Below are 138,314 nucleotides of genomic sequence, written 5' to 3'. Positions count from 1 at the left end.
ATCTTAATATGCAGTTCATACTGGGAATAGGTGTTGAAAAATCTAAAAATTATTACAAATGAGAGATTGAAGGATACTGAACAGGCTCCTGCAGATGTATCAAACTTGTAGCAGATCTTAATACATATGAAGCTTTCAGAATCTGATTTAATTAGAACAAAGATAGCTCTTGTAAATAAACGTGAGTGTATTTCCTATTACCAAAGTGTATTTCCTATTACCTAGCTTGACAATGTGTTAAAGAAAAACTTACATGAATAGGATGGTGGCTGATAAATTGTTTTTTTGAATGCTGATAGCTTCCAAAATCTAACTCGGCTGCTAGGTTTGAGAGTTTAAGAAACTTTGTTTGCTAGGTTTAAGAGTGAGTTTGATATAAGAAGTCCAGTTTTTGGTTTAGTAGGTTTTAGGAATTTGATATAAGAAGGGGTTTTTTTAGAAATTTGTTTGTATGTGTATTTTGATATTTAAGGAGACCCAAATAAATACAAAATACACGAAGGAGAAAGTAACAAATCTAGGGAGGTCTAACTAATATATGGAATGGGTGTTTTCTTAGGAGTCTATGAGAATGCCCAGTTAAGAAAACAAATGCATGTGTTAAGAAAACAAACGCATGTGCTAACAAAAAATCTACCGTTGAATGGGAGCCATTTTTATGTATTTTTATTAAATTTAATTAATGAATTATAATAAAATTGAATTGAACAACCCGCAACCCACTAATGAAAGTAATTAGAAAACATAATTATTTTTCATACTCTCTAATCATGTGTTATGTTTGTATAAAAGCGTATTAGCATATGAACGTGTTGTTTGCTCTTCAGTGAACATGGAATCAGATGAGGAAGCTGCTATAAAGAGGATCCATAATGTTATTATTGTGAATCAAATCAGGTTGACGCACTCATAATGTTATTAGTGTGAAGGATGTTATGGTGCCTATCCATAAGAGAAGTTTCAGGGACGTGTAAAACCATCAACAAAGGGACCTTAATGCAAACATGGGATTAAGAACATCTACAATTTAATTTTCTATTAGGAAAGTTTCTCCGAACTATCTCAACTTATTTGTAAATGGATTAAAAAGAGTAGATAAGCCCACTCTCCTCGCTCAATAGTTCTAAACTATGATATTTTGTATTTTGGTGTTTAATAATAATGAAATGGGAGTTATCGAAAAAAAAATAATAATAATAAAAAGAAAAGTATAACCATTGAGCCAAATAAAAGAAAATAAATTTGTACATAATAATGAGAGACACATTCACATTGATGGTTTTGGGTGCTCCATTGCTTACAAATCATGTTATCTCTTTAGTTAATCCATCTTGTGAAATTATTTGAAATCCAAATCAATGTGTGTATAACATTATCTCGGTTACAGAGTTTCTACAAATTAATCTTGATCATCATATCCAAGCAATTACAAACACATAAACAAAAATGAGCAGAATAAGTTCAGTTAGCTTTGTTTTTGTTAGTTTTTTATTTGTTTTATTTTTATAGAGGTTTTTTTTTTTTTTGGTTTTTGTAGTGGATAATCCACAAAAAAAAAGAAAAATATTTTTTTTTTTTTTTTTTTTTTTTTCAGTATATACTCTACGAATAAAAGAAAATGTTGTTGTCGTTATTGATATTTTTTTATTTATAGTATATACTCTCCAAATAAAAGAAAATGTTTTTTTTTTTGTATATTCTCTTCGAATAAAAGAAAATGTTGGTTTTGTTGTTGTTTTTAAGTGGAAATTTTATTTATAATGATAACAAATTTTACAAATAATTAAGACAAGCGTACAACAAGCTGTGACACAAGTCCTTTCTGAACTCCAAATCCTATCCTCTTGAATACAAACTCGTTAGAACCAATTGTCATTAGGTTGTAGTCCATAATTTTCTGCAATCACTAAAGCAGCTTAACAGATTGTTGTGCCAAGAAAACAACAGTGTCGAAACTGAACGGAATGAAACAATGCTGGTTAACTCTACAAGCCTCCTCAAGTTATCACACAATAAGAAAGAGAAAGCACATAAAATGAGACATGACTTTTGTATGAACACTCTTACGTGGTATGTGCGTGAAAAGTTAATTTTTTCAAGATGGGGTTTTAACTTCAGATTTCCTAGATGAAGATCGTGGCTTTGTAATGATGTAGAACATATGGAAAAATGTTTCAGAAGGTAGTTAGACCAACACGTATATATATTGATTGATTGATGGCATGAAACTTCAATAGTGGAAAATTTGTTAAGAGCTTCTAGAGTAGTAGCACACGATTTGTATTTGAAGCGAGAATAAGTTGATTAGCTTTGTTTTTGTTAGTTTTTTATTTGTTTTATTTTTTATAGTTTTTTTTTTTTTTTTTTTTTTTTTTTGTAGTGGATAATCCACGAAAAAAGAAAATGATGATTTTTTTTTTTTTTTTTTTTTTTTTTTTTTTTTTTTTTTGTAGTATATACTCTACGAATAAAAGAAAATGTTGTTGTCGTTATTGATATTTTTTTATTTATAGTATATACTCTCCAAATAAAAGAAAATGTTTTTTTTTGTATATTCTCTTCGAATAAAAGAAAATGTTGGTTTTGTTGTTGTTTTTAAGTGGAAATTTTATTTATAATGATAACAAATTTTACAAATAATTAAGACAAGCGTGCAACAATTTGTGACACAAGTCCTTTCTGAACTGCAAATCCTATCCTCCTGAATACAAACTCGTTAGAACCAATTGTCATTAGGTTGTAGTCCATAATTTTCTGCAATCACTAAAGCAGCTTAACAGATTGTTGTGCCAAGAAAACAACAGTGTCGAAACTGAACGGAATGAAACAATGCTGGTTAACTCTACAAGCCTCCTCAAGTTATCACACAATAAGAAAGAGAAAGCACATAAAATGAGACATGACTTTTGTATGAACACTCTTACGTGGTATGTGCGTGAAAAGTTAATTTTTTCAAGATGGGGTTTTTAACTTCAGATTTCCTAGATGAAGATCGTGGCTTTGTAATGATGTAGAACATATGGAAAAATGTTTCAGAAGGTAGTTAGACCAACACGTATATTCTGAATTGATGGCGCAAACTTCAATAGTGGAAGCTGTTAAGAGCTTCTAGAGTAGTAGTGCTTATTTGTTGTATTTGAAGCGAATAAGTTGGTTAGCTTTGTTTTTGTTTTTTTTTTATTTGTTTTATTTTTATAGTTTTTTTTTTTTTTTTGGTTTTGTAGTGGATATCCCGAAAAAAAGAAAATGATGATTTTTTTTTTTTTTTTTTTTTTTAGTTTTTTTTAGTATATATATACTGAATAAAAAAAAATGTTGTTGTCGTTATTGATATTTTTTTTTATTTATAGTATATACTCTCCAAATAAAAGAAAATATTTTTTTTTGTATATTCTCTTCGAATAAAAGAAAATGTTGGTTTTGTTGTTGTTTTTAAGTGGAAATTTTATTTATAATGATAACAAATTTTACAAATAATTAAGACAAGCGTACAACAAGTTGTGACACAAGTCCTTTCTGAACTGCAAATCCTATCCTCCTGAATACAAACTCGTTAGAACCAACTGTCATTAGGTTGTAGTCCATAATTTTCTGCAATCACTAAAGCAGCTTAACAGATTGTTTGTGCAAAAAAAAACGATTGATGTCGAAACCGAGCGGAATGAAACAATCTTTGGTTAACTCTACAAGCCTCCTCAAGTTATCACACAATAAGAAAAGAAAGCACATAAAATGAGACATGACTTTTTTGTATGAACACTCTTCGTGGTATGTGCGTGAAAAGTTATTTTTTCAAGATGGGGTTTTTAACTTCAGATTTCCTAGATGAAGATCGTGGCTTTGTAATGATGTAGAACATATGGAAAAATGTTTCAGAAGGTAGTTAGACCAACACGTATATTCTGAATTGATGGCAAACTTCAATAGTGGAAGTTGTTAAGAGCTTCTAGAGTAGTGCACGTGACTGTATTTGAGCAGAATAAGTTCAGTTAGCTTTGTTTTTGTTAGTTTTTTATTTGTTTTATTTTTTATAGTTTTTTTTTTTTTTTTTTTGTTTTAGTGGATAATCCACGAAAAAAAAAAAATGATGTTTTTGTTTTTTTTTTTTTTTTTTTTTTTTTTTTTTTTTTGTAGTATATACTATACGAATAAAAGAAAATGTTGTTGTCGTTATTGATTTTTTTTTATTTATAGTATATACTCTCCAAATAAAAAAAAAATGTTTTTTTGTATATTCTTGAATAAAAGAAAATGTTGGTTTTGTTGTTGTTTTTAAAGTGAAATTTTATTTATAATGATAACAAATTTTACAAATAATTAAAGACAAGCGTCTGACAAAATTTGTGACACAAGTCCTTTACGAACTCCAAATCCTATCCTCTCACGAATACAAACTTCGTTAGAACCAATTGTCATTAGGTTGTAGTCCATAATTTTCTGCAATCACTACTAAAGCGACTTAACAGATTGTTGTGCCAAGAAAACAACGATTGTCGAACCGAAGCGGAATGAAACAATCTTTGGTTAACTCTACAAGCCTCCTCAAGTTATCACACAATAAGAAAAGAAAGCACATAAAATGAGACATGACTTTTTTGTATGAACACTCTTACGGGTATGCGTGAAAAGTTAATTTTTTTCAAGATGGGTTTTTAACCCAGATTTCCTAGATGAAGATCGTTGGCTTTGTAATGATGTAGAACATATGGAAAAATGTTTGAAGGTAGTTAGACCAACACGTATATTATTGAATTGATGGTATAAACTTCAATAGTGGAAGGCTGTTAAGAGCTTCTAGAGTAGTGCACCTTGATTTGTATTTGAAGCGAGAATAAGTTGAGTTAGCTTTGTTTTTTTGTTAGTTTTTTTTTTTTTTTTTTTTTTTTTTTTTTTTTTTTTTTTTTTTTTTTTTTTTTTTTTGTAGTGGATAATCCACGAAAAAAAAAGAAAAATGATGATTTTTTTTTTTTTTTTTTTTTTTTTTTGTAGTATATACTCTATGAATAAAAGAAAATGTTGTTGTCGTTATTGATATTTTTTTTTTTATTTATAGTATATACTCTCCAAATAAAAGAAAATGTTTTTTTTTTTTTGTATATTCTCTTCGAATAAAAGAAAATGTTGGTTTTTGTTGTTGTTTTTTTAAGTGGAAATTTTATTTATAATGATAACAAATTTTACAAATAATTAAGACAAAGCGTCTGACAAAATTTTGTGACACAAGTCCTTTCGAACTCAAATCCTATCCTCACGAATACAAACTTCGTTAGAACCAATTGTCATTAGGTTGTAGTCCATTTTTTCTGCAATCACTAAAAAGCGGCTTAAACAGAGTTGTTGTGCCAAGAAAACAAACGGTGTCGGCCCTGAGCGGAATGAAACAATCTTTGGTTAACTCTACAAGCCTCCTCAAGTTATTATCACAATAATAGAAAAGAAAGCACATAAAATGAGACATGACTTTTGTATGAACACTCTTACGTGGTATGTGCGTGAAAAGTTAATTTTTTCAAGATGGGGTTTTAACTTCAGATTTCCTAGATGAAGATCGTGGCTTTGTAATGATGTAGAACATATGGAAAAATGTTTCAGAAGGTAGTTAGACCAACATTATATTCTGAATTGATGGCATGCAAACTTCAATAGTGGAATTTGTTAAGAGCTTCTAGAGTAGTGCCTTATTTGTATTTGAAGCGAGAATAAGTTGGTTAGCTTTGTTTTTGTTAGTTTTTATTTGTTTTTTTTTTTTTTTTTTTTTTTTTTTTTTTTTTTTTTTTTGTAGTGGATAATCCACGAAAAAAGAAAATGATGATTTTTTTTTTTTTTTTTTTTTTAGTTTTTGTAGTATATACTCTACGAATAAAAGAAAATGTTGTTGTCGTTATTGATATTTTTTTATTTATAGTATATACTCTCCAAATAAAAGAAAATGTTTTTTTTGTATATTCTCTTCGAATAAAAGAAAATGTTGGTTTTGTTGTTGTTTTTAAGTGGAAATTTTATTTATAATGATAACAAATTTTACAAATAATTAAGACAAAGCGTGTTTTTTGTGACACAAGTCTTTTCTGAACTCCAAATCCTATCCTCACGAATACAAACTTCGTTAGAACAAATTTTGTCATTAGGTTGTAGTCCATTATTTTTGCAATCACTAAAAGTTTAACTTTGCAGTTGTTGTTTGTTGCCTCCCAAGCGGAATGAAACAATCTTTGGTTAACTCTGAAAGCCTCCTCAAGTTATGTAGAACATATGGAAAAATGTTTAAGGAAGAGTTAGAAAGAAATCCTAATTAGTTTTTAAAAACATTTAAAAAGCGAGAAAAAATAACACTTTTTTTGTTAGTTTTTTTTTTTTTATTTTTTTTGTATTTTTTTTGGTTTTGTAGTGGATAAACATGAAAAATAGAAAATGATGATAAAATGGGTTTTTATGTCTTGAATAAAAAAAGTTGTTTTTTATCAAGATGGGGTTTTGAAAAAAGAAAATGTTGGATTTGTTAGATGAAAGATGTTTGACTTTTTAATGACTCTTTAGACAAATTATATGAAAAAAAATCACTAAAATAGTTAGAATAAGAAAGAAAGCACATAAAAAACATTACTTTTTTGAACAAAGATGGGGTGAAAAGTTTTCAAGATGGGGTTTTAACTAGAAAGATGAAGATGGCTTTGTAATGATGTAGAACTATGGAAAAATGTTTGAAGGTAGTTAGACCAACATTATATTTCTGAATTGAAAAACTTCAATAGTGGAAAATTTGTTAAGAGCTTTAGAGTAGTGCATTTATTTGTATTTGAAGCGAGAATAAGTTGAGTTAGCTTTGTTTTTGTTTTTTTTATTTTTTTATTTTTATTTTTTTTTTTTTTTTTTTTTGGTTTTTGTAGTGGATAATCCACGAAAAAAAGAAAATGATGATTTTTTTTTTTTTTTTTTTTTTTTTTTTTTTTGTAGTATATACTCTGAATAAAAAAAAAATGTTGTTGTCGTTATTGATATTTTTTTTTATTTATAGTATATACTCTCCAAATAAAAGAAAATGTTTTTTTTTATATTCTCTTCGAATAAAAGAAAATGTTGGTTTTGTTGTTGTTTTTAAGTGGAAATTTTATTTATAATGATAACAAATTTTACAAATAATTAAGACAAAGCGTACAACAAAATTTGTGACACAAGTCCTTTTCTGAACTCCAAATCCTATCCTCCTCGAATACAAACTTCGTTAGAACCAATTGTCATTAGGTTGTAGTCCATTATTTTCTGCAATCACTAAAAAGCGACTTAACAGTTGTTGTGCCAAAGAAAACAACAATTGTGTCGAACCTGAGCGGAATGAAACAATCTTTGGTTAACTCTACAAGCCTCCTCAAGTTATCACACAATAAGAAAAGAAAGCACATAAAATGAGACATGACTTTTGTATGAACACTCTTACGTGGTATGTGCGTGAAAAGTTAAATTTTTTCAAGATGGGGTTTTAACCCAGATTTCCTAGATGAAGATCGTGGCTTTGTAATGATGTAGAACATATGGAAAAATGTTTGAGGAAGGTAGTTAGACCAACCGCATTATATTCTGAATTGATGGCAAACTTCAATAGTGGAAATTTGTTAAGAGCTTCTAGAGTAGTAGTGCTGCTTGTGTATTTGAAGCGAGAATAAGTTGATTAGTTTTTTTGTTTTGTTAGTTTTTTTTATTTGTTTTATTTTTTTTTTTTTTTTTTTTTTTTTTTTTTTAGTGGTGGATAATCCCGAAAAAAAAAAAAAAAAATGATGATTTTTTTTTTTTTTTTTTCATTTTTTTTGGAGTATATACTCTACCAATAAAAGAAAATGTTGTTGTCGTTATTGATATTTTTTTATTTATAGTATATACTCTCCAAATAAAAGAAAATGTTTTTTTTTTATATTCTCTTCGAATAAAAGAAAATGTTGGTTTTGTTGTTGATTTTAAGTGGAAATTTTATTTATAATGATAACAAATTTTACAAATAATTAGGACAAGTCTGACAACAAAATTTGTGACACAAGTCCTTTCTGAACTCCAAATCCTATCCTCTGAATACAAACTTCGTTAGAACCAATTTGTCATTAGGTTGTAGTCCATTATTTTTTGCAATCACTAAAAGCGGCTTAACAGTTGTTGTGCCAAGAAAACAACGGTATGTCGAAAGCTGAGCGGAATGAAACAATCTTTGGTTAACTCTACAAGCCTCCTCAAGTTATCACACAATAAGAAAAGAAAGCACATAAAATGAGACATGACTTTTGTATGAACACTCTTTACGTGGTATGTGCGTGAAAAGTTAATTTTTTTTCAAGATGGGGTTTTAACTTGATTTCCTAGATGAAGATCGTGGCTTTGTAATGATGTAGAACATATGGAAAAATGTTTGAAGGTAGTTAGAGACCGCATTATATTCTGAATTGATGGCATGAAACTTCAATAGTGGAATTTGTTAAGAGCTTCTAGTAGTAGTAGTGCTTGATTTGTATTTGAAGCGAGAATAAGTTCAGTTAGCTTTGTTTTTGTTAGTTTTTTATTTGTTTTATTTTTATAGTTTTTTTTTTTTTTTTTTTTTTTGTTTTTGTAGTGGATAATCCACGAAAAAAAGAAAATGATGATTTTTTTTTTTTTTTTTTTTTTTTTTTTTTTTTTTTGTAGTTTTTACTCTATGAATGAATAAAAGAAAAAAATGTTGTTGTCGTTATTGATATTTTTTTTTTATTTATAGTATATACTCTCCAAATAAAAGAAAATGTTTTTTTTGTATATTCTCTCGAATAAAAGAAAATGTTGGTTTTGTTGTTGTTTTTTAAGTGGAAATTTTATTTATAATGATAACAAATTTTACAAATAATTAAGACAAAGCGTACAACAAAATTTGTGACACAAGTCCTTTTTGAACTCAAATCCTATCCCTCTGAATACAAACTTCGTTAGAACCAATTTGTCATTAGGTTGTAGTCCATTATTTTTGCAATCACTAAAAGCGGCTTAACAGTTGTTGTGCCAAAAAAAACAACGATTAATCGGCCGAGCGGAATGAAACAATCTTTGGTTAACTCTACAAGCCTCCTCAAGTTATCACACAATAAGAAAAGAAAGCACATAAAATGAGACATGACTTTTTTGTATGAACACTCTTACGTGGTATGTGCGTGAAAAGTTAAATTTTTTTCAAGATGGGGTTTTAACCCAGATTTCCTAGATGAAGATCGTGGCTTTGTAATGATGTAGAACATATGGAAAAATGTTTGAAGGTAGTTAGACCAAACACGTATATTCTGAATTGATGGCAAACTTCAATAGTGGAAGTTGTTAAGAGCTTCTAGAGTAGTGTGTTTTGTATTTATTGAGAATAAGTTTTTAGTTTTTTTGTTTTTTTAGTTAGTTTAAGTTTTTTTTTTTTTAGTTTTTTTTGTTTTTTTTTTTATTTTTTTTTTTTTTTTTTTTTTTTTTAATCCACGAAAAAAAAAAATTTTTTTTTTTTTTTTTTTTTTTTTTTTTTTTTTTTTTAGTATATACTCTACGAAAAAAAAAAATGTTGTTTTATTTTTTTTTTTTTAGTTTATAGTATATACTCTCCAAATAAAAGAAAATGTTGTTTTTTTTTTTTTTTTATTTTAGTATATACTCTTCAAATAAAAGAAAATGTTTTTTTTATATTTTTGAATAAAAGAAAATGTTGGTTTTTTGTTGTTTTTTAAGTGGAAATTTTATTTATAATGATAACAAATTTTACAAATAATTAAGACAAAGCGTCAACAACAATTTGTGACACAAGTCCTTTCTGAACTCAAATCCTATCCTCCACGAATACAAACTTCGTTAGAACCAACTGTCATTAGGTTGTAGTCCATTATTTTCTGCAATCACTAAAAGCGGCTTAACAGTTGTTTGTGCCAAAGAAAACAACGATGATGTCGAAGCCGAGCGGAATGAAACAATCTTTGGTTAACTCTACAAGCCTCCTCAAGTTATTACACAATAATAAGAAAAGCACATAAAATGAGACATGACTTTTGTATGAACACTCTCGTGGTATGTGCGTGAAAAGTTAATTTTTCAAGATGGGGTTTTTAACTTCAGATTTCCTAGATGAAGATCGTGGCTTTGTAATGATGTAGAACATATGGAAAAAATTTTGAGAAGGTAGTTAGACCAAACGCATTATATTCTGAATTGATGGCATGAAAACTTCAATAGTGGAAATTTGTTAAGAGCTTCTAGAGTAGTGTAGTGCTTGTATTTGTATTTGAAGCGAGAATAAGTTGAGTTAGCTTTGTTTTTTTGTTTTTTTTTTTTTTTTTTTTTTTTTTTTTTTTTTTTTTTTTTTTTTTTTTTAGTTTATAAAAAAAAAAAAAAAAAAAAAATTTTTTTTTTTTTTTTTTTTTTTTTTTTTTTTTTTTTTTTTGTAGTATATACTCTCTGAATAAAAAAAAAAATGTTGTTGTCGTTATTGATATTTTTTTATTTATAGTATATACTCTCCAAATAAAAGAAAATATTTTTTTTTTGTATATTCTCTTCGAATAAAAGAAAATGTTGGTTTTGTTGTTGTTTTTAAGTGGAAATTTTATTTATAATGATAACAAATTTTACAAATAATTAAGACAAGCGTCAACAAATTTTTGTGACACAAGTCTTTTCACGAACTCCAAATCCTATCCTCACGAATACAAACTTCGTTAGAACCAATTGTCATTAGGTTGTAGTCCATTATTTTCTGCAATCACTAAAGCACTTAACAGTTTGTTGTGCCAAAAAAAAACAATTAATGTCGGAAACCGAGCGGAATGAAACAATCTTTGGTTAACTCTACAAGCCTCCTCAAGTTATCACACAATAATAAAAAGAAAGCACATAAAATGAGACATGACTTTTTGTATGAACACTCTTACGTGGTATGTAATGCGTGAAAAGTTAATTTTTTTTCAAGATGGGGTTTTAACCCAGATTTCCTAGATGAAGATCGTGGCTTTGTAATGATGTAGAACATATGGAAAAATGTTTCAGAAGGTAGTTAGACCAACACGTATATTCTGAATTGATGGCGCAAACTTCAATAGTGGAAGCTGTTAAGAGCTTCTAGAGTAGTGCATTGTATTTGAGCAGAATAAGTTAAGTTAGCTTTGTTTTTTGTTAGTTTTTTTTTATTTGTTTTTATTTTTATTTTTTTTTTTTTTTTTTTTTTTTTTTTTTTGTAGTGGATAATCCACGAAAAAAAAAAAAATGATTTTTTTTTTTTTTTTTTTTTTTTTTTTTTTTAGTTTTTTTTTATACTCTGAATAAAAGAAAATGTTTGTTGTCGTTATTGATTTTTTTTATTTATAGTATATATACTCTCAAATAAAAGAAAATGTTTTTTTTTATATTCTCTTCGAATAAAAGAAAATGTTGGTTTTGTTGTTGTTTTTAAGTGGAAATTTTATTTATAATGATAACAAATTTTACAAATAATTAAGACAAGCGTACAACAAGCTGTGACACAAGTCCTTTCTGAACTGCAAATCCTATCCTCTGAATACAAACTTCGTTAGAACCAAATTTGTCATTAGGTTGTAGTCCATTATTTTTGCAATCACTAAAAAAGCGACTTAACAGTTATTTGTGCAAAAAGAAAACAACGGTATTCGAAGCTGAGCGGAATGAAACAATCTTTGGTTAACTCTACAAGCCTCCTCAAGTTATCACACAATAAGAAAAAAGAAAGCACATAAAATGAGACATGACTTTTGTATGAACACTCTTACGTGGTATGTGCGTGAAAAGTTAATTTTTTCACCCAGATTTCCTAGATGAAGATCGTGGCTTTGTAATGATGTAGAACATATGGAAAAATGTTTTGGAAGGTAGTTAGACCAACACATTATATTCTGAATTGATGGCGCAAACTTCAATAGTGGAAATTTGTTAAGAGCTTCTAGAGTAGTGCCTTGTTGTATTTGAAGCGAGAATAAGTTGAGTTAGCTTTGTTTTTGTTAGTTTTTTTTTTTTTTTTTTTATTTTTTTATTTTTTTTTTTTTTTTTTTGGTTTTGTAGTGGATAATCCACGAAAAAAAAAAAAAAATGATTTTTTTTTTTTTTTTTTTTTTTTTTTTTAGTATATACTATATGAATAAAAGAAAATGTTGTTGTCGTTATTGATATTTTTTTTATTTATAGTATATACTCTCCAAATAAAAGAAAAATTTTTTTTTTTATATTCTCTTGAATAAAAGAAAATGTTGGTTTTGTTGTTGTTTTTAAGTGGAAATTTTATTTATAATAATGATAACAAATTTTACAAATAATTAAGACAAAGCGTCACAACAAAATTTGTGTGACACAAGTCCTTTCGAACTCCAAATCTATCCTCCGAATACAAACTTCGTTAGAACCAATTTGTCATTAGGTTGTAGTCCATTATTTTCTGCAATCTAAAAGCGGCTTAACAGATTGTTGTGCCAAAGAAAAACAACGATTGTCGAAGCCGAGCGCGGAATGAAACAATCTTTGGTTAACTCTACAAGCCTCCTCAAGTTATCACACAATAAAAAAGAAAGCACATAAAATGAGACATGACTTTTTTGTATGAACACTCTTCACGTGGTATGTGCGTGAAAAGTTAATTTTTTCAAGATGGGGTTTTTAACTTCAGATTTCCTAGATGAAGATCGTGGCTTTGTAATGATGTAGAACATATGGAAAAATGTTTCTGAAGGTAGTTAGACCAACACATTATTATATTCTGAATTGATGAAGCAAACTTCAATAGTGGAAGTTTGTTTAAGAGCTTCTAGAGTAGTGCCTTGTATTATTTGAAGCGAGAATAAGTTGAGTTAGCTTTTTTGTTTTTTGTTATTTTTTTATTTTTTTTTTTTTTTTTTTTTTTTTTTTTTTTTTTTTTTTTTGTAGTGGATAATCACGAAAAAAAAAAAAAAAATGATTTTTTTTTTTTTTTTTTTTTTTTTTTTTGTAGTATATACTCTACGAATAAAAAAAAAATGTTGTTGTCGTTATTGATTTTTTTTTTATTTATAGTATATACTCTCCAAATAAAAAGAAAATTTTTTTTTTGTATATTCTCTTGAATAAAAGAAAATGTTGGTTTTTTGTTGTTGTTTTTAAGTGGAAATTTTATTTATAATGATAACAAATTTTACAAATAATTAAGACAAAGCGTACAACAAATTTTTGTGACACAAGTCCTTTCTGAACTCAAATCCTATCCTCCTGAATACAAACTTCGTTAGAACCAATTTGTCATTAGGTTGTAGTCCATTATTTTTCTGCAATCACTAAAGCGGCTTAGCAGTTGTTGTGCCAAAAAAAACAATGATGTCGGCCTGAGCGGAATGAAACAATCTTTGGTTAACTCTACAAGCCTCCTCAAGTTATCACCACAATAAGAAAAGAAAGCACATAAAATGAGACATGACTTTTTGTATGAACACTCTTACGTGGTATGTGCGTGAAAAGTTAATTTTTTCAAGATGGGTTTTTAACCCAGATTTCCTAGATGAAGATCGTGGCTTTGTAATGATGTAGAACATATGGAAAAATGTTTGAAGGTAGTTAGACCAACCACATTATATTCTGAATTGATGGCAAACTTCAATAGTGGAAATTTGTTAAGAGCTTTCTAGAGTAGTAGTGCTTATTTATTTATTTGAAGCGAGAATAAGTTGATTAGCTTTGTTTTTTTAGTTTTTAGTTTTTTTTTTTTTTTTTTTTTTTTTTTTTTTTTTTTTTTTTTTTTTTTTTGTAGTGGATAATCCACGAAAAAAAGAAAATGATTAAGTTTTTTTTTTTTTTTTTTTTTTTTTTTTGTAGTATATACTCTCTGAATAAAAAAAATGTTGTTGTCGTTATTGATTTTTTTTTTTATTTATAGTATATACTCTCCAAATAAAAAAAATTTTTTTTTTATATTCTCTTCGAATAAAAGAAAATGTTGGTTTTGTTGTTGTTTTTAAGTGGAAATTTTATTTATAATGATAACAAATTTTATAAATAATTAAGACAAGCGTTCAACAAGCTGTGACACAAGTCCTTTCTGAACTCCAAATCCTATCCTCTCGAATACAAACTTCGTTAGAACCAATTTGTCATTAGGTTGTAGTCCATTATTTTCTGCAATCACTAAAGCGGACTTAAGCAGTTGTTGTGCCAAGAAAACAACGATTGTCGGCTGAGCGGAATGAAACAATCTTTGGTTAACTCTACAAGCCTCCTCAAGTTATCACACAATAAGAAAGAAAGCACATAAAATGAGACATGACTTTTGTATGAACACTCTTCGTGGTATGTGCGTGAAAAGTTAATTTTTTCAAGATGGGGTTTTAACCCAGATTTCCTAGATGAAGATCGTGGCTTTGTAATGATGTAGAACATATGGAAAAATGTTTGAAGGTAGTTAGACCAACCGCATTATATTCTGAATTGATGGCAAACTTCAATAGTGGAAGGCTGTTAAGAGCTTCTAGAGAGTAGTGTATTTGTATTTGAAGCGAGAATAAGTTGAGTTAGCTTTGTTTTTGTTAGTTTTTATTTTTTTATTTGTTTTATTTTTTAGGGTTTTTTTTTTTTTTTTTTTTGGATAATTTTGTAGTGGATAATCCGAAAAAAAAAGAAAAATTTTTTTTTTTTTTTTTTTTTTTTTTTTTTTTTAGTATATACTCTCTGAATAAAAGAAAATGTTGTTGTCGTTATTGATTTTTTTTTATTTATAGTATATATACTCTCCAAATAAAAGAAAATGTTTTTTTTTTTTTTATATTCTCTTGAATAAAAGAAAATGTTGGTTTTTTGTTGTTGTTTTTTAAGTGGAAATTTTATTTATAATGATAACAAATTTTACAAATAATTAAGACAAAGCGTACAACAAATTTTGTGACACAAGTCCTTTCGAACTCCAAATCCTATCCTCCTGAATACAAACTTCGTTAGAACCAATTTGTCATTAGGTTGTAGTCCATTATTTTTCTGCAATCACTAAAAAGCTTAGCAGTTGTTGTGCCAAAGAAAAACAACGATGTGTGTCGAAAGCTGAGAGCGGAATGAAACAATCTTTGGTTAACTCTACAAGCCTCCTCAAGTTATCACACAATAAGAAAAGAAAGCACATAAAATGAGACATGACTTTTTGTATGAACACTCTTACGTGGTATGTGCGTGAAAAGTTAATTTTTCAAGATGGGGTTTTAACTTCAGATTTCCTAGATGAAGATCATTGGCTTTGTAATGATGTAGAACATATGGAAAAATGTTTGAGGAAGGTAGTTAGACCAACACGTATATTCTGAATTGATGGAAACAAAACTTCAATAGTGGAAATTTGTTAAGAGCTTCTAGAGTAGTGCCTTATTTGTATTTGAAGCGAGAATAAGTTGAGTTAGCTTTGTTTTTGTTTTTTTTTTTATTTTTTTTTTTTTATTTTTTTTTTTTTTTTTTTTTTTTTTTTTTGTAGTGGATAATCCACGAAAAAAAAAAAAATGATGATTTTTTTTTTTTTTTTTTTTTTTTTTTTTTTTTTTTTTTTATATAAATCTATGAATAAAAGAAAATGTTGTTGTCGTTATTGATATTTTTTTATTTATAGTATATACTCTCCAAATAAAAGAAAATGTTTTTTTTTTGTATATTCTCTTCGAATAAAAGAAAATGTTGGTTTTGTTGTTGTTTTTAAGTGGAAATTTTATTTATAATGATAACAAATTTTACAAATAATTAAGACAAGCGTCTGACAAAAATTTTGTGACACAAGTCCTTTTCGAACTCAAATCCTATCCTCCACGAATACAAACTTCGTTAGAACCAAATTTGTCATTAGGTTGTAGTCCATTATTTTCTGCAATCACTAAAAGCGGACTTAACAGATTGTTGTGCCAAAGAAAACAACGATTAAACCGGCTGAGCGAGCGGAATGAAACAATCTTTGGTTAACTCTACAAGCCTCCTCAAGTTATCACACAATAAGAAAAGAAAGCACATAAAATGAGACATGACTTTTGTATGAACACTCTTCGTGGTATGTGCGTGAAAAGTTAATTTTTTTTCAAGATGGGGTTTTTAACCCAGATTTCCTAGATGAAGATCGTGGCTTTGTAATGATGTAGAACATATGGAAAAATTTTTGAAGGTAGTTAGACCAACACATTATATTCTGAATTGATGATGAAACTTCAATAGTGGAATTTGTTAGAGCTTCTAGAGTAGTAGTGTTTTTGTATTTGAAGAGAATAAGTTAAGTTAGCTTTGTTTTTGTTAGTTTTATTTGTTTTTTATTTGTTTTTTTTTTTTTTTTTTTTTTTTTTTTTTGTAGTGGTTAATCCACGAAAAAAGTGGAAAATGATGAAAAAAAAATTTTTTTTTTTTTTTTTTTTTTTTTTTTTTTTTTTTTGTAGTATATACTCTCTGAATAAAAGAAAATGTTGTTGTCGTTATTGATTTTTTTTTTTTTATTTATAGTATATACTCTCCAAATAAAAGAAAATGTTTTTTTTATTCTCTTGAATAAAAGAAAATGTTGGTTTTGTTGTTGTTTTTTAAGTGGAAATTTTATTTTAAATGATAACAAATTTTACAAATAATTAAGACAAGCGTCAACAACAAAATTTGTGACACAAGTCCTTTCGAACTCCAAATCCTATCCTCACGAATACAAACTTCGTTAGAACCAATTTGTCATTAGGTTGTAGTCCATTATTTTCTGCAATCACTAAAAGCGGCTTAGCAGTTGTTGTGCCAAAAACAACGATTAATCGGAAGCTGAGCGGAATGAAACAATCTTTGGTTAACTCTACAAGCCTCCTCAAGTTATCACACAATAAATAAAAGAAAGCACATAAAATGAGACATGACTTTTGTATGAACACTCTTACGTGGTATGTGCGTGAAAAGTTAATTTTTTTTCAAGATGGGGTTTTAACCCAGATTTCCTAGATGAAGATCATTGGCTTTGTAATGATGTAGAACATATGGAAAAATGTTTGAAGGTAGTTAGACCAACACATATATATTGAATTGATGGCAAACTTCAATAGTGGAAGTTGTTAAGAGCTTCTAGAGTAGTGCCTTGTATTTGTATTTGAAGCGAGAATAAGTTGAGTTAGCTTTGTTTTTGTTAGTTTTTATTTGTTTTTTTTTTAGTTTTTTTTTTTTTTTTTTTTTTTTTTTGTAGTGGATAATCCCGAAAAAAAAAAGAAAATGATTTTTTTTTTTTTTTTTTTTTAGTTTTTATAGTATATGAAAAAAAAAAAAATGTTGTTGTCGTTATTGATTTTTTTTTATTTATAGTATATATCTCCAAATAAAAGAAAATGTTTTTTTTTTATATTCTCTTGAATAAAAGAAAATGTTGGTTTTGTTGTTGTTTTAAGTGGAAATTTTATTTATAATGATAACAAATTTTACAAATAATTAAGACAAGCGTCTGACAACAAATTTTGTGACACAAGTCCTTTTCGAACTCCAAATCCTATCCTCCACGAATACAAACTTCGTTAGAACCAAATTTGTCATTAGGTTGTAGTCCATTATTTTTCTGCAATCACTAAAAGCGGCAACAGTTGTTGTGCCAAAAAAAACAACGATTGTCGGCCCGAGCGGAATGAAACATCAATTTGGTTAACTCTACAAGCCTCCTCAAGTTATCACACAATAAGAAAAGAAAGCACATAAAATGAGACATGACTTTTGTATGAACACTCTTTCGTGGTATGTGCGTGAAAAGTTAATTTTTTCAAGATGGGGTTTTAACCCAGATTTCCTAGATGAAGATCGTGGCTTTGTAATGATGTAGAACATATGGAAAAATGTTTGAGAAGGTAGTTAGACCAACACATTATATTCTGAATTGATGGCAAACTTCAATAGTGGAAAGTTGTTAAGAGCTTCTAGAGTAGTGCCTTGTATTTGTATTTGAAGCGAGAATAAGTTTGATTAGCTTTGTTTTTGTTAGTTTTTATTTGTTTTTTTTTTTTTAGTTTTTTTTTTTTTTTTTTTTTTTTTTTTTTTTTTGTAGTGGATAATCCCGAAAAAAAAAAATGATGATTTTTTTTTTTTTTTTTTTTTTTTTTTTTTTTTTTATATATACTCTCTGAATAAAAAAAAAATGTTGTTGTCGTTATTGATATTTTTTTATTTATATAGTATATACTCTCCAAATAAAAAAAATGTTTTTTTTTTTTATATTCTCTTGAATAAAAAAAAAAATGTTGGTTTTGTTGTTGTTTTTTAAGTGGAAATTTTATTTATAATGATAACAAATTTTACAAATAATTAAGACAAGCGTCAACAAAATTTGTGACACAAGTCCTTTCTGAACTCCAAATCCTATCCTCCTGAATACAAACTTCGTTAGAACCAGTTGTCATTAGGTTGTAGTCCATTATTTTTTCTGCAATCACTAAAAGCGGCTTAACAGTTGTTGTGCCAAGAAAAAAACAACGATTAATCGAAACCGAGCGGAATGAAACAATCTTTGGTTAACTCTACAAGCCTCCTCAAGTTATCACACAATAAAGAAGAAAGCACATAAAATGAGACATGACTTTTTTGTATGAACACTCTTTACGTGGTATGTGCGTGAAAAGTTAATTTTTTCAAGATGGGGTTTTTAACTTCAGATTTCCTAGATGAAGATCGTGGCTTTGTAATGATGTAGAACATATGGAAAAATGTTTCAGAAGGTAGTTAGACCAACACGTATATTCTGAATTGATGGCGCAAACTTCAATAGTGGAAGCTGTTAAGAGCTTCTAGAGTAGTGCCTTATTTGTATTTGAAGCGAGAATAAGTTGATTAGCTTTGTTTTTGTTAGTTTTTTATTATTTTTTTTTTTTTTTTTTTTTTTTTTTTTTTTTTGTAGTGGTTAATCCACGAAAAAAAAAAAAAAAATGATGATTTTTTTTTTTTTTTTTTTTTTTTTTTTTTTATAGTTTTTTTGTAGTATATACTCTACGAATAAAAGAAAATGTTGTTGTCGTTATTGATATTTTTTTATTTATAGTATATACTCTCCAAATAAAAAAATGTTTTTTTTGTATATTCTCTTCGAATAAAAGAAAATGTTGGTTTTGTTGTTGTTTTTAAGTGGAAATTTTATTTATAATGATAACAAATTTTACAAATAATTAAGACAAAGCGTACAACAAATTTTGTGACACAAGTCCTTTTCGAACTCCAAATCCTATCCTCCGAATACAAACTTCGTTAGAACCCATTTGTCATTAGGTTGTAGTCCATTATTTTCTGCAATCACTAAAGCATCTTAACAGTTGTTGTGCCAAAGAAAACAACGATTAATAAACCGAGAGCGGAATGAAACAATCTTTGGTTAACTCTACAAGCCTCCTCAAGTTATTACACAATAAGAAAAGAAAGCACATAAAATGAGACATGACTTTTGTATGAACACTCTTACGTGGTATGTGCGTGAAAAGTTAATTTTTCAAGATGGGGTTTTAACTTTGATTTCCTAGATGAAGATCGTGGCTTTTTAATGATGTAGAACATATGGAAAAATGTTTGAGAAGGTAGTTAGACCAACCGCATATATTTGAATTGATGGCAAAACTTAAATAGTGGAAAGCTGTTAAGAGCTTCAGAGTAGTGCACGCTTGATTTGTATTTGAAGCGAGAATAAGTTGATTAGCTTTTTGTTTTGTTAGTTTTTATTTTACACAACCTTATCAGGCGGGATTATCTAATAGTGTGGGATGAAACACCAATGACTCACAGACATAGATTTGAGGCTGTAAACCGTACACTTGAGGATCTTTTGAAACCACAAGGCAAAGATTTTGGTGGTAAAACATTCCTGATGGGTGTAGGGGTTGTATTCATTTGTACTATACTGTTTTAGAAAAAATTGGAGGCCCAAAATATTTAACGCGGAGGCCTACGATTGAAAGATAATGAGAGTGTATAAATACAAATGACAAACACAGACAAAAAGAGTGGAGTCAATGGAGAAGCTTTCGAATGCTTTCGCTGCACTCGATTTGGACGTGGAGGACGATGATTATAAACAACAACTCAAAAACACTTCCACTTCCACTAAACCAGGTATCCATCCAACACGATTTCCTAGTTCAAACTGTTGAATTGTTATTCTGTGTAAATAAGTCAATTTATTTTTGCCCAGATAAGGGTAAGCAAATTGTTAAGAAGAGTCACCAAAATCTGGAAGCAACCACTTCAGACCTTAAAATGCCGCTTGTTTGGATTGACTTAGAAATGACTGGTAATAAGTATCAACTGAGCCATGTTCTATTTCATCAAAATGAGCTCCTACAATTCCAATTCTTATACTGTTTGCTATTCGTTTGTATCTAATGTAGGTTTGGACATTGAAGTCGATCGAATTCTGGAAATCGCTTGTATTATTACAAATGGAGATTTGACAAAATCAGTGGAGGTTAGCTATTCATTATCCCCAGAACTTTATGTTTCTTATTTCACATTCTCTTATTTTATTCTGATTTTGTCTCATCTGCGATTTCTTAGGCAGATTCCTGTTACCCTTTGCTTGTTGTTCATTTAGGTATTGCTACCAACCCTTGAAAGCGTCTATCTTCAAGATTTTTTGCAAGGACATAACCAATTGTAAAAATAGGTGCTTTGAGAAATACAGTATAAGATCTCGAGGACGGGATATTTTATCCCATTCTGAACTCAATGATTATTAGTTTGACTCTGTTTTTGGACATATGCTGTATTTTCTTCTTCTTCTTCCAGTGCAGTTTAACTTAAATTGCACACGTCATCATAAGTTGTAATTACTAGTGGAAGGGTCTCATCATGGTTTGTATGTTTCTGAATTCATATAAAGTGCTCTGACCTTATGTAATTGATTATCTAGTTTATTTTAAGAGCTGACATATACTCCCTCCCTCCCTTTAGGGTCCTGATTTGGTAATCCATCAGAGCAAGGAGTGTCTTGATAATATGGGTGAATGGTGTCAAAGTCATCATGAAGCAAGCGGTAAGTTGTTTCTTTAAGTTTAAACTTTTCTCACTTAGGGTTACATTGTTACTGCATATACTTATGAGAAATTGCAAATTCAACCTTTTTTTTGGCTTCATTTAGGGTTGACAAAAAGGGTGCTTGACAGTACAATTAGTGAAAGCAACGCAGAAAAGCAGGTGGTCTATAACTCATCTTGTGCTGAAAATTTATTGCATAGTTAGACATGTGACATACCATTTGAGGTGTTTGTGTTTAGATGGGAATCCATTATGAGCTGATTGGACTTGCCTTTTTAGTTCTATGTTTTTCTTTGTCTTCTTATACTTTTTAATGTAGGATATCTCATCCTATTGTATTTTTGTTTAGATATATATTAGTAAATTATACTTTACCAATTAAAAAAATATATATATAAAAAATATATATATATATATATATATAAATATATATTTATATAAAACTAGTGCTTATAAATGATAAATGTTAAAGGTTATGAAAACTTTGTTGATTTGGACTAATGTGTTTCTATTCCCACCTTCCTACTATCGCTCGGAGGCAAGGAATAAATACAATTGAATGCACCGTTACTAATGTACTGTTATTGCTATGAAAGGAACAACAGTATCCCAAAAAAAAATTCTATTGTTTTTTCTTTTAACGGTAAAATCAGGTTGAGATATCCTACAAATACAATAAACAAAAAGAAAGACTAAAAAACCATATCCCACACAATAATGCATGATGTAGTCTCTCTTACTTGAAGATCTCCTTGACCTTCTTTTCCTGTGTATCTTTGGCAGTGTATATATATTTGTTTACGTAAACAAATTACTATTCCCGCGTTCTTTTAACAAGAATAAAAATGCTGTGAAGTATACAAGCGTACATCTGACATTTCAGCTGAATTTCTTCATCTGTTGCAATTATGTGACAATCTTTTGCGTCTAGTAATTTGCATCTCTTTCTCTGACCTCATTTTTATAATTATTTTGTTTTATCTAAATTATTGTAGGTTTTTAGCTTTGTGAAAAAGCATATTGGCACACGTACACCTCTACTGGCAGGAAATTCAGTTTATGTGGATTTTCTATATTTGAAGGTAAAGTTCGACATAGTTGTATGTCTTCTTTTTGACGATTTCTAGTTTATACTAAAAGCTGAAAAGTTAAATGACAACGGCCCATAAAGTGTTGATGACTTAATGTCTTTTACTTTTATCTATGGTTGTATGCACCCTCTTCCAGGGGAACATTGTTAATACGTGCTTTCTCTTTTCTATTCAGAGGAAAAAGAAAACAAAGATATAGAAAAATAGATAAAAGGAAAATCCTTTTTAAAAAAGAAAAAAAAATGTAAAGTTTTTTCAGACGTTTGCTGGTGTCCTAATATCAAACTGTACCTGTTATCGTTTTATAGCTCTTCTTTGGTGTTGGTTCATATGGAGGGAAAGAAGCTATCAGGTTTTTATTGAAGAAAATGAACTCTTGCATAAGTGGGTTTTAATCTTGGGAATTATAAGATAAAGTTCAGCATAATCATATTTCCTATGTTTTGAGTTCAACTCACTAGTCACTCCTGCAAGTCATGGGGTATTCTAGCATTCCATAAGTTGGCCACTATGATTTCCCTCGTGTCAAGGGGCTGTTTCTCTTTCTAATAAAGGTGAGTGAGGCAATTCGTAAAGTCAAATTACTACCGCTTCAGGATTTCTGCCTGCCTAGTTTGGTTCTAATCTCGAATTCTTTAGAGTAGGCAGGATAGAGTATAATCCAGTTAAGATTGGGAACTGATCTCTTACTTTTCAACAATTTGAATTGGATGTACAGATTGATGGACCGGTCTAGAGAGAGATTGCTGAGTGGATTCATTAGATTGCAAATGTACCACATATCACCCTAATAAAATTAATGACCCGTGTGGCAGCTAATCTATGTTCCTACATATAAATTTTTGCTGAGTAGGACATACTGAGGTGATTACTGATTAGTGTTTCACTTATTGGATATGTTATTACACTTAAGTTGTATTTCTTAACTGGCCTCTACTTTTTTCTGTTTGCAGAAGTATATGCCAGATTTGGCTGGTCTTTTCTCTCATGTACTTGTTGATGTTAGCACAATTAAAGCCCTATGCATGCGCTGGTATCCAAAAGGTAACATACTGTATTTATTTTGTGATTTTTGTTTCAATAGTGCTATATTTACTGGATACTAAATAGTATAAACTGTTCACCAACCTATAGATATTAACACATGATATATGTGAATTAAGGGATTCTAGAGTTCTCTGCATCTTATTCATTGACATTCTATCAGGATAGGCATCTGATTTTGTAATCTGTAGTTTGATGCACGTCTTGATTTTGTTCACTCGTTAAATCACTGTTTTCTTCCTTTCCTTCTAACGGTATTATTTTCCCACAGAAAACAAAAAAGCTCCTTCCAAGGAAAAGAACCATCGTGCCATGGATGATATCAAAGAGAGCATAGCAGAACTCAAATACTACAAGGAGAACATATTCAAAGCTAAGTCTAAAAAGTGAAACAGTATCTCAATGTTTCTTCATTAGATTCAAAACAGATATCGTCCATTAATTTTTCAAAATGGGCGGTGTCAAGATTGATTTGTATTGCCTAACACTAATATGGCTGTGTGCCATCAGAACAAGCTTTTGTACGAAAAGAACATCACCTAGTCATAGTTCTGGATTTCAGTTTCAGTGAACACACCTTGTTGTTTAAAGGTTTTTCTTTTTTTATAAGCAAATATTATCCATGCGGTAAAAACAATAAACAAAATGCAGTCATATACTCTGGCATTGAACGTCCGATTTCCAAGGACAACTGAACCACTATATTGGAGGTTTTTCATACTTTCTGTACTAGAATACCAGGATTCAGGTAGAAATTCAACATCAGCGCCTTCGTTTTTGTATATCAAGAAATTGTTTTGTATATATACTTTGATATGGAAAGTGAACCATTAGTAACCAACATCGTGCAATAGATAACTGCTCAAGTATTTATGCAGCTGGTTAACAGGGCACTAGAGCAGTATAGAAACCAATCAAACCATAATCATTTTAATAGATTTTAACCCTTTTAAGAGTTAAGACACATGCATTGCACGTTCGACAATAGCCAGTGAGCGAGCCGAAGTTCCACGTTACAGTATTGTTAGGATTCTATATGTCAGGCTGCAACCCAAACCCAAACATAACACATAGTTCACAGGAACCATTTTTTTCTCAGACAATGGATGGTGATCATAAAAAAGAAATATAACTGTTGAAATGCCAATCACTGAAAAGTCCACAATATCATAATATTTCAGGGCATTTTGGGTCATAGACCATGTTTATGAATTTTCTCAAGATTTAAATCATTCCCAGTATTAAGAAGAATAATTTCACAGTGCTAATAGTTCACTTAACTGGATCATTAAATCACCAGCTGGCAACATTATTATTATTATTATTATTATTTGATAATTAACTGGGATGCTAAACTACCAGCGCGCAACAAACAGCTACCTGCTAGTTGCAAATTAATATGCCAAATAGAACATGCTAGAAAGAGCCAGATGCCTATATCGACAGGAAACTGGATATCACATACATCATGCTTCCTTATCTGCATCGATACACGAGCTTCTGAGGAGATCACAACACACCAGACCACCTTAGATTCTGTTTTTCGTCTTACCTTGATAGTTTCTTACAGCAAATTAAAGTTCTTTCACTGTCATGAAAGAATATGCCTATACGCATCTGTCCATTGCAAGCTTCTAAAACAGGTGCAGGATCCAGGGAACACTTGCATAGACTAATTCTAAAGCCTGGATTTCTTCTGCCTTCAGTAATGCAACGACAACATCATGGGGTGTTGAATAAAGGTTCTTTGCATTTTGCGACAGTTTCTCCTTGGTTGGAATAAACATGCACAGAGCCCATTCTATTTGCAACTTCAGCTCAGTATGCTGCGCTTCAGTAAATTCTTTAAACAATTTCCTCCCTTGAATAAGTCAAGTGGCAGTTGAGGTTACTCAATGAAAGTGAAGAAGCTTAAACTGTAATTTCATAAAAGTACAAATCGAGCTTAAATTTTACAGAGCACAAATGCCTACTCACTCTATGTTGCCTGGTCCTTCATTCGTTGCGAGTCTTCAACTTCAACCTCTTTTATACTTTGAACTATATTGTCAACTTTTCTTGTGAGGTGGTCATTGTGTGTCTCAATATCATTCAAAATCTTACCTATCTGAACCCTATATGCCGCACAACGTTCTTCATATGCAGCACATTGCCTTTGAAACCGTTGTCTCTCATTGTACAGCTTAGTGGTGAGCTCTCGAATCTTTTTATCTTTCTCATCCTGCAAAAATATAGCCCATCACATTTTTTTATTTCATTGGTAACTGTTAGATGATGTTCAACCAAACAATGGAAAGCAACAAAGGACCATCTTATGCTGAACTGGCAATGATGACCTAGCAAAAGTGAATGAACTCAAATCTAATTTTATCACCTAGAAACATGCCTACAATATATCATCTAGTTGACAGTGTACTTTAGAATCAATTTCTGATAATTAATTTCATATGAGTAGTACCAAGTACCTCATTAAGTGGTCCTACTGTTTTCACGGGAACTTCGCTAGGAACCATCAGCTCATGATTATGCTCCCTTAGAAAATTAGTAACGACCCATTTCTCCATATCCCGTCTATAAGCTATTACTAACATTGCTTTGCATCCTACCCTGGTTTGCTTCGACAATCGAATCGTTGCATCTTCCCTCAAACGTCGCTTCCTACGAAAACCTTCTTTTGAACAAACGTAATCAAACCCTATGACTTCGCGGTCCACACGTGATCTTCTCTTGCGATTAACACGAATAGTGAAACCGTTACGCCTACCATACACATCATAATATTCCCTAGCACCATCTGCTGATTCGAACTCCATCCCAACGTAAGGCTCTGAAGCGACAACCTTTATTGGTAAGCCTTCAGCAGGAGGATCAGCCGCCCTCTCATTTTCGCTTGTGTCATCACACTCTTCAACCGTGACAAGTTCATTTAAAGAACCACATTCTACATTCCTATCACTATCCATCAATTCAGAATTAAGATCAGATGTATTTTCCATAGCATTCCTGCAAAAACAAGTACATTCACCTCATTTCATTCCTACTTGCCTCATCGTAAAGATCCCCAAAGCTAAAGATTAATTTTTATCATTCTAACCGCTTACTAAATACTAGCAAAAACCAAAAACAAAAAATAAGCAGTGGTGCACTCTACCTTACCTTCATGTTCAACCTTAACTTCCTTCAAGATTAAAAAAACCCAAACCAACACAGACACTCTGCATAGAATTGAAGATTAAAAGACGAGTAATATGATAAATTGAACCTGCCTCAAAGCTGAAATCAAGCTCCAAAGCCCAAGACAAATAAAATCTAAACAATATAGTTTTTTTTTTAATTAATCATGCTTAGAAGGGTAAAATTGATGAACAATGAGAAAATTGTGCTTTTTTACCAGAGAGAAATCACCAATGAGAGAGTAATAGAGAAATTTTCCGTTTCTTGAAAGAACAGCGTTAGAAAAGGGAAGAACAAGGGCCTGTTTGTTTGGGTCGTCAGTTTCTTTTGAGAAATTTTCCCGGAAAATTGATTTTCCTATACTTTGTTAGAGTAAATTAAATTTATTTTTAACTTAAGCAGTAATAAAGGTTGTCAGCAAGGATAAGTAAGGGGCCATTTGGACAACTGGTATGTCACCACATATACCGACCTTCGAGCCCCAGACTTCTAGTATCATCACCCAAAAATTTTACCGACTTTGCTAGTCGGCACTTGTACTAAAATAGGGGTGCACCAATCCAATTTTTCTTGCTTGTGCAAACAAAATTAATAATTTTATTTCTGAAACTTTTTTTAATTCTGCAATAGGATTTTGTTAAATTTCTAAATCCATATTTGCATTTTAACTATGATATAGATGTTCATGTTAGAAGCTTTTGCTCTTTAAACTTTTCCAGATGTAATATTTTGATTGCTTAAAGTCGGGAGACAGAGTCCACTGATGGAGTAGCACTAGAATCACTGAATCATTTATACATGCCTCATTTATTGAAACGAAAGCAGAACACAAAAGTAGAATGGTAGCAAGAAACATCAAACATTTTATCTTTCTTCATCTGACTTTAAACCAGTCAAGGAAAATAATGGAAAACTTAGTAAATACTAAATAGTGTAAGTCACTACTAAAAATAGCTAACAGTATTTACACATAATTACATCAGCAACAGTGTTCCCAATGGGGAACACAGATGCTGTTCAGTACAATGATAGCAGTGAGGGTTGTTCGCAGTAAAAGAATATGTTGCAAATGGAGCACTAATAATGCAATATAGACTACTCAGCCTGTAGTCGGGGTTCTTGATTGGGACTGGGAGTCTTCATCTTCAATGTCTCTCATACTTCGCACTACATTGTCAACTTTCTTCGTTATTTGGTCATTGTGGACCTCGATATCTTTCAAAATCTTACCTATTTGATCCCTGTATGCAGCACAACGTTCTTCGTATATTGCACATTGCCTTTGAAATCGTTGTCTCTCACTGTAAAGCTTAGCAGTTAGCTCCCGGATCTTTTTATTTTTCTCATCCTGCAAAAAGATATGCATCCAATTTTTCAATGCTTTATCTTAAAAAAAAAAAGAATAATAATAATAACGCATGAAAACTAAAAACTACATCTGTTAGATGTTTGATTCCCACACTAGCTGCATCATATCCTAGGGAGAGAACGTTTAAAGCTAGTTTGATCAAATCATCCTGCCAATGATGATCAGCCAACCAAAACAATCTGCATATCACCCCAATAGCACATCTGTATCACACTATCACACACTGCTCAGCAAGTTTCTTCTCAATTAGTTATCGTGGTGTTATTATTTCAAAAGTTAAATGGTATGAGTGCCCCGATGGAGAAGAGAAAAATCTGACACTTATTTTCTTATGGATCTACCTGGAAAAAAGTTTTAAAAGGGATATTCATAGTTGTTTCATGGCAAGGAACTAAACCGTTTGAATAGTGGAACTGACCTATGTAGTAATACTTACCCTACAATCTTTTCTACAATGAAAACAAAATCAGGGAACTGACACCAGATAGTTGTATAACTAACTAACTAAGTGCTTCCAATCTAACATTCAACAAGATGTTATCCAAATTCCCATTAGCTGCACAATACAAAGACATGTCCATCTTACAGTGAAATGCCAATGATGAACTAGCAAAAGGGAATGAACTCAATCTTCTCTGATCGAGTTTTAAAATGAACATTTGAAAAATCCAGCTAAAGAATACATTAGTTATTCCCAAACCTCAAGCTTACCTCATTAAGTGGTGCCTTATCTGCTCTCACAGGAACTTCGCTAAGAATCATCAGCTCATGATTATGCTCTCTTACAAACTTAGTAACAACCCATTTCTCCATATCCCTTCTATAAACTATTATTAACATTGCTTTGCATCCTACCCTAGGTTGTTTTGACAACCTGATCTTTCTACCTTCTGTTAAATGTCTCTGCCGACGAAAACCTTCTTTTGAACACACATAACTGAAACCAATAGCTTCACGGTCTCTATCTGATCTTCGCTTCTTGTTAACACGAATAGTGAAACCGTTCCGCCTGCCATACTCATCATAATGTTTCCTAGCATCATCTGCTGATTCAAACTCCATGCCAACATACGGCTCTGAAGGCACAATCTTCATTGCTAAGCCATGAACAGGAGCAAAATCCACCCTCTCGTTCCCGCTCGTGTCATCACACTCTCCAACTGTATCAACTTCTTCCGAAGATCCATTTTCTACACTCAGATCTCTATCCATTAATTCAGAACCAATATCAGATGTGTTTGCCATATCATTTCTGCAAAAAAGAAGAGCGCTCAGTCATGGAAAAATTTGCCCAACCAATAATAATTTTCAGTTCCAAATGACATCAGTCCTAACTAATAATTAGTCAATCACAAAAAGAACTATGCTTTTTTTAACTCAATCTTACTGGTGTTCAGCTCAATCTTAGTTTTGTGCTTTATTCATGATAGCATTGAAAACCCAACCAAAATTTTTTCGATCAACATAAAACAAATACAAGTTTACACAAGGGATGCAATCAATGAACAAAAAGAAGCAAATAAAAAACGTACCGCTTTATTCTAGCACGGCAACATCATTACGAGGCATCAGAACTTCCCTATTTGATTCAGTTTTCCCAGGAAAGCAAAACCATTTTCAATGACGGCCCTGTTTTTTCTCAGCCTTCATTTTCCTGGGAAAATTTAAGTTCCCTGGAAAGTATTTTCTTTTGTTGTAGCATCTTATCAAACTATTTGGGCTCGACTGTTTTCGGCCTGCCCAAGGCCCAGGCAAGTCTAGAGTATGGACAAACTGAAATTCTTCTACGAGCAAACGCATCTTTAGGAGTGATATTTTCCCAGCATCAAACACCAAATTTCTGCCAACAATTTGGTGTTTTTTTCATTTTAGGAGAGTCACATGTTGATAAAAACATCAAAAAAACACCAAACCAAACACCAAATCAGCCAAAATTTGGTTCCGAGCTTTAGTGCTGTATCAAATCTCTCACACAGTTTTTCCAAAACCGCACGGTTTTTCTAACATCGCGTGGGCCTGGGCTAAACAGTGGACTTCAATCAAAAACCGTGTGAGAGATTGGAAAGAAAATAAAGAATAAAATTGATGTGGGACACATCCCGTAGTTTTGGAAAAACCGCGTGGGCTTGGGCCTGTGAGATGGGCTTTAGTGGCGCAGTTTTAAGAAAACCGCATGGGCTAACCGCGTTATTTGATGTCGAAAATTTAATGTTGCTCTTAAAGATGGTTGGTGTTTGGTTTGGTTCAAAATTTTGGTGTTTTTTTGGTATCACTCCTAAAGATGCACTTTTGTTTGACGTGGTTAGTACATAATTTAGAACTGTTAGCAATGAAAAATCAAAATTCCCAGCATACAGTTTCGCACTATATACAAATTTATACATCTGCAACAAATTCTATATCGTAGAAGCTTTTCAGCATGAACAGTAGCATACACCAAATCAAATCAATACTAATTTCCTAAAGCAGTATGGCCAGAACATCGTTTCAATTTAAACCATTGCTTCCCCAAAATACATAGCCATAGGAAACTTCGGTTCAGTGTAAAGAACGAGGTGACTCGTGCTAAATCTAATTGAAGCTGTAAAATTAGCTCTCCTTATGAAAGAACACCAATTTCATAACCGCTGCGAAAAATAAGAACTGTGCGAAAGTATACTCCTATCTTCTATCTGAACAAACTTGCTCTTCTGATTCAAGTTCTTTCACACTGTTAACTACAACTTCAACTTTCAACGATAAACTATGGGTGTGTTCCTCTATATCTTTCAAAATACGATTTAGCTTTCTTTGACATGCTGCACGTAATCTTTTCTCGTGTTGCAGTTCTTCAGAGAGTTCCCGGATTTTTCGATCCTTCTCATCCTGCAGGAGTAAAAGTAACTTACAAAAACGCAGAACTAATAGCTCAACAATTTAATACTTAAAAGAATGGTAGGAAAATTAATATTTCTGTTTGGAACACAAACAGAGGATAAGGGAAGTGGAATCCATATTCCTATTGGTCAGTTGGTCCATCCAGCTATCCTAGTACAAAGGTGAAATCACAGGATAGCCGTAATATCCAAGTAAAAGCATCAACTTCTAAAATCAGCTTTCAGTAGACTTTTGGAAAAAAAAATATTGCAACCAACTGCATCTACGAAGGCATGAACAGCTTCATTCACAAATATTTATTCTTAAAGGTATGGCAATACTGTTCCAGTTTGTCAGATGGATTTTGTGAATGCTACTAAATATCCCCCTCCCCTTCCTGATAGAAAGACTTGTATAGATTTCTCACTAGAATTTGGCATGCCTTTAGATCGATTAAATCTAGAAATAAAGAATGTTTCAAATACGTTTTAATCAAAGTGAGCACGCAACCCTTTAAGAGTTTTAACCTTTGGACCTAGTTAGAAATGTTTATAAGTCTGTGCCTAGGCTTTTGTACAGAGTTAATCCTGTTTTATAACTTCACAGCGGCATATTGGGTCCTAGTGATTAGTGAATGGTTCTCCACAAGTTGCATCAACACCGTTAATGAACAAGTGTTAAATAATAACATATGGACAATATGAATTTGAATGTACCTCACAAGAATCCATTGATTGTACCTGAGGAGCTGTTGTTTTGCTGGGATTTAATGCATGGCTGTGCTCGTTTACAAAACCAGAAACAACCCATTTTCCCTCCTCCTTCTTTGTGACCCTTAATGTTGCATTGCAACCTTCTCTAGTAATTGGACGTGGTGGAAGGATTCTCTTTTCCATGTTTAGATACTTTTTCGCACGAAAGCCTTCTTTTGTACAAACAAACTCCCGACCTATAATTGAGTGATCTTTGTGTGAACGACGAATATGACCATTCCGTATGGTAAAACCTGTACGCATTCCATAAACTTCATAGAACTCCTTAGCCGCCTCCAGGGATTTAAACTCCATGCCTATAGAAGGTTCTACATTTGCAGGTACTGCGTCAATAGACTCTTGTACAGTCTCATTTATATCCAAACGTAAATCCGGTTTTTCTGTGAGCATATCAGTTGTCCCTTCATGGTTATCAGATTCTCTATCACTTCTATTCCTCTTAATCTCTTGAATAGAAGTACTTGCCATGATGCTCCTATAAAATAACACAAAACATTTCTTAGCAAGCATTGAATCGTGACCACCCAAACAACTGGCATAGGTCAGAAGGGCCCATAATTCCTATCAATTTTCTTCACTATTACAAATTGTTAATCCCATTTTAACAGCATTACTAGTCCAAAATTACGATTTTAATGAAACATAGTGCTAACTATATTATCAGATTAATTCAAACTGTAAAATTCAATAAGTATAAATGACTTACCAGGGTGGTAATTTCACGGTCCAATTGATCTTCAAATGTTAGATATAACAAGAGAAAAAATAAACGGTTTGAAAAAGATCTCAAGAAACCAAAACCTTAAAACACCAGAAAGCAGACAACTGTTCGGACATTTCTAGCTAAAATGGTGAACTGAACGCCATTTTTAAACTTTGTCATCATAATGTTTGGGCTAGTTGGTTTTAGTGGGTAACCCGGCCTCAAGCCCATGGTAAGAAGAATGGTTTTTGGCACAAAATTAGGCCCAATCCCTCAAATTGATGAATAATTATGGTTGTAGTTAGGGGTGGAATTCGGGCGGATTTGGTCGGGTTGAGGTATAACCCGAGTTACAAATGTTTCGACCCGAGCCCGGGACTAAGTCTTAGTTGGTCCTTAAACTTTTCGGGTTGAGTCGGGTTATGTTGGGTTGGTCAAATTTTTCGGGTTTTTTTTGGAATTATGAGATAAAAAACACCAAAATTGAAATCTTCTAATGAAATAAAAAAGATTTGATTGTTTGAAAGGGAAACTAACCTTGTTGATTACATTATTCTCTCTAAAATATAAATTCTCAACCTTATTTTTACAAAAATATAGTGTTTGAAATATATACGTACATATATACACACGGGTTCAAATTTTTCGGTTTTTTGTTATTCTAACTCAAGCCTAACCCAAAACCGAGTCGGGTTTTTATTTTGCAAAACCAAGCCCGGACCATAGATCTGATATGTTAGCCCCGGACCAACAAAAATCAGGGTTGGACTAACCCGACCAAAATTCAGTATGGGGTTACTTTTATTTATGGTTCCAGGACAAAAAATAAAAATTTATATTTTTGTATTTTTTTTCCCAATAATAATATTCTCCTCCTAACATAATAGAAATTGAAATTTTTTTGACTCAACCCAATTTTCATGTGAACAAACTCTTATTTCCAAAATTTATATTCCACTTCTATCGATCAATTATTTATCCTCTTATGACAAACACTTTATTATCTCGTGACAAACGTCTACTATATTCTCCATCTATAAAAAATAAAAAAAATATAAAACTTCAACTATAAACTTGTAATTTTTTTTGAGATCTAGTTGTTTTCATATTTGAGTTAGTTGATTTGTATGTTGTGATTTAGTAATTTAAGATGTAAGAAAACATCTTATTGGAATTCGGGCTGATTGGGTCGGGCCGAGCCCGGGACTAAGTCCTAGTTGGTCCTTAAACTTTTCGGGTTGAGTCGGGTTATGTTGGGTTGGTCAAACTTCTCGGGTTTTTTTTTTGAATTATGAGATAAAAAACACTAAAATTGAAATCTTCTAATGAAATAAAAAAAGATTTGATTGTTTGAATGAGAAGCTAACCTTGTTGATTACATTATTCTCTATAAAATATAAATTCTCAACTTTATTTTTACAAAAATATAATGTTTGAAATATATACGTACATATATGCACACTGGCTCAGGTTTTTCGGTTTTTTGTTATTCTAACCCAAGCCTAACCCAAAATCGAGTTGGGTTTTTATTTTACAAAACCAAGCCCAGACCATAGATCTGATATGTTAGTCCCAGATCAACAAAAATCGGGTTTTAATCCATCAGGCTTGGACTAACCCGACCGAAATTCCACCCTGGTTGTAGTATGGGGTTACTTTTATTTATGGTTCCAGGACAAAAAATAAAAAATTTATATTTTTGTCTTTTTTTTCCCCAATAATAATATTCTCCTCCTAACATAATAGAAATTGAATTTTTTTTTTACTCAACCCAATTTTCATGTGAACAAATTCTTATTTCCAAAATTTCTATTCCACTTCTATGGATCAATTATTTATCCTCTTATGACAAACACTTTATTATCTCGTGACAAACGTCTACTATCTTCTCCATCTATAAAAAATAAAAAAATAAAAAACTTCAACTATAAACTTTGTAATTTTTTTTGAGATCTAGTTGTTTCCATATTTGAGTTAGTTGATTTGTGTGTTGTGATTTAGTAATTTAAGATGTGAGAAAACATCTTATTCTCTCATGACAAACACTTTTCAATACTTTTTCACTTTTCAATTATAAGTTATTATTGATTGAAGAATAATTGAGCCAATTTCGACATTGGTTGGACAAACAATCGAACAACAGTTGAATTTAATTTTCAAATGTTTGAATCTTATGTTAATAAATCGTGTGATTTATCTGCTTGATTTCAATATTATTGTCATCCATAATATTTTTAAGTTGGAACTTGAGAGTAGCCGTCCGATACACATACAAACATCATTATACATGTGTATACCAACATACAAACATCATTATACATGTGTATAACACACATGCAAACACCATCCATCCAATGGCCTAAATGTAGGTAGACGTAACTAAGTCCAAATACTATGTTGAAACTTCAATGTGTATGAGATCTGGTGTCAAAATGCATCTCGAGAACTGTTAACGGTTCATATATATAATTCGTCTGCACAAATTCAAAACACACACACCCATTTAAACCGTTATCACTTAAAAACAAAGTCAATCTCTCTGCCACCAATGGCTTCTATAACGAATCCATTTATCTCTCTCCCAAAATCCAAACCACGGTTTTGTTCAGAAACTCAAATCCTCTCACACACACTCTCATCATCATCTCTACACTTTAAGAAATCGAACAAGTATTGTTATTCAGTGTCTATTGTTTCTAAAGCAGTGTCTGTCAAACCTCAAACTGAAATCGAAGGCCTCAACATTGCTGAAGATGTTAGTCAGGTAAATAGTTTACAACTATTACTACTCTCATTATTAAGTTAATTTATGATTGGAAATGTATATAGTATATGTTTTTTGTGAAGACTGTTTATATTGATTTGTAAAAATCAATTCTTTATGGTGTTTTTGATTGCTTGTGACAGCTTATAGGTAAAACACCAATGGTATACTTGAATAATATCGTAAATGGATCACTTGCAAATATTGCAGCTAAGCTTGAGATAATGGAGCCTTGTTGTAGTGTCAAAGACAGGTAGGTATAATTACAATTCACGTAACTACGTTTTGTTTATAGGTCGTAATCTTTATTAGTTTTATTCTGATTCTTTGTATTCAGAATAGGTTACAGTATGATTACTGATGCTGAGCAGAAGGGGCTTATAACACCTGGAAAGGTAATTCCTGTTTTTCATATTTTGGGTTACGGGATTATCTTGAAGGGTTTCATTCATTTAAATTATGTATCAATTCGACTTCTAAACTTTTGACAGTGACCTGTCTAAGTAAGTATTCATGAAATGCCCTCCTCCATTTTATAGACGGTACTCGTGGAACCAACAAGTGGAAACACAGGCATTGGTCTTGCATTTATTGCTGCTGCAAGAGGGTATAAACTCATCTTAACTATGCCTGCATCAATGAGTATGGAAAGAAGAGTCCTTTTCCGAGCATTTGGCGCAGAGTTAGTTCTCACCGACTCTGCAAAGGGCATGAAGGGAGCTGTTGGGAAGGCTGAAGAAATTTTGAATAGCACGCCTAACGCGTATATGCTTCAACAGTTTGATAACCCTGCAAATCCAAAAGTATGCTGCTAGAACAATCTATTTTTATTCTTTTTTTACTACTTTAAAAGCTATATTTAGATAATTTGTTGCAGTGTTGTGCGTATTTATCAACCAAATTTTTCTTTCTATTGCAATTTGGATGTCTTTGTACACCAGAAAGCGCGCGAATAGTTGAATTAGGGAGGCAGGACCATTCCTACCTATTGGTACAAAAAAGGGACAATTCCTACCGAAATAAGCAGTTAAAACTGCAATTGCAGCAAAATTGACCTGATCGCTATCGACAGAAGTTGGACTCTTGGAACTGTGCTATGATGTCATAGAAGGATCCTACCTGATCATCCTACACTTAATTGATTATAAAATTATGTAATCTAGCTGTTAGAACTGTAAGGATTGTGGTTTAGAGCTCATAGTCATGACTCAGGACTAGTTTCCGTAGTTTATGTTTATGTTTTTTTTAGTTGCATGGTGCAAAGAAGACATTGCTTAACATATTTTGTCCTTACTTGACTTAATCGTGACCGTGAGTTATTCTCGAGGTCATATTTATGATTTTTCCTTAATGTGCTTTTTCAGATACACTTTGAGACAACTGGTCCAGAGATCTGGGAAGATACAAGAGGCAAAGTGGATATATTTGTTGCTGGTATTGGTACTGGTGGGACTATTACTGGTGTTGGCCGGTTCCTAAAACAGAAAAATAGTAGAATAAAGGTATGCAATAAATTCAGTTGTGATTTGAACTCGTCCTACGCATATATCCTTCCTGTTGCTCATCGTTGTTGTACTAGCATCATGAAGGTGGTACAAAGAATCACCTCTATCATGCTCGTACGCATATGAGTACATCTGGGCGTCCTATCTGAATGTATTCTGAAGATTGTGTTTGCCTTTCTGATGTATGTTGACCTTTCCATTTTTTCTACCGATAATACGATGTTTCAGGTTGTTGGCGTGGAGCCATTAGAAAGCAATATACTTTCGGGAGGAGCTCCTGGTAAACACTGACTATACATTTGGATTGATTGCACTTAAAATAGTACTTGGACTTTAGATCTTTGTTCATGCTATCAGTTGTCTTATCCGTTCCATCTTATATATACAGGTCCTCACAAGATTCAAGGGATTGGAGCAGGTTTTGTGCCTAGGAACTTGGACCGTGAAGTGGTCGATGAAGTCATAGCGGTAAAATACACAGACCTTATATGTGTAATACCTTTCTTTTGACTTATAAAGTAATATGGTATTGCATCAGATAAGGAATATGTATCCCCTTGATCAAGTTGATTTTTATACATAACATGTCACTCTGGATATTCTACTTGCTTATCTTATAGTTTCTGACTGTCAGTCACTTTTAGGTATTCGAGTTCTGGCTGACTGGCAAGATCACTTTACTCTATGGAATGTTTGTTGAGTTAGTCCCACTCGAGTAGCATATAGCTTAATTAGCTGATTCAAATACAACTGAGTCACATGAAGTTGTATTAGTCAGTAACATGTGGATTCTACTAAATAGTAGCCAACACGACCAAATCTTCCTGACATGGGAAACCTTGGTCTTAGGCTGACAGCGTTCAATATTACATGTCATAAATTTTTCCCACCTTGGTTTTCTGCTAGCTAAGTAGTCAATGGTTTCTTCTCTAGTGGGATGGTTGTTTTGGCTGGGCAGATATTTGGTTTCAGCTAATAAATAACAGATAACAGACTTCTACTCTAGTTTTGTGTGTCACGTAGTGCATTTTCTGTTTCCCTTATTCTGTTAACTGTTGACCGTGGTATGCTCTCGTATGGCGTCCTAGCCACAATCTAGGATGTTAGAGTCTACCTATTTGATGTGTTGGAATTAGCTGACATCCAGTGTATAAGCTACAAGTGGTAGTCAGAGGGGGAGGAAATGTTGACAGTCAAATCTTGGGAATTGCCTTTCCAGTTACAGTTTATCCAATTTCATAACACATCGGTAGAGGAGATAACCTATTCGTTTCCCTTATCATCCTGCTAGGAGTAGAAGTATTAATGGTAATAACATCCGCAATAATATGGAAATCTTCATGGCTCCTGGTCAACTTCTTATTGCAAGTGTGGGATAAAAGTATCAAGAATTTTGTGTTTCGACTCGATTATTATATGTTCTCTTAACAATGGCTTCTGGTGTAATCTGCTCTCATTTTAAGTTTTGTTTACAATGTTACAGATTTCTAGTGATGAAGCTGTTGAGACTGCAAAACAATTGGCACTTCAAGAAGGCTTGTTGGTTAGTACCTATTACTCATTGATCCAGCTGACCTGGTCTGACAATAGGGATGGGGGAACCTGCATATGCTTTCTCATACTTATAGTTACAAAACAAACTAGTCGTCGGTTTTTGCACATTTATACCTGTGAATATAGTTGCAATACTTGACAAACCTCTCAACCGTTGCTCATCGAAATCACATTTGGGAGCTGATAGTTGGCAGGGCTGTTTCTTATTTTGAATGCCATTTTCCTCGACCCGTTTCAGAACACTAGGCCTATCAATTGTGGAGTTGAATGTAACAGGACGCTAAGTAGTGATCAATTATAAAAAAAGTCGTATCTTTAAGAGGACTGACTGATTATTTGTCCCTGCATTAAACACTATCTGAAGTCATAGTTCTATTAATCTAAGCTTGTTTGCCCCAAACTCCTTTCTTGTCTTCTAAACTTCCTTTGCCTGTCGTTCTCCATAATTTATTTCACCCTGTAGAGTTCTTCGCTAAATGAATTTTTGTAGCGTAGTTTTTTTTTCCTTCGTTTTTCCTCTTTGATATTTGTTGTTAAATAGAAATTAGGATGTCTAACTTGATATACAACCTTCGTGTGTTCCTTGCAGGTGGGTATATCTTCTGGGGCTGCTGCAGCTGCTGCTATCCAAGTTGGGAAAAGACCCGAGAATGCCGGAAAGCTTATTGCGGTATGGACCATCAATTCCTCCAGGAAGTGGGAAGGGAAGTAGGGGAAAAAGTAAAATAAAAATTAAAAATTAAAAAGTAAAAAAAGGACTAGGGTAGAAGCCAGTTCAAAACACCTGTATTGCAAGATTGCCTTTGAGACGGTAAATGAAACCGTACCGTGTACACTGAAGAACTGATGATTACTTATGTTTACTGTTTGGAACTTCTTGTTTTGAGTCCAGGCCTCACTCGATTTTTTTTTAAAATTTTTTCCAATCCTTTTCCATCAGTCGAGCACTCGGGTTCCAATACTGTTTTACCCCAAAAGGTACATGTATGGTCCCATGTGTTGTATGCTGATGCAGCAGACATGATGAAGTTTCTCAAGTTTTTTTTATTAAGTGGGATACCCACTTTGAAGAATCTTTCCTTTTCAGATTAAGTACCTAAACCATCAATTTTCATGTAAATCTTTGTTGATTCAACCTGCATTTACTTTGTATCATTGCAGGTTGTGTTCCCAAGTTTTGGTGAAAGATACCTGTCTTCTGTTCTATTCCAGTCAATCAGGAGGAATGCGAGAAAATGCAACCTGAGTAGTGAAATAAGTTTCCGTGATCTGTGAGATGCAACAGGTAGGCAATAAGGGCTAGAATGCCTTCGTTGTCAAGCTGAATGCGCTATTCACTTTGGTCCAATTGTGCTTTTCTACCCCGCAATAATCAGCCACCCTTAGTTCTTGTGGCCATCTACCTGAAATTTGGTTGGTTGGCACTGTGGCAATTTTTATATGATGACAAAGTATGTATGATGATAACATTCTCCTTTTTACTTAAAGCACGCACCTCAAATTGTTGTTTATGGTACAATAAACCGTTCATCATTGTACGTGCAGTTCTTGTAGCATTTTTTTTTTGCTTTCTCCACTTCTGCCAACTTTGGAATACAGTTTGTTAATACTGTCAGGGAGACTTGATCAAAAGTAACCAGATATTGTATCCGTTTTTTTATACCATTTGAAGAGAGATAAAACACGTTTTGTTCCTATACGTAGTTTAATCAGAACTATGCATCTTTAATGTGGTCGGCTGCGTTGGGTGCAAGGTTAGTATCTTCTGATATGCAATTGCAATATGGCCGAATTTAACCCCGGTATTGAATTGATTAACTACTTGTTCGACTTTAAGACAATAACATAAAACTTTAATTGACTAAACAAAATCAGGTTGTTTCTGCTATTGGTTATATATAAATCAAACAAGCAGCCCCCATCTATCATCATAAACTCATAGTGCATCGACAGAATAAGACTGGAATCAGTGCTAGAACGTAATGCAGACTCTTTTTTTCTTGCTTCTGGTGGATTGAAATTGAATGTTCGGACCTTTGATTGAGCGATTGGCTTTGTTGAGACTTTGAGTCTGAAGTCTGAACTCGACAGTAGAGTCAGTTAGCCAGTGAAGTGCACACCATGGTGTCATGGCGCAATAATAATAATGAGTTAAAAGAGGTAGACCATGTCTTCCAATCAAAGTCGCAACTGGCCGCCCAATTACCTCAAATAGCGCATGTGAAAGCACAGAAGTACTGAAGGTAATGAAACCGACCCATAAAAAAACAATCTACTAAATGATCATATCAGGACTAAGACTATTTCTCTCGATGAAATTGGCTTCTGCCTGTGTATTACACTTTTAATTTGCACTTTTTTAGTACATGACTCTCCATGCTTGAGTTTTTAAACGACTCTGGTCTCCACCTTTTCATTAAGAAAACCTGTTTCTAAGTCATGCAGCCATGTTAAGTCTAAGTCATAATGATTATAGTTTAATAGTTAGGCCTTACAATTCATATTGTATTGGATAAAGAAACTAGACCCAACAATGTGTGATCATAACGTAAAGCCATATTTTAAGTCAGTGATATTCAGACGGAGATTCTGACAGTCAATGGTGAAAGCCTATGTTTTCTCCCGATTTGTTTTATTTATTTTATGACTATGGTATAAATGAACCACATCTCTACCTTCTCTCACCATCTTCTAAGCCATCTCTTTCTAATGGAATCAACAAAACCATCTCAATCTTCATCTTCCTTCATCACCAGGTAATCACATGCATGCTTAATGTGACCTTTGCATAGCACAACTACAGATATATAGCATTCTTTCCTTCATCAGAACATATATTAATTACTAGTTAGATATATTAATTTGTGATGTATAACATAAGAGCTAAGAATTATGTAGATGGTGGTCCAAGGACACGATTGCTGTCGTCACTGGTGGAAACACTGGGATTGGATTTGCACTTGTTAAGCGGCTAGCAGAGGTAGGAGTAACTGTGGTCTTGACATGTAGAGATGAGTCAAAGGGGGAGAAAGCAGTTGAGTTGCTCAGCTTACAGGGATTGCATGTTAAGTTCTTTCGCCTTGATTTATTAGAGCATTCCTCTATCAAGGCCCTTGTGTCATGGCTGAGTGAAACATTTGGGGGGTTGGACATTCTTGTAAGTTCCTCCTGATCCTACAATAACATTGCATGCGTATTTGCACCATTTCCTGTTCTATATACACATCTTGTTCACACGAATCTCAGTTAATCGCGTGGGGTTGAGGAAATTAACTTGATATATTTGAAGACTTCTATACTCTATAACTCACTCACCAAAGGTTTTGTATTGGATAGAATATATACTTCAAATAAACAGACTCCAAGAATAATTGTTTTCTAAATTAGATTTTGCACAGTAATGTTTTACATTATCCTAAACACAACGTAAATGGTAAGTTGTAGCAGGTGATGATGCCTGGTGAAGCGTATTCAAATCTAATGTGAAGAGGATCTCAGATGATGGTTATAGTTTATAATATATGGATGAGATATGAAGTTGAATGAGTTCAACTTTTAAGGTATTGTAGACAATATAGGCAAAACTCTGCGTAAATCATAGAGAAATGAGTCTGGAAGTCAAATCATATTGAGAGGCAGATCCTTTGGCTATTGCCATGAAAGTGACGTTGAGCTAGATACCATGAACACGCTTATTTCATTACTTTTCAATAAGAAAGATGTAGATATATGCAATCATAGATATATAACTAGGCGTTGAAAAATATCCTATAGATTATGGTCACTGGTATTATTGTAGTTTTTACTTTTTAGCATGTATAGATTTGTCCCTCTTCGTTCAATCAGATCAGTAGCAGAGACTTCGATCAAGCCAGTAACATTCTCATCATCGAAATTAGTTCACTAATTCAGTCTTAAGGGAATTACTAATTAGATAAATAGTTCAAAACGCATATTTTTCAGCCATCTATGAATTTTTACATAGAGCAAGCTGGTCATTTGCCAGTAGCAATAGCTTCCAATTGTCTCTATATGTCAAGTGGATATGTTCAGTTATTCATAATAATCTGTAGGTCAGTCTTTTACGCACCCCAAGACACACTTGTGTACGTATGCTCATGCTCACATAGTACGTCATATTAATGTGACCTTCAATAATGTCTGCATATCAGCATATGTGGTTGATATAAGTTCCTAGGAAACTAATCTTAGAAATTCCAGTCAACCAGATATACGATATAAGGTGTATAATAATTGTGGAAATAGTGGGACTAGTAGTGGGTTTTGTATTGATGATACATACCCTCTGAATAATGGCTCAAACAATTGTATTCTTGTTTAAATTTTTAGGTGAATAATGCTGCAGTATCGCTCAAAGAAATTGGTGAGAACTCAGTTGAACACGCTGAAACAGTGATCAATACCAACTACTACGGACCCAAGCTGCTAACAGAAGCTCTTTTGCCCTTATTTCGCTTATCCGCTAATAAAAGCCGAATATTGAACATTAGTTCAAGACTGGGGCTATTAAACGTGAGTGTATATGTGCCATTTGGTCAAATTTAAAAAAATAAAAATAAAAAATCAGTTTAATGTAACATTTATGATATTTTTCTTTAATGTAACGTTTCTGATATTTTTCCTCATAAACAATTGATGGTTGCTTGAATGTATGAAGAAGGTGAGCAATCTTGGTGTCAGGAAAATATTAGAAGACGAAGAAAATCTATCCGAAGAGTGCATCAGTTACGTTGTGAGGCGGTTTCTTGAGGATGTAAAGAATGGAGTTTGGGACAAAAATGGATGGCCAGAGGTATGGACTGATTATGCAGTGTCTAAACTTGCACTTAATGCTTACTCCAAGATTGTAGCAAAGCGTTGCGATGGGAATGGTTTAAGTGTGAATTGCTATTGTCCTGGATTCACTAGGACCTCCATGACTCGTGGCCAAGGGAAGCACACTCCTGATTATGTTGCTGATGTTGCAGCCAGACTTGTGTTGCTTCCACCTCATGAGCTCCCTACTGGAAAATTCTATGTTAGCTCTAACATTTCCTTTTCAAAACTCTAGAAAGAATGTCGTATTATGTATTGTCTTATTAGGACTTAAAATTTGAGGTGGCTGTAGCTTGGTGCAAAGAAAGTAAAGGAAAATCTGAATGGAGCCTTGGCTCAAATTGCGCCTATATTAATCACTTGCGAGCTTTCTTTTCCAAACCACTAATCATCTAAGTATCTAACCCACACTATAATTCTATAATTTCTTTCAGTAGAATGTTTTTTACTTTACTTGATAGGTGTAACATTTCCCGGTTCTTGTGCGTCATATACTGAATAATGGTGAGACCAGGTTCAAGTGTACAACTACTTCTTAATCCTTAAACAGTTTCAGACAAAGTATCTACTTTTTATTAATTTTCCTTTTAAAGTCATTCATTCATTTTCGTTACATAGGTTAGCACTATGCAGAGACCAAATAGCTATGCCAATGCCAGTAGAACGATAAAAGAATACCAACTTTGCTGAATGAAATCTGACTTATAAATTAGAAGTTATGGTAGTTTAGATATTCCAATACAATAATTCTCATAATCTCTTTTGCAAATGCCCATTTTTACTATCTTAACAGACTTCACTACTTGGTTTTTAGGGTCTTCCGCAAATAACGCAATCCTTCAAATCACAACAACTAATCCTTTTTATTTTTTCTTCTGTGCATTTTGAAATTATCTATATTGCTGACAATGCCGGTACTGAGTTTCTGGTGTCCCAAAGCCAACGATTAAAATGTGGTTATATGTGTGTATTCACATGTCAAAAACAAAAATTGACGTATTTGTTGTTTCTTCTCATTATTTGTTTTTTGTTTTATGTAACAAATAAGATTCTATACATATTTTGATGTGGTAAGTAAAAAGTAGATTTAATATTTTCATTAGCCATAATTTCAATTAAGTTTATAATATTATTGTTCTTAATAGTAAGTACATATTTCAAGGGTGTTAAACTGTTTGGTGGACTCTAGTGGTGGACCCGTACTTTGCCAAAATAATTGGGCCCAAAGCTCTTGTTTATGTGGCTTTGCCTCGTGGGCGGCATTGACTGCAGAATGGGATAGCAACATTTGGATGTACCCAATCTTACCATGCAAATTAAAGCTAAGCCATGTCCTTCCCTATTGCATATTTTGGGTATGTGCATCTCTTAAGTTGGCTCATATAATATTCGAAAAACGATTAAAAATGGTATCGAACTTTATAAGTTTTGACAATATGAGGACTATTTTTTTTTTTTTTTATTAAATTGGAGACCAAACTTTTTAATTTTTTCTGATGTGGGGACTAGTTCTTATATAGTTTAAATTTCTCACATGTTTCATAATTCACAAGTTACATACATTATTATTACACTTTCTTATCAAAGATATCTACGCTACAACCTCATGGCCATAGAAATTATTTGTGTGAAACAAACGTGTATAAATTTAGATATCATGTTACACATGTCCCCATATTGCAAAAATTAAAAAGTTCGGTCCCAATTTGACCGAAAAAAAAAATTAGTTTCTATATTGTCAAAACTTGTAAAATTGGATCGATTTTCGTATAATATTTGATATTGATTCCCGGTTAATAGTCTTATAATTGAATTTTATATGTTGGCGCTTAAGCTTTAATTAAAGAAACTTTATACTTGCGTTACAGGGGTGTGCAATTTGACGTGACAGACCGTCAGTGGATCAGAAGTAAGCCAAAAGAAAGAGGAACCAAACCTTTTAATTTTGTGCCAACAGTGCCATCCTACACCCTACTCAATGAATCACCAATCATTCCTCTTTAGGTAATGTTATTACTTATTAGAATATTTCTTCATTTTTATGCACATCCAAATCAAATTGCTGTCTCAAAATTGGCATGCATCAATCCCCTGTTTATTTATGTGTATTGTTACTCAGTATTCTTATACTGTTTCACTTTAATTGTAGTGCATATATATTACTCATTATAGTTTTTTTAAAATTCAGATCTCAATGTATGGTGTGTTGGAGGGCTAAGCATAACTCAATCGCTCTATTGAAAGAGAATGTAAGGTTTAGACTTTATGTAGTTAGATTATTGGTTTTATGGCTCGTGACACTCTCACCATTTTGGAGACATTGACAACTTTGCTCATTTCAATTCACCAATCGATGAACCAAAAAAACTAGATTTTAACTTAAAAGTGTAGTATTAGATTAAGTTAAGAGAACTTCCTAGCATAGACATTTGATTGTAATGTATATAGGCTAGGTAAAAAGTGCAGTAGGCCATCATTCTCTTATTTGGAATCTCATAGATGACCAAAGTTGGGGACACCAAACCTCTCACTGAAAATGATGTTGCCGCTTGCCAAGATGGACCATTCCATCACAAAACCTAGATTTCCGGCAACAATTGTAACCGATGCACACAGAAAGGGTTGCATATCTACTTGCTATCATCAATTATTGATATATCAGAACAAATCATTTATTCCAAATTTACAATCCCACAACGTAAAAGTTTTACTGATTTTGCTAGTCGGCATCTGCAACTTAAGATCCCCTGAAATTGTCTAATAATCGTAAGTGAACAACCATTTGATATTTGTGTGATAGCCTAATGCCTCTACTTCTGCACGGGGTGTAGAAATTATTGCCCTCTATTTTGTGATCTACCACAACATAGAAGGACAAAAATACTCAGAGTCGTCTAAAGATAGTAACTGTAACACAAAGGAAACAATAAGCTTAAACAGCCAAGAAGATACATTGCACATTCAAGAGCGAAATGTAACAAATCACAATAAGTAAATTCTACAGTTTGCTATTCAGAATGTAGAGCAGACTGTAGACCAACCAAGGGAGTAGATAATAAAGGATTTAAGTGGTGGCGGGCTCACAACTCACAAGTTCAAGAGGGAAATAATGAAGCACTCTGCAAACTAGAGCGCCTGCCGAGTTAGCAGGGACATTGTGGTCACAAATGATAGATTGCCACTTGTTTAAACCATTAATCAGTCAGCCACTGAGGCAGATGATCTTAATAAGTAACACCTACAACAAATATTTCACGATTTCCATGCTGCAATAAATTTTTGAAAGAACAGCAAGATAACTTCTCATTAGATTCAAGTTTTAACAGATCATGGAATTGCTGGTAGTCCACCACCAGAAGAGGTGGTTACTGAACTGCCACTATCACTTATAGAAAATAAAACTACTCAAAACAGAACGAGCAAAAGACAATCTTTGAACACCACAGTATTAAGCTAAAGATAAAAAAAATCCGGAGGAAAGTAAAATCATGCTTAGTATATGAACATTACAAAATATCCAATGTTCATAGAGAGGGTGGAGAATTCCCCGTTTCACTATTAGTTAATAAAGAATTCGGGCGACACTTGAACACACCTCTGAAAAAAAAGCATTTGGACGTCACTATCTAGTTCTAATAAAGTCACAATTTGAAAATTTTAACACTTAAAATGATAAAGTCTCAATTTAAATTAAAGAGGGACGTCATTTTAAGTGTTGTCCGAGTTTAAAATCAAACTTTTTTTACACTCGTCCGTTGAAACAATAGAGATTGGATATTTATGGACTATATAATAATTTACAATTGGAATTATAAAATCCTAATGGCACCAAGGTAGAGCTATGTAGAGGTGTAATTTTACACCCATTGGAGATGCCAGTGAAATTACAAAATTTGGAGATGAAATGTTACAATGAATAAAAGCTCAGGTACGATGTACTGAAGTAACAAATTAATGCTGGTGAAATGATGAGGTGTCAAAACAAAATATTGCAAAAGGGAAGTGCCGGGTTTCTCTGTGTTTTGCAACAATGAAAGTAAGTCCTAATCCTCAAATTATGATAATTTAATTATTACTATAATAATTAATGTCTTTGTTTGATAGATAGCAGTAGAAGGATGTATGCACGGTGATTTAGACAATGTTTACGCAACACTTTTACACTTGGAGAAAGTTGACAACACTAAAATTGATCTTCTCATCTGTTGCGGAGACTTTCAGGTTTTTTTGTGCTACACGAATCTCGAGGATTGATTCATTGGCTAATAATAAATTGTATTCTATAGGCTGTTAGGAATGAAGGTGATTTGGAGAGCTTGAATGTCGAAGCCCAAGTATCGGAGTATGAGTTCTTTTTGGAAATACTATTCTGGTCAACAAGTTGTGCCTTTCCCCACTATTTTTATCAGTGGGAATCATGAAGCTTCTAATTACTTGTGGGAATTGTGAGTTATATAATCCAGTTCACACTTGTTTCTGATGCCTCATTGCCATGTTAACCATCTTTTGCCTGTTGGTTGGGATTGATAGGTACTATGGTGGCTGGGCACTTGGGTTTTGCTGGAGTTGTAAAGTTTGGAAGCGTACGTATTGGTGGTCTCTCTGGAATCTACAATGCACGTCATTACCATCAGGGTAATATATCTTTTTAGTCCCTAATTCATAGTTTACTTGACTCTAATAAATGCTGCTCCTTTAGTTTTTTGAATTGAACTAACCTGCTGAGAGGATATAGAGAACAAATATATATTGTGATGTGGAATGTGAGCCCACTCGAGAGCAAGTAACCATAATAAATGCCTCCGAATTCCTTGAAAAGGGATCTTTTCCCTCCACATATGCCCTATGGGATGCCCAACGGACCATCTTGATGGATGTTGGCCTCTAGACAAAATATGCTAGTCAGTGACCACAAACTTCATATCTTGCTGCATGACATAACATTTTTCATAGTTTTGTTGTTGGCTTTACACATAGTTCCACAACTATTTCCACAATTATACCTTTCCAAGTGATCATAGATTTCCATTCATTCACATTGTACTCCTTTTCAGTTAAAATAAAAGTGAATAGCATACACACCCCAAAGATGCTGAAAGTATGTCTTAACAGATCATCCTGCATATTCTCATTTAAACTGTTAATCTGATTGACTGTAGTTCTTATGTGTGATTTGAAATTAACGAGGATATCAAAGCATATTTGGTTTTTCTTGAACAGGACACTATGAGAGGCCTCCTTACAACGAGAATGATATTCGGTCTGTGTACCATGTTCGCGAGTATGACGTCTATAAGCTTATGCAACTTCAGGAACCAATTGATATCTTCCTTTCACATGATTGGCCCATTGGTATCACTGACTATGGAAATTGGAGGGAGCTTGTTCGTTTCAAACCCTATTTTGAGAAGGAGGTAACTGCACTTGTATTCAGATCACTCTCAGGCTTGTACATTGTCAATCATGTAAAATTATTAAAAAAAAGAAGATAAGAAAAAGAAGAAGGATTTCAAATCATTGTTTGTTTTCACATATAACGTTTATAGTTACTGTAGATATTCAAGTTGAGGTTCTACTTCTGCTTCCTGCTCATCCTATCCTATATTCTAATTTACTTGGTTCGGATTCAGGAAAAAACTCTTGAAAGTAAGGCTGCAGCAGATCTGCTATACAAATTAAAACCACCTTACTGGTTCTCTGCTCATCTTCACTGCAAATTTGCAGCTACTGTTCAACATGGAGAGGGTGGTCCAGTCACGAAATTTCTTGCACTTGACAAATGCCTTCCTAGGCGCAGATTTTTGCAGGTATCCTTACTTTTTGGTAGTTAGCAACAACACTGTTTGCTGTCTAGTTGTTAATGGTGCATAACAACCTCTGAAGGTTCTAGAAGAATCCAAGTCAGCAAGTCAGCTTGAGTCAACATTAGTTGATTAGAAGTTTGTTAAAAGTTGTTAGAAGTTTGTTAGTAGTGTGTAACTAATTGTTCCACGTAGGCAGAGTTTGTTGTATAAATACAAGTGTAACAAAGAACACTGTTTCATTCAATAAATTTCAGATTCATTTCAATCATTCTTCATGGTATCGGAGCTAAATGCTCAAAAGAGATTGATCCTCAAATCTGATTTTTTTTTCTTCTTCTTCAATCTTCTTCAAATCATTCCGTTGTTTCATTAGTTTTCATTGGTGTAAACCATCAAAACCTAACAATCAATTGAGTGGTGTTCTATAATCTTCAACAAGTTGTGTTCTTCAAGATTCAACAATGACGAGAAGCAATCAGATTCAACTACCTTCGATTCAAAACAACAATCAGCATAATCATGCTGCAACTAGTAATCATGCTACAACTAGTAATCAAACTAGTCATACTCCAACCAGCAATCAGTTCAATGTTTTTCCAACAATGGCGGCATATGATTCTTCGTCTGTTCAACATCAAAATCCAGCTGTAAGCTCGTTTCATAATCTTTCCTTTCAAAATATATGTAATCTAGTTCCAATAAAATTAGATAGAGAAAATTACATATTGTGGAAATCAGTGTTCAAGCCTATTCTTCGCAACTTCAATCTTTTAGATTTAGTTAGTGGAAGAGAGTTATGTCCAGATCAATTTTTAATTGATGCTAGAGGTGTTGTCACAAATCATGTTAATCCGGCATATCTTGATTGGTTAAGAAGAGACCAAACACTACTCATCTGGTTAAATGCGACGTTGTCTATTGAGGTGTTACCATATGTAGTTGGAATCTCTTCTTCACATGAGCTATGGTCTACTTTAGAAAGACGCTTTGCTACAATATCTACTGCACATGTAATGCAATTGAAAGCAAGACTTCAAGTACTGAAAAAAGGGAATTTGAGCATTGCTGCGTATCTTCAAAATCTCAAACAAGCAGCTGATGCACTAGCTGCTGCTGGATCACCTGTAACAGATGAAGATTTAGTTTTTCATATGTTAAGAGGTTTAACTAGTGAATACAAACCATTTGTTACTTCAATTCGAGTTAGACAACAACAAGTTACTTCTGATGAGTTACATGGTCTGTTATTAAGTGAGGAATTATCAGTTGAAGAAGCTCACAATGCACAAGTAGCTGATGTCCAGTCCCATGCTTTTTCAAGCACAAGAGATTATCAAGGTCATTTTCCATCTAATAGAGGTTCATTTAGAGGCAATAGTCAGGGAAATAGAGGCTATTACAGAGGTCAGTCAAGCTTTAATCATCCTTCAAATTATGGAATACAGAACAGCTTCAGTACAAGAGGAAACTATGGCTATTCTAGAGGAAACTATATGCCGGGAAGGTCTGGAAACTTTAGAGGCAATAGTAATATGCATGGAGCCTCTCTGAATCAAGGACAAAGACCAGTGTGTCAGGTGTGTGGGAAAACAGGGCATTTAGCCATTGATTGCCATCATAGAATGAGCCATGCTTATGCAGGAAAAATTCCACCGGCAAAGTTAGCTATGTTAGCTAACATTCATGATTCTGTAAATGCTTGTGAAGATTCTAGTTTCAGCTACAGTTCAAACAATGGGAGTTTTGATCAAAGTAACTTCAGTGCAGATTCAAATATGGCTAACTTTGATCAATATAATTGTGGTTATGATCAGTTTGTTGGTACTTATGATCAGAGTAATCCTGATGTCTTTGAATATGATCACAATTCTTCTGCTGGTCCTTATGAATCCTCAAGTTATCAGAATTCAGGATTCCCTGCTAACTATGCATCTTCAAGTAATCAGAATTCAGGATTCCCTGCTAACTATGCATCTTCCAACAATCAGAATTCAGGATTTCCTACGGCTTATTATGCATCCTCAAGCTCTCAACCGTCAGCACAGTATTCAACAAATCTCAGCAATAATCATAATCCAGTTGCAAATTTTGTATCTCAAAATCAATCTACTCCAAGCTGGTATGCTGATACTGGTGCTTCACACCATATCACACCTGATCTGAGCAATATTGGCTCTCATTCATCCTATAAAGGCAAAGACAAAGTTCTCGTGGGAAATGGTCAAGGTTTGGCAATTCTAAACACTGGATCATCTTTACTCTATCCTAAAAATGCCTCATCATGCTTTAATATGAACAATATCTTACATGTTCCACAAATGACACATAATCTCTTATCTGTGCATAAATTTGTCACTGATAATCATTGCTCACTCACATTTCACTCTTGTGGATTTATTGTCAAGGACAATGCAACCCAGAAGATTCTTTTTCAAGGGAAATGTGAGAAAGGACTTTATCCATTCACATTCAGTCAAAACTTCAAACAATCACCTTCAGCCCTATTCAGCAACAAAGCCTCCTTTTCTACATGGCATCAACGACTGGGTCATCCTTCTACTTCCACTTTACATCATGTTCTGCATAAAAATAAGTTGGTTGTACAACATAGTTCTAAGTCTACTGCTTTTTGTAATGACTGTCAATTAGCAAAAAGTCATAGACTCCCTTTTTCTTCTTCAGTGTCAAAAAGTTGTACTTCTCTTCAACTTGTTCATATTGACTTGTGGGGACCTTCTTCAGTGTGTTCAATAAATGGATGTCGATACTTTGTTACTATTGTAGATGATTTTACCAGATATTGTTGGATTTTTCCTATTACTCTCAAATCTGATTTCTACACAACATTTGTTCAATTCAAAATCTATATTGAAAACAGTCTTGAGTGTAACATCAAAAATATAAGAACTGACTGTGGAGGGGAATTTACTAGCTCAAAATTTCAGTCATTTCTATCTCTTTCTGGTATTAGTCATCAATTTAGTTGCGCTCATACTCCAGAACAGAATGGCATTGTTGAGCGAAAGCACAGACATTTATTAGAAATGACTAGAACACTTCTCTCTCAATCTGAAATTCCTACTCAATATTGGCTGGAAGTGGTTCATACTGCAGCATTTCTCATAAACCGACTACCATCATCTTCAATTCATAACTCTTGTCCCTATGAAAAAATGTTCAAACAGTCTCCAAATTATTCTTTCTTAAAAGTTTATGGTTGCAGCTGCTTTCCTTGGCTAAGACCATACTCTGAAGGTAAACTAGATATGAGAAGCAAACACTGTGTCTTCATAGGTTACAGCCTCAATCACAAGGGTTATAAATGCTTGGATCCTCAAACTGGAAAGATTTATTTGTCTAGACATGTCATTTTTAATGAGTCTGAGTTTCCTTACAAATCTAATATGTCTTTTATAGCATCCTCTAACATGTTTACTCCTTTTGTTAAATTTCCTCTTACTCATACTCATAGTTCTGACTCAATGCAAACTTCTGATTTCATTCAAAAGAATATTCTTGCATCTTCTACCTCTAATTCATCACTTCCAGTTTCATCTTCTAATGACTCTATCCTGTCAGTATCCAACTCTCACCATATGACTACAAGAGCCAAAAATGGTATTACAAAACCTAAAGCTTGCACTGCAACTAAACATCCACTGCCTATTGCTCTTACCACATCCTTACAAAATTTGCCCAAAACTCCAACAACCTATACTCAAGCAGTAAAGGATTCTAACTGGAGATCAGCCATGGCTGCGGAGTATAATGCTTTAATTCAAAATCATACATGGATATTAGTTCCTCCTGATGCAAGTCAAAATCTTGTTAAAAACAAATGGGTTTTTAGGATCAAGCAAAAGGCTAATGGAAGTCTTGATAAATTCAAAGCTAGGCTTGTGGCAAAGGGTTTCAATCAACAATTTGGAGTTGATTTCACTGATACATTTAGTCCTGTAGCAAAGCCTTCTACTATAAGGATGATATTGGCAGTAGCAGTGCAAAATGATTGGGATATTAAGCAATTAGATGTTTCTAATGCATTTCTACATGGCCATTTAAAGGAGGATGTTTACATGGTACAGCCACAAGGTTTTGTCGATCTAGAGAAACCTCATTATGTGTGTAAGTTGCAGAGATCTCTTTATGGTTTAAGACAGGCACCTCGAGCCTGGTATGAAGAACTAGTAAAAGCTTTACTATCTCTTGGCTTTAATCTTTCAAAGGCAGATCCTTCTCTCTTTGTCAGAATAATGCATCATACAACTACTTATGTTCTTATATATGTTGATGATATTCTGGTCACTGGTGATTCTTCAAGGTACTATACTTCTCTTATCCAACAGCTAAGTTCTAAATTTGCAATGAAAGATCTTGGTTCCATTCATTTCTTCTTAGGTATGGAAGTTCAGAGAAGCAAGAAAGGGCTATTTCTCTCTCAAACAAAGTATACCTATGATTTACTAGATAAAACAAAGATGTTGGATGCTAAACCCTGCTCTACTCCATGTTCTACATCAGTAAAACTTGAACCTAATTCTGGTGATGTTTTAACTGATCCTCAAGAATACAGATCAGTGGTTGGTGCTCTTCAATACTTAACTTGGTCTAGACCAGATATATCATTCTCAGTCAATCAGTTAGGACAGTTTATGCATGCTCCTACTTCCATTCACATGACTGCTGCAAAGAGGGTTCTTAGATATCTAAAAGGTACACTTACAAAAGGTATCTATTTCAATAAAGGATCTGCTGTCATTACTGCTTATTCAGATGCCGATTGGGCTGGATGTCCATCAGACAGGAGATCCACTACAGGGTTTTGTATTTACTATGGCAACAATTTGATCTCTTGGTGTGCTAAGAAGCAACCAACAGTTGCAAGATCGAGTACTGAATCTGAATATCGAAGTCTTGCCTACACTGCAGCAGAACTCTACTGGTTATGTATTCTACTCAAGGATTTACAAATTCCACTGACACAACAACCACTGTTATGGTGTGACAATATCAGTGCTATTTCACTTTCCAATAATCCAGTTTTTCATGCTCGCACAAAACATTTGGAGGTGGATTATCATTATGTCAGAGAATTGGTCAACAGTAAACTGCTTCATATTCAATATGTGTGCACTGCTGATCAAATAGCTGATGTGTTTACCAAAGGACTTGCCACTCAACGATTTCAAGATTTAATATTCAAGCTCAAAGTGAGAGATTCTCCCTTTAGCTTGAGGGAGGGTAATGGTGCATAACAACCTCTGAAGGTTCTAGAAGAATCCAAGTCAGCAAGTCAGCTTGAGTCAACATTAGTTGATTAGAAGTTTGTTAAAAGTTGTTAGAAGTTTGTTAGTAGTGTGTAACTAATTGTTCCACGTAGGCAGAGTTTGTTGTATAAATACAAGTGTAACAAAGAACACTGTTTCATTCAATAAATTTCAGATTCATTTCAATCATTCTTCAGGAAGTACTTTCTGTTAAATTTGTTGCCACTTGTTTGCTGTCTAGATTGTTGAAATTGAATCAGAACCAGGACCTTATGAGATCCATTATGATGAAGAGTGGCTGGCGATAACGCGGAAACTGAATTCTATTTTGCCTGTAACCAGAAGACCAGCATATTTTGGGTATGTGCTTCCGTTAAGCTGTCTCATATGACCGGGGGCAAGTTCTCAATAGTCTATCTGACCATGCCACAATTAGCTTAGATATCAAGGCAGAAGGTTTGTCACAAAGAAAATAAATCAAACATCATCTGCCAGTTTCCTGTTGCCATGTCTTCACTCGTGCTGGAGCAGTACACATCTGTTTTATCACTTTATGCATCAGATATCTTTTTAGGAAGTTTGTGCATTATTTTTGTATACGTGATTTTGAAGCACGTTGCAAGAACATACTGAAGTTGAATATTAACTCTGTCCCTCTAAATTTATTGATAAGCATGAAAATGTATCTTTGAAGGAGTGAAATTTTGAGTATGGAAAGGTATCACGGGCCTTCAAAGAAACTCATAGGCATCAAAATTCTGCAACTTATGAAAATCTTGGACATGCACATGTGGGCCATTATCCATGCCCAACATGCAAAACTGTGTTAGTTGAGTGATGGTGGTTTTATTGAGAATTGGGGATGTGGTGGTGAATGATATTTTAATAATCACATTCTGTTTTTTCAAATGAAACTTTTCATAGGCTTTATCTTTCTATTATGTTATATTGATTGTTTCTCCTATAAAGTGGTAACAGAGACGTGTGAAGAGGCGCCTGACGACGATGTTAATGGTGTTACCACTGATGATGTGGATGAAATTGAACTTGGAGATGCTGACGATTCCAATGAAGATGACAAGTAGTTTAGTATAATTTGGTAATGTTTTTGCCACGATTTCATGCTCTTTGCAGCTATTGTTATTTTCACTTTGTATGGTAGAAAAACTGACACTTACCTTGTGACTCATGGTTGTGGTGCAGAAAAGGACGTAGCTATCCCAACAAAATTTTGTTAGACTGGATTGAGACTCATGGGTTGCTTGTGTGCCAGTGATCGTTTTATCCCAAATTGAGAATAAAGATATGTAGATCATATGTTGAAGGATCTAATTTTGTTTTTGTGTGTGTGTGAAAAAGCCTAACAGGAGATCTGATCATCTCATATCTTCAGTCATTTCATCAAACTATTGTATCGTCCACAGGTATCTAAGCATCAACCATGCAATTATCTTAGGTTGAGTTAACTATTTGGTCGGTTGTCTATCAGCAGTCCTCACGTTTTCAGATTTATCTTTCCTCAAATCACAAAACAAATTGTGGACTGTTGTCTTCGCAAATGTTTTGTCCATGGCATATTTAGATACATCTTTCTTCAAATCACCTTCTGGCGCGTGCATCTCTAATTAAGTGTGCAACATAAGAAGTGAGTAACCGGGGTGGTGGTGGGATTGAATCCGGATATTTACAATGCAAATTCATATGAGAGTTGAGACTCTGAGATTATGGTAAGGCCATTCGGTCCATCCTACTTGAATTATCAATGAGATCTATCAATTAAATGGTCTTCATAGTTACCTATATTTATTTGTTTTTAGATTGAAATTAATGTTCAAAATTCAAAATACACACACTATGACATGACAATTTAGTTATTATCCAAAAAATATAAAACCAAAATTTTAGATTAATTTATCCTAAAAAAGTAAGATTGAGAGATTTAAAGTAAGAGTGAAGACATAAAATATACAAAAATAACAAAAACGCAACCGAATTTTTTTTTTTTAGCCGAATTTTTCAAAAATTTGACAAAATCTATATTATTTATTTTAAAAATCGCGAATTATTACGAATCTTTCAAACATTGTATTATACGTTTTGTCTTTTAAAAATTCGATTCGCAAATTACTAACAAAGGCTCTAAGCATTTGGTGTTCTTCCCGTCATCCCGTGGAGACTTGGTTCTATTCTTTCATATATGAAAGTCTTCACATCGATCGATTTCAACTCCCTTATGCAATATGCCTACGGGTTTTTTTTCATTATATATGTATTTTTTAATATAGAGAAAAGTGAAGTGAGTAAATTGAAGAGCTAAATTGGTCAAAAACGATATCGAGAATTTAATATGTGAATGACAGGAAACTAGTGACCACCATGACTTGTATAAGTCAACAGTCGGCTAACTACATCAAAATTAGTTACGTTGATTGTGCCATTAAAAATAGGCCATGAATCGTGTGTGTGAAAGGAATTTGAAGATTTGTGGTAAAAATGAAGAAGACAAAGCTTGAAAAGGAGTGTGGATAAAGCGTGTATTCAACCCGCCAATCATATTGCTAGAAACACGACCCTTCCACTATTCTCATTATCTAACTTCTAACCCACCATACCAGATTACCAGACCCAATCCCAAATATCATATTCAACACCAAACCCATTTCTCCATCACCAGCAATACCCGCTTAAAAAAACACCATAACCACCTTCTCTCTCTCTTGGAACAATGGCAACAGCAGCAACAGCTGGTGGTTTTGCCAAATCAATGGCAGCTGTCAAGACGATGATGGAATCTTCTTCGTCCTCGTATTCTTATTCTCAATTTAGAATAATTTGCAAACCCAAAAGAACATTCCTTTTTCGTAGTGGAGGTGTCACCAGGTGTGAAGCTGTGTCGGATAATAACAATACGAGAGTTTCTAGTCTCTCTGCTCTTGAACAGCTCAAAGCTTCAGGCGCTGATCGTAAGTCTACTTGTTTTATATATCATCAACTAAATTGCCTGCTCAAATGTGAAAACTTTTCCATTGGGAAGGTAAATGTAGGTTCAAATAAGTAACAATTAGAACGAAGAAGAAACAATTAAGATATCACAACTCCTCTTATGCATCCAAGTAGTCGACATAAATGGTTCCCTGGCCCTTATTTAAGGGTTAGATTACATTGGAATCTATGAAATAACGTTAGATAACCTAAGGACATTCCAACGTTTTGTCGCGTTCTCTGACCAAAAATATTGGCATACTAATTGTCTTGAGCCGCCTTTTTATTTGTTCGTATCTGTCAGGGTATACTAAGGAAAAGAGCAGCATTATAGTCTTAGGCCTGAGTATTCACACAACGCCAGTGGAAATGCGTGAAAAACTTGCTATCCCAGAAGCTGAATGGCCTCGTGCCATCGGAGAGCTTTGTGGCTTGAACCATATAGAAGAAGCTGGTGTTCTCAGTACCTGTAACAGAATGGAGATATATGTGGTGGCTCTATCTTGGCATCGTGGTGTTAGAGAATTGACTGAATGGATGGCAAAGGTGCTTCCCTATTTCTTCATTTAATTCTGTGTGTTAATTGGTATTTGGAATTCTCTAAAAAGTGCAAAGCACATAGACCGATTTATGAGCATTAAATACTATTTCAAAACTTAAATCATCTCTGTTGTTAAACCCCATTTTGCTTTTCTTTGCAGACAAGTGGAATTCCTGCTTCAGAGCTTCGCCATCATCTATTTATGTTGCGTGACGGCGATGCCACACAACACTTATTTGAAGTTTCAGCCGGGCTTGACTCTCTCGTACTAGGAGAAGGACAAATCCTTGCTCAGGTTAAACAAGTCGTCAAGTCTGGAGAAGGAGTCAACGGATTTGGAAGGAACATCAGTGGTTTGTTTAAGCATGCAATCACTGTTGGTAAGCGGGTTCGAACAGAGACCAACATTGCATCTGGGGCAGTTTCTGTCAGCTCAGCTGCTGTTGAACTTGCCATAATGAAGCTTCCTCAGAATTCCTCTGCCACCGCTAGAGTGTTGGTTGTTGGAGCTGGCAAGATGGGGAAACTTGTGATCAAACACTTGGTTGCAAAGGGGTGGACTAAAATTGTTGTTGTCAACAGATCTGAGGAGAGAGTTGAAGCCATCCGGGAGGAAATGAGAGACATTGAGATAATCTACAAGCCTCTCACCGAGATGCTTGCATGCGCCGGTGAATCTGATGTTGTTTTCACGAGCACAGCATCAGAGACCCTATTATTCACGAAAGAGAATGTTGAGACCCTTCCCCCTGTGGGTTCAATAAATGGTGTTTCACGGCTTTTTGTTGATATCTCTGTCCCGAGGAATGTCGGTTCCTGTGTCTCTGATGTTGAGAATACACGTGTCTACAACGTTGATGATCTTAAAGAAGTCGTAGCAGCCAACAAGGAGGATCGGAATCGAAAAGCAATGGAAGCTCAGGTTATTATTACTGAGGAATCAAAACAGTTTGGAGCTTGGAGGGACTCTTTGGAGACTGTTCCCACCATAAAAAAACTGAGAGCTCTCGTGGAGGGAATAAGAATGACAGAGTTGGAAAGATGTTTTTCAAAGATAGGAGATGATATCCCAAAGAAAACAAGGGCAGCTATCGAAGGTCTTAGCCGTGGTATGATGAACAAAGTTCTTCATGGTCCCATGCAACATTTAAGATGCGATGGGAGTGACTGCAGTCAATTGAGCGAGACCCTCGAGAACATGCATGCACTTAACAGAATGTTTAGCCTTGAAACCGAAGCCTCTGTATTGGGACAGAAGGTTCGAGCCAAGGTGGAACAATCCCAAAAGGAATCTCAATGACTTGTTTCTTCTACCACATTCCAGTAATAAGAGGAGAAGTTCTCATCTTGTCTTCAAATTGACTTGAGTTCTTCATCAAATACAGGCTCTGAGCCCCCGTTCCGGGGCAATTCAATTCCTTTCATAGAGGTACAATAGAAATTTATTTTTGTAATGGTATCTTTGTATGTATGATCCGTAATTTATTTAAACGTGGCCATCAGGCTCTGTACAAAATGAGGCTCTGTATCCAGAAATGTGTTTCTGTAAGCTGCTGGGAGCGGATGGCTGATTGTTAAAAGTACTATTGATTCAGTTAGTTGCGTTGGATTTTTTATTTGCTTAACACATTCTAAGTGTCTATTAATTCATCAATCTGATTCCACTAATGTATCACCTTAATTTGGAAGTTCACTGGTGTGTTTTGAATTTGTTATGAGTTATGATGATGATGATGATGATGATGATTGGGCCGAAGTAAAAAATAGCCCATGTCCAAGGAAATCTTCTCCGTAACAGAAAACAGAATGACAGAGAGAGATTGAAAAGGAAACCAGGGTTGGTGGGTAGGGGAGTGTGGATAAAACGTGTTTTCATTTTCATTTCTCTCTTTAGAACAATGGCAACATCAACTGGTTTTCCTACATCAATGGCAGCTCTGAACACCTCTTCCATCTCTTATTCTCAATATCGAATTATTTACAAACCAATTACTTTCAAGAGAAGATTTGTTATTGGTAGAGGTAGAAGTGGAGTCCCTTTGAGTCCTAGATGTGGAGGTATGCCGGAGGAGGACAGTGATTCGAGGGGTTCTAGTATGTCTGCTCTTGAACGGCTCAAAATTTCAGGCGCTGATAGTAAGTTACTAAATTTTCATTTTTATTGAATGATTATCAACTATTTTTTTTTACCGTTTTTTGTATGATGCAAAAAACCGAAAATACAACTTATAGAAACATGGGTCTTACTCAATTATATAGCTACTTTTGTACAAATTAGTAACTGGTTTTCAATTTGTACAAATTGCAAAATAATTAGAGTTTTAAACGGTAACCATCTCCATAGGCCATAAATAGGCCTAAATGACCATAAATGTTAAGTTTTAAAAGTTGAAAAAAACAGCATTTTAAAGATTGGTAAAGATCAACTTGTTGTAATGAACATAAAAAAAAAAATGTAGGTTGAAACAATGAAGGGAAACAATTAAGATATCAGAACTCCTCCCATGCATCAAAGTAGTTGCCCTCGTAGTATCAAAATGAACACTTATATTCTTATTACACCTTACTCCAGAATGAGTCCTCTACACCGAAAACTATGCTCAAAGTTTGACACCTCTCTTTTCAGAAGTGTATTTGATGTTGCATTTCTCTCTTCGACCAGTTACTTTCTTTCAGTGTCACGCTTTATACTATACTTTGCCACGCATTATCTTCCTTAACTCTTTTCAACATGGTAAGCAAGAAATTCCCATGGTACTAATCTTTTGAATTGTTCATCTCTGTCAGGGTATACTAAAGAAAAGAGCAGCATCATAGTTTTAGGTCTGAGTATTCACACAGCCCCGGTGGAAACGCGTGAAAAACTTGCTATCCCAGAAGCTGAATACCCTCGAGCCATCCGAGAGCTTTGTGGCTTTTACCATATAGAAGAAGCTGCTGTTCTTAGCACCTGCAACAGAGTGGAGATATATGTGGTAGCTCTATCTTGGCATTGTGGGGTTAGAGACGTGACTGAATGGATGGAAAAGGTGCTTCCTTATTTCTCCGTGTTTTGTTTTCACTTTTTGAATTTGGCTTTGCCTGGGAATCAGTATGTTTCTGTAAGAAGTGGACAATTGACATTTTGACGAAGATATGATATCATAGAGTTGTTAAACATCATTTTGTTTATCCGTGCAGACAAGTGGAGTTGCTGCTTCAGAGCTTCGTCCTCATCTGTTTTTGTTGCGTGGCAGCGATGCGATAAATCACCTATTTGAAGTTTCAGCCGGTCTTGACTCTCTCATACTAGGAGATGAACAAATCCTTGGTCGGGTTAAACAAGTTGTCAATTTTGGAGAAGGAGTCACTGGATTTGGAAGGAGCCTTAATGGGTTATTTCGGTATGCACTTCGTGTTGGTGCGGATGTTCTAACAAAGACCAACATTGCATCTGGGCCAATCATTTCTGTCAGTTCGGCTGCTGTTGAACTTGCCATCATCAAGCTTCCTCAGAACCTCTCTTCCACTGCTAGAGTGTTGGTTATTGGTGCAGGCAAGATGGGGAGACTTGTGATTAATCACTTGGTTGCAAAAGGGTGGACGAAGATTGTTGTTGTCAACAGATCTGAGCACAGAGTCGATGCCATCCGTGAGGATTTGAGCGGTGTTGAGATAATCTACAAGCCTCTCACCGAGATGCTTACATGTGCCGGTGAATCTGATGTTGTTTTCACCAGCACAGCATCAAACATCCCATTATTCATGAAAGATAATGTTGAGACACTTCCCCCCGTGAGTACAATGAATGGGGGATCACGGCTTTTCTTTGATATATCTGTCCCAAGGAATGTTGGTTCCTGTGTCTCAGATGTCGAGAATACGCAAGTCTACAATGTTGATGATTTTAAGGAAGTTTTAGCACCCAAAATGGAGGCAATGGAAGCTCAGGCTATAGTTGCTAAAAATTTAGATGACTTTCGAGATAAGATGGACTCTTTTGAGACCGTTCCCACCATCAAGAATCTGAGAGCCCTTGTGGAGACAATAAGAATTACAGAGTTGGAAAGATGTTTGTCAAAGATAAAACATGATATCCCAAAGAAAACAAGGAGAGCTATCGAAGACCTTAGCCGTGGTATGATGAACAAAGTTCTTCATGGTCCCATGGAACATTTAAGATGCGATGAAAGTAACAGTAGGCCTTTGAGCGAGATCCTCAAAAACATGCATGCACTTAACAGGATGTTTAGCCTTGAAACAGATGCCTCCATTTTGGAACAAAAGATTCGAGCCAAGATGGAACAATCCCGGAAAGAATCTTAGTGATGACTTGTTTCATACCATCATTTTCCAGTAATAAGAGAAGAAGCCCTAATTCAGTCTTTGTATGTAATGTTATATAGTGGCCATCAGGCTCGGTAGTAAACAAGTGAGGCGTATTGACTCTGGCTTGATTTATCATATATCCAGAAATGCGTCTGTGTAAGCCGGTGGGAGGGATGTTTTGTTTGTTAGAATATATAATATATGTACAAGAAGTTCTCTGATTCTAGACAAGGTCTTTAGAATAGGATGTTTTTGGTTTGTGCGTGTCATACTTTGCGCAATGGCCAAGCAGATGGCCGATCTCTATATGTTGTTCCCATATCAACTTCTCTTTAAACAGTAGGATAAATTAAGATGATAGCACGCAAATAGCTGATGACTGATCTCTACATGGACATATGGTGTTGGTAGATGGTTTGAAGTCGAAGGATCACACCTTCTATCGTGTGGGAACATTTCCAAATTTCAACATTTTATTGCACTACGAAATGAAGGTTAACTGGACATTTTATTTTGTTAGCAAATGATCCGCCAACAAAAGTAATTACTCGTGGCAATGACTTCTAGTGTTTGCATGGTTTCCAATACCAATTCATTTCATGGATTTCATTATAATCCGTCGATAGTTTTCTTAGTGAATTTCGGTACAAAAGAATGACAAATTAAACCATGGTGTAATTCAAAAAAAAAAAAAAAAATTGAAAGGCGGGGATGAACACAAATTAATTTAGGGATGATCATCAAGCCAAGTAGCTCATGAGCAACTTGCACTCGGCTCGTTTTGGGCTCTACTCGAACTTGCTAAATAATATGAGTCAAGTTCGAACACATTTTAAAACTTCTCGAACTCGAAAAGCTCGCAAGGTAGCTCACATACACGTAGTCATGTTAACACTTAATTAGTATAATTGTTTCTGTCAATGTGTATTGTTGGATTATAGTTATTCAACACACACATAATATATTTCATTCTGGAGTTTAGGGCTCAAACTCCAGAAGATGCAGAATACATGGCAGCAAAAGTAGGAGCACAACTATCTGTTGCAGAGGGAAGGGCACCTGTACAACTGATAGGAGATACCCAAAGAGTCATCACAACACTCAAAAATCCAGAGAAGGCAAGCTGGAGAATGAAGAATGTGGTTGCAACAACTCTACAGACCATGCGTAGTAGTAATAGTTGTTTTGTGTTCAGCTGGGCTCCTAGAACTCTAAATAATGAAGCTCGCGCTATGTCCAACTAGGCCTTAAGGTGTAAAGACATATAGCTAGTTCCATCTTGGTTAATTTCGATCTGTTAGAGATTCATGTAAACTCTTTAATTTAAATGTTCAATTAAACCAAATAAAAAAAATGAAAATAAAGGTTTATCTAAAAATACAAAAAAAATCTCATTTAATTTTGGTTATAATTAAACGAGCCATAAAGGGGAGTTATCTCTCTATCATTACCTCTTTTATATTGGTTTTTCTATTTATTTTACTCTATATATATAGAAAGAAAATGTCCTCAGAAAATCATCCTATATCATCTCTTCAGAAAAAAAATCCCTTATTTTCCATTGACTTTTCCCTCTTTCCTTTTAACACTACCAGGGACAAACCCCAACTCTTTTAGAATTTACGGTAAAAAAAAATATAAAACCCATTTTGGAGGAATAGTATGCAAATTTAAATCTCATTATTTGCTCAATTTATAAACACCTCCCCACAAAAGTGCCCCATAGGTTTTATTAGGATTTTATGAAAAACCCCCTCTTAACTTAAATTATATAATTATTTCCATTTTTCTCCTCCCAATTTAATCCAAAATGGTAAAAAAAAAAAATCTAATGTCATTTAAATAACAAAGTTTAAATTAGAGTTTCTTAAAATTAAAAATTGAGAAAAAAACTATGTCAAAGTCCATATCAAGTGGTTTCAAGAGAAAAAAAATTTAGGAACCTCTCTCCATGTCACTTTGCAATTTGTAATCTCTATAGTAGTTTATTAAAAACACCCCAACCAATAAATTAGACGGTCTATTAATTAATAATTTAAAAAATAAAACTTAAATTATATAATTTCTTTTAATATTTGGAACCAACTCTTTTATTAATAATTTAGAAAACACCTTTCTAATGTCACTTAAATAACATAATTATTTTATTAAAAAATAGATGAGCTTTTCCTACATAATTATATTTCCCCAATCTCCAATTAACTATTAGTTTATCGAACTCGAGGGAGGGATTTCAAGACTTCCATATTGAAAACATGCATCATTTTGACATTAAGTAAAATTTTAAGGTTTACCTAAAAAACAAAAAATACCATCATTATTGAGATGCCTTGTAATAGTGGTTTTGTAAGTTAATTACAATCAAGTCTATACGCAGAACAAGTCGAATCAAAACTGATAATTACTAATTTGAGATTTGGACCTGGGCCAACAAACCACGAGCCCATGAGTCTGAAAAACTCTTGGCCCATAATTACGAAAGCCCACAACTTCCAAAAACCCTATCACAAATCTGACCGTTTATTAGGGTTGTCTTTTATTATATATATATAAAAGTAAAAAACTCTCTCACTCTCATTCTCTTCTCGGCAGCAGAAGTAAGAGCAGATCCCAAAACCCAACCATGGTCAGTCCTCTTATTCGTTTATGTTATATCTTCAATTTGTTATTCATTTCGGTTTAGTGTTTAAGTGGTGATAGCATGTGTTTCTTTCTTTGGGTTTATTATTTAAGTGATGATGATGATATGTTTTATTTTTATGATACGATGCTTATTCATTTCACTTATTTGTTATTATTGGTTAATGAGATTTAAAAAAAATATATCTTTTTGACGACTAGAATTGTGTTGTGTTAGGGCTTAGGACTCAACCCAACCCAACCCAATACAATATATCTCTAGAAATGATTACAAACTTGAGGTTTTAGTCTGTTTTTTTTTTTATAGTTGATGTTAAAGATGGTTAAGTCCCAAATTGGATTACTGTGCATTTTACAGGTGTTCATCAAACCCACAAAGTCAAGGGCTTACTTCAAGCGTTATCAAGTCAAGTTCAGGAGAAGGAGAGGTATATTATTCTCTCATATTAATAGGCATATATGTCTATGCTTTAAATATATATTTTTTTTCATCTGATCTGATGTGATTCTTTTTACTCTTGTAGCTGGGAAGACTGATTACAGGGCTCGTATCCGTCTTATCAACCAGGACAAGAACAAGTACGGGACGCCCAAATATCGTTTTGTTGTGCGGTTTACCAACAAAGATATAATTGCTCAGATTGTATCTGCTAGTATTGCTGGTGATATGATACTTACATCAGCTTATGCCCATGAACTGCCTCGATATGGGCTTGATGTTGGTCTCACCAATTACTCTGCAGGTATGAGGTCCATTTCAGACTTTAACAATATAAAAAATAATCAGAGTTGCATGTTGTTTTACTTAATATCATCTTTTTGTGAAAATTAGCTTACTGCACTGGCCTTCTCTTGGCTCGCCGAGTCCTGAAAACACTCGAGATGGATGAGGAGTATGAGGGAAATGTTGAGGTACTCTTTCATTTATCATGTTCAGTAATTTTTTGCTGTTTCTTTTGCTGAGAGGTAATGCAATTTCTCTACTGGTACTGGCAGGCAACTGGGGAAGATTTTTCAATTGAGCCCACTGATACCAGGAGGCCTTTCCGTGCATTGCTTGACGTAGGCCTTATTAGAACAACGACTGGCAACCGTGTCTTTGGTGCACTGAAGGTATTCATTTCTTTTGTTGTGTTGCAACGTTTATTCTGCTCTACTCAAATTATCATTCTTGTGGGGCAAGTTGTATTTACTTCTAATGGTTTCTAGGGTGCATTGGATGGTGGGCTTGACATTCCTCACAGTGACAAGAGATTCGCTGGATTTAAGAAAGATGAGAAGCAGTTGGATGCAGAGGTTCACCGAAAGTATGTCTATGGTGGCCATGTTGCTGCTTATATGAGGGTGAGTCCAGTACTACTGTTTTTAGTTCTTTTATGGGTAATTGTGTTTTTCAAACAAAGGAATTTCTCTGTTCTATGGAGGCTTGTTTTAATTAAATATATGCATTCTTCCACCCGCTTTTAAAACTTTTGCTTTTTGTTTGTGCATTATGCAGACACTAATAGAGGACGAGCCAGAGAAGTACCAGACCCATTTCTCTGAGTATATCAAGAAAGGCATTGAAGCTGATGGCATAGAAGAACTGTACAGAAAGGTACATGCTGGTATTCGTGCTGATCCAACAGCGAAGAAATCAGAGAAAGAGGCTCCGAAGGCACACAAGAGGTATTTAACCTTCGTAGTTTTTTTATGGTCAATACTATTTAGATGTTTGAAATTAAGAGGTATTAAAAAAAATGTGGTTGTATTGTAGGAGAAACAAAATTTTCAACTCGATATAAAATTTGTACTTGCTACTTTTATTGGAAAGTTGATCCGTAACTGTTTATTAGAGGATTGTTTTAGTAATCATAGCTGAATACTAGGGTCAAGTAGGCCCTTGTTTGAGTAGTTTTTATTTTCGGACTGCATCTTATTCTCAACAGGATAATGGTATTGTTAGAGTTCAGTAGGGATGTATGAAATAGGTAGTTTATACAAACAAATCTTATTGGTATTTATTGTTTTTTGTTTGTCATCTAGGTTCAACTTGAAGAAGCTGACATATGATGAGAGGAGAAACAAGTTGATTGCGCGATTGAATGCGCTGAACTCTGCTGCAGGAGCAGATGACGATGAGAATGATGATTAGAGATAGTTCACCTGATCCATTATGCATTTTTGTTGTCTTTGTTTCTTGTCAAAAGTTTCCTGTGGGACCTTTTCTCTTGTGCTCTCTAGATTTGATATGTTTTCAGTTATCTACTATTTTTAGTTTTGGATATTTACAACTTGAAAAGGTAGACTTTGAGGGATTTACTTTGAAGAGCGGTTATTGTTTTGTTCATCAATAGACCTATCTTGTTAAAAAAAAATTTATGGTAATTTAAGAAGTTATTGGGTAGACTGATTAACAACGTCGGGTTGATATTGGTTTTAAGAACTGGGAGATAGAGCAATACTTCTTTTACTGAAATGATCACCATTAGAACCGATAGATACTGTTAATGAGATTGGGTAGCCTCCTAATGTTAAGTTCCGTCTCTATTTGAAAGTGTTTTGTTTGACTCGTCCAATGAAGCATGCAATCAGTGTATCAGAACGTTTATTTTAGGTGCAGGGCTATTTATCTTAATGTTATCTTGTACCATTGCATTTTGTTACTGGGTAGTAGGGTTAAAAACGGATAGGTTAAATTTATTCCGAATCCAACGGATATTAAAAAAATTATCCGAATCCGATTTTGGATATCCGAAATGGATATCGGATAATATCCGATCTAAAAATTAAAATTAATTAAAATTTTATTTGTTTTGAATAATTTATTTTACTACTATAAAAACTAGTATAAATATTATGTTTGTCATTTATTATTATTATTTTGTTATTATAATTTTATATTATTAGTTTATAATTTTATATAATATTTTGTACAATAAAAAATAAATAAATAAATTATATATAATAACTATTAATTTTTTAAATCGGATCGGATATTATCAGATGCTGGATATGTCAGTATCCGAAACCAGTTCGGACATAAAAAAAATATCCGAATTCGAAATTTTCAGATAATATCCGATTTTTCGAATACAAATTCGAATCGGATTCGAATATTTGGATATCCACTTGCACCCCTACTGGATAGCTTTCAATTGCTGCAAATTTGCATGCAGCTGAATTTTTCCCTTGGTAACATGGTTCAATACATTGGGAAAATTATGTGGTTGACGAGGTGGATTGTGGCAAATATGAAAAAAAAAACCAAGGAAACTGATGTTAGTTCATGACTTCATGCATCGGTTGAGATTACTGTTTAAACACAAAATCTTGTGTGGCTGTGGCAAAGAAGTTTATTAAGTTAAAAAGGTGGGATCCCTGGTCTGAAACTACATTCCTTTCATTTTGTGAATTTCTTCTTATTTCCATCAAGCAGAGTAACGAGTACAAAACTACAAATGTGGCAATCAAACACCCAAGAAATTATTTTGGGCACACTAATAGGGAACTGGCTATGGGTTGCATACCTGTGAGCTCCCCAAAAACATGATGAATCTTGAAATTGTCTTTTTTTAATATGCCCTTGATGTTTTAGAATCCCAAGACAAAAGGTGGAGTTGCCCGCTAGCATTCGAGAAACTGAATAAAATTCTGAAATTCTAAGAATTACTATCCTACTAAAACAACATACATTTTTAGGATACATAAAAGGGCACAACAAAACACATCGTTCATATCTCTGACAACTAGATCCGCCACTTTTACGACAGACCAGGAATCTAATTAATCACCAGTTATCCTTTGCTCTGCGAATGGCACCCAAGGCTTCAGCATCATTTGCGGTGGCAGGAATATCCAGCGCTTGGCGGATTTCCAAACTTGATGTACGGAGGAATGGATTACAAGACATCTCTGTTTTTAGTGTTGTTGGAATCTGTGTAAAAAAGAGTATGCGATTATATATGGTTAATTATGTAGGTTCTGCTTAGTAAACCAATGTACTTGTGTATTGATAGAAGGTATAATATGAAAAATTGTTTAGAATGCAAGCAGAACTGTCACCAGTTGCCACTATCTCAAGTTAGCACATAGGAGTGGATACAATAACAAGACATGACCACAACACCAAAACCACATCTATAACCTCATCAGATAATTATCTTCCCTTTATTAGCTTATGTGGAAGACATAAGGCCAAGGCCAACAATGAAAGACTGTCAAATTAGAATGATGTGGAAGACATTGAAGAGTTACATTCATTTATCCAAGCCCACCCATCCACAAGGTACAATGATCTGCAAAATTAGCTGATCAATCATTACTTTGTTTTGTGCCAGGAATCTCTCCTGGACTTAAAGTGATGATCTTCAATCGTGGTTTCACTCATTACTTGTCCTTTGTAAAATATTTGGACGGCATTATGTTTATGGTGAGTTGTGAGGATCTGTTGATGATATAGACTATAGTCAATCCCCACCCAAAAAGTATTACAATCGAAAGTTCTACCCAAGTATATATTGCCTATCCATCATTTCGGAGGTCAAATTCAAGCAACTAAAATTTCTAAAGATTAGCGGAAGTAGAGATAATGGCACAAGCAGACTAATAGGCACTGCTGAGGTTTTAGACATTACCGTAGGCAAGCCTTTACTGCGGATATGAGCAACATGCGCGGCATAAGATTGGAGTGCCACATTCTTGGGATCAATGGACAGAGCAAACTTTGAGTTACTCTGTTAAAAAGAAAGATCCATTGTCAAGTTCTTGCAGAGCATATAGCATTATGAAAACCTGAGGAAATAGATAACCCACCAAAGTATATTCATGACCACAATATACGCTTGTGTCCTCCGGCAAAGAAATAATTTTTTGGAGAGAAGACAGCATCTGCAACACAATAACATAAAACTTTGTGAGTTTCTGCAAGTTAGGTGTACTAGATGTAACACACAAACAAATGGTTTTTGCCACAACAGTCCCACAACGCAATGTGTGCCTGTCTCCATTTAGGATTCCTCTAAAACCCATGGTTACAAAAAATTTGGACCTGTTCTGGGGTTCCCTCAAAAAGCTTTCCGCATGATAAGCTAAATAGGGTGTCTCCCGTGAATATTGCCCCACATCCTGGGAAGTAGTAGCTAATATGCCCTGCGTGAAGTTCAAACCATAAGTACATGATGTAACTGAAGCACACTCACGTAAAGGGTACAAATTGCCAACTATCTGAAGATCTGTATCAGACAACAACCTATTGTATGACCAGGTGTTTCCATTACTATCACCTCATGACCTGCAAACATCCACCGGTCCCCATCCTTCAGAGTTATGTCAATGCCAGGAATTCTTTCTTTGTCTGTGTTTGATCCAATTACCTACACATAAACAGAGTTTATTGTTTTTAAGGATCTACAACTTAACATGCATAAATGACAATTGTCAAAGCAAACAGATTTAAAAAACAGAATCCTATTTACTTATTTAGACACCTCAGAATTTCAGTTTGCAACTGTAAAAGTTATTAATATAAAAAAATTATTGCCATATATATGAAGATTTGCAGAGTCGTAAAATCATTATGAGAGTATGTATGAAGGTAATACATCTTCAATAAGGAAAAGTATTCAATAGCTCCATCAAAGACATGATCAGGGTTAGAAAGCTAAACTTCAATTGCATACCTTAAAGTGTACTACAATTCAAAAAAAATCCAGCTTGAAGGTTCTAACAAAACATGATGAACTCAAAAAAGACATGGATGGAGATAGTTACAAGGAACAGATAGACCTAATCTTCAGTTAACAGAAAAGAAAAACAGGGTCATTGAAGAAGAAAGGAGTGTCTTCTCCACCTACGCATGTTTTCTACTGCATCACGTAACATACATACAGAAGATGGAAGCGTAACATATACCACATGATGGGTACTTGAACAAATATCGATAAGTAAAAATTGCAGATGTTAATGAATTCGGGAAGAGAATGTTGTGTTTTTTCATTATCAGATGAGGAAGGTGGATGTACTTTACCATGTGGATCATGTACGCAAAATTAAGATGAAAACAACTTAAAGTCTTTTAATATCTCAGCTATAAATGCAGAGAAACAAACACAACAAACAGAGTTGTCATACCTTTGCACCGTACCTTGCTTTTAATTCGGCATTTCCACCAGTGTGATCATAATGATGATGTGTGTTGAGTATGTAAGTCAGATTTCGGTTTTTCCTATTTAGTAATTCTATTACAGGTAGAGATTCAGAAGGATCGACAACTCCAACTGTACCAGTGTTCACATCATGCAGAAGATATGCATAATTATCCTCTAGGCAAGGTACCTGACAATGTCAAGTTATATAAATAACCAGCAATGTAAAGCGTCTCTCAAGGCATACAACATTGTTAACATACCAGTTCTATCTGCAATGTGGAAGGCATACTAGAAATGCTGCAAGTAAATGGTTTAATTCCAAGCAAACGAGTTCCACCACGCAACGTTTTAAATGGTCTTGACAAGAAGGTAACGAAACCATACAAAAAACGTTTACTACACAATTGTTGTGTTATGCCTGGCAATGCACAAAATCCACCCTTTACCTGTAAACAGTTCATTATTATATACAGTAGTGTGGAATTGTCAATTAGCCCAACAAAGAACCAAGTATATATAATATTAAATCATCTGTTTGGAGTTTGGATTGCCCATTTCGAGGAATTAAACGAAATTACAAAAAAAAAAACACATACATCGGGAAAAGAACGAACCTTTGAAGAACAAGGTAAGGAGGAGACCATGGCTGAAGTTGCTTTCGAAAACATTTTGATCTCCTTCTTCTTCTTCTTCTTCTTCTGGTCTTGTTGGTTGTTGGTTGTTAGTTGTTTGTTTGAGTTGTGTTTAGTCATAAGTGAGCGGTTGTTAGATTTCTTTATTGATTTTATTATTATTATTATTAAGATTTCATTGGGTCCCACCCAACCAAGCACATCTGTCCTAATATAAGCGTCTTTGAGCAAAACTTTCGTCTTTGTGTGTCAAAATTCGTCGTAACTAGTATACTGCTATGCAATGGAGGAGTGAGCGGAGAGGGGAGAAGGAAGACGAAGAGTGGAGAAGGGAGAGTGAGAAATTGAGAAAGCATGGAAAGGGAGATGGAGAGGCACGAAGAGAAGAGATGAAGACAAACAGAAACCAATCAAATGACTTTTTATCCCCATAAGAGCATCTTTTAGGAGAGATATTTTCCTAGCATCAAACACCAAATCGGGCAAAATTTGGTGTTTTTTCATTTTAAGGAGAATCACATGTTGATGAAAATACAAAAAAAAAAACATAAAACTAGGTTCAAAACCCTGATTTCGGTCTTTATTAGCCTAAAACCCATTGACTTTTTGAATTATGTCTAAAGCCCACCCGGTTTGTAAAAGTGCTAAATAAAGGTTTCGTTTTTGGTGAGTTTGAAAAAAAAAACCAACCGCACCTTTATTGTTTTTTCAAAATATTTTACATACCCTTTTATATGAAAGTTGTTACTTAATTTCTTTCTTCCTCAATTGGCAATGGTGATTTCTCATATCGTGATTTTAAACCAAATTGAGATCGCTTTTCTTTTCTTCCTTGTTCTCCTTTTCTTTGGACTTTCTAGAATCGTTACCACTAAGGTACATTTATTTACACCTACACTTCTATTATTATGTTATCTAGGGCAAGCAAAATATGGAAATTGACTCATCGATAATTTAACTTATCGCCATCTCAGATTTGATCATTTTTTCATTGAATAATATAACCCGTGACTCTTTTGAGATAATGGAATTGTTGTAATTTTAGTTTCATTTCAATTTTGTGTTGTAGGATGGATTTTTCTTGTTCTTGGAGTTATATCCTACAAAAATTTGACTCTCGCGAGTCGTATTGGTCCGTCTTCTTCAATTATCGATGTCAAAAATGAGATTTCGACGAATTGGCCCGAGTTAAATCAATCATGCTTTGATATTTCTTTCACTCGCGATAGGAAGGCATTTGTTATAGAAAATGATGCAGAGCTTCAATCTTTAGCGTGCTACAGCTTTGCAAAGGGCTTATCTACAGTTAACATTGATGTCTCTTTGAAACTTGATAGTATGTTGTGTTCTTATGGAGTAGGTGAAAGTAGTACATCTGGTGATAATTCTTCTAATTCTTATGTTAGTTCTTGTGCTTCTGGTAGTGGGACTGGTAGTGAAATAGTGCCTATTAAAGAATTGAGGAGTAGATTATGGGCTTTTAATCTCAAACATGTTGGTCAAACATTTGTTGATGCTAATGATTTCCGTCTTAAAGTATTGCAGTATTATGTTGAGACTGGGTACAAATATCAATTTTCAAAGAATGATCCGGGGAGAGTTATGGTTTATTGTGCTAAGAAGGAGAGTACTGGTTGTTTGTGGCGTGTACATGTAGTTTCTGAGTTTGACTCTTTTGTGATAAAAACTATGCATTCTGAGCACTCTTGTGGATTCGTCTGCAAAGATATTAATAGTTGTTTGATGTCGAGCAAGCTAGTGGAAAATCTTATTTTAGAGATTGTGCGCGGTATGCCTTTGGTAAAGCCAAAAGATTTGATGACTACGTTGAAGACTGACTACGGGCTTGACATTACATATTACTATGTGTACACGGCTAAAAAGATGGCTTTGGAGGAGATTCATGGTATAGATGGATTGTGTTTTCACCAGTTGAAATGGTTGAAGAATGCAATTGTAGAAAGTAATCCTCGAAGTCGCGTTATTCTGGATATTGACTCTACGTAAAAGTTTGAAAGAATGTTCATATGCTTTGAGGCTTCTAGTTATGGTTTTAACCATTGTCGTCCTATAGTGTACTTAGATGGTACTTTTTTGAAGAATAAGCATAAGGGATGTTTGTTAGCTGCAACCGCCAAAAATGGAAATCAAGGTAACGTAGTATATCATTTAGAATGCATTGATTATTTGTTATCTATATAAACATGAAATAGTATTATATTGTTATTGAGAAGCTTACTAGCTAGCAATAATGTTTGTTAATGCATATGAGACTAACCATTTTTATTTTTATTTTCTATTTTGAAGGGATTTTTCCGTTGGCCATTGATATAGTGGTTAGTGAAACCGATGCAAATTGGTTTTGGTTCCTAGAACAATTGAAACTTGTTATTTCAAGTGATAGAATTTTGACATTTTGAGTGATCGGCATGTTGGACTAGTTAAAAATATTCCAATTGTGTTTCCGGGTCATTGCACTGTGATTGTCTTTGGCACTTGAAGAACAATGTTGGTTCTCCGCTTATACCTGGAAAGATAACAAGTTGAGGAAATATGTTGTGAAGCTATTTTCTGATTGTGCTTATGCAACTTCTCATCATGAATTTTTTACTGTCTTGAAAAGTTGAAGAAATATGGATGGTCTTCCCTGTGCAAAGGTTTTGGAAGATATTAGATTGGAAAATTGGGCAAATGCATACTTTTCTGGGTGCTAGATACGGTGAGATGTGCTCGACACTAACTGAATGTTTCAATGCATGGATCACCAAGGAGCGCTTCCTGCCTATTACTCCTATGCTTTTTGGAATCATGGAAAAGATGATGGAAATGAGTTGGAACAGATTGGAGGAGTCTATGAAATGGAATTCTGTTTTATGTCCAAAATGGAGATAGTACTAGCTAGCAAGGTTGAAGCCGCAAAAGGACTTTGAGGGGGGTTAGATCCAATGAAAATCAGTTTCTAGTTCATAGCGACGTTATTCATTCAATTGATTTGATGAATAGAACATGTACTTGTAACTATTGGCGTATCGATAATTTCCCTTGCATACATGCTATCGCCTGTATTGGTAGTAAGGGTGATTCCTTTATGGCTACATTGATGAAGGATATACGGTGATCGTTAGGGCAATGCTACTCACATTCTATCAAGCGGATTCGAATGGTTCTATGCCAAGACGCATGCCCGATTCTCCCGTGGTTTATCCGTGTAGTCCGAAGATTGGTCCCGGTAGACCCAAGAAGAAAAGAATTGAAAGCACCGTGTGATTCGATTTAGTCTATGATCAGTTTTGATGTTCTCGGCAAACCATATGTTTTAGTTGTCTTAATTCACGATTTTTAAGTTTGGTCTTTCGACATTTATTAATGAGAAATTTATATTCATTGTATACTTTTATGGAATGTTGATACTCATTTGAGATTATTCGCTAGTCGGTTTGTTTTATTTTTCATTTGTTATAATGAAATTTATAGTCTATAAAATTATTCATGTTTGTAATTGATAGTGCAACATTACCCACCAAAATCGACTGAGAGTGCAACATTCATGTTGCTTGGCGTAATTAATTGCAACATTTATGTTGCCCGCAAATTGCGGCCAGATTGAGAGTGCAACATTCATGTTGCGGTTGTAATTGATAGTGCAACATTCATGTTTTGATCTGTTGTAGTCGTAATTGAGAGTGCAACATTCATGTCAGAAGTTGTAATTGAGAGTGAAACATTCATATTGCATGCATCGTGAATCGTGAGACTTCATGAACCCATCTCTTTTTTAAAGGAGACTTCTCCATTTTATAGGTGCCATGCTATGTACTACAACTACATAGTTTGATGCTTCCTTTTAAACTTGGTGTTTTTGTCTTTGGAATCATGTACTCATAATGTAGACAAAGCTAAACCCATTTAGTAGAAACTTGGAATTTAGGAAGCAACTGGATGATGAGGTATTCAACGTCTACTGATACAAATTTAGGCATAAAAAAGTAACCAAACTTTACAATTATGCTAACATTTTCTTAACTGCCATCATTCCAATTCAAGATCCACAACCATCATCATTTATAACTGGTTACAGAAATTTACGCCAATAACACCAGATTGGCATTGTAATCAAACTATCTCAGATCTGAACTAGGTAAAATGAACGAAGAAATCAACCAAAATAGAGAACACTAAAATAATTTCATTCACAAAAGATCTAACTCTGATTCATAGGTTCCAAATCAACTATATATTACATCAACACCACTAACATTGAAACATTCTAATACTAAATACTAAAGATAGAAACATTGAAACATTGAAACAAACCCTAAACAAACATCTTCAAGAACTAGTAAATTTGGTAACCGCCTTGGTGCCTTCAGAAACAGCATGCTTAGCCAATTCACCAAGAAGAACAAAACGAACAGTAGTCTGAATCTCCCGAGAAGTGATGGTGGACTTCTTGTTGTACCTTGCAAACCTTGAAGATTCCTGAGCCAGCTTCTCAAAGATATAATTAATGAAACTGATGAGGTATCAAACCGATAGCACTAATAAGGAATTTTTCATAAAATGTGTAGATAGAGGACACTTCGACCACGACCCGAATAACTACGATGCTAGCTAGCTAACAACAAGACCAAAATAATTATGAGTTAACAGTGCAACATTCATGTTGCATTAAGGTTTCGGCACCCAACAATATGGTTTGTCAGACAAAAGTTTGTATGCTTTGGATGCCCGGTTGCGATGCATAGCTTCCTTTCCTACTGCATGTGGCATTTGTTCCTTGGCTACCAAAGTTTCCATGAAGAGACACGTAGAGTGCGCAATCAGCCCTGCCACATAAAAAATTAAGAACAGTTAATGCAACATTCATACTACTCTAGGGCACAAGTAGCCTTTCTCTTACGACTCTACATCAAAATTTAACAACAAAAGTAAGCCGAGAAGATTATAACAATAAATTCTAGCAAGCATCAACCACCCCACACATTTTCAGAGAAACCATCGGAAGGATCGAAAGAAAATCACATTTTAATATGCAGATTCCATGCCACCAAACTAAGGTTCGGTATACCGTATACAAAGGGCACAAGTAGCCTTTCTCTTACGACTCTACATCAAAATCTAACAACAAAAGTGAGCTGAGTAATTCATAAGTCACTTACGACTCTAGATTATGTTGTGTGCAAACTGATGACTTTATCGTTGCCTTAGGGTTTATTAATTTTAAGCATTCCATACGCCTTTTGTCATTGATCACTCGCGAGACACGGATTTGCTGCAATATAAGTGAAATCAATCATTTAGATACTAGATAACACAATTCAACTTTACATTTCAAAATTTAAGTTCAACTCACCAATTGTTCTGCATCTTTGAAGCAAATGCCTTCTTTGCTATTTCTTGGAACCATTGAAATCAGAAGTGAGTCCATTTGTCCGAGATTGTGTTATAAACGAGTAGATAACCATCGATGCACCGAAAGTGTTAACTCTTTCCACTCATCTTCCCACGCTTACAAGATCTGCAAATAAACAAAAGGAAAGAAAAACAGTTTATTAAGTGTCGCGACGATTAGGATAACACATCAACAAAAGCAAGAATTTTTAAGCTTTGTTACTTACTCTGGTTTTGCATTCTTGAAAAATTGCTCAACTATCTTTTTTTTCATTTTTCTCCAAATAAGGCCATGCCATGCTTGTAGTGACACCGGGCATTTTTTAATGACATTGGGTCCACTATCGAGTAGGCCACTCATCCACAATTATAGGTATGGTATCTACTTATTTCTTCGGCCTTTCTCCTTTTTTGGGGCTCTTGTTATCACCGCCCTCGGGTTTTTCTCCTTTCTTGTTTCCAATATTGTTCTCTCTTTACCCTTTTGACCAATGAACCTATTTCTTCATTCTTTTTAGTTTTCGCCCTCTCTTGCCAATCTGATTTTTCTTCTTCGGGCTTTGCACAAAGACTATCATTGTGACGCACAATCTCTAATTGCTTCTCCTCCTTCAACCTCTTATTCTCCTCATCCAAAATTTGGACCTCCTTCTTGAGATTTTCGATCTTTTCCTTGTCCTTCTTTTGATTATCTCTCAATTCATCAATTAACCTTTTCAGATTTTCATTTTCAATTCGCATGACTTCTTCATTTGAAATAACTTCTCTTTCAACTTTGAAGTTGAAATCTAACAACTTTTCCTCTTTGCTTGATTTAGTACCCAATTCGACTAATACCTGAAAATGATGCACAAAAAACACAATTAAGATTCAAAACTAACATGCAATCTCATTTATTTGATGTCAATGTAATCTTCGCAATATGGATGTTGCGGTGTGAGTTTCTGAAGGCAACACCATGTTGCAATTGTGATTTTCTGATGCAACATCCATGTTGCATGGCATTTGACACTGCAACATAGACTGCAGCATACAACATCTATGTTGCGCAAAGATGAGTTTATAGTGCAAAAGATCCATGTTGTAGTGGTATTTGACACTTCAACATCCATGTTGTAGTATGAGTTTATCAGTGCAACATCTATGGTGCAGTGGTATTTGACCATGTTGTAGTGTTGCAGTGGATAACCTTGACACTTACATTTTTTGGATCCATCTCTTTTAGAGGAGGACACTTCTCTATGGCTTCTCTGAGTTCGTCTAAGCTCCACCTACGGACTCTAGGGTTTCTGAAAGATATTCAAATTCATTTATTGGTGTGATTATCTTTGTATGCTCACACAACCAATACTGCAATTTGAAACAAAAGTATTAGCAAAAGGGATTGTATTAGAAACAAAATTCATTTGCAAAATAAAACGAAACCTACCAAAGGTGCAACAACACAACCAGAAACCATCGAGAGCTTGTCGCTTTTACGTCTTATCTGGTCCATCAACTCCGCATGGATTACTTTTGGCCACGAGATTCTTCTCATCCCATTCAAATCTTCAATATGAGGAACAAAAGACCAATTGATTCTTGTTGGGTTCGGAAAGAAGATTGTCGTAGTCAAGTATAAGGACATCAACCTCACAAAATCATCTTCCATCCCAATCTTCTTCACAACACTTGTAATCTCACTCTTTACTCCTAATAATTTGATTTCGTAATCTCCTCCAAAGTAGGTCTTCATAAACTCCGACAAATTACTCTTTCCTACATTTTTGGATACAACACCACAGTTCCCCTACCAAAGGTAACCCAAAAATCAATGCAACATCTTAGGGGTAAATCTAACAATCTTACCCCAACACTAAACCCATCATCAACCCGAAAGTATGTCTTCAAAACTCACCAAACATCAATATTTGCTTTTATTGTGGTCTTAACATTCACCCTATTTTCAATAAAGACACTAAAAAGATTTTGCAAACGGTGTATCCATCATTTTTTTTTCTTATGCACTTTCGTTATATCAGCTCTAATCAAATCCATAATCTCAATCATTGACTTTTAAATTTGGACCTATAACTCAACAACTCGCTTTTCACCAAATTTATTTCTTTACCTTTCTCCTCTATCCTTTCTTTGCCTTTCGTTTTTGGGTTTTTGCTCGTTGAGGTAGTTGCATCTTTAGTTTGTTTCGGAAGGCTCAATTTAGATTTAGCATCCTACCTTTTGCTGCGTAACTCGAAAGAAAACTAATGAATTAGTAGCTTGTTTTTAATTACGATTTTAACATGAATGTTTCATGAATGGAAAACATGCCTCAAAACTCAAACAAACATCACCAATTTAAACCTCAAACAACACTCATGTTGCATTCGACCCAAAATACTCATGTTAAAGTGGGATTTGATACTATAACATCCATGTTGTATTGGGATTTGACAGTGCAACATCCATATTGCGGTGGTAAGTGACAGTGCAAATGAAAATCCAATTATATTCGATGCAACACTCATGTTGCAGTGAATATATTCAATACACTTTAACCAATTTTTCATAAAATGAAAATCCTATTATATCAAAATTGTGAAACTATCAATGAAATTTGGTATCTAACCTTTTTGCCCTCTTGTTTTTTTTTTTTTTGTAATAGATCTTGTGTTTGCTTGCATATTATCGTTTGAATCTTTTCTTTTTTCTTCATTAGGGTTCTTCATTTCAAAATTTGGGTTTAATTTGGGAAACTAGGTTTTGAAATTTGGGTTTAATTTGGGAAACTAGGTTTTGAAATTTGGGTTTAATTTGGGGAACTAGGGTTTCAAAATTTGGGTTTAATTTGGGGAAATAGGGTTTCAAAATTTGGATTTAATTTGGGGAACTAGGATTTCGAAATTTGTATATGTTGTTGACTGCAACATGAATGTTGCATATTTGGCTAGTTTTGATTTCTGTTTAAGGGACAATTGTGTAATATTGCCAACGAATGGACCGGATGGGCTTTTGATATAATTAGAAAAAGCTGTGTCTTTTTGACGTAATTAAATTGGAACACTGGGCTTCAAGCCCATTCTCTGAAAAAAAAAACACTAAACCAAATACCAAATCGGCCAAAATTTGGTTCCAGTTTTGGTGCTATATAAAATCTCTCACACGGTTTTCGAAAAACCGCGCGATCACACAGTTTTCGCAAAACCACGCAAGAGATTGGGAAAGAAAAATAAAAAAGAAAGTTGACGTGTGATACATCCCGCGGTTTTAGGAAAACCACGTGGGCTTGGGCTTGGGCTTGGGCTTTTAGAAAACCATATGGCGCGGTTTATCCAAAACCGTATCATTTGATGTCGAAAATTTGATGTTTCTCCTAAAGATAGTTGGTGTTTTTTTGGTTTGGTCCAAAATTTTGATATTTTTTTGGTTTCTCTCATAAATATACTCTACCCCCCCCCCCCCTCTCGGCCCAGAACGTTCGCTCTCACTTCACTAGTGAATTAATAAATTATCATACGAGCAATATCATCATAAACACTTTTGTGATACCATTTATGTATACGAGCAAATATACCTAGTAAGTGTATATTTGGATATATATATCGTAATAAAATCGCAACATCACACCAATATCTTTACAAACTAGTAAGGTGAAAAATCCTTTCATCTGTATAAATGCCAATGGGATGATGAACCTTCACTTGACGCAAATACTGTGACCCTGTAAAGACATGGCCAAGCTCTCCTATGCTTTTTGCTTCTCTGTCCTTGTTCTCATTGTTTCAGGTGATTGGTCATGCTTCAAAACTTGGTCACGCTTTATCGTATGCATATAGTTTAATTGACATTAGATTTACAGATGTTTTACTTAATTTAATTTCTTGTTTTACTAATAACATTTCACTTTATTTCTGTTGGACAGCAGAACTTAGCATGCCATTGGTGGAAGCAAGGGAGTGTACTGCCCTAGAATATCCATGTCCTACTACATTTGAAAGTTGCAATTATTTATGCAAAGAGAAGCACAGTGGCTACGGAGATTGTCAAGACAACCCTCCAGGCTGCTTGTGCCACTACATGTGTGATTGATAGCTCTCTGTATTTAGGAAAAAGTAAGAACATCCATTCATTCTATCGACACTAATAAATCCTTTTTGCTTTTTTCAACATTAAGTTGAGCTTTGTCCTCTTAAACATAAATAAAAAACATTGGCAAAACCTCGCACGCATAATATAATGCCATAACGCTGGGCATATGCGCTTGGCCCAAACCCAAGACAACTATCTAGGAAATCAGATGCGAGGCTGCATCCCAAGACACATATAGTGCAGTATGGCATCTACTACCAGCTCAATGGCCTGGAGTGCAATTCTCATTATTGTGCTTTTCTAGTTCAAAACTGAATTGGATATCCATATCCCTCGACTTTACAAAATCAAATGCGGTGGTCAATGAAATGGATCAAAATGCCTTGGTCTCCAGTTTTTTTCTGCAAGTAGCACAGGCAAACACTTGTAGGATAGCAAAAGCCAGTCTACCGTCGGGCTGCAAGTAAAGATCTGAATACAACATGTTTCACCAGATATTCCCGTTAAGAATCAGAGGCCGAGGTGCAAGCTCACAACAAGTTGATCCACACAAGGAACATAATATCTTCACTGAAGGAGCCTGGACTGCTGCAAAAAATATAACCAAGGACATTAATCAGAGGTCGATTAAAGAATTAAACAACAAATACATATCAATATATGGTCAATGGATGGTTTTCTTTTTTGACAGAGCTGAATGTCAGAGTAATTTACCAGACCAAACCAGCAAATCCTCAAGGGACAGACCTCATCAAGTGTCCTAACTTCATAATGTACAGTTACAATCAAAAGATTTGTACCTAATTCATTCCACTATGCATCAAAAAACCAGTTTGGAGATTCTTTCCTAGCTCTGGACATATGAAGATAAATTCATATCTTTGTATTTCTCAAGTTGGTGAACTCCACTTAAAACAAAGCCACTTCATCCATGTTGAAAAGCAGTGCTTAGCCAGGTGTTCTGGTAAGTCCAACTGCAAAGAATGACACAGCAGCAATAAGTAACCTACTAACCAGTAATAAATCACCATATGTTAATTAGCCTGATGAAATGGAAAAAGAAGAAAGAACCAAGTCCAGACATAAAAACTCAGAAAAAAAAAAACATCTTTGTATGACATTTATTAGTAGAAGACTTCCTACACAATAATACACCACATCGACATTCCTTTCCAACCTTTGGCCAAATCCAAACATTGTTCATGAATGCATATTTGTAACATACTAGCATCTTGTGCTCATTAGTGAGGTTTAAGCCTTTAAGGACAAAAAGGTAGTTGAAGTATTGAAATAATACTATTAGCAGGCATGCGGTTTAAGTCAGATCCCAAACTTCTCACTGACGACTGAACCCGGGGTATAAAGAGATCTACTGGTAGAGGTTATGACAAAATGGCAAGTGATATCGGAACAAGTTTCAAATAATTTATTTTATGTGCAACGTTCAAGAAAACCGAACACTAAGCATGGTTTGATTAAAACTCAACAAATGAAGGAAGATTTACTGAAAATAAAAGAAGAAGACAGTGAGTCTTTAACTACTGATCAGCAGTTCACTTATAAGTCAGTTACCACAAATGAAGTATGTTATATCAAACCGTGCACAATTAATCGATTATAATGCAACAAAAGGGAAATAAGTAAATAACAAGATGTAGAATACCAGTAGAATTTAACATCAACAGGCTGAACCTTAAACAAGTTCAAGGAGAGAATTAAGTTAGGGGTAGAAAATAATACATTATCCCATGATGAAGAAAAGTTATCTGTTGAAAGCAGCCAACTTCCGGCCCGAGTCTGCAAACCCTTCCATGCATGTGATGAATCCACATCCACCAGCTCATCAACTTGACAGTCATCATGATCATAATACCGTCTCCTCTTCTTTGGGGTTTTTCCCTTCTTCCGTCTGGCTCTAGCAGAACCTCCATCATCAAAATCACTTTCATATGAGAATCCATCTTTAGTTAACAAGTCATAACTACTAGACTTACGGAAGTTTATCCCACTCCGTACGAATAATGCTTCCCAAGAATCAGGAGTCTCATATTCTTCTGACAGTCTATACTGCAGAACCCAAGACTGAAGCCCAAGCCATTTCACCGATTCTGACTTCTCCATCTTCAAACATTCTTTCACAAGAGCAGTATCGGAAATACTCGTGGTGGTATTGCTGATCTCCAGTACAAGCTCTCTTACTCTCTGTCTTTCCTCCTCATGCTCCTCATCACGTACAAGCCGTAATAGCTGACGACCTTGGTTAATAACAGCATTTAGTAGAAGTAACTCGTCAATAGAAGCACAACCATTGCGCAGGAGTAATAGAATCTCAAGCCAATAAGATGGGTGAACATACTTCGGTTCAATATTTGAATTGAGAAACCTACAAAGTGTGTTTAAAAGAGCACACAGATCCCTCTCCTCAAGAATTAAGAGAAGATGGTGACAGAGAGAAGGGAATGACTCTTGCAATAAAAAATCACTAATCACTTCCCATATTTCTTTTGAATCCTCCTCATACATTAAATCAACAAACCAGTCTGTAAAGAATTTTGTATCTATGAGAAAAATCTCGCCACCTTTTACTGACTCCGCAAGCTCATCAGATGACCAAAATTCAGGAACGTATTCAAGGAAATTCTCCACCGTCTTTTGAACATCCAAATCAAGGAAATAATGAGGCTTTGTAGCTACCACTGCTGGTGACTGCCCATGTTTTCCCTTCCACTCAAGCTCCTCCCAACAAATATCACGGTTCATAAAAGCATATTGAGATAAAGCTCTTGCACCCTTCTTGTGCTTAGATTCACCAATACCAGAAAAATCAAACCATTGTAATACACGCCGCGGGTTTCCTGTATACCTTATGATTATTAGAGAAACATGCAAATGCAGGCTAAATACAAACATAAGGTGTGAAAAAGAACTTACCTTTAAAGAAGCTCTCAAGTATGTAGCTTTTCTTAGCTATTATCTTCCCTATTCTATGCGGCCTCTTTTGAAATATCATCTGCAATAGTTGGGCAGCTAACGCTGGCTTCCTCGGTTTAGGCCTTAATAGCTTCAAAAACACTTGGCATTGAGCTTGATGTGTGATTGAAGTCAAAGATGATATGGTGTTGCAAAGCCACAAACGTGCCTCAGATCGACATTCAGATGTTACAAGGGACCAGAGAATGGATTCTAACTTCTTAAGACTGTTAATTCTAGTTTTTGCAGCAGCATCAGCAGCAGCAGAATCAGTATCTCCATCTCCATTCCATGTGGGTTCAGATAACAATAACTCAACATCCATCTTTTCACAATTTCTATAACCAAAACCAAAAACACAATACTCCAAAACTCCAGAGAAAGAGCCACGATCTTCAACGTTTTACCAGATTTTCAACTCATATGGGCAAGGCTATTTGCACCGGAATAATTTACTAGTATACTGCGTGGCAGTGGGGAGTGAGCGGAACTGCGGGGGGAGAGAGAGTTGGGTGATGAGAGAGAAATGGGTGAAGGAGAAATGGTATTGGGCCAAGAAAAAATGAGAGAGAAGTTGAGGACAGACAGACATAAACCAATCAACTTGGTTTTTGTCCACAAACCCCCCTTTCTGCCAAAATCGTTCCCTCCGCTCATTTATACTGCGTGGCAGTGGGGAGTGAGCGGAGATGGGAGAGAGAGAGTTGGGTGATGAGGGAGAGATGGGTGATGCGGGAGAGAGAGAGTTGGGATGGGCGAAAGAAAAAAGGTATTGGGGCAAACAAAAAATGAGAAAGAAATTAAAGCAGACAGACAGAAACCAACCAACTTTTTCGTCAGCATATTCTTTTTTTCCAAGATCGTTCGTCAGCATACTCTTTTTTTCTAAGATCGTTCGCTCCGCTCACTCGACTATTCACATCAACAACAAAAGTTTCAACCTTGTTGCAAAATATCGTTACACTTCCCGAAATCTGAGACTTGAGATATTAAACTTTGCATTCAACCAATTTGTGGATCAAATGTCATCTAAAGAAAATTGCCCATGTATTCACCAGTAATCAACAATTCCCTTACCCATGATCAACTACAAGGAAAACTATAGCAATCATTACTTTACGTACAAATATTTGTGCAATGTTGTTGAAAATGCTTGAAAATCCAATTGATGGAGAGTTTCCTTGCAAAATATAGCTAAAGTCTACCGAGTATGTGAGAGTTGTTACAAGACGATTACATGAAAACAGACAAGTAACCCAGCAAATTATGTTGGATTACAATTATTTGGTTCACAACAGTTACAGCTCAATGATACAACAGGAGGGAGAACCCACTCAATAAAACTAAACCAAGGGAGGATGTAATGAGCAATCTGGAAATGCTCTTTCATCTCTTTTCAGATGCGAATCAATTGGAATTCAGCTACAGGTTTCTTAGAGTTCATCCTGCAGACACAAAAGAGTAAAAGTTTGATGTTAGCTTATACTTAGAGAGATCTCAAAATCATCAGAAAATGAGAGATACAAGCATAGTAAACATTGCAAATAAATTATGTGCAGCATCACATAGTACTTGATCTAAATGAGCTGAGAGCCTAAGACTAGCACGCTCAAGCTCAACCCACAGATAGTAACAAGAGGGCTACAAAACTGGCCATGATTGAAGTGATTATAACTTCTTATTCTTTCAGGAGCCAAGATGTAGGTCCCAACGAAGGTACAACCATAAGGAAAAGTTTTTTCATATTGAGCTCAATATGAACACCTTTATCGATTTGAAAATAATCAGAGGGGCCACATTCTTACATGATAATAATCATCGAGGTGATCACGTCCGCGATCATGCTGCAAAAACAAAAAATTATTAAAATTAGGACAAAAAACAGTTCCGGTGAGGGTGCACATATCAATGTCACTATATCTCCAGTAAAGGTGCGGTCTCTGGGGGTCACCCTAGGGGATAGCGTGAGCTTAGGATGCCTGTTACTCAAGGAAACAGGTAATACAAGATAGCAAAAATAGACAATACGTTGGCTTGTGGAGTGACGTAGGATAGCTGATGAAGAATACAGATTAACCAGGACTTGGGAGACTAAAGCCACTAAAAAAGAATTTACCCTTCTATATTTATCCTTATATCTGTCTCTGTATCCACGGTCATGACCCCTCGCTTTCCTCCTCTGTTCACCCTCCTCTCTTGCACGTTGTGCTTCCTGCATTCATAAAGCTCATATGGATAAGAAATCTTTAGTAATAATCAATGTTTGATTGATTAAAACAGGTTGACTGCACTGAGCTATGAGCCAACGCCACAAAAGGCATGACCAACTGTAGTCGATTCTTACCTCTTCTTCTCGAGCTCGTCTCACCTTTTCTGCTTCCTCAAACGCTTCCTTTTCAGCCTAGAAGTTTAGACACGGATTTGAAAATTTTAGAAAAAATCATTGGAGTGAAGCTTCTAGAAGCGGGATATCTAGAGAGTAATGCCCACCTCCTTATTCTTGAACAACGTGTCCTCGATAACTTGTTTTGCATAGGCTGGGTCATCACAAATCAATATGTTGTCGAAGACGGAACCAGCCTTGACCTGCATTTAAATTAAATACTAGGTTCAACTTACTCCCAACATATATAATTAATCAAATCTCATTAAGTTCAAGAAATTGATTTTGTTCCTTGTCAGGTAAAAGGGCTTGGTATCTATTAACATGTGCTACCGACCATCATAAGAAACTAGTTATATACACATAATCATCTTTTTTTACCTGCCAAACTTCAATGCCTACATACTTGATTGGCTTCAGAACATATAAGTCGGGGTCATCTTCAAACTCTGTAAAAAGTAAATATAAAAAATAAGTTCACCTAAAGTAAGATTGGTACTAATAACAACATTGGCAAAGATGATGAGAAGGGCGCAATTCTTTGCACCAGAGTCCTATCTCTCTACTTAGCAACCTTTCTCTTTTTGATACTGCCTCTTTGGCAGGTGCAGACTAGCAAAGTCGGTAAAACCTTTGGGTGATGATTCCATAGGTCTGGGGGTCGAATCCCGCCAGCATCAAAGAGTTACTGATCTCATTTAAAACAGGCTTGCCAATCAAAAAAAATAAATAAATACTGCCTCTTTGCTTTTGGATTTTAAGGCACCTAACCTGATCTCAGATAACCAACTACAAACCTCACCATTTAGAAGCTGAAAACAGGTCTAAGAGGAAACCGTACCTGGATTATCAATCCATTGAATTTTCCACTTTCCCTTATAGTTTGGGTTCTTGATTCTCTGTTGAGCAGATAATATAGTAATGAGCAACAGAAACTAAATCAAGTTTTTTCACTTGTTTAAAGACATGTTTATCATACCTTGCGCTTCCATGGTCCTTTATAAGCTGGATTAGGTACCTTTGGTGCTTTCCATATACCATCGTCTTCTTCATCCCAGCTATCAGGCTGCTCAAAGTCAGACGGTATCCATTGCAAAGTTAGATACATTTTTTTGTTGTTGTTGGGGGGAGGGGAGTGCTTCATCCATTAAAAGGGAGTATAGATAAATACACCTAGCAACTACTCTTTTTATTTTATTTTATTTTTCAAAAAAAAAAAAAAAAAGGGTGGGTGAAGGATAATAAAAATCTACTCTGTAGAAAAGTTCCACTGTTATATTAGGCATATATGAAAGTAGTGTACAGGGGAACAAAAAAAGGCCTGACACAATCTATTAGTATCAAACCCAATAATGTGTGGTATCAACATTCCATGGCTTATAGAACACAGTAATTAGTTAATTACAATTCATCTAGATGCTGACCTCTTTAGCTTTTGGATCAGGAATTTCAGTTGGGATTGAATCATAACCCTGCAGTTTCAATAAAACGATTTCTGTCACCAGCTGATTTTAAATGAGACTTAAAACATTCTAATAAGGATTAAGAGTTTGTATTTGTTAGATACTTTAACCCTCAATGAAGTACCTGTGGTTTGTTATCATTAGGATCATCGATATACTCCCTATCATCCCAATCTGCCGGCTGTGGACATAACAAGCAGATTCAACAGGATGGAAGATAGAATACTCAAATGCTAAATCTCTATTACTGAAGAGAAGCAAGTCTCTGAAACTAAAGGGAGTAGGATAAAAATGAACAGTGCATTTTGATACAAGTCTAAGGTCTTGGCAAAGTACATACCCTCTTTCCATGGACATCTTTAATTTTCCTAGGTGGAAGAATGTCCCAGTCTGTATACATGCTCCCAGATTCTCTTTCTCGACCATCAATCCAAATGCTATAACTTGCATCAGGCCTAAGGATGAATGTGTAAAAATGTGTCAATTTATCTGTTTCACACTGCAGGTCCTTCTTGATGGGATAATTCTGCCCCTGATAGGAAACGATGACATGGAGCTTCTTTGTCTGTGAGCCACATAAGTCTGGCCCAAACATCACACTGCACACAAGACAATTGTAAGTAAGACAAGGTTATACAGTTTACCGAGCAGTACACTCTTTACACAACTACTTGACTAATCCTCGTTTCCATATTAATGTAGTGCAATGAATAATGAAAACAATACCTTTCATAATGTCATATAACCTGACACAAAAATGCGATAATCACAGTTCTACACCCGAAGTGAGTGTTTAAAGTTTTTCTTTTTGTTTTGGCAAGAATGCAAATTTATTCATAGAGAAGACAATAAAAATATATACTCACAGAAAATTTTAACCAACCTGTAAGGTGTGTCACCACCAAACTTCTTTTGATTAACATAAGCAGAATGAAGCTTGATATAAGCACCACCACATTCGATGTCTTGTTCAAATTTAATAGAATACTGGAGTACCAAAGTTCTGTCTTTGTTGCTAAATTCAGGTATCTTGGCAGATATGGCAGAATGCCTGGCATCAATGCTTGTCTGAATACCTGCAATATTTCCATCCAAGAAACTGTACATAAGTACACTACTAATGCTTAGATCTGTTAAGACAGCACTTCATGGACTACAAATCTACAATACATAACTCAACTTTGATTGACAACATTCATGATTTAAGCATAACCCATGGGATCCCATAATAGGTCTTTATCTCAATATTGTCCTTTGATAGGGTTAAATCGTAGAAATTGCACCTATCTTTATTTGTAAGTATTTGCTGTGTATTTGTTCCCCTCAGCCCAAATCCTTACCTATTATGATTCCTGCCCATGTGTGAGCTCAAACTCAAGACATGTGGGAAAACCTCCATGGACCAGTGGACCACTAGGCACTGGCAAACTCTTTATCTAATCCTTCAGCCTCACATCAGGGCATTCTTACAGTTACAAAAATCTTGCTTAACCAACTAAGTCTCGCGAACTTTATATACATTGTTTATGAACACATTCACTTTTTAAAATTTCATATCAATAAATGAACTCTTAACACCCATACCTTTATCATCTGGATCTCCTGAATATTTTCCCGCTGTATGCTTAAACGAACCCGCTTTCCCTTCACTTCTTTTCCAATCCGATTTCACCCATCTACTCTGCCAACCATCTTTTCCACAACCAACAAAAAACAAAATTCCAAACAATTAAATCGCAATCCAGTTAAAAATTTGCACTACATGATATCACATCTACTATGAGTGCCAAGTTGCAAGTGGTGGCACCAGTGCAACTCTTTTCTTGTGGAGTTGCTTATTAGCACTACCCATTAAACTAAAGTCAATCTAATTAGATATAAGCTATTAAATCACTAGTTTAAGCTCCTGTAAGTAAAAGCAAAGCAGCATCAACGATCCCAACCGTTGGATTGGCCTTGAGATGATATTTAGAAAAAAGAAAACAAGTTATACCTTCAAAACGCTCTTCAAAAATGACTTCAGCAGCTGCAAAGTTGAGGAAATGAAAGGAAATAATAAGTAAGAAAAGAGGAAGAAGCTTCTTCTTATTAGTAGTAAAACTTGTTAGATTTATTTGGGTACCCTCCTCCGCCATTTCCGGCAAGTAGGCTTAAGTGGTCTGAAAGGTTGTTACATTTATAGAAAGATGGTGGAACATTACTAACATATACCCTTGGATGTTTACTCAAACTACGATAACTGCCACTGTGGATATTATAACGACCAGTGACGTTTTCCCGCCAATGAAAATGAGTCAGACTTTCATTTTTCAGCATTGACTTTGTTTTTTTTATAAATCTAACTAGTAATCTACCATTATTATTATATCTCCCTCCCTTTGTTTAAGGTTACTCAACTAACCAACTAGATGATGACATGTGGGCATAGAATTATTTGTTATTTAACTTTACTATTTTTTTGGAGAGCGAATTTGTAGACAAATTTGTCCACAAACAGTAACTTTTCATTGGTCCAAACACTTTTGAGCCATATAAACAGTTTTTTCAGGCAAATAAACAATTTTTTGTGAGCCATATAAACAGTTTTTTCGGGTAGGTAAACAGTTTTCTGACAGCCTCTCCACCAATCAGGACATGATGTCTTGTGGACGGCAAATAGCGGTATGTCCACAAACTTAAGTACTGCCGGCTTCAAATGCACAGTTTATAATTAGAGCAAGTCCAATAGAGACTATATAGACTGCTAAAGACAAATATAGCATCTCAACCACAAAAATATCATTCCAATGGGGCTGCTAAAAGAGTTTTAAATTTGGAATGAGTCAAAAACTCAACTAAAATTAAGACCTTTGTTATCAGTTGCTATAATAAATTCGGGAGACAGACGGCAGAAACTATGCCGTCTGTATCATTTAGCACTTCAAAACATAAAACACGATTAGATTGGTTTTTTTATTTTGGGGAGCCAAATTTAACTAGGCAAGCTAAAAGACCTATGTAGCACTTTTAGCCGCCCAATTTAGCAATTCTCCATTAGACTTGCTCTTACCTCCACAAACATAAAAAACCCATCCACCCATTTTCTTTTTTCTCAGCCACTTTTGGGCTACATTTGCCAAATTAAGTATGCATTCGAATGTCACTAAATTGTACTTAAAAGTTGGATTGGATCAAGCTAGATCATGAGGACTATTTTTTGAGTAGCTAGAAAACCAAAGTTTTATTGCATTCTCATTATGAGGTCAACCAATTGCACTGAAGGCACAAGCCATGTATCATTTTTCCTATTCCCTTCAAATACGTTCTACTGTTCAAATAATTGAAGGAAAAGGTACTTACGTAATTATGTGTTAGATAACAGGCATACAGTTACAGAATCCAGGCGACGACTTGGGCTGTCAGCTGTCTTGAATTAAAGTCCAGCGTATAGACTTCGATGTTCGACTCATTCATTCTATAACTTTTCAAAGTCTTCATCCAGTCAATGGCTCTTTTTCTTCGAAACATTCCATTATTTCGGTCCATGTCAAAAGGCTTTGGTTCAATGCTCCTCGAGCTATTGATGTTATATTATCACAAAAAGAAGAGCCATCACACCATGGTGACCATGCAGTTCTTTCAATGTGGGTTTTATCTTTATGAAGTTGCTTCAGCCATAACTCATAAGTGACCTCAACTCATCGACTGCTGCTGATGAAATTGCTGGTTACTGAAGAGTGAAAACTATTTGCACGGAAAAAATGCAAAATGGAATCTATATGTATCAAGAAACATGGGAAGAAAGCAACACCAGTTTAGAATAAATGGACTAAATTACATCCACCTTCTCCTGTTTTGTCTGAACTGATTCAGACTCCCCCACTCAACAATATTTTCGTTTGATAAATAAACTATACCAGTAATCCATATACCCCAGAGCCAAATTTACTAAATATACACAAAGTATGGTCCCTAACCACTTGGTGGAAAGTTCTTGATGCGACTTAGCTCGTAAAAAATGGCTGGCGATGTTCCATTTCACCGCCGTTTATTCAGTCGAACTTCCATAAATGTACATGGAATCATTAGTCATCTCCTTGACTTTGTTTCTGTTATTTGGATTGGTAATGTTGCTTGTGATGCACCACCAAGTGCAATAGCAGCAGACTCTACGTGTGTTAGGAGGTATTCATAGATCTTCTTCCTCAGCTTTTCGACCGTTTCAGCTGAGATGCGGGTCTCTTCACCAGCTTCCTTCCTAGAGCTGATTTCATCTAACCAGTCATTGACTCTCTTCAGCTGAGTTAGCATACCTGCAATCTGATTATTATCAGATAAAGCAGACGCATCCCCGTCAACATTCAAGAACCTATCAACGAAACCCAAGAACCAATCCTCAGAATCTACTTGCAAATCTTCGGCCAAGTCAACGGCCTCTTCAATGCCATTTCCTCGAATCCATTCACGTGGAGGAGAGGTTGGTGGCTTCTGAGCCATGGCTTGCCCATTCCCAATTCGGCGTGGTGTATTGGGTGTAACCAGCTTAGACCCAATGGGAGAGCGGTTCTTGGTTTGGGGCTTTGTGGACAAGTTCTTGACAGAGTTCTCGAGAACAAGGATTGGCTGAGCACCAGTGGTAGACCGCTGGCCAGGAGTCGAGGGGGAAGTGGATTTCCTGTTAAATACTGTAAAGGATGATAAGTCAGTAGCTAATGCAGCTTGAACCCATGAAGCGGCGTTTTTACGCCTCTCAGATGAGATCTTCAATGCTGTTGAGAGGTTGACCTCGCTCTCTGGCGATGACGATTCACCAGGGATTGTCTTCAACAGGGAGTCCACGACCAGACGAGCACTGCTCAAATCAGCATGGAGTTTCAAGAACTCCTCCACAACGGGCTGTGGGTTATCCTCCTTGGACGAAGAACGTAGATCAGCATATGTGCTGCAAAAGAAATGCATCTATAATGCTAAAATTGATATAAAGGTCAACAGCCTACTTTTGATAGGTAAAAGGAAGGGGGAAAAAAGAGTACACCTTGCATCATAAGATGAGGTGACAAAGTCACCAGGATTTAGAAAGAAATTTTTACATAAACTCAAATTAGACTTTGTTCCTACAGTCAAGTGAGGGAAAATTATTCTGAAACTTAGCACCACTTGTCTCTACCTTGGATATACTAAACAAGAACCATATGTAGTAGATAGTAAAAGTCCAATATGAATTGGCCAGAAGGGGTGAAGGCATGAGACTTGGATCACCTAACTGCCTCTCTCCTCGCTTGTTATATGTAATATGGATACATAGCATATTTGCACATGCCCATGTCAATCTTACTGGATTCTGGAGGATGCATCTGATTGACACATAGTGGTCAGGTCTAAATTCACTCACAACGACGCGTAGGAGTCATCTACTTTGGCTTCCCATGATTAGCTGATTTCTATTTAGTATCCACTTGGTCAAGTGAACACGAACTTAGTTATCTATCCTAACTTAAGCTTCTGATATTGCATTCCATTCTATTGTCTGGATTACCTGTGTCCAAGTTGTACAAACTCTACAAATTTTGAGGTCAGATATATACCTCAAGCATCGAACTAAGCTCTCTGCAGCAGAAGCTTCCTTCAAGGCCTCTATAGCAGACATTTGTGCAGTATCTCTATGCCTCAGAACCTCCTGAAAAAGGAAAATCTTTAGAATAGCTGTACAAACAATCAGATAAGTCTAGGTTTCATAACTTGATTGTGGTCTTGTATCACCTACGGAGTTGACCATAGCTTGTGATCTCTTGCAATAAGATTCAATGAGTGTTTGCATTTTTGTTTTTGTGGTTGAGGCTTTTCCTGACTAGGTCCATGATTTAGGCATATCTATAAAACTAAAATGTTAATCAAGTTTATGCTCGATACTTCTATTCACTAAGATACGGTGTATGAAAGGTTGAGATATATTAGTGGTATATTTTTTGTGCCATTTTCATTTCAATCGCTTCAAAAAACTTTCCAGGAAAAGTGAGATAGGGTGTAAAAAGACCGCATGTAAACACCACAGCTGTAAACCTCCACATGCAGCATTAGATTTTACATTTTTACAAGTATTAGAGGCAAGACTGACTAACACGCATCAAGTGCTATTGCACAGAAATTCGAAAAAGGTTTAAGGTTTAAGTTTTTTGTAGGGACTCATACCTTCCCAAGTTTTGCAACAGATGACGGAAGAGAAGCCCACGAGACACTGCCATCAGTCATTTGTCTATCCTTAGGATTAACTTGAACCAAGTTTCCAGGGAGCCCACTGCTGAAAACTTCTGATGCTTTCTTTCCCACAGAAGCCCGTTGCTTATTTGACTTCTCAGGATTATCCTTAGTTCCATTGGCAGAAACGTTCTTAGCAAATATTTTTCCCTTATTTTCCTCTTTAGATGGCAGACTATCAGATACAGACAATTTTCTTCTAGGAACCTGTAATTGTAAAAGGATGAAATTGAAGGAATGCATGGTTGGAAACAGTGAATATGGAAGCACAATAGATGGAGAAACTGAACGTACATAACCTTCTTCATTACAATTACATTAAATGAAGTAAATTTCATTTGATAAAGGTAACAGGAACTCCAATTGAAGGAATCTGCACAAGATAAATGAAAGACTACATGGTTCAACTTGTTGAGCATGGAGGAAGCCAGTTGCACAATAGCAAGAGTCAACATTAAGTGTTTGTCTTGGTTACCTTTCTCTTCCCCAGCTAGGGAATCAACTATTGGGGACGTGATGGAAAATAGTGTAAATCATGTGTGATTTCAATGCCGCACAACCAGGGAACTATTGATATTACATATGATGAGATGACCATTCAGAGAATCAAACTAATTGCGTGGTCTACTTAATCTGGCATCCTAATATAACACCCGGCCAGGGAATTATTGATATTAAATATGCTATTGAATAAAAGATTAAATATTACACATTTTCAAGCAATGGACGAAAAGAAAGATAAAAATGAAGGGAGAGGGGGAAAGGAAAACTCACAGAAGTACTTCGAGCTTCAGATTTCACATCATGCTTCCTCACCCTTGTGCTTGAAGTTTCCCTACCCTTCACCTCCAAACCTCCTTCCCAACTTCTTCTCAAAGCCTTGGGCCCCAATTCAATGCTATGCACTGTACTCCCCGGAAATTTTGCACTGGATGCCTTCTTCCCATCTGTGCTGACCTTAAGAGCTGAAATCGTCTTGTCCACCATTCCTAAGCCTGTAGATGGCTTCCCTGATCCTTTGATCTTTGATTGTTGCTTGATCCCATTGGCAAAATTTTCAAATGAGTTAGGCAATGAGTAGCAACTTCTTGGAGACGAAGCATACCGTGAATTTGAAGACTTTGGCCTCACCAATGATTCTTTTCTCTCTACTAAATTTAAAGCAGGCTTTGAGAGAGACCTAGATCTGTCAAGGGATCCTCTCTTCTTATCTGAGTCATTGGTCTTAGCAGCTGCATTGTACTTATCAGGGGATGCTTTCTTCTTATCTGATTCATTGATCTTAGAAGCCCCAATATGATTCACTGTTTTTCTTTTCACTTTCTCTTCGAAAAGATTATTGCTCAACCCCTGGATGGTGTTTTTGATTTCTCCAAGGGATCTGATCCTGAAGAATTGAGGAAGCAAAGAGAATGTGTAGCAACCAAATCCTCAGGAGTTCCAATGCAGGAGTGACGACCCGGCACAAGCCTCACCCCATGGAGGATAGGAACAGGAGAAGCAGCCTCAAGCTTCTCGACATGGATAAATTGACCCAACTGAATTTTGTCACTGAGAATAAGATCATCTTGGTCATCAGGAAGGGCAGCATAAGTTGCATGAGATGAATCAGAAACCTTAAGGTAGAACCCTTGGTTCGCAAAAAGATCCCCACCCGCAAGTGCTGGCACAATGCTGACAACTTGCAACAGTGAAGAGCGGTATTCGCCAGCAACCTTCACATCAGTGTTCATGTGCTGTAACAGCTTCAAAAGAACACCAGGGACCAAAGTAGCCATTGTATTGACCTTCAAAATGCATTACTCTACAACCCCATATACATCATTTCAACCTATGTGGCAGCATTCAGATAAAAACAGCCATGAGCAAAGACACTACATTAAAACAACCCAAAAGAGAAAACGAAGCAATACTTAAAGCCAAAAACATCATCAGAGACTTCTTATAGAACAAACAAACATTCTCTAGCTCTTTAAGGGAAAAAAAAAAAAAGTTGTTGACAAACGTAATTGTGAAGTTAACTATATAAAAAACAGATGAGCAAATATGGAAACTTTGGGTACTTCACATCTACTAGAATGAATTGTAAGCAATAAAGTGGCCTAAAAACTAGTGATAAATGCCATAGCCAAAAGGCCAACAGTGAATTAAGTCTTAAAAGTGATCATAGGTAATGAAATGCAAGAAATGAGGAGCTTAGATATAAAAAACCTGAAGAATGAAGATGTTTCTGGTAGAGAAGACTCTGCACTCATTCACTGCATGATTGGTACACAGTGCTCACCATTTTCTTTATTGTAAGAGAATCTGACACAATCTTTTATTTAATTTTCATGGTGTGCAATTTCAGATAAAAAAGAATAAATTTTTAGTTGAGAAAATATAAATATGTTAATGGAATAGCACCTCTATTGCATAAAAAAAAAATGGCGTGTGTTTGTTTTGGAGCTGTTTTTAGTTTCACTTTTTTTTTTGTTTTTTAAAATTAAAATTTGGTGGGGGTTGGAGACTTGATAAAGTTTTAATTTTCAATTATTTAATGGTGTGAGTCTGAACTAAAGCATGTGACCAGTAATGGGATGTCGGCGCGTCATTTCCCATACCAAAAAATTGCTCCATGACCCAAAAATTTGATGTTTTTAAATTTTTATACACTAATAGTCTAATAATGATGGGCTTGTGGTTAAGGACTCTCTAGTACAATTCGCATCCACAACCCACCATAAGAACAGTTTTTGAAGTGGTCAAGAGTAAACAATGTGGTTGCAGAGCACTATGCCTATCACCGCCATAGACAAATGACTGTTGTTTTTTATAATGCCTATTTTTATTAGTCAATATAGCATAGAATATACGTTGCTTTTAAAATCAAGTCTACTCCTGGGAAGTAGGGATGCAAACGGATAGGTTCAGATGCGGATATGGGCTTTTGGGTATCCGGGTTTTTGAATCCTTTTACAAAATTTATAACGATATCGAATAACAGAATTTTGTAGATTTTTAAACCAACGGATATTAAAAAAAAAATTATCCAAATTCTTTGATTTGGATATCCGTTTAGATAAACGGATATCGGATAATATCCGATCGTTATTTTAATTTAAAAATTAAAATTAATTAAAATTTTATTTGCTTTGAATAATTCATTTTACCACTATAAAAACTAGTATAAATATATATATTTGTCATTTATTGTTATTATTTTGTGATTATAGTTTTATATTATTAGTTTATGATTTTATATAATAATTTATACAATAAAAAATAAATTAATTAATTGTATATAATAACTATTAATTTTTTAAATCGGGTCGGATATTATCGAATGCGGATATGGCAGTATCCGAATCCATATCCGAAACCATTTCGGACATAAAAAAAAATTCCGGATCCGAATCCGAATCCGAAATTTTCAGATAAATATCCGATTTTTCGAATACGAATTTGAATCAGATTCGAATATTTGAATATCCACTTGCACCCCTTTACACCTTGGGGGGTGAGACTAGGAGCATCTAGTGGCTCTAAGTGGATAGTAAAAGTTGTAAGAGCATTCCCAATATAGGTGGATAGGGTGGGTTTGTGACTTTATTCACCTCTTTTTTGTTCAAAACTTTTGCCCAATGCAAAGGTGAATATGGTAGTGACTATTTTCCCAAGTTAAAACGAAGGTGAAACTTTCAACCGAGATAGTGATTGAGTTGTGAACTTCGGACGAGATGTTGGATTCAGTCTCGTGTGTGTGTGTGTTTTTTTAAATGAGTTTTTTTTTTTTTTTCCGGATGGAATGTTTAATTCCGTCTCGCATGATTTATTATTATTATTTTTATTTTTTTTGTTTTAATTTCAGACCGGATGTTTTATTCCGTCTGGAGCGTTTTTTCGATTTTTACGTCTAGACAGAATTTAACATTCCGTCCGAAATTAATATTCACCTTTGCATTGGGTAGCTTCACCTTATTTTTCACCAAAACAGTATAAAAGATGAGAAATACTGCATATATATAGATGAATAATAGTCGACTGCATTGGGAATGCTAAAATCTACCAAAAAATATCGATAAAATACGTATCTAAAGTAGACAGCAAGTGGTAGTAAACAATTGTTGTTAGAATAAGTTAGCGGATTCTGCCAGTGTAAGTTAAGTGTAGGGCAATATTTTGATTGTCGAGATTTTGCTCCCGGGGAGTTCTATTGCGCACAACTTCAGTTGTCTTGCGCTACTTTGATAGTCCCCGAGATTTTTTGGTTCCACTTTTCTAAGGATCGGCACGCCACTTGATTTGAGTGCGGGGGAGTTCAATTAGGACCATCATTTGCGACCAATCTAGAGATGGCACTACTTGCTAATTTCATGCCGCCACTTAAATATGCTCTAATGTCCAAAGAAACGTAATCCTTGCAAAATAAATAAATAAATTAAGATCGAGTTTTGTCCGGCCCCAATTCCCGCATAACACCAAACACATCGTTGGAAGGAATGCAAAACCATCAACAAAACTATTGAACCTAACAACATCTTCGATGGTATTACCAACTCAAACATCAACACCAAAGCATTGTAAATTTTGAAAAAAGCCGTATTCAATCATTCACTACAACATGAACTGGATTCCCATGTGAAACACTGTAACGATCATTATTTTTCCATATGTATAAAATTTAATAAAAGAGGTGATTAACAGCATGTCTTGCACTTTTGGATTGTTAAATTAAAATTTTATAACCTTGCATAATCATCTGTCAACACCAAAATATCAGCAACCTTAACACTAAATAGAGCTATATTTGTTGTTGCTGTAAAAGTTGGTGTGTTCATCAAATGTACATAGTAGAAAAACAAATGTAGTGTGGTTAAAGTGTAGCTTGACTTTCAACAATACCATTCTACATTTGAAGTGGCACATGGGCAATGGCGGAGCAAGGGAATTTCTCCAGGGGCCTAGTGTAAAGTGCTATGACTGAATGACCTCAACTACATATTTCTATCTGTGATGTTTCTTATTTTACCTATCTTCGATTCTTTTGGGTTATGCTCACTCTAAAAATTATTTTAATTTTTTTTAGAGCACGAAGACTTTGTTTTATTTTGTAAAAATATTGGGAAAAGCAAGCCTTAGTGCACTATTTCTTGGCGTCGACGATAAATAACAGCATCGAATTTATTTTTATTTTTTTTAAAAGTATTAGGTGGGTCTAAACAAGTACTACTAATTTAGTTTTTGTCCCAAATTTAAGGAGGCCTACGCCCTACTGGCCTCTACATAGCTCCGCCACTGCACATGAGCTTGGGCCACACGGTTCTTATGGGCGGTGTGCCATTTGTTGCTGAAAGTTGGATGTGAAGATTAAAGTTTCACCATTCCTCAAATGTTGGATGATTAAAATGATGAAAGATGTTGCTGAAAAATAGGCCTGGTCTGCAGGCTATATCGAATCGAATCCGAATAGTTTTATAATATCCGAATCGAACCCGATTATATTGAAATTTAATATGGGCTAACCCGATCGGATAACACTAAAAATAAAAAAAAAGCCCAAAAAATATATCCGAATCCGAATTCGAATCCGACATATCCAAACCCGAATAAATAAACGGATACAAAAATCGACCAAACCCGAACTATCTGCAGGCTTTGAAATTCAATATATTGGGCCCAACCTCGAATAATAGACCCAAACCCCAAACAGTACTCTATATAAAGGGTGCCCAATAGAGTAGGGTTTACACAGTCTCGTCCCCGTTTTGCAGATTCACAAGGTTACGATTTTTCCCACTTCTCGTTTGTACTCAATAATACATATTTTATTGATTAACAATTTATATTACAACTTTGTAGAGTATGAGACCCATATTGATGAAGGGCCATGAAAGGCCATTGACGTATTTGGTATACAATATTGAAGGAGATCTTTTGTTCTCGTGTGGTAAAGATCACAATCCTAATGTTTGGTTTGCTGATAACGGTGAACGTCTGGGGACTTATATTGGTCATAACGGTACCGTTTGGTGTTGTGATGTTTCTAGTAAGTTTGTTTTTATCTCCTTATCAATTATTATTTAATCATGTAGAGCAATATATGTGACAGCTGTATTTAAGGATAAAAAGGTTATGGTCATTATATGTATATACAACAATGTGACTTATGATGTTAGTGAAACTTGATGGATGGTTTTATTACTGTCTAGACTTATGTTGCAGATTATTGCTTTGGTATTGTATTGTCTACTGTTATCTTTAGATCGCGTAATGTGAAAACACGGTTTTTTTAATGGGCTTACCGTTGAAGCTATGTATACTGTGTACCTTTTTTCTATATGAATTAAGTTTCATGTTTTTTTTCCCTTTGTTTAGGGGATTCCAAGCGCCTCATTACTGGAAGTGCAGATCAGACAGTTAAGCTATGGGATGTGAAGAATGGGTCCCAGTTGTTCACATTTAACTTTGGCGCTCCTGCCAGATCTGTGGACTTTGGTGTCGGTGATGGGATTGCTGTGATGACCACTGATATGTTCATGGATCATGCACCTGCTATTCATGTGAAGCGCATTGCTCAAGATCCTAGTGAACGTATGTTGTTTATATTTATCATTGTGATTGGCAGGCAGATTTTTGCTTACCTGAAACTAAAACTAGCCATTGTTTCTTTAGTTTTAGTTTTCTGGTCTAGTCAATTGTATTTGTTTCTTGTGTGCCAAGGGGATTTTTTTTTCTTTTATTCAGACTGTAGGGCTAAATATTATGACGTTAAGTTATTGGAGCCTTGAGGTGGAATTGGAGGGTTAGATGAAAGGGAGAAATGTGGAAATAAAGGGAGTGACTTAGAAAGTTTTTTTTTGGTGTTAGTCATACTGATACAATATGTGCCTAGTCTATAGATGGAAGTGTGTCTATGGTACACTTAGTTGTTCCTGTGAAAGGATGGCTCTTTGTAAGGCGCCAATGTCACAAGCACTCAAACCTTAGTGCCTCATGTGCCTGTGATTCTGATTGCACTTGTATACCCTTTATTTTCATTGAATAAATGAAATTTTTCATAGGTTAAGCAAAATATTGAGTGGTCTTCTTCTCAGCTGGTGAAGTTAAAGCGTTGATAACATTAGGAAATGGGAGGCCCATAATGGTAGAGTTAGGGTTGGTGGAATCATGATAGCAATCTTGATGATGTGTATTCAAAACTACCATTAGGCAACATTGGGAATGGTGAGAAGTGATGAACTATTGAACTAACATTTTGGAGGGTCACCTTATGTGATCAATGATAAATTGCTGAAACACAAATATATTTACCAGTATGGCGTTCTTCTGCTCTAATTAGTTTTCATAGTTAAACCCCTTGGTGTTACATGTTATAATTTGTTTAATGCCGATTTTGTTTGATGTAAGTTTCAGAGTTAAGTCTTTTGGTTTTTTAATGATGCACGTGCTTTCCTTTAGCTTGCTTATTCACATTTTTAGATTGTTAAAGCATCCATGATGTTTACTTGCAGAGTCTGGGAAATCTATTCTTGAAATAAAGAGCCCTCGAGGTAAAATTAACAGAGCTGTATTTGGTCCTTTGAACAAGACTATTATTAGTGCGGGTGAAGATGCTGTGGTTCGCATATGGGATACTGAGGTAAGTAGCTGTATCACATTCAACATTCGTCACTATATTGAATGATATATGCTGCATAAGTGGATCACAAAAATATATAAGCTGAATAAGTGGTTCACAGATATGGACACGTTTTCAATATTTCCACGCTTTTAATTGTAATTGTTGGCATGAGACATGATTTCCTATGTTGGTGGGACTTTCAGACTGGGAAGTTGATCAAAGAATCAGACAAAGAAACTGGTCATCAGAAAACAATCACTTCACTGTCAAAATCTAAAGATGAATCACATTTTCTCACAGGCTCCCATGATAAATCTGCCAGGGTACAACACAATCTCTTTAATTTTGTTTTCTTACACATTCTTGTGATTTATAGCTATGTTTGCATTTGCTGTTCTTTATTTGTTTGTTCTTTCCTATATGGTGTTAGCTTTGGGACATTAGGTCTTTGGCGCTGATCAAGACGTATGTGACCGAAAGCCCAGTCAATGCTGTTGATATTTCTCCACTTCTGGACCATGTAAGCTAACTAATATCATGTTTTCCCAATTTTTTAGTGGATGTATATATGCATGAAATGAATTTCATCTACAAATTTCCCATGTGGTTGTTCCTTTTTTTTTCGGAAGACCGCAGTTGTACTTTCCTAGGAGTGGAACTAAAACCCTAGTCTTTTAGCTAACATAGTGGAGCTATGTCAGGAACCGTAATTTTGTGTACTGGTTGGTAAAAGCAAAATTAATATTGAGACCAATGAAAGTAACAAAGACATGCAGGTGCTGACTAGTAAAGTCGGTAAAATCTTTGGGTGATAATACCAGAGGTCTGGGGCTCGAATCCCGCCAGCATCAAAGAGTTACTGATCTCATTTAAAACAGGCTTGCCAATAAAAAAAAAAAAAAAAGTAACAAAGACATCAACACCAACCCTATACTAAAAATCCTGTAAGTACTCTACCACATTTTTGGAAACTCCTTTCATTGCAATCTTGGAGACCAGACGCCGTCAAACCTTGCCCACAGCTACATGACGAATACTATTATCCGGCTTTAAGAAGGAGTAAAAGCTTTTTAACACTCGTAATGAACTCCACTAATTGGTGATGTGGACATCGTCCTCAGAAACCAAAGATTCACCACAGGGATCAATGCATCTAGTAAATTAGACGATATAGCTGCTGCAACACCACTTATGACATCCAACAAATGCTGAGCTTGAAGACCATCATGCCACAAGTACTTTTCAAAAATGACCTAATATATGACAATAGGGTGTCTCTCTTTACCACTAAAGGGGGCTCAGCAAAATGAACAGTTGGTCTTACTGGTGGTTGTCGCATCGGGTGCTTTCCTTCTATTGCACATATGGTCTCCACAGTATTGGAGGCAACTCCTGATTATGACAACATTTTTATCACGCGTAAAGCAAAATTCCATCAAACAACTTTCGCAAGTATCGAAAGCAACTTTTTCTTATATATATATATATATATATATATATATTTTTTTTTTGGTAACTTAAATATAACGTTTTTTTTTTTTTTTTTTGGTAATCAATATACACTAGGTTTTTGTTTGTTTGTTTGTTTTTTTTTTTTTTTTGGTGGTAATTTAATATATATATATCAAAATTTCATTTTTTTGGTAACTTAATATACATCATTATTATTATTATTATTATTATTATTTTTTTTTTTTTTTTTTTTGTGGGTAACTTAATATATATCAGTTTTTCTTAATATACATCATTAGTTTAGTTTTTTTTTTTTTTTTTAAATTTTTTTTTGGGAACCTAATATACATCAGTTTTTTTTTTTTTTTTTTTTGGGAACCTAATATACATCATTTTTTTTGAAGTGGAAATTTTATCGATAATGATAACAAATTTTACAAATGATTAAGACAAGCGTGCAACAAGTTGCGCTGCAAGTCTTTTATGAATGACAAATTCTATCTTCCTAAATACAAACTCGTTAAAACCAGCTGTCATTACGTTACTTTCTATAACTTTATTTCTTTTTGAATGACAAAACCTATCCTCCTAAATACAAACTCGTTAGAACCAGCTATCATTACGTTACTTTCTATAACTTTCTGAAGCCGCTTGAGGAGCTCAACAGACTGTTGTTCCAATAAACTAAAAGTATCGAAATTAAACAGAAAGAAACAATGTTGGTTAGCTCTGCAAGCTTCCTCATGCTTTTCTATTTCCCTGTCGTTGTTCTCTTAGCTGTTTCTCCCACCTCAAAGCCACCATTCCCCAACTTTACCAACGGAGAGACTCCAATTACATCAACACATGCATGTTTTCTCTCAGACCAACTGTAGATCAAGACATCCGCAAACTTAAGTGTCGATCTACTTTCATTCGGATCAGTGAGAAAGTTAACATGAGCTTCTTTCTTCACTTGTATTCCAACCCTCCAAAATGCATCACACAAAATGTACTTTACCGGCGATATACGCTGTCCAAGTCCCTCTATCGGGATAGCAAGTAGAAAATCTTTTGCATGTTCTGACTGCAAGCATCCAATGATTGCTTTCTGACGAACAGATAACACAAACTCCCTTTCAAGACCAGCAACAATCTTACCATAGAACGCTTCCGCCAAAACTTTTTATGGTTTTGAGGGGATGGTAACATTCACAGTCATAAACTAAAATAAGGTGCCCTCCTTGCAGTAAATATTAATTTTAATTTATTGACTGCTTAGTAAGAAGAGAACCGCTGAAAACAATAAGAAAGTCAATATAAAATGATATTGTGGACGAAACAATATTCAAAACATAGGTGTGATTCATGACAGGTTGTGATTGGAGGTGGTCAGGATGCATCAAGTGTCACAATGACTGATCGTCGTGCTGGAAAATTTGAAGCAAAATTCTTTCACAAGGTGGGATATATCTCATATATCGCTGGTTCATATGCATATAAGATGCTTCATTTGTGACAGTTCTTTTAACAATTGTGTTGTTCCATATATAGATTCTTCAAGAAGAAATTGGCGGCGTAAAAGGGCACTTTGGACCAATAAATGCTTTGGCATTTAACCCTGATGGGCGAAGGTGTGTGTTCAACTTATTCCTATTTTATTAATTTTGGTACACTGTATGCGTAAAGCTTTTCCTTCAGTTTCATAACCTAATACTTTCGGATGACATTTGTATCTTGTTTTGAAACTGGAAAATTAGCTTTTAAGGTATGTGATAGAGCTTTTAACGGAGGCATTTTTCCTAGCCTACAATCTAATTTGTTGTTGTTGTGTACTTTACTGCAAGTGGTGGGGTGACTGATACAGTATAAACTTCAAAATAGCAGTCCATGGTTTTTGAACTGCACTATTTTTTCCATAAACTTCAAGTACATAGGTGTGCATTAAGAAGGCTTCAAAATTATTATTGTAGAAGGGTATCTTCTTCATCATCATCATCCTTCACCTTACGGGTAGTAAAGCCATTTTAGTATTTCACATATTGTAATTAACGTTGTAAAATTTGCAGACTTATATTCGACGTTAGTTTTGGTAGCCCTCCGTGTCTCTTACCTTCTATGGAGATTAATATTCCCCTATAAACGGGTGCATCAACATGGTATAAATATTGAATGTGGAACATAAGCTTTGAGCTACATTGTCAAGTGTAGTAGTAGTCTCAAACTCACAGCTATCCTATGTCAATAATTAGAGTATGTATTGTTTCTGTTGGGTGCTTTTGGTTCTGGATTATTGGGTTGATCCTGTGTCAATTTGTGTATTCGCATTTGCACTTTTGCAGTACTTCTTGATTACAGATCTTTTATTTTGTAAAAGTCATTGTTGAAATTGACTTTCTATTTTTTGTGTTTCCTGTTTGTGTAGTTTCTCAAGCGGAGGCGAAGATGGTTACATCAGACTACATCATTTTGACCCAGATTATTTTAACATCAAGATATAATTCCATCAGATTTAGCTCTACAATGATATCTCCACTTTTGATTAAGAAGATGTGACAGACACTAAAGACCTATCTAGAACACACTATTTGTTAGTCGTCTTGATGAAGTTCTGTTGAGTGTACTATTGTATGAAAGACACAGCTCTGATGAGTACACTGAGGTCTCAAAGTTCCTTTGTTGGTTGAAATATGAATTAATCAAGTTTTGTAGTATTTATTTCTCTGACTGCACTCTGCACTGTTAAGTGACACCTCTCTATGCTATGCCATATTGTTATTTTGCAGCTCTGAGTAGCCATTTCCTTCCTAATTTTTCTGTCTATCAATGTTTAATCGAGTGAGTGAGCGAACGATTTTGGGAGAAGGGGGGCTATGCGGACAAAAACCAACTTGGTTGGTTTCTGTCTGTTCTCATCTTCTCTCTTATTTTTTTTTCGCCCAAATACTTTTCTCTTTCACCCATCTCTCTCTCCTGCATCACCCAATTCCTCTCTCTCCCGCAGCTCCGCTCACTCTCCACTGCCACGCAGTATACTAGTCTCGTTAATCAAAACACAACCTAATTCTTAAATAATCCTCAATTGAAGCAAGCATGTTTCTCAAATAAAAAAAAAAAAGGCAATCCTCTTATTCAACTGTTTATTATCATCTCTGTCTTCTCCTACACCTTCCTTTTTTCCTCACATTAATTAATTAATAATAATAATTTGGCTTTCCTTCTTTCTTTCTAGGGTTTTACTCTTTCTCTCTCTCCCCTCCAAAATTTGACCAGATCTCAAAATGGAAAAGGAGAAAAGCCCATCTCTTCATTATGGTTTGCCACCCCAATCTTCGACACGACAAACAACCAGCTCAGCAGCAGAGAATAGATTTAGTTACGATATAAGTCGAATGTCGGAATTGCCACAGAAGAATCTTCTAGGTCATAGAAGGGCACATTCTGAGATTCTTAGTCTTCCTGATGATATTAGTTTCGATAGCGATTTAGGGGTTGTTGGTATTGGTCCATCGTTATCTGATGAGACTGAAGAAGATCTCTTTTCAATGTACATTGATATGGACAAGTTCACTGCCACGTCTTCGAGTGAACCTTCGTCTTCTTCTATGCCACCACCGGGGGTGGAGAATTCGACGGTGACTACTGGGTTTAATGATAGGCCTAGAATTAGGCATCATCATAGTCAGTCTATGGATGGGTCTACTTCTATTCTTTCTACTTCTGATGGTGGTACCACTTTTACAGAGAATAAGAAAGCTATTTCATCATCTAAGTTGGCTGATCTTGCTCTTGTTGATCCCAAACGCGCAAAGAGGTATTCTTTATGTTAAACAAGCTTATATTAGTCTAGATAAATATTCGAATATGAAAAAAAAATTAACCATTACATTGTTAAGAGGCCTAGAATCATGAGACATGTAGAGTTTCTCAATTGAATTTTAAATAAATGGATCATAGTCAGAGTTTCAACAAATACTCCATCTGTTGGGTTGTTTGAATTATTATTGTTAAATGAGTCCATGATCGTGTTGTTATTGTTTCATTATCTTACGTATTATTATTATTATTATATGAAGAGAGCAACATGTGGTGTGATTGAGTGAGTAATACCAAAAGATATGATACGTAGGGTGATCCATACACCATAGATGCTTACAAAACTAAAATCTGCTGCAACAAGGTTAAATGTTGTGTGTTTGATGCGTTAATAGTTACACTAGTCACTTGTAAACATTTTACCCTTGCTAATAATTAAAGTAATTTAATCGTCTTTTTAGTTTTGTTTTAACAACTATATTCTTTTACAAATATTATCAGAAACTTCTCTGCTAGGTACTTATTACTGCAGACCTTATATTATGCTCTTCTGTCTCTTCAAATAGGATCTGGGCAAATAGGCAGTCAGCTGCAAGGTCGAAGGAAAGAAAGATGCGCTATATATCTGAGCTTGAAAGGAAAGTGCAGACCCTCCAAACAGAAGCTACGACGTTATCTACTCAATTGACTATGTTGCAGGTATCTTTCTCTTGTCCATTTTTCTTGTCTACTAATTTAAAAAATGTGCCTGCTATATAGTTGAGGACTAAAGCGAACGCGTGAAAGTTTATAAACGGTTATTTATAGGCAGTTGGTCAATTGTTTCTTTAAATTATCTTTTATCTATTTTGAGATTGTAAGTAGCTTAGTTGACTAATTGGAAGATGCCTTTGACTTATTCTTTTAATATGTGCTTCTCATGGACAGAGAGATACAAATGGACTGACTGCAGAAAACAGCGAACTGAAATTGCGTTTACACACCATGGAGCAACAGGTCCACTTGCAAGATGGTAGATTTCTTCTAACTTCTTTAATTGCCCTGCTTTGTGTTATTTAGTCAACGTACTTCAAGCTGTGGAGAATCTAGTCAAGTATAATTCCAATAGTTATTGATTTCGAATGGTAGTTCTCTGTAATACTGGTTTTGTACTAGTTTTTGACGGTCTGCAAATGTGAATGTGATCATTCCTTAGGTAATGGACGGAGTGTTTCCTCCAGGTGTAGCTATTAGGTAGTGTCATAATACACAATCGACCCCAAGAAACAGTGTTCTGGCACATCTATGGTATGGTCATCGAGTATAGGATCTTATGAAAGCTTGCAGTTGTCAAGGCCCCAAACTCGTAAATGATTAACTTTATCCTCTACATAGGAATGCATGATCTTACAAGGATCTAGGTCAACCTTATGATGGCAAGAATCTAGATTTGTATACATTAATTTCATTAAGAAGGTAATGTTATTAGCGTTACTTCCAAACTCATCTAGCTCTACTTCTGAAGAAGGTTCACTTGTTTGTCGTCTAATGAAATATAGAGGTTCTTCACTACCTGACATTGTTGGATTCCCCTAGAAAAATAATCAAGAGAGTCTCCATCTCCCTAAAAGAAAAAAAGGAAAAAAAGAAAAAAGAAAAAAGAAGAAGGAATTCGTATGAGGTTCTGTGTTCAATGTTCAAACCTTACACTAAAAAGATGTTGACTAGCGGAGCTTATCTTGCTCCTTATGTTAGAGGCCATGCTATATACTATTACACGTTTGATAGTTCCGTCTAATCTCAACTTCGTAACTACTTATTGAAATAACATTTGTCACAAAATTTTATTAAATTTTGCTTTCTTGATAGCCCTAAATGACGCACTCAGAGACGAAGTACAACGTCTGAAGTTAGTGACGGGGCAAAATATTGCTGGTGCTGGGTCCATGATGAATTTTGGTTCTCATGGACCTAACCAGCAATTCTATCCCAACAATCAGGCAATGCACACCCTCTTAGCCGCCCACCAATTTCAACAGCTCCAGATTCACTCTCAACAGTCGCATCAGCTCCAACAGCAACAGCAACAGCAGCAGCAGCAGCAGCAACAGCAACAGCAACAGCAACTACAACAGCAGCAAAGTGGGGACTTCAAACTCAAAGGTTCTCTTCCTTCTCCGAGTCAAAGAGAGAGTAAATCTGACACGAATTCTTCAGCCAGGGATTGAAGAGATCAATGGATAAGCTAAACAGGGTCTTAAGTGTTGCAAGATGTCGGGTGTACTGTGTTGTTAGATAGAAATTCTCCTTTCCTGCATACTGTAGTCAAGTATATTTATATTAGTGAACGTGCTCTCGTGGGGACTGTCATGTAAAACACTCATCGTAGGATTCATTTTTTCATTCTATCCTACGTATTTAAGAACTTCTGATGACTCATGCTGCAAGGATATATCATAAATTCATAATCCCAGTGAATTTGCAAGTGACGAAACATAAGAAAACGGATAATTTCTGTATTCCACAGTTTCCTTTCGTAGTCTTACTATTATAGTTATTCAGTAAAGTAAAATGCCATAAAGACCTTCCTTTTAGCGATTAAACAGTACACTTCTAGGAAACTACGTCCATAGTAATTGTGGGATCTATTCTGAGGGACAGATTTTCGACCAAGGACCTAAATTTACTTTGGTCTGAGTAACGAACAGTTTCTCTAAACAGTATGACTACAGCTTCCATGCTGAAGCCCAGACCACGGGTTCTTCTTTCCATGCCAAGTATAACCCAGCATCTTCCCCTTGAGCTGGCTGTAGCGACCATCCTGATCTATACCTCTTCAAGAGTGCTTTTACATCGTCAACAACATCATCACTATACAGGAATGGTGTAAAGGACACCTTTAGCTTCTCGGACCATTGGGTTCCTCTTTCCCTTCTCTCTGACTCCTCACCACCACTATCCCCATCACAAGCTAATACACTAATTATGCTCCTTGAACACTCCCTCTCCAACATCAACCTCTCGTTACTAGTGGGAACAAAACTTTCCTCCAGCATCTCAAAATAGTAAGTATAAAATCTTAGGCACTCTTCGAAGCACTTCATGAAGTCATCACTAGAGCTTGTGAAATCAGCCTCCTCCTCAACTACAGTCACTACCTTGGGATTAAGTGCATAAAGCATTCGAACTACCTCATCCCGCTCCTCAGTAATAACCCTTCGTAAGGCTCCAACACAATTCACTGCAACTGCCTCATCATCTTGCACCCCAAGCTCTTCTCTTGAGAGTTCTCCCAAGCGCGATGATCCAATCACGACACGAAATTCAAATGGTACACCCATCAGTCTAGCAAACTTTTCCATCCTCTGCCCTATCTCCTTCATGATTGATCTCGCCATGCCCAATGTTACCACCACAGTTAACTTTAAATGGGGTGTCTCATCGTTTCTTGTAGCCAAAGCTTCTAGCAAAGTCGGCCATTGAGTGCAAAAAGTGTTGCTAATATCTACTATGTGTAGCTTGGCTTGCCCTTCTAATGCCTCTAAAATAGCCCCATTCGAGGCTACATGACCAAAAGTTGTCCAAGGGCTTACTTCTTGGAATTTCAGAATTACCTTTCTTGAAGATTCAAAAGAGTGGCTCTTCTCAGCAACCGATGTTAAAGTCTTGTAGCAGTGATTCCCAGATTTAAAGGCTTTACAGAAAAGAGCTTGTAGGAAATGAGAGGCCAACTTCTGATCACTATCACCATAAGGAGAGGCAAGCTCATTCAACATCCATAAAAGATGGTTGATTTTACTATCGTCCTTTCCAGAGATTGCCATAGCGCACTCACGGAGGATTTTTGTCGCCCATTTTTTAGCTTCAAAGGGATTAGTAGACTCGGAAGAGCGACTACTCGATGTATGGCTTGTTTGAGGTTGATTGGGATTATTATGCATGTTTACTTGACTCACCATGGCCTGATAACCCTGTACCAACATAGATGAAGAGCAACAATGTCTTGGTAGCGTACAGGGTAGCATTCATGTTATGGAGACTCTTCTGTTAAAACGCACGTTAAGACAACAAAGCCTGAATCCAATCGAGCTCTGGGACAAGAGAAGAAAACCAGTTTTCAAATCTATTATACTAACAAGGCCTGCAACCTTGCACTATGCATGGAGTCTTTGTCACGTCATTGTGATATCACAATCTTTTTTTATACAGAAAAGTTTAACGGACATCAGCTTCCCTTCATTATCTATCTAATGTCATTGCATCCACAGTCCATACATCATGATGTAGTAGTAAACTAAGAATCGAAAAGTAATTAAGTATTTAAGTCACTGTCGTATTAATAAGTATTATTAACTTAAAGTGGTTGTCAAGGAATAAGAACATCCACTCCTACCTTGTTACTTCGAAACAGAACAGCTTCATGGATACCTAATGTACTCTTGCACTTCTAACTTACGTAGAATAGCAAAGCTGAACTTCGGAAACAAGTTAGTGAAGTCAGGTGCGTTGGCAACTACTTTTTGACAAAATGTTTTGGAACCCTTTTTAGATGTTTCATAATGCGTTTACAACTTTACATTCTGTTTGATTTTCGTTGTTTGGAGTCTGGACTGTGGATGTTCTCTGCAAATCTTATAAAATAATGCTTTTAGTGATTTGAAGGCTTTGACGTGAGACACATCTTTTTGGTTATACATTTTGGCGTCTGCCTTTCAAAGATCAAACTAAAAATTAAGAAAATGGATCACATCACTGTGCGTCACTTTTCGGCTTTTCCCATCAATTATGTGCAAGTATTAAGTACGAATCACTCCACACCTCTGAACAAGATCCCCTTTTAACTAACCTCAACATGGTTATTCTAATTTTAGCTATAAAACATTATTGATCAACTGATCGCAATAACTTTGAATACAACCATCTGTGACCAGCCAGTACTGGAAACACAGCAGTTGGACTTGTCAGCTTAGTATCCAGCATGTCTACCAAAACAAAAATAAATGTCAAGAGTGCGTGTGCATTCACTACTGTCAAAGAAGGTTTACATATTCCGGTTTATGCATTCACTACCATTATTCCTGTACGAAGTCAACACAAACACAAACAACAAAACCCTAATAAATTATTGCAGTGTCTAGTGCGACCAATGTTACAGCTGCTACTTTGGTTGTTAATTCCAATTTACAAATTCAGAGTTACTTGCACATACATACAGTGACAACAGATGCCAAGCACTTCTATCCACCACTACCATAGGAGAAACTTAAAAAGTGTCAGTTATCCTCGTTTTCTTCTCCTACGCATGACACAAGTCACACAAGTCACAAGCCTCCTGTAAAAGCTCGAGTCCTGTAAAGCTTATGAACTCACATCAGATACTACTAGTATTATGCTTTCGGTGGGCATATCAGGGAAAACCTCATTATTTGGATGAAAACATAAATTCACCGCAACAAAAAAAAAAAAATCAAAGTGAACCTTGGGATATCATAATCTCCATTGAGAAAAGTAGAAACAGCAGAAATAAACAAGCCACATATTGATTCCTAGCAGCATAAAAGTTTAAGTACCAAAAATAAAGAAAATTCCATCATCCGAGAATTCAAAACTTCAGTCACTCAATGAAAAAACCCAGAAATCTCTAAAACAGAAATTTCCTAATGAAAATTCCTTTCTTTGCACTCAAAGATCTTGCACAGTCAAACCTGCAATAATAATAAAAAAACACGACAAATAAGAACAGTAAGTCAGTAACATAAAATGGGCACTTCAATCATTTCTCATAGCCTAACGTAGTGATTATACACTAACCTGGTGGAAGTGACTGCTTCAACTTATCAGCCTTCTCTGAGTCAAACACACATAGAGTGTACAGGTACTTGGAGCAGCGAACCTTGAACTTGACCACATCTTTGCTCCTCTTAATTTTGACAGATCGTGCATCCTTCCTTCTTGCTGTGAGAAGGAAATCCTTGATCTCGTGAATTTGCTTTGGCTACACAAACATAACAATACAAAATTCAGAATGTTGTAGGTTTACATTCCCCATTGTCCGGTTGGTAAGAAAGCCACACATACACGAACAAAAAAGAACAAATTGCAAAGAAAGACTACTGACAGAATTCCAATTTAAAGCATATATAGAGAACAAAAATCACAGAATTAATATATATATTACATTTACAAGAAAATCAGTATACGACTCATAACAAGTCGATTTACATGTTCAAACTTCCATAGCAAACAGCCATGATATATATATGTCAGATCTTCTTAACCCAACTATAATTACAAACACCATTTAAACACATGCTATACTTATTAAGATTTGAAATAATAAGAGGACAAGTTAATTGATACCATTTTTCCGGGCTTGTTGAGTTTTCGGCAGCGGAACCCTACTTTTGCATCCAACACTCTCATTAACGTATTTATATCCCGTGTTTCATTTTTCATTTTGCCAAAACTACCTAATTTTAATGGGCCGGGCCGGGCCTAAAGTCCGATTGAATCCGAACTGATAAAATATAGGAACTTAAAACTTAAATATTATCCGATAAGACTATTGGGCCAGTTATGGATATACCCCGTCCAACCCGATAACGGTCTAGCTTGAAAACTAAGGTTATTTTTTTAGTTTTTCAAATAAATACTATTAAATTTGTAACTACTAGTATGCATAAAATGTTAGGAGGCCTTGATGGATTAGTGTTGTAGTGCCACATTTAAGGTTTGGGTTTGAGTTTTATTACACTCTATTTCAGTTTTTTTTAGAGAAATAATAAAAAAATACACTATTTCCATGTAATCTTATTGGATTTAGGCTAGGCCCGAATCCAATCATGTCCAACAGGATTTGGACTTTCTAAATATAAATATAATTTGGATGGGATTTGGACATAGGGCTGTCAATGGGTTTTGATAACTCGATAACTGATCCGAACTAAATCGATAAAAAACGGTTTGGATTTTGATAATTTAGTTTGCCCTCTACCGACCCGAAACTGAACCGAATCGATAAGATATTGGTTTGGTTTTGGGTTTGTCCTCCATCGAACCGATAAGATAGCATTTTAATAATATTTTATGATTAATTTTGTATATGTTTATCAATTGTATGGTTAAAATTAATTAATTTAATTTAAAATTTAATTGATTTTATTAGTTTTCGGTTCGGGGTCGGTTTGCAATATATCTTATCGGTTCGGTTTGGTTTCGGGTTCCCAATTTTCTTATCGGTTTGGGTTCGGATTTTCCAAAACCCAATCCAAACTGATCCATTGACATCCCTACTTGGACATAGGTGAGTCATGTTCAAGTCCAGTCCGTTGACAGCCCTAGTTTTACCCTTGATAGTCCATATCCCAGGCCCATGGGCTGTCCAATATTGTTGTTCGTTATTATTATTAACCGCATTTTTGCTTATCCTCATTCCTCAGTACTTGCTCTCTGGCAATGGCGTGAGCTTGTTTTTCTTAATTATGGACACACTCAAACTTCAATTCATTCCTTCCTCTCTACACACTATAGCGTTTAACACAAGACCACGAACCCTCTCTTGTTATAATACCACGCCAAATACTTCTCATCATTCTCCACTTTGTTCTACTCTCCTTTTCTCAACTCTTCCTTCTTACAAGCCTTGTCAGTTTGGTAAGTTTTTCTTATGCTTTTTTCATGTTTTTCTTTCATTTATGCATTATAGCTCGTCTTATTATGCTTAGTATAGGTTATGGTCTTTTCTTGATTGTCAAACTTGCGGGGCTCACATTATGGTTGCATTTTTTTTCTGAATTAACAGTCAATTATGCGACTTTGGGGAACCAATCAAGTGTTGGAGTCAGCAATGAAACAACAGAAATGGAAATGCAAGGTTTTTTGTTACATTAAAATTTTTATTCCCCAGCATCCATATTGCTATATTGGAATCGTCTGATCACACTATTAAATGTGAAACGAAAACAAGTATGGGAAGGACAAAATGGTTGTTCACTTGAGAAAAGTCTATAACATAATTTGTATTGGATTATGGATTTGGTGGCAGATTTTTATGTACTAAGGAAGGATGTGGAGATGACTACAAAACGTGTTGAAGAGATCAGGGGTTCCGCGGGTCTTGAACGATTAGAAGAAGCGCTGTCAGTTTTAGAGAAGAAGGCAGGAGACAGCTCTTTATGGGATGACCGTGCTAAAGCGCAAGAAACTCTTCTTGCTTTGACTGATGTCAAAGATAAAATCAAACTTTTAAATGAATTTAAATCTCAGGTACGTATTCTAGTTTACTTGGGAGGTTCTTTAAAATTTACTTATTTACTCAACCTAATACATGGATATATAATTTCTCACTAAGATACTAAACTTTGTTCACCATATCATAATTGCTTAAGTGAACAATGAGTGATGATGCCTTTCATTTCCGACTTTTCACATTCCTTTAATTTGTTGTGACCTGGATATGCCCATAGGCACAACTAGGTTGCTACATTGAGTCTAACAAGGTTACATACTTACATCTATGTCAGATATTAGGAATCTAATCGATGTTCAGGTAGTCATGTACCGATGACCTGATGTGTGACATTCATTTGGATGATCCTGGAAAATAATTCACTTTTTCAATGATTATAATCTGGGCACTGGTTGATTCAGCATCATTGTTGCTTTTCGTGTACATTAAATATATGTTGCCAGGCCACCAACACGTGCTCCAAATCCTCTAAGAGTAGATGGTTTCTTGATGTTCGTTACTTTAAACATCCATTCTAAGAGTAGTGATGGTGGGTTCTTATGATCTGTTCATTGGATCTACGAATATTAATTCATCATAAAAAAATTCTAAGAGATGGGGGAGTGAAAACCACCTCTTTTGATTCTGTTTAAAATAAAACTATTTGTCCTTTTTTAACATTTTGCACAGCTTGAAGATGCAGAAACAATAGTGAATCTGACTGAGGAGATGGAATCCGTAGATACTGGACTTCTTGAGGAGGCTATCAGCACAATAAAAAAGTTGAACAAAGCGTTGGATCAATTTGAGTTGACTCAGCTTCTTTCTGGACCCTATGATAAAGAAGGTGTTGTTATCTCTATCACAGCTGGTGCTGGTGGCACGGATGCACAGGTGAACATTTTTCTGAGTACAAAGCTTTATATCTCCTTGCATTTTTCCATGTTGTTGTGGAGCTGGGTATGTTTTACTTTTCCCTAATTGGCATATGTAAGTAGGCCAAGATCCAACTGGTTAAAGAAACTAATAGTTTGGAGTAACTGCGGCTATCATTGTGTTTGCTGAACATTTAGTTTTTAGGTGAACAAGTATGTCAACTTAAAACTTCCAACTTTCCAGTTACTACAATTCATAATGACAAGTAATCAGCTAATTGTTCGTTTTGGTAGTTAACACTAGCATTATATCCAGTGCAGGATTGGGCTGACATGCTTCTAAGAATGTACACAAGATGGGGAGAGAAGCAGCGGTACAAGACAAGAGTTGTTGAGATATCTATGGGAGAGGAAGCTGGAATAAAGTCTGCCACACTTGAACTAGAAGGCCGTTATGCTTATGGGTACTTGTCTGGAGAGAAAGGAACACATCGAATTGTCCGGCAATCTCCATTTAATTCAAAAGGTCTTCGCCAGGTAATTGGTCATACATGGCCTTTCTGTTGTTTTTTTCTCAGAAATAGGAGGTGTTTTGTTTTCCCAATCAGTAAACTAAGAATCACTGATAGTACAAATTACATGTGTTAGTAGAGAGAAACCACTCAAACCAGAAGAATGGTGAATTGCATGGGTCCCAACAGAAGATCTTGTAATGCTGCAGACAATTTAATCTACCTCTACCAAATCTGACCCTTTGTGTGCTGTTCACAGACAAGTTTTTCTGGTGTTGACATCATGCCACTTCTTCCTGAAGAGTCCTTGAATGTTGAGATCCCAGAAGAAGACCTGGAAATAAGCTTCATGAGAGCAGGTGGGCGAGGAGGTCAGAATGTGAACAAGGTCGAAACTGCCGTGCGCATGGTTCATATCCCTACTGGTGTCACAGTTCGCTGCACAGGTTTGCTTTGCTACTGCTTAACTATAACTGAATATCTCACTAGCTAAAAATTTTGCGAGCCAGCTTAGTTGGTAAAGGTTGTGGGAATTGCTAATGCATACCTGGATAACTGGATTCCAAACCTGCCAGCACCTTACCCAGTCATATATACATGGTGCAGTTACGTAACAGATTATTCAGACTATAAAAACTTCTAGTTACGTGTCCACTCTGGTTTAACTGCACCCAGTCTGAGTTCACTGGAAGTTTGCTTATTTTTCACTGAGTTAACGACCATAAAATGCAAGGTACTTTGCCAAAAATTCGCAAAAATGAAACGTACTTTCAATTGTTCCCAAATATACAACCAAGTTTCAAATGTGTTTCCACACATAAATGTCATCAAATTAAATGGATGGCCTGCCTAGCTGGCCGTTAAATGCCAACGTGGAATGAGGAATTGCAGCATCCTCCAAATTTCATTGAAATTTCGTCAGTTTCATTGAAATTTCATTGAAATTTAGTCTTGATTGATCGAAAAACATGAAGAGAATGCATGATTAGGCCAAATAAGAAATGCCCATTTTGTATAATGGCCTTCATTGTTGTTTAACTGTTGAAGATGATGAAACTGAAATTTGAGTCGAAATTTTGTGGTGGAACAATGAAATTTTGAGGTGGATGTCCACGTTGGCACAAAACAAATTGGGGGTGATTTTAACCGTCTAGTGTACATGCCGTCTATTTAATTTGACGGCATTCATATGTGGAAACACATTCGAAACTTGGTTGTAGTTTTGGGAACAATTGAAAGTACGTTTCATTTTTGCGAACTTTTGGCAAAGTTCCTTGCATTTTTAGGTCGTTAACTCATTTTTCACTCAAGTCTGCCAGAGCTTTTAGCTGTATTAATGAGGTCTTGTTGTTGAGTTTTCTAGTGACTTGTTTTAAGACCACATAGTCGAGCTCTTTCAAATTAAATCAGTTGATTCAAACTTGATGGTTGCTCATATTTCACATGCTCAAGTAAATCATGACAACTAACAGCAAAGTGGGCCATCTCTGCGGGGCATGTATTACTATTTCGTAAACTTGATGTATCTGTTGAATCTTTACACATCCAATTACTTTTCCACTCTGTAGAGGAGAGATCTCAACTAGCAAATAAGACCAGGGCTCTCAACCGGTTGAAAGCCAAACTGCTTGTCATAGCCGAGGAGCAAAGAGCATCTGAAATCAAGCAAATACGGGGAGATGTAGTGAAAGCTGAGTGGGGCCAACAGATACGCAATTATGTATTCCATCCGTACAAACTTGTCAAAGATGTCAGAACAGGATTAGAGACATCAGATATTACTTCTGTCATGGATGGAGAATTGGAGTCTTTCATTAAAGCTTACCTCAAATACAAATATAAATCTATGATCACTGCTGATGGCATAAAGTAAATGGTTTTTCACATTTCTATCCAATGGAGGATCCTGGATTGGCAGTCTGTTTATGTTGCTCTATTGGCATCTGTGTTCTGGAAGACCTGGAGATCAATCCAGACATGCAAGAGTTCTCCTGTTCGTGTTCTCCCAATGTTAGACTCGGACTTCATTTCTACGAGTTTTAAAGTGATTCCCGGCAGTGCTTTCTTTTCAAAAGTCACCTGTTTCTAGGATGTCATTCAACTTGCCACCAGATGTGGGTGGGGGGGGGAGCTGCTTGGTTTATCTCGATAATTAGGTCAATTTCTTGATACGAAGGCTTACCAAATAAATGTAACTTGCAGTCAGCATCTTAGATTGCAAACAGCTAACATTCAAAATGTCCAGTGACACCAATATTGATTACTTATTGTACAATTATAAAAGTGCTAAATATATCTTCTAGGCCGTACAAACTTGATTTTTTTCCGGCAATGGTTAGACAAAGACTATCAAAGTAGTTGGCTTATTTGTAGCTAATTCCTTCACTCTTTCTAGATCATATAATCTTAACACGTCTTTGAAGCCTTCATCGCCAGCGTAAAGTTACAATGTGTCATGTGACTGGCAGTTCATAGTGGAAGAGGGAACTATAACTTTTATTCATCGTTGGCTTCACTATAGGAACAAATGTGCACGAGTATAATCTTAAGCTAATCATTTACTCTAATACCATGATGTTTCTGAAAGGCAGAATCCTTGTAAAACACTTGCATGATGCATCGGAGGAAACTGAGTTATTTTTCTTCACAATGTGCTTCACAAGACAAGAAGGGTGATTAAAGATGCGCGTAAGAGTGTATCGATTGGCAGAACAATGGTACCTCTATGGATAAGAGCATCTGCCGTCAACGTGCGGCCAAGTATGGCACACTAGAAGAAAACTTTCACCTTCAAGGGAATAGGTACAGTCCACACCAATTTGACAGGAAAGGGTTGTGTTGAAACCACGTGATTGCCACTCATTGCATATTGTTCTATCTCCCAATCATTGCATCTTCTTCTCAGAGATAAATTCCATGCCAATTGATCATTTTCTAGTTGAGCAAATTCCTGGATATAACCCCTCTTGTTTTCCGAGACTTGAAAGATAAGCGGAAACTTCTCAGCCAAGGTTCGTCATTAAGCCATATATCTAACCAGAACATACATTTGTGACCATTACCTACCGTGAACTCTATACCATTTCTAAACTTGGGAAGAATACTAAGAACACCTTTCCATAGGCTGCACGCCTGCATAAGCTTGAGATGTAGAGTTTGGCCACCATCTATGTTCATTGCTCCCATACTTGGCAGTAATAACTTCTCGCCACAGCGAATCCTCCTTGGACAAATATCTCCATATACATTTCCCAAGAAGGGCTTGATTCATAAGTACTAGTCTCAGAATGCCCAGACCTCCGTGCTCCTTAGGTGAACATACCTTCTCCCACTTTATCAAGTGATATTTTCTCTTTTCCTCAGTGGAACCCCATATAAAATCTTCGTATCAATCGCTCAATACGCTTGGCTACTCCAACAGTCAGGATAAACATGGACATGTAATAGATTGGTAGACTCGACAGAACACTCTGGACCAAAATTAACCTTCCCCCTTTTGATAGTAGGACTAAATCTACAAAATATATTCTAATGGAGGTGTTTGTGAATGCATCACCAAGCACTTTATTTTCTGAACTTTTCACGAGCTTTTAGAATATATTGCTTCTGGCAGCGTGTTGAGACTCTTGAGTGAGTTGTCTGCTTGTTTACAAATTGAATGTTGAAGTTTGCTTACCTTTAAGCCCTCGTGCTCACCTTTTCGCGAATGAGTGCCTAATCTTTCATTTCTTAGATTGGGTTGGATTCAGTAGTTCATTCTATTTCCTTGTAGCTCTGATGATAGTTTTTTTTTATTGGCAATCACCCAAAGGTTTTACCGACTTTGCATGATAGTATAGTAGTGCATGAGAATGTGAGTACTAATTACTTGCCATGTATTATAAGTTCCAGAATCAAGATTGGGCATTTGTTAATCAACTGAACAGAGCGAACATTCTGGGTCGAGAGGGGAGGGGCTATTTGGAAAAATAGAGTCATCTGGTTGGTTTCTGTCTATCCTCATTCATTCCTCATCTCTCCTCTTCGTCCCTCCCACTGCATAGCAGTATACTAGTTTCAGTAATGAGTTATGACCAATTAGAAACCAAAATGATTCGGGCTTCAAATCTCGAATCATTTGGATGCTACAGTTCCAAGTTCTAATTTCCAGTTCAAGTATTTAACAACAATACTTGAGCTGGTTTGCAAGTTCTCTTCCGCCAAACATCTGAGTTATCCTTCCCTGGTACCATTCCCTATACGGCCTCCTCCTGATCTAACCACAGGTCAATCTGTCTTACCTGACAAGGGCCATTTCCTGCCAAGTTTTTAAATCTGGTAAGATCGTTCCTGCTCAGTTCAACCTGCAACCATAACAATGTTCCTTTCGGTAGACTTCCATCGTCTGTTCTAATGCATCAATTTGGAACTAAAGTAGGACAACGCGTAAACAAATTTAAAGCAAGCAGTTCACATTAAGTATGAATACTTTCCATTTCTGTGGGGTTAACAATATTAAATTGTAATTAAGAATTACTTCAAACAAATTGTCGAAATTATCACACTGTTGAGCACTTCAACAGAAGTATATATACTTCATTGTATACAGACAAAAAGATTCAGGTATATCCTTCTACATACCCTAGCTCAATAATGCGTCCAGAGGAAGTAATGTAGCCGATGTTAATAAAGAACAAATTGTACACAGTGCTAACCCCAAAATGCGGATTTCCTTAAATTATGCGCAATCAAAGCTCTTGGTCTTCAGAATCAATTTCTCTAACATTGTGAACCATTTCTTCAACAGTACCAGTTAGATGCTGAGTGTGATCCTCAACAAGTTTCATAAATACATTTAGTTGTTCCTGACACGCTGCCAACCTTCTATTTGCACGATTCAGTTCAGAGGAGAGTTCCTGAATTTTCTTATCCTTCTCATCCTACAAAGAAGCAAATAAAACAGTAAGTCCCAACATACTTGACAAAGAAACACATTCATAAAAATATATGAAATCTACCAATCCTTGTAAAAGGCAAATATGCATAGAGAATAAGTAGATAACAGACACCATTGTGTTTAGGCTCATTAACCAAAAGATTACGGTCTCTCTGTTTCTCTCTCAATTTAAACACGGGAATCACGGGAATCAAATTAGCATACAAAATCATTTAAAAAAAAACTCTACTTTGAATTTTCCCATGATCAGGTTTTCGTGGCCAGCAATGAAGAAAAAACAGCTGATTTGGAGGAAAACTAGAGACAAAACTTTCTCTTTAGAAAATGAGATTATATACTGATCTATTTCTAGCATTTTGTTTCATCCCATGGAGCCAAGCCATTTTAAAACTTGAATATTATCGACGATAGCTCCTTATCGCTCAAATTAAAAGAATATCAAGATAGTTTTCAGGATTAAAAACAAAACAAAACAACACCAACAAAATTTCAATTTTATAAAGTCTTCTGGGCTTTCTTACTTTAACTGAGAAGTTATTCTTCTATTCTGTCTAAAATGGTTGGATTTATAAAACACATGACAACTCAAAGTGGACAACACACGTGCAAGGAAACAAAATCATTACATATATACGAAAGGTCTATGAATTAAGACAGAAAATATGAGGTTCAACTGTGTTGGTTATACTGTGAGAAATTGAGAACTAATATTAAACATAAGTATACTTGATCATGTGCAAAACACTTACCGGAGTTGGACGTTCTTTGTTGGAGTTAACTACCATTGGATGATTGTGTTCCTTTACAAATTTCGTAACAACCCATTTCCCAGGCTTCTGTCTCTTTACCAGCATCATTGCCATGCAACCTTCTCGTTGGCTCTGCCGCTTCCTAATCCGAACCCTATCAATCTTTCGACTACTAAGATTGAATCCTTCCTTATTACACGCAAGCTTACGGGATATAAAAGATCCATCACGCTCTGAACGACGAGACGACACAATACGTCCTATAAATCCCACCCGTCTAGCATACTCGTCATAGAAACCCTTTGCAGCATCTTCAGACTCAAACACCATACCAACACATGGTTCTTGAATCTGATCACCTTCACATGCAACTAACTCACATTCAACTAAGTCAATACCTGTAGAATCTTCTATTGCTATAGCATCCTCACTTGCCCTAATCTCCAAATCCACTACATCATTCACCAAACAACCCAACCAATCAATCATTATAATGCAATATCTAATCTTCCGTATATAAACATGGATATTTAAGGCCCAATGTATATTTCAGGGTCTAATTTTAAATAAATTTAGGGTTTTATGTAAGAGAGAATTAAGTGGCATTTAAAAACACAGACACAATCTAAAAAAATAAATTGAGTGAAACAAAAAAAAGGATAAAGTGAAACATACTTGATTATTATATTATAGCTCTCCACCTTCGTATTGTATTTCGTTCCTCAACAGAACAGAAGAAGAGAGAAGAAGAGGTTTAATGAGTCGACCCCTTTTTAAAAAGTGTTGTACCGTGCATCACCTCCATATATATATAATAATAATGTGACGTGGATTCCATTAAACATTTTCAGAAAAAGAAAAGAAAAAAAAAAAAAATCAGGCTGTTTTGGGCTGGGCCATGTATTAGCCCAGTGGGCCAGGCCTTGGTTTGTTTTTTCTGGATCCAAACAATGGACCAAAATATCAAATCCGACCAAAACTAAATTCCACGGACAATATCATTGCTCATTTTGCTTTGGTCTTTGGTACTTGATTAGAGTGTCTTTAGGTGAGATACTATCTTAATATCAAACACCAAATTGTTTTTCCAATTTCTAATAATTTAGTAGTTTTTTCATTTTCAGGAGAGACACATGTTGATGAAAACAAAAAAAACCAAATCAACCAAAATTTGGTTCTAGCTTTGGTGTTGTATCAAGTGTTTGTGATTCCGAACGAAATCTCGGAATTCCACCCAATATTTCGGTTTTTAAAAAAATTAGAGTTCCGAATATATAGTCGAAATATTGATTATTCCGAAATCAATCGAATTTCTAAATATGATAGGGGTCGAAATTTGATGAATTTCGGTTTTTGGATTTGTCGAATTCGAAATCCGAACTATGATTGTATCAAATCTCTCGTCGCGGTTTTCATAACACCGCATGGGCTTGGGCTAGAGTGTGGGCTTCAATCACGCGGTTTTGCGAAAACCGCACGAGAGATTTGGAAAAAGAAAAAAGAATAAAGTTGATATGCGATACATCGTGCAGTTTTTGGAAAACCGCGTGGGTTTGGGCTTCAGTGACACGGTTTTGAGAAAGCCATATGGATTATATGGACGCGGTTTATCCAAAACCACATCATTTGATGTCGAATATTTGATGTTTTTCCTGAAATTGGTTGGTGTTTTTTTAGTTTGGTATTTGGTTTGGTTAAAAATTTTGGTGTTTTTTTGGTTTCTTTTCTAATAAAAAACACTAAAAAAATAAAATAAAATTGTGGTGAGTCCATTACACAGCCATAGTGTGATTAGGATGAATGGTTTAGGAGAATTTTTTTTCTCCTAATAAAAAAATTGGGTGTTTTTTTTTATTAAGATGCTCTTAATAAAAAAAATTAAAATTTTTTTTCTGATCTAATAATTGTGATGAGTCATGACACAGCCATAGTGTGACAAAGAGTGTGACTGGGCGTAGGCCACCCTTGCATGGAGGGAAGAATGGTTAAACTTTACTAGAGGGAGGGTCCGTCTAATTTTCATTCAAAAACAATTTTTTTTTTGTCTTGGATTTGTCACAATCAAACATGTTTCACAGTTTGCGATGAAAGAAAGAATAACAAATTTACAAATGGCTCGTGATCTTTTAATATTAGTTAAAAAAGAAAAAAAAGAAGGCACAGAGCCACACAAGCAGGAATTCAGGCCAAAAAAGGACCAAAATGCATTGAATTCTCCATTGCAGTCTTCACCTACACTTGCCCCTCACTATGAAGTTAACATTTAATGTCTCATTGAATGCTCTTTCCTCTTTCTCTCTCTTTCCTTCATCATTCACTTGTGTGCAATCCTTCTTCTGCAAACAAATCCCACCTTTCCTCCAATCTCTCATCACTATTCTTCACACTTATCCTAGAAAGCTTTTTTTAGAATATTAGAAGCATATGAACAAAGTTTTCAAGAATGGTTTTTTTGGGAAGTTGAAGCTTGAAAACAGTTTATGACTGCCAAGCAACATGTTGCACTGACTCACTGAGTGAAAACATGATAAGAAGCTGGCTTTTTTGTCTGGGTGTTTGAGAGAAATGTGTAAAGGAGATTCATTTGGCATTTTGGGTCTTAAAGGTAAATGCTTAAAGAGAGTGATGGTAGTTGTTTTGTCTTATCAGAATAGTTCAGTTTTCAATTTTTTTCAGCTTCATCATCCCTGTCTATGAGCTCAGTGATTTTATAAGTTATGAAGACTCAACTTAAAAAGTCAGATTCTTTCATTTGGGTTTTCTTGTAGATACTAAAGAGATGCTCTACATTTGTTGCTATAAACTTGTGCTCATATTAATGGTTTTGTCTGGGTGCACTTTAAATTGAAGTTGTAGTGTAATCTTGGTCTTGAAAATGAACAAGTGGATAGCTGAACATTGTATTAGAACTGTCATCTTGGTGGCATGTTCTTCGCATTTAGTGTGGCAAGTTTTAGGCCTTGGTTCAATGTCGTCCATTGCTGTGTCATATGGAGAGAATGGTCCTGTGTTTTGTGGTCTAAGATCAGATGGGTCTCATGTTGCCTCTTGTTATGGAGGCGACTCGGCTGTAATTTATGGAGCCCCTCGCCGATTCCCTTTTGTTGGTCTCACCGCAGGGGATGGATTTGTGTGTGGCCTTTTATTGGAAACAAACCAACCATACTGCTGGGGAAACAGCATTTACATTCAAATGGGTGTTCCTCAACCCATGATTGAAGGATCAACTTACTCAGAGATTAGTGCAGGGGATCACCATATTTGTGCTCTTAAAAAACAGCCATATATGGTGAAAAGTCGTGAAAACGTTTCTCTTATTGATTGCTGGGGATATAATATGACCGCCAACTATGTTTTCAATGGTCAGCTCGAATCCATTTCAGCTGGTTCTGTATTCAATTGTGGGTTGTTTTCTGAGAATAGAACAGTTTTTTGTTGGGGAGATGAGACGGCTAGTAATGTTATCAGCTTGATTCCAAAAGAGATAAGGTTTCAGAAGATTTCTTCTGGTGGTTATCATGTTTGTGGAGTTGTAGAAGGTAAGGATTCTAGAGTGTTTTGTTGGGGAAGGAGTTTGGTTTTGGATGAAGCAATCTATGTTGCGCCCTCTACAGGTGAAGGCAATAATGTGGATTTAGTTCCCAAGGAACCAATGGTTTCTGTTATAGGAGGGAGGTTTCATGCCTGTGGAATTAGATTGTCTGATCATGGGGTTATTTGTTGGGGGTTTCAAGTAAGTAAGAGCAGCCCAGCCCCAAGCGGAGTTAAGGTATATGCGCTTGCCGCTGGGGATTACTTCACTTGTGGTGTAACTGCTGAGCAATCTCTTCATCCTGTCTGTTGGGGTCTTGGTTTCCCCTCTTCTCTCCCCATGGCGGTCTTACCTGGCATCTGCACGCCTTACCCTTGCAATCAAGGTTTCTATGAATACCCCGATAGCAAATCTTGCAAGTCTCCTGACTACAGAATTTGCGTGCCTTGCAGCAACAGCTGCACAAATGAGATGTATCAAACGAAGCAGTGCATGCAAATGTCTGATCGACGTTGTGAGTTCAACTGCTCGAGCTGTATATCTTCTCAGTGCATTGCCAATTGTTCTTCTATTTCTTCTTCTCCCATTACAATGGTAAAGAAGAAGAATGAAAGGTTCTGGTCGCTCCTCCAGATGCCTATCTTTGTTGCTGAGCTTGTGTTCGCCCTGTTCTTGGTGTGTGCAGTATCCTTAGCTTCGTGCCTTTATGTCCGTCACAAATTACAGAATAACTGTCAGTGCTCCAAAACAGACTCAAAAGCCACTAAGAGCAGTGGCAGCCGCCCATCCTTCCACAAAGAAAACAGTAAAATTCAGCCAGAACTAGATGAACGCAAGATCAGGAGGGCTCGAACATTTACCTACGAGGAACTTGAGAGAGCCACTGGTGGGTTCAAAGAAGATACTCAAGTCGGGAAGGGAAGCTTTTCCTGTGTTTTCAAGGGGATCTTAAAGGATGGAACAGTGGTTGCTGTTAAAAGGGCAATCATTTCCACCGATGTAAAGAAGAATTCAACAGAGTTCCACACTGAGCTTGATCTTCTGTCAAGACTTAACCATGCCCATTTGCTCAATTTGCTGGGTTATTGTGAAGAAGGTCAGGAGAGGCTTTTGGTTTATGAGTTTATGGCTCATGGGTCATTGCATCAACACTTACATGGGAAGAGCCAAAGTCTGAAACAACAACTTGACTGGGTTCGAAGAGTAACTATTGCTGTCCAAGCTGCTAGGGGGATCGAATACTTGCATGGATATGCTTGCCCACCAGTGATACACCGAGATATTAAATCCTCGAACATCTTAATTGATGAAGAACACAATGCACGAGTTGCAGATTTTGGTCTCTCTTTGTTGGGCCCAGCTGATAGTAGCTCCCCCTTGGCTGAGTTACCTGCTGGGACTTTAGGCTACCTTGATCCTGAGTACTACAGACTTCACTACCTAACAACCAAGTCCGATGTGTACAGTTTTGGTGTCCTACTTTTGGAAATCCTAAGTGGGCGTAAGGCCATTGATATGCAATTTGAAGAAGGCAACATAGTTGAATGGGCCGTGCCACAGATCAAGGCTGGTGATATAGCCGCAATCCTGGATTCAGCATTGAAACCTCCTGAACATCTTGAAGCACTGACAAGGATTGCCAACGTAGCGTGTCGATGTGTTCGAATGAGGGGAAAGGAGAGACCATCTATGGATAAAGTGACGACAGCATTAGAGCAGGCCCTAGCACTTTTGATGGGGAACCCATGTAATGAGCAACCTATATTACCTACTGAAGTGGTTTTAGGAAGCAGCAGACTGCATAAGTCCTCAAGGAGATCGTCCAACAGATCAGGCTCAGAGGCAACAACAACACCAGAAGTCATTGAAGCTGACGATGATCCGAGGTTTGAATTTAGAGCACCTTCATGGATAACATTTCCAAGTGTCGCTTCATCTCAGAGGAGGAAATCTTCTGCATCAGAGGATGTAGACGTGGATGGAAAGAATTCTGATACAACAAGGACTATGAGTAATGCAGGTGGTGGTGGTGATGGGTTGATGTGTTTGGAGGAGGAAATTAGGCCCGCTTCTCCTCAACAGAGCTTGTTCTTACAACACAACTTTTAAGATACCGAAACAAATGCCACAATCGATTGAGGGAGTCTTCTGTACTCTATTGTTAGATTTGTTGTATTTATATGGGTTCCACGAAGGAATGTAAAAACACTAATGGGACTCGTAACTTTCTGGATTAGTAGTGCTCTTATGTGAAAATGTGGAATCCCTGTAACCTTTCTCCCGCTACTACTCCGGTAGTGATTAGTCTGATTACTGCTTGTCTGTTAATGTTAAATAACATTTCAGCTGGCCTTTTTTTGTGTGGGTGCATGTGTGATTGTTCTGATAAATTTTAACATCCAATCATCTTGTTGCATCTTCTTGTTGATAATATATATGTGGAGTGATCCCAGAAGCCATGGTGAGCGCCCAAGGGCAAATTCCCACGCTTTGAATAGCAAAGCGAACCTTACTAATCAAATTTACAGTGCTCTTTAAGTCCACGAAATTGAATTAGGGTTAACTAGTATTAACCCCCCTCCTAGATGAGCCAATTAGGATTTTCCCCCACTAGATGGCCAATTAGGATTTTTCCCTCCTAGATGAGCCAATTAGGATTTCCCCCCACTAGATGGCCAATTAGGATTTTCCCCCCACTAGATGGGGAATTAGGGTCCCCAAACATATGGTAAATTTGGGGAGTCCGTGTTTTTTTTGTGTGTATTTGGGATCCCGACATAGACTTTCATATTCCTGAGGGACTACTACGGGACTATACAGGACTATATTAATTAAAACATTCAAACCTTTTGGAGTTTTGCACCTATTAATTTCCAACATTTATGCACCATTTCCACCGGTAGTAACTCAAAAGGAAGTTCATGGTAAAACATGGTTAGAGAAATTCCTCTGTTTTAATTAATTTAAGTGTAAGAATGTTCAAATCTATTATAACAAAACAAAATGGGAAGACAAATGGTGGTTGGGATCGCGTAGGGATCTGCATTAGGATTGTTTTGGGATCAACTAAAAACATGTGTACGACAAAGATTGTTTTGAAACCCCTTTGAGAATATTCTCAATGAAAATTAAAGTATGTTGTTAGTGAGTTAAATGTTACTAAATATTTTTCCACAACTTAATTAGTTATTCATCGTACCACATGCAAACGTTTTATTTCTCGAGCCAACTTTTGACTACCCAAGAGACAAGAACCACTGAAGCAGTTTTTTTCTTAATAAGAACTTCAAATCCCATTTTCGTAGCTGCGGGTGTTATTTTTTTAAATTAAAAAGTTTAAAATGAAAATGTTTTTTGACCCTTGGGGATTTAATATAAATTTAAACTATAAATTTCCGTTACCATTTAGTTATTGGGGTTTAAGTTCTGCTAAAGCAAAACGGCTAGATACTTTGTCACTTTCGTTGCATCTACCACTTCATTAGCTTCTTAAATTGTCCACTCGCCTTAAATCATTCATTCCAAATTCTCTTATAACTTCTTCCCTCATTTCCATTTGGTATAAATTTCCTTCAAATTGCTTGCTGGAACCTTTTAGAAAAGCCTTCAAAAGGTACGAAATAACATGCCCCTATCTTGCTATCTATATTTCTTTAGGGATGTTCATATTATATTTAACAACTTTATCATCTAGATAAGAAATTCTATTTGCCTACTTTATTGACGTATTTTCTCGGTATTTGTTTAAGATTTTTGGTAAAAGCTAGGTGTTTGAACCGTTAATGATCGACTTCAATCAGTCATCTTTTCTCCGTCTCTAACTAGCAAAGTCTCAGGTAACTTTTACATTACAGATTACTGATTACGTGTCCTTCTTCGTCGGCCACGCTTGACGAAATGAAGTTTTGCTTTGTTTCTTACTGTTTTTCTTCATGATGATGTTGTTAGTCCATTTTTTCCATGTCCAGTCAATAATGATTGTCGTTGTGAAATTTTGATCCAGTATACGAGTTCGGTGTTGTGAAGTATCTATGGAAAATGACTATATGGTAGTTGATGCCACTTTCGTTGAAATTTGATTGATCCAATTTGCTTGACCACTAGGAAGATTTTTTTTGTTAGTAATGAGCAAACACGTACTGAGACAGAGAAAAGTCTCCGCGGCGTGTTGTTATGTTTCTACCATTATTTTGGTTAAGGAAAAAGCCATTCTACCGATTGTAAAGACAGAGAAAAGTCTCTGCGGCGTGTTGTTATGTTTCTACCATTATTTTGGTTAAGGAAAAAGCCATTCTACTGATTGTAATGCTACACTAATCAATGTTATTCTTAATAGGAAAGAACTTACCTTTTCTGATGTTATGACCGAAAAAATTGACTCAGTAAATATTGCATAGTTGTTTCCCGCTATGAGCAATCTAATGCGTATTTGATCATTTTTTATTTCACATTAATGAGAATATCTAATTTTCAGGGTTAGGCTTTATAGTATATTTCACAAACCTCAAAATCTTAGCCTCAAATGAATCTTTTCATTGGTAATGTAGTATCTATTTCTTTAGAAAATATTATGGCGTGACATAAATATTTGGTCTCAGTTTCTGATGACTTCAATGTACTATGTTCTTTGGGTATGTATATGATTGGCTTTACACATCCCCTTCACTTTAGTTGTGTGTTTTTCTTAATAACAAATGGAGTTCTATGTTTGAATATAAGTTTGATAAATTTGTTTTATGTTTTTTTCTCCTAAATAAGTATATTGTTGACTATTATTCGATGTGAGCTTCTAATTATAACATGACTGTAATGAGTTTGAGAAGTTTATTAAATTAGTGGTGATGTTGAGAGTCCCGCATACCCTAGCTACTTTACAAATGTTATGGTTGTGACTTTCCTTTTCTGTGTTGATGTATAATTGGGTGTGATAAAAGTGATTTAGCAACTATGTTTTTAGGCCTAATTATTCATGTGTTTGAATATGTTCGTCTGGGTACATGCATGTAACAATAGTGCCCCATTGTTCATTTTAGGGGTTTTTAAGTCTTAGTCATACTATTTGTTGGTTTATTAGGCTTTGGTACAAAAAAACTTAAATAATAGTCTTTTGTCATACTTTTGGTACTTGAGTTGACTGACGGTTAACTAAGTTGATTGACGGGCAACTACCGGAAGTAGGACTAAAGACTAATATTTAAGATTTCTATACCAAAGCCAAAATTCCGTACTAATAGTAGGACCAACACTTAAAAACCCCTTCATTTTAGGTTAACCGACTGCATAGATGATGTTTTATTGATTGCACACTATAGTTATTTGCTCAGCTATCGATGTGGCAGCATAATGCTTCTGCCAATGAGGCATATTTTATGTATTTCACTGGTTTATTTTTAGTTCGATAACATAAATGTAAGTGGGTTAAGCGGTTTCACTTGGAACATTTCGTATTTTAATTAGTCAATTATTCATTAACTCTTAGTAATAAACCAAACTTAGATTTCAGTAAGAAACATATATTGTTTACTTACTGAAAGACTCAGATTTGAATAGAACTATATATTTCTTTTGAAAATGTGTGTATTGGTTTTGCGTCATTGCAAGCCAAAGAGTATATGCTGCTAACATGGAGGAATAATTTGTTTACAACTGAAAAAATGAAGAAGTTTCCTAACTTAATTCTCCTAGTGTTCTCATTATTAATAATTTCGATTTTTGTTAAAGATTGAAGAAATTTAGCCCATAGCTTTTTTTAAAAGAATTTTTTAAGATTTCTTTGTTGAGGTTGGATTTTTTAATTTTTCTTTTCCCTTCATGACTTGGAAGTCATTTCATAAATGAATTCAAGTATTCTACCAAATGCACATCCAATACAAAAGCATTTGCACATGTTAATATGTGTCAGGCACAAACAGTGGACTAATAAAAGATATGCTAGCTAGCAGTGTCCTTTGGGGTAACGTTGAAACAGTAGGAAATGTGGTTTCAAAATGAGGCATTAATTTAGATCTTAGCGGTTATTAGAGGAATTTGAATCTTCTTGAAACATGATTTAGGTACAGTTGGTTTGGTCGGCTAAAACTTTTCATCAGTGAGCATAGCCCTTAAATGCCTTAATGTCTGGATTTTTTTTCACTATTGTTAGTAAATTTTTAGATGTGACTTTTCACTATTGTTAGTAAATTTTCACTATTGTTATTTTATTCGTCATTTGAATACCTTAGGATTATAGTTAGAATACATATACAGTTTCAATCCTTTTTGTATATGGGATGATAGATCTGAAATTGTATTGGAATAAAGAAAAACATTAAAATTAAAATGTTTGTGAGGTGTTGCAAATTGCCGATTATTTACATTAAAGCATTTATGGGTATTACTGAGTGCATTGCTTTTGTAATTGGTCTCTGCTTTGTCAGTCTATTAATTTTTTCCAAGATAGATGATTCATTTACATAATCATGACGTTTTTTTCAATGAAGTGTTTCTAGACGTTGGATCAGAACATTTGTACTAAATATTTTTTTTTTGCAAAAAGTTTGATTTAAGTTGCGGATAACATTACTGTGTTACGTTGCAAATGCCGTGCAGGTCGGTTTTAGGCTTAGGTAGGATCCTTGGGATTAGACATCAAGCTAAACTTTGCATTGGGTGACGGTTTGTTTTTAATTGCTGGAATCATTGCCTAACCTCTCTCAGATCACCTTACTTCTTGAAGTGTCATAATTAATCAAGACAGTAATGCCAGCATCTCTGAAGTTGTTGTACATCAACTTTTCTTATAACACCACCACTGAAGACAACAAAAAAGACTCTTGAAGCTAAGTAACTATAACTCAAGGGAATTCTCTCAAAGGTGCCGCGTGTATAGCTTTGTTGTGATTTTGAGAGGGCCTATGACAATGTTTGAGCGAGAATATTGCAGTCTGTGGTGTGTGAGGAATGGACAACCTGAAGTAATATATTTTGTAGTATTGAGTTAAACGGAGATCGAAGAAGAGATGGTGACTTTCCTTCGATTCCGGTTGAATTGGAAGTTTGGAAACAAGTTTTATTGTAAGTTTTATTTAAGTACTTTGTCTTATTTATTTGACTAAATTGTTCATATAGGATTATCTTTCAATGTATAAATCATATTTCTTTTATATGTTCTGAAAAAAAAAATTCTTTTATTCGAAAGTATATACTACAAAAATAAAAAAAAAAAAAAAAAAAAAAAAAAAAAAAAAACAACAAAACAACATTTTCATTTTTTTTTTTAAAGAGAATATACTAAAAAAAAAAAAAAAAAAAAACCAACATTTTCTTTTTATTCAAGAGTATATACTACACTTTTTATTAGAAGAGTATAAACTAAAAAAAAAACCAACATTTTCTTTTATTCGAAGAGTATATACTACAAAAAAAAAAAACATTTTCTTTTATTCGAAGAGTAGATACTACAAAAAAAAAAAAAAAAAAAAAAACCAACATTTTCTTTTATTCGAAGCAACATTTCATAAGTAGTTAACTCGTTCAGCTTTTAGAGTATACCATTTAGAACAACCTTTCATAAGTATCCATTTTTGATAGAGGCAAATGAATGGCTTGGATAGTTTTGATGCCACATGTAATTATAACTCATGGGAATTCTCTCGAGGGTGCCACGTGTATAGCTTTGTTGTGATCTTGAGAGGGCAGATGACCACAGTACAAAATATCTCGATATATCGCGATATTTGGGGATTCTATCCAGATTTCAGAAAAAGATATATAAAGATCACGATATGTTCGATATGTTCAGAGATATATACGACTGCAAATATCGGTGATATTTCGACAATATTTGGAGATATTTGGAGATATTTAGAGATATTTTGTGTATATAACAATTTTATTTAATATTTACCATTATATTTTAAATAAATATAAATAATGTATAATGATATATTAAGAAATATCAACGATATTTGTCGATATTTTGGATATAACCACGATATTTGCATGAGAAACAATGTCAAATATCCCCAAAGAGGGGATATATCCACGATACATATCCAGAAATTGAATATCGATAAATACCCATATCCTGATATTTTGTACTATACAGATGATAATGTTTGAACGAGAATTTTTCACTCTGTGGTGTGTGAGGAATGGACATATGAAGTAATTGATTTTGTAGTACGAGAGATAAACGGAGATCGAAGAAGAGATGGCGACTTTCTTTAAATTCCGGTAGAATTGGAAGTTTGGAAACATGTTTTACTGTAAGTTTTATTAAAGTACTTTGTCTTCTTTATTTGGCTAAGTTGTTCACATAGGATTATCGTCCAATGTAGAAATCCTATTTCTTTTAAATGTTCTAGAAAAAAAAAAAACAACATTTTCAATTATTCGAAGAGAATATACTACAAAAAAAAAAAAAAAAAAAAATGAAGTTCCATGAACTCTTTCAGCTTTGAGAGTATACCATTCGGAGCAACTTTTCATAAGGATCCACGTATGATAGAGGCAGATCAATGTCTTGGATCGTTTTGATGCCACATGTAACTATAACTCAAGGGAATTCTCTCAAAGGTGCCACGTGTATAGCTATTGTATGATATTGAGAAGGCAGATTGCAATGATTGAACGAGGATATTGTAGTCTATGGTGTGTGAGGAATGGACATCCAAAGTAATTAATTTTGTATTACTGACTTAAACGGAGATTGAAGAAGAGATGGTGACTTTCCTTCGATTCCAGTTGAATTGGAAGTTTGGAAACAAGTTTTACTGTCAGTTTTATTTAAGTACTTTGTCTTATTTATTTGGCTAAGTTGTTCACATAGGACTATCTTTTAATGTAGAAATCATATTTCTTTTATATGTTCGGAAAAAAAAAAACATTTTCTTTTATTCGTAGAGAATATACTACAAAAAAAAAAAAAACAATATTTTCATTAATTCGAAGAGTGTATACTACAAAAAAAAAAATTTTTTTTTTATTCGAATAGTATATACTACAAAAAAAAAACCCAATGAAGTTCCATGAACTTGCTCAGCATTCAGAGTATACCATTCGAAGAAACCTTTCATAAGGATCCGCGTTTGATAGAGGCAGATGAATGGTTTGGATCGTTTTGATGCCACGTGTAATTATAACTCAAGGGAATTCTCTCAAAGGTGCCACATGTATAGCTATGTTGTGATCTTGAGAAGGTAGATGAAAATGTTTGAACGAGGATATTGCACTCTGTGGTGTGTGAGGAATGGACATCCGAAGTAATTGATTTTGTAGTACTGAGTTGAAACGGAGATCGAAGAAGAGATGGCAACTTTCCTTCGATTCCCGTTGAATTGGAAGTTTGGAAACAAGTTTTACTGTAAGATTTATTTAAGTATTTTATCTTCTTTATTTGGCTAAGTTGTTCACATAGGATTATCGCCCAATGTAGAAATTATATTTCTTTTAAATGTTCATGAAAAAAAACAACAACATCATTTTCAATTATTTAAAGGGAATATACTACAAAAAAAAAAAAAAAAAGTGAAGTTCCATTAACTCGTTTAGCTTTTAGAGTATACCATTCGGAGCAACCTTTCATAAGGATCCACGTTTGATAGAGGCAGATGAATGGCTTGGATCGTTTTGATGCCACGTGTAATTATAACTCATGGGAATTCTCTCGAGGGTGCCTAATGTATAGCTTTGTTGTGATCTTGAGAGGGTAGATGACAGTGTTTGAATTAGGATTTTGCACTCTATGGTGTGTGAGGAATGGACGTACAAAATAATTGATTTTGTAGTACAGAGTTAAACGGAGATCGAAAAAGAGATGATGACTTTCCTTCGATTCCCGTTGAATTGGAAGTTTGGAAACAAGTTTTACTGTAAGTTTTATTTAAGTACTTTGTCTTCTTTATTTGGATAAGTTGTTCACATAGGATTATCGCCCAATGTAGAAATCATATTTCTTTTAAATGTTCAGGAAAAAAAAACAACAACAACATTTTCAATTATTAGAAGGGAATATACTACAAAAAAAAAAAAAAGCGAAGTTCCTTCAACTCGTTTAGCTTTTAGAGTATACCATTCGGAGCAACCTTTCATAAAGATCCACGTTTGATAGAGGCAGATGAATGGCTTGGATCGTTTTGATGCCACATGTAATTATAACTCAAGGAATTCTCTCAAAAGGGTGCCACGTGTATAGTTTTGTATGATTTTGAAAAGGCAGATGACAATGTTAGAACTAGGATTTTGCACTCGTGGTGTGTGAGGAATGGACATCTGAAGTAATTGATTTTGTAGTACTAAGTTAAACGGAGATCGAAGAAGAGATGTGACTTTTTTCTTTCTTGAATTGGAAGTTTGGAAACAATTGGAAGTTTAAAACAAGTTTTATTTGGCTAAGTTTTACATTTATCTTTTAATTTGTCATATTTCTTTTTATTTAGAAAAAAAAAAAAAAAACATTTTTCTTTATTGAGAGAATACTACCAAAAAAAAAAATATTTTCATTCATTTTGTATACTACACAAAAAAAAAGAAAAATTCTTTTATTCGAATAGTATATACTAAAAAAAAAAAACAACGAAGTTCCATGAACTCGCTCAACTTTCAAATTATACCATTCGAAGCAACCTTTCATAAGGATCCACGTTTGATAGAGGCAAATGAATGGTTTGGATCGTTTTGATGCCACGTGTAATTATAACTCAAGGGAATTTTCTCGAAGGTGCCACGGGTATAGCTTTGTTGTGATCTTGAGAGGGCAGATGTCAATGATTGAACGAGGATATTGCAGTCTGGGGTATGTGAGGAATGGATATGAAGTAATTGATTTTGTAGTAATGAGTTAAACGGAGATCGAAGAAGAGATGGCGACTTTCCTTCGATTCCCGTTGAATTGGAAGTTTGGAAATAAGTTTTATTGTTAGATTTATTTAAGTACTTTGTCTTCTTTATTTGGCTAAGTTGTTCACATAGGATTATCGACCAATGTAGAAATCATATTTCTTTTAAATGTTCAGGAAAAAAAAAAACAACAACATTTTCAATTATTTGAAGGGAAATATACTAAAAAAAAAAAAGTGAAGTTCCATTAACTCGTTCAGACTTTTAGAATATACCATTCGTAGCAACCTTTCATAAGGATCCACGTTTGATAGAGACAAATGAATGGCTTAGATCATTTTGATGCCTTGTGTAATTATAATTCATGGGAATTCTCTCGAGGGTGCTACATGTATAGTTTTGTTGTGATCTTGAGAGGGCAGATGACAATGTTAGAACTAGGATTTTGGAATCTGTGGTGTGTGAGGAATGGACATCCGTAGTAATTGATTTTGTAGTACTGAGTTAAACTGAGATCGAAGAAGATATGGTGACTTTCCTTCGATTCCCGTAGAATTGGAAGTTTGGAAACAAGTTTTACTGTAAGTTTTATTAAAGTACTTTGTCTTCTTTATTTGGCTAAGTTGTTCACATAGGATTATCGTCCAATGTAGAAATCATATTTCTTTTAAATGTTCTGGTAAAAAAAAAAAAAAAAAAACAATAACATTTTCAATTATTCGAAGAGAATATAATAAAAAAAAAAAAAAAAGTTCTATTAACTTGTTTAGCTTTTAGAGTATACCATTCGGAGCAACCTTTCATAAGGATCCACGTTTGATAGAGGCAGATGAATGGCTTGGATCGTTTTGATGCCACATGTAATTATAACTCATGGGAATTCTCTCGAGGGTGCCACATGTATAGCTTTGTTGTGATTTTGAGAGGGAAGATGACAATGTTAGAACTAGGATTTTGCACTCTGTGGTGTGTGAGGAATGGACGTACGATGTAATTGATTTTGTAGTACAGAGTTAAATGGAGATCGAAGAAGAGATGACGACTTTCCTTCGATTCGTAGAATTGGAAGTTTGGAAACAAGTTTTATTTTAAGTTTTATTTAAGTACTTTGTCTTCTTTATTTGGCTAAGTTGTTCACATAGGATTATTGTCCAATGTAGAAATCCTATTTCTTTTAAATGTTCTGGAAAAAAAAAAACAACATTTTCTATTATTCGAAGAGAATATATTACAAAAAAAAAAAAAAAAAATGAAAAAAGAAAAAAGAATGTGAAGTTCCATGAACACGTTTAGCTTTCAGAGTATACCATTTGGAGCAACGTTTCATAAGGATCCATGTTTGATAGAGGCAGATGAATGTCTTGGATCATTTTGATGCCACGTGTAACTATAACTCAATGGAATTCTTTCAAAGGTGGTATGTGTATAGCTTTGTTATGATTTTGAGAAGGCAGATGTCAATGATTGAATGAGGATATTGCAGTCTGTGGTGTGTGAGGAATGGACATCCGAAGTATTTGATTTTGTAGTACTGAGTTAAATGGAGATAGAAAAAGTGATGGTGACTTTTCTTCGATTCCCGTTGAATTGGAAGTTTGGAAACTAGTTTTACTGTAAGGTTTACTTAAGTACTTTGTCTTCTTTATTTGGCTAAGTTGTTCACATAGGATTATCGTCCAATGTAGAAATCATATTTCTTTTAAATGTTTTAAAAAAAAAAAAAAAAAACAATAACATTTTTCAATTATTCGAAGAGAATATAAAAAAAAAAAAAAAAAAACGAAGTTCCATTAACTCGTTTAGCTTTTATAGTATACCATTCGGAGCAATCTTTCATAAGGATCCACTTTTGATAGAGGCAGATGAATGGCTTGGATCGTTTTGATGCCACATGTAATTATAACTCATGGGAATTCTCTCGAAGTTGCCACGTGTATAGCTTTGTTGTGATCTTGAGAGGGCAGATGGCAATGTTTGAATGAGGATATTGCACTATGTGGTGTGTGAGGAATGGATATCCGAAGTAATTGATTTTGTAGTACTGAGTTAAATGGAGATCGAAAAAGAGATGTTAACTTTCCTTCGATTCCCGTTTAATTGGAAGTTTGGAAACAAGTTTTGTAGTAAGATTTATTTAAGTACTTTGTCTTCTTTATTTTGCTAAGTTATTCACATAGGATTATCGTCAAATATAGAAATCATATTTCTTTTAAATGTTCTGGAGAAAAAAAAAAACAACAACAACAACATTTTCAATTATTCGAAGAGAATATACTACAAAAAAAAAAAAAAAAAAAAACGAAGTTTCATGAACTCGTTCAGCTTTGAGAGTATACCATTCGGAGCAACCTTTCCTAAGGATCCACGTATGATAGAGGCA

At 35.1% G+C, this 138,314-nt stretch overlaps 20 protein-coding genes and 1 pseudogene across 28 annotated transcripts; 11 read left to right on the top strand and 10 right to left on the bottom strand.

The window, feature by feature from the left end:
• Window positions 1-19,776: 19,776 nt before the first annotated feature.
• LOC147473446 (Polynucleotidyl transferase, ribonuclease H-like superfamily protein) lies at window positions 19,777-23,685 on the top strand. Its single transcript, XM_086587471.1, has 8 exons — window positions 19,777-20,055; window positions 20,135-20,233; window positions 20,331-20,407; window positions 20,893-20,974; window positions 21,080-21,135; window positions 21,972-22,058; window positions 23,021-23,111; window positions 23,383-23,685. Exons 1-8 carry the CDS (start codon window positions 19,956-19,958, stop codon window positions 23,499-23,501), a joined length of 711 nt encoding a protein of 236 aa, XP_086443597.1. The 5' UTR covers window positions 19,777-19,955; the 3' UTR covers window positions 23,502-23,685.
• A 707-nt stretch (window positions 23,686-24,392) lies between these two features.
• On the bottom strand, window positions 24,393-26,664 carry LOC147473445 (putative protein FAR1-RELATED SEQUENCE 10). Of its 4 annotated transcripts, XM_086587430.1 has the most exons (5): window positions 26,503-26,644; window positions 26,263-26,326; window positions 25,577-26,114; window positions 25,089-25,332; window positions 24,393-24,972 (listed from the first exon to the last, which is right to left on the bottom strand). In XM_086587430.1, the coding sequence occupies exons 2-4, from the start codon at window positions 26,271-26,273 to the stop codon at window positions 25,090-25,092; spliced, it is 792 nt and encodes a 263-aa protein (XP_086443556.1). In that variant the 5' UTR covers window positions 26,274-26,326; window positions 26,503-26,644; the 3' UTR covers window positions 24,393-24,972; window position 25,089. The 4 variants fall into 4 exon arrangements, with proteins under 4 accessions (XP_086443556.1, XP_086443557.1, XP_086443558.1 ...); XM_086587431.1 differs by having other exon boundaries at window positions 24,393-25,332; window positions 26,268-26,326; window positions 26,503-26,659; XM_086587432.1 differs by lacking the exon at window positions 26,263-26,326 and having other exon boundaries at window positions 24,393-25,332; window positions 26,503-26,664.
• Window positions 26,665-27,125: 461 nt separating this feature from the next.
• On the bottom strand, window positions 27,126-29,377 carry LOC147473444 (uncharacterized). Its single transcript, XM_086587434.1, has 3 exons — window positions 29,187-29,377; window positions 28,366-28,906; window positions 27,126-27,633 (listed from the first exon to the last, which is right to left on the bottom strand). Exons 2-3 carry the CDS (start codon window positions 28,897-28,899, stop codon window positions 27,385-27,387), a joined length of 783 nt encoding a protein of 260 aa, XP_086443560.1. The 5' UTR covers window positions 28,900-28,906; window positions 29,187-29,377; the 3' UTR covers window positions 27,126-27,384.
• Window positions 29,378-29,984: 607 nt separating this feature from the next.
• On the bottom strand, window positions 29,985-31,785 carry LOC147473443 (protein FAR-RED ELONGATED HYPOCOTYL 3-like). Of its 2 annotated transcripts, none has more exons than XM_086587462.1 (2): window positions 31,227-31,785; window positions 29,985-30,519 (listed from the first exon to the last, which is right to left on the bottom strand). In XM_086587462.1, the coding sequence occupies exons 1-2, from the start codon at window positions 31,749-31,751 to the stop codon at window positions 30,316-30,318; spliced, it is 729 nt and encodes a 242-aa protein (XP_086443588.1). In that variant the 5' UTR covers window positions 31,752-31,785; the 3' UTR covers window positions 29,985-30,315. The 2 variants fall into 2 exon arrangements, with proteins under 2 accessions (XP_086443588.1, XP_086443589.1); XM_086587463.1 differs by having other exon boundaries at window positions 31,251-31,785.
• Window positions 31,786-34,377: 2,592 nt separating this feature from the next.
• LOC147473442 (cysteine synthase-like) lies at window positions 34,378-39,347 on the top strand. Its single transcript, XM_086587453.1, has 10 exons — window positions 34,378-34,750; window positions 34,894-35,003; window positions 35,088-35,145; window positions 35,290-35,553; window positions 36,115-36,252; window positions 36,484-36,535; window positions 36,644-36,723; window positions 37,739-37,798; window positions 38,399-38,479; window positions 38,971-39,347. The coding sequence occupies exons 1-10, from the start codon at window positions 34,535-34,537 to the stop codon at window positions 39,082-39,084; spliced, it is 1,173 nt and encodes a 390-aa protein (XP_086443579.1). The 5' UTR covers window positions 34,378-34,534; the 3' UTR covers window positions 39,085-39,347.
• Window positions 39,348-40,323: 976 nt separating this feature from the next.
• Window positions 40,324-43,004, top strand: LOC147473441 (NAD(P)-binding Rossmann-fold superfamily protein). 2 transcript variants are annotated; one of them, XM_086587460.1, is made up of 4 exons: window positions 40,324-40,565; window positions 40,708-40,966; window positions 42,160-42,342; window positions 42,488-43,004. In XM_086587460.1, exons 1-4 carry the CDS (start codon window positions 40,468-40,470, stop codon window positions 42,878-42,880), a joined length of 933 nt encoding a protein of 310 aa, XP_086443586.1. In that variant the 5' UTR covers window positions 40,324-40,467; the 3' UTR covers window positions 42,881-43,004. The 2 variants fall into 2 exon arrangements, with proteins under 2 accessions (XP_086443586.1, XP_086443587.1); XM_086587461.1 differs by lacking the exon at window positions 42,160-42,342 and having other exon boundaries at window positions 40,326-40,565.
• A 3,551-nt stretch (window positions 43,005-46,555) lies between these two features.
• Window positions 46,556-54,837, top strand: LOC147473440 (lariat debranching enzyme-like). The gene is given in 10 exon segments (XM_086587459.1): window positions 46,556-46,681; window positions 46,750-46,866; window positions 46,932-46,976; window positions 46,978-47,090; window positions 47,176-47,193; window positions 47,195-47,280; window positions 47,866-48,059; window positions 48,276-48,452; window positions 53,958-54,076; window positions 54,686-54,837. Coding segments are annotated over 10 exon segments (894 nt in total). The 5' UTR covers window positions 46,556-46,675; the 3' UTR covers window positions 54,705-54,837.
• Window positions 54,838-56,135: 1,298 nt separating this feature from the next.
• LOC147473439 (glutamyl-tRNA reductase 1, chloroplastic-like) lies at window positions 56,136-58,864 on the top strand. Its single transcript, XM_086587445.1, has 3 exons — window positions 56,136-56,679; window positions 57,003-57,244; window positions 57,400-58,864. Exons 1-3 carry the CDS (start codon window positions 56,442-56,444, stop codon window positions 58,537-58,539), a joined length of 1,620 nt encoding a protein of 539 aa, XP_086443571.1. The 5' UTR covers window positions 56,136-56,441; the 3' UTR covers window positions 58,540-58,864.
• A 133-nt stretch (window positions 58,865-58,997) lies between these two features.
• Window positions 58,998-61,768, top strand: LOC147473438 (glutamyl-tRNA reductase 2-like). Its single transcript, XM_086587446.1, has 3 exons — window positions 58,998-59,375; window positions 60,027-60,268; window positions 60,420-61,768. Exons 1-3 carry the CDS (start codon window positions 59,138-59,140, stop codon window positions 61,542-61,544), a joined length of 1,605 nt encoding a protein of 534 aa, XP_086443572.1. The 5' UTR covers window positions 58,998-59,137; the 3' UTR covers window positions 61,545-61,768.
• Window positions 61,769-64,048: 2,280 nt separating this feature from the next.
• On the top strand, window positions 64,049-66,788 carry LOC147473437 (large ribosomal subunit protein uL18z-like). The gene is made up of 8 exons (XM_086587458.1): window positions 64,049-64,173; window positions 64,546-64,615; window positions 64,712-64,930; window positions 65,020-65,099; window positions 65,184-65,300; window positions 65,397-65,531; window positions 65,686-65,855; window positions 66,213-66,788. The coding sequence occupies exons 1-8, from the start codon at window positions 64,171-64,173 to the stop codon at window positions 66,319-66,321; spliced, it is 903 nt and encodes a 300-aa protein (XP_086443584.1). The 5' UTR covers window positions 64,049-64,170; the 3' UTR covers window positions 66,322-66,788.
• A 931-nt stretch (window positions 66,789-67,719) lies between these two features.
• LOC147473436 (putative hydroxyacylglutathione hydrolase 2, chloroplastic) lies at window positions 67,720-71,357 on the bottom strand. The gene is made up of 8 exons (XM_086587454.1): window positions 70,930-71,357; window positions 70,576-70,761; window positions 70,299-70,502; window positions 69,418-69,541; window positions 69,217-69,317; window positions 68,982-69,056; window positions 68,804-68,902; window positions 67,720-68,103 (listed from the first exon to the last, which is right to left on the bottom strand). The coding sequence occupies exons 1-8, from the start codon at window positions 71,065-71,067 to the stop codon at window positions 67,957-67,959; spliced, it is 1,074 nt and encodes a 357-aa protein (XP_086443580.1). The 5' UTR covers window positions 71,068-71,357; the 3' UTR covers window positions 67,720-67,956.
• Window positions 71,358-80,418: 9,061 nt separating this feature from the next.
• Window positions 80,419-83,908, bottom strand: LOC147473435 (uncharacterized). 3 transcript variants are annotated; one of them, XM_086587447.1, is made up of 4 exons: window positions 83,338-83,908; window positions 82,147-83,261; window positions 81,207-81,380; window positions 80,419-80,994 (listed from the first exon to the last, which is right to left on the bottom strand). In XM_086587447.1, exons 1-3 carry the CDS (start codon window positions 83,699-83,701, stop codon window positions 81,297-81,299), a joined length of 1,563 nt encoding a protein of 520 aa, XP_086443573.1. In that variant the 5' UTR covers window positions 83,702-83,908; the 3' UTR covers window positions 80,419-80,994; window positions 81,207-81,296. The 3 variants fall into 3 exon arrangements, with proteins under 3 accessions (XP_086443573.1, XP_086443575.1, XP_086443576.1); XM_086587449.1 differs by having other exon boundaries at window positions 81,121-81,380; window positions 83,338-83,845; XM_086587450.1 differs by having other exon boundaries at window positions 80,419-80,991; window positions 83,338-83,845.
• Window positions 83,909-84,516: 608 nt separating this feature from the next.
• CRT3 (calreticulin 3) lies at window positions 84,517-89,380 on the bottom strand. The gene is made up of 14 exons (XM_086587452.1): window positions 89,216-89,380; window positions 88,807-88,914; window positions 88,106-88,298; window positions 87,563-87,821; window positions 87,347-87,403; window positions 87,184-87,231; window positions 86,739-86,825; window positions 86,601-86,658; window positions 86,141-86,208; window positions 85,867-85,962; window positions 85,721-85,777; window positions 85,493-85,588; window positions 85,182-85,220; window positions 84,517-84,821 (listed from the first exon to the last, which is right to left on the bottom strand). The coding sequence occupies exons 1-14, from the start codon at window positions 89,355-89,357 to the stop codon at window positions 84,810-84,812; spliced, it is 1,320 nt and encodes a 439-aa protein (XP_086443578.1). The 5' UTR covers window positions 89,358-89,380; the 3' UTR covers window positions 84,517-84,809.
• Window positions 89,381-90,997: 1,617 nt separating this feature from the next.
• Window positions 90,998-95,806, bottom strand: LOC147473433 (GPI-anchored adhesin-like protein, putative (DUF936)). The gene is made up of 6 exons (XM_086587467.1): window positions 95,668-95,806; window positions 94,805-95,287; window positions 94,231-94,760; window positions 93,391-93,663; window positions 92,787-92,878; window positions 90,998-92,143 (listed from the first exon to the last, which is right to left on the bottom strand). Exons 2-6 carry the CDS (start codon window positions 95,232-95,234, stop codon window positions 91,291-91,293), a joined length of 2,178 nt encoding a protein of 725 aa, XP_086443593.1. The 5' UTR covers window positions 95,235-95,287; window positions 95,668-95,806; the 3' UTR covers window positions 90,998-91,290.
• Window positions 95,807-99,083: 3,277 nt separating this feature from the next.
• Window positions 99,084-105,275, top strand: LOC147473432 (eukaryotic translation initiation factor 3 subunit I-like). The gene is made up of 9 exons (XM_086587457.1): window positions 99,084-99,218; window positions 99,298-99,484; window positions 99,814-100,029; window positions 100,950-101,077; window positions 101,263-101,382; window positions 101,490-101,579; window positions 103,866-103,952; window positions 104,045-104,124; window positions 104,916-105,275. Exons 2-9 carry the CDS (start codon window positions 99,301-99,303, stop codon window positions 104,989-104,991), a joined length of 981 nt encoding a protein of 326 aa, XP_086443583.1. The 5' UTR covers window positions 99,084-99,218; window positions 99,298-99,300; the 3' UTR covers window positions 104,992-105,275.
• A 57-nt stretch (window positions 105,276-105,332) lies between these two features.
• LOC147473431 (putative transcription factor PosF21) lies at window positions 105,333-108,802 on the top strand. Its single transcript, XM_086587456.1, has 4 exons — window positions 105,333-106,304; window positions 106,873-107,005; window positions 107,234-107,318; window positions 108,155-108,802. Exons 1-4 carry the CDS (start codon window positions 105,772-105,774, stop codon window positions 108,511-108,513), a joined length of 1,110 nt encoding a protein of 369 aa, XP_086443582.1. The 5' UTR covers window positions 105,333-105,771; the 3' UTR covers window positions 108,514-108,802.
• Window positions 108,780-110,403, bottom strand: LOC147473430 (protein SHORT-ROOT pseudogene; annotated as a pseudogene). Its single transcript, XR_015210452.1, has one exon. The product of XR_015210452.1 is annotated as a protein SHORT-ROOT pseudogene (transcript).
• A 1,345-nt stretch (window positions 110,404-111,748) lies between these two features.
• On the bottom strand, window positions 111,749-112,750 carry LOC147473429 (large ribosomal subunit protein eL38z/eL38y-like). The gene is made up of 3 exons (XM_086587466.1): window positions 112,646-112,750; window positions 112,097-112,280; window positions 111,749-111,990 (listed from the first exon to the last, which is right to left on the bottom strand). The coding sequence occupies exons 1-3, from the start codon at window positions 112,739-112,741 to the stop codon at window positions 111,968-111,970; spliced, it is 303 nt and encodes a 100-aa protein (XP_086443592.1). The 5' UTR covers window positions 112,742-112,750; the 3' UTR covers window positions 111,749-111,967.
• A 959-nt stretch (window positions 112,751-113,709) lies between these two features.
• Window positions 113,710-118,212, top strand: HCF109 (high chlorophyll fluorescent 109). Its single transcript, XM_086587451.1, has 7 exons — window positions 113,710-113,938; window positions 114,087-114,158; window positions 114,330-114,550; window positions 115,203-115,406; window positions 115,709-115,924; window positions 116,159-116,345; window positions 117,468-118,212. The coding sequence occupies exons 1-7, from the start codon at window positions 113,767-113,769 to the stop codon at window positions 117,770-117,772; spliced, it is 1,377 nt and encodes a 458-aa protein (XP_086443577.1). The 5' UTR covers window positions 113,710-113,766; the 3' UTR covers window positions 117,773-118,212.
• Window positions 118,213-120,347: 2,135 nt separating this feature from the next.
• LOC147473427 (protein FAR1-RELATED SEQUENCE 2-like) lies at window positions 120,348-122,393 on the bottom strand. Its single transcript, XM_086587465.1, has 3 exons — window positions 122,260-122,393; window positions 121,585-122,036; window positions 120,348-120,818 (listed from the first exon to the last, which is right to left on the bottom strand). Coding segments are annotated over exons 1-3 (645 nt in total). The 5' UTR covers window positions 122,261-122,393; the 3' UTR covers window positions 120,348-120,626.
• A 1,320-nt stretch (window positions 122,394-123,713) lies between these two features.
• CR4 (crinkly4) lies at window positions 123,714-127,468 on the top strand. Its single transcript, XM_086587442.1, has one exon. The coding sequence runs from the start codon at window positions 124,460-124,462 to the stop codon at window positions 127,223-127,225; it is 2,766 nt and encodes a 921-aa protein (XP_086443568.1). The 5' UTR covers window positions 123,714-124,459; the 3' UTR covers window positions 127,226-127,468.
• The last annotated feature ends 10,846 nt before the right edge of the window (window positions 127,469-138,314 follow it).

This window comes from Coptis chinensis, unplaced genomic scaffold, assembly GCF_015680905.1.
Source record: "Coptis chinensis isolate HL-2020 unplaced genomic scaffold, ASM1568090v1 utg2560_pilon_pilon, whole genome shotgun sequence".
NCBI classification, from domain to species: domain Eukaryota; kingdom Viridiplantae; phylum Streptophyta; class Magnoliopsida; order Ranunculales; family Ranunculaceae; genus Coptis; species Coptis chinensis.
Note: the sequence above shows the minus strand (reverse complement) of the source record. Positions and strands in the feature narration are given on the sequence as shown.

Coding starts and splice junctions, on each gene's coding strand:
- LOC147473446 (XM_086587471.1), top strand. CDS start 19,956: ATGGAGAAGCTTTCGAATGCTTTCGCTGCACTCGATTTGGACGTGGAG. Junction 20,056..20,134: donor TTCCACTTCCACTAAACCAG/GTATCCATCCAA, acceptor ATTTTTGCCCAG/ATAAGGGTAAGCAAATTGTT. Junction 21,136..21,971: donor AAAGCAACGCAGAAAAGCAG/GTGGTCTATAAC, acceptor AAATTATTGTAG/GTTTTTAGCTTTGTGAAAAA.
- LOC147473445 (XM_086587430.1), bottom strand. Junction 25,333..25,576: donor CAGTAGGACCACTTAATGAG/GTACTTGGTACT, acceptor ATATTTTTGCAG/GATGAGAAAGATAAAAAGAT.
- LOC147473444 (XM_086587434.1), bottom strand. CDS start 28,899: ATGGCAAACACATCTGATATTGGTTCTGAATTAATGGATAGAGATCTG. Junction 27,634..28,365: donor ATAAGGCACCACTTAATGAG/GTAAGCTTGAGG, acceptor ATCTTTTTGCAG/GATGAGAAAAATAAAAAGAT.
- LOC147473443 (XM_086587462.1), bottom strand. CDS start 31,751: ATGGCAAGTACTTCTATTCAAGAGATTAAGAGGAATAGAAGTGATAGA. Junction 30,520..31,226: donor AATCAATGGATTCTTGTGAG/GTACATTCAAAT, acceptor TTACTCCTGCAG/GATGAGAAGGATCGAAAAAT.
- LOC147473442 (XM_086587453.1), top strand. CDS start 34,535: ATGGCTTCTATAACGAATCCATTTATCTCTCTCCCAAAATCCAAACCA. Junction 35,004..35,087: donor TGTTGTAGTGTCAAAGACAG/GTAGGTATAATT, acceptor CTTTGTATTCAG/AATAGGTTACAGTATGATTA. Junction 35,554..36,114: donor ATAACCCTGCAAATCCAAAA/GTATGCTGCTAG, acceptor GTGCTTTTTCAG/ATACACTTTGAGACAACTGG.
- LOC147473441 (XM_086587460.1), top strand. CDS start 40,468: ATGAACCACATCTCTACCTTCTCTCACCATCTTCTAAGCCATCTCTTT. Junction 40,967..42,159: donor TTGGGGGGTTGGACATTCTT/GTAAGTTCCTCC, acceptor TTAAATTTTTAG/GTGAATAATGCTGCAGTATC. Junction 42,343..42,487: donor CAAGACTGGGGCTATTAAAC/GTGAGTGTATAT, acceptor GAATGTATGAAG/AAGGTGAGCAATCTTGGTGT.
- LOC147473439 (XM_086587445.1), top strand. CDS start 56,442: ATGGCAACAGCAGCAACAGCTGGTGGTTTTGCCAAATCAATGGCAGCT. Junction 56,680..57,002: donor CAAAGCTTCAGGCGCTGATC/GTAAGTCTACTT, acceptor CGTATCTGTCAG/GGTATACTAAGGAAAAGAGC. Junction 57,245..57,399: donor TGACTGAATGGATGGCAAAG/GTGCTTCCCTAT, acceptor TTTTCTTTGCAG/ACAAGTGGAATTCCTGCTTC.
- LOC147473438 (XM_086587446.1), top strand. CDS start 59,138: ATGGCAACATCAACTGGTTTTCCTACATCAATGGCAGCTCTGAACACC. Junction 59,376..60,026: donor CAAAATTTCAGGCGCTGATA/GTAAGTTACTAA, acceptor CATCTCTGTCAG/GGTATACTAAAGAAAAGAGC. Junction 60,269..60,419: donor TGACTGAATGGATGGAAAAG/GTGCTTCCTTAT, acceptor TTATCCGTGCAG/ACAAGTGGAGTTGCTGCTTC.
- LOC147473437 (XM_086587458.1), top strand. Junction 64,931..65,019: donor TCTCACCAATTACTCTGCAG/GTATGAGGTCCA, acceptor TGTGAAAATTAG/CTTACTGCACTGGCCTTCTC. Junction 65,100..65,183: donor AGTATGAGGGAAATGTTGAG/GTACTCTTTCAT, acceptor TGGTACTGGCAG/GCAACTGGGGAAGATTTTTC.
- LOC147473436 (XM_086587454.1), bottom strand. CDS start 71,067: ATGACTAAACACAACTCAAACAAACAACTAACAACCAACAACCAACAA. Junction 70,762..70,929: donor CCTTACCTTGTTCTTCAAAG/GTTCGTTCTTTT, acceptor AACTGTTTACAG/GTAAAGGGTGGATTTTGTGC. Junction 70,503..70,575: donor CCACATTGCAGATAGAACTG/GTATGTTAACAA, acceptor TGACATTGTCAG/GTACCTTGCCTAGAGGATAA.
- LOC147473435 (XM_086587447.1), bottom strand. CDS start 83,701: ATGGATGTTGAGTTATTGTTATCTGAACCCACATGGAATGGAGATGGA. Junction 83,262..83,337: donor ACTTGAGAGCTTCTTTAAAG/GTAAGTTCTTTT, acceptor TAAGGTATACAG/GAAACCCGCGGCGTGTATTA. Junction 81,381..82,146: donor TTTCTTCATCATGGGATAAT/GTATTATTTTCT, acceptor CATTCTTTGCAG/TTGGACTTACCAGAACACCT.
- CRT3 (XM_086587452.1), bottom strand. CDS start 89,357: ATGGCGGAGGAGGGTACCCAAATAAATCTAACAAGTTTTACTACTAAT. Junction 87,822..88,105: donor GGTGGTGACACACCTTACAG/GTTGGTTAAAAT, acceptor TCTTGTGTGCAG/TGTGATGTTTGGGCCAGACT. Junction 86,659..86,738: donor AAGGACCATGGAAGCGCAAG/GTATGATAAACA, acceptor TCTGCTCAACAG/AGAATCAAGAACCCAAACTA.
- LOC147473433 (XM_086587467.1), bottom strand. CDS start 95,234: ATGGCTACTTTGGTCCCTGGTGTTCTTTTGAAGCTGTTACAGCACATG. Junction 94,761..94,804: donor ATCAAAAACACCATCCAGGG/GTTGAGCAATAA, acceptor AAAGAAAAACAG/TGAATCATATTGGGGCTTCT. Junction 92,144..92,786: donor AGCTTAGTTCGATGCTTGAG/GTATATATCTGA, acceptor TTTCTTTTGCAG/CACATATGCTGATCTACGTT.
- LOC147473432 (XM_086587457.1), top strand. CDS start 99,301: ATGAGACCCATATTGATGAAGGGCCATGAAAGGCCATTGACGTATTTG. Junction 99,485..99,813: donor TTGGTGTTGTGATGTTTCTA/GTAAGTTTGTTT, acceptor CCCTTTGTTTAG/GGGATTCCAAGCGCCTCATT. Junction 101,580..103,865: donor TTTCTCCACTTCTGGACCAT/GTAAGCTAACTA, acceptor GATTCATGACAG/GTTGTGATTGGAGGTGGTCA.
- LOC147473431 (XM_086587456.1), top strand. CDS start 105,772: ATGGAAAAGGAGAAAAGCCCATCTCTTCATTATGGTTTGCCACCCCAA. Junction 106,305..106,872: donor GATCCCAAACGCGCAAAGAG/GTATTCTTTATG, acceptor CTCTTCAAATAG/GATCTGGGCAAATAGGCAGT. Junction 107,006..107,233: donor CTCAATTGACTATGTTGCAG/GTATCTTTCTCT, acceptor TCTCATGGACAG/AGAGATACAAATGGACTGAC.
- LOC147473429 (XM_086587466.1), bottom strand. CDS start 112,741: ATGAAAAATGAAACACGGGATATAAATACGTTAATGAGAGTGTTGGAT. Junction 112,281..112,645: donor TCAACAAGCCCGGAAAAATG/GTATCAATTAAC, acceptor ATGTTTGTGTAG/CCAAAGCAAATTCACGAGAT. Junction 111,991..112,096: donor GAAGCAGTCACTTCCACCAG/GTTAGTGTATAA, acceptor TTATTATTGCAG/GTTTGACTGTGCAAGATCTT.
- HCF109 (XM_086587451.1), top strand. CDS start 113,767: ATGGACACACTCAAACTTCAATTCATTCCTTCCTCTCTACACACTATA. Junction 113,939..114,086: donor TTACAAGCCTTGTCAGTTTG/GTAAGTTTTTCT, acceptor CTGAATTAACAG/TCAATTATGCGACTTTGGGG. Junction 115,407..115,708: donor CTGGTGGCACGGATGCACAG/GTGAACATTTTT, acceptor TATCCAGTGCAG/GATTGGGCTGACATGCTTCT.
- LOC147473427 (XM_086587465.1), bottom strand. Junction 120,819..121,584: donor ACAAAGAACGTCCAACTCCG/GTAAGTGTTTTG, acceptor GCTTCTTTGTAG/GATGAGAAGGATAAGAAAAT.
- CR4 (XM_086587442.1), top strand. CDS start 124,460: ATGAACAAGTGGATAGCTGAACATTGTATTAGAACTGTCATCTTGGTG.